The 143,613-nt window shown below is 43.5% G+C and overlaps 4 protein-coding genes and 1 long non-coding RNA gene across 11 annotated transcripts in view; 2 read left to right on the top strand and 3 right to left on the bottom strand.

The window, feature by feature from the left end:
- Positions 1 to 4,352, top strand: part of LOC128814766 (uncharacterized) — a 13,926-nt gene extending 9,574 nt beyond the window's left edge. Inside the window, exons 2-3 of the long non-coding RNA XR_008439478.1 lie at positions 3,853 to 3,953; positions 4,092 to 4,352. This is a non-coding gene — a long non-coding RNA (uncharacterized LOC128814766). The remainder of the gene's footprint in view (positions 1 to 3,852; positions 3,954 to 4,091) is intronic.
- The window catches only part of MEIKIN (meiotic kinetochore factor), an 11,367-nt gene extending 6,741 nt beyond the window's left edge, over positions 1 to 4,626 (bottom strand). For 3 of the 4 annotated variants that reach the window (XM_053990960.1, XM_053990959.1, XM_053990961.1), the window contains exons 1-6: positions 4,383 to 4,600; positions 2,859 to 2,946; positions 2,558 to 2,636; positions 1,506 to 1,566; positions 733 to 873; positions 182 to 301 (exon numbers count right to left, since the gene is read on the bottom strand). In XM_053990960.1, coding sequence (XP_053846935.1) covers positions 182 to 301; positions 733 to 873; positions 1,506 to 1,566; positions 2,558 to 2,636; positions 2,859 to 2,946; positions 4,383 to 4,557 — 664 coding nt within the window. In that variant the 5' untranslated portion in view covers positions 4,558 to 4,600. Of the gene's footprint in view, positions 1 to 181; positions 302 to 732; positions 874 to 1,505; positions 1,567 to 2,557; positions 2,637 to 2,858; positions 2,947 to 4,382 lie in introns of all 4 variants that reach the window. The other variant, XM_053990958.1, reaches the window with a different exon arrangement.
- Positions 4,627 to 5,194: 568 nt separating this feature from the next.
- ACSL6 (acyl-CoA synthetase long chain family member 6) lies at positions 5,195 to 62,449 on the bottom strand. Its single transcript, XM_053990840.1, has 21 exons — positions 62,336 to 62,449; positions 35,615 to 35,835; positions 33,929 to 34,043; positions 33,065 to 33,129; positions 32,560 to 32,661; positions 32,350 to 32,449; positions 31,509 to 31,687; positions 30,636 to 30,668; positions 30,024 to 30,075; positions 25,030 to 25,103; positions 22,064 to 22,141; positions 19,294 to 19,428; positions 18,056 to 18,190; positions 16,201 to 16,296; positions 15,315 to 15,387; positions 14,823 to 14,911; positions 14,140 to 14,256; positions 13,758 to 13,901; positions 12,938 to 13,039; positions 11,900 to 11,971; positions 5,195 to 9,868 (listed from the first exon to the last, which is right to left on the bottom strand). Exons 1-21 carry the CDS (start codon positions 62,382 to 62,384, stop codon positions 9,728 to 9,730), a joined length of 2,172 nt encoding a protein of 723 aa, XP_053846815.1. The 5' UTR covers positions 62,385 to 62,449; the 3' UTR covers positions 5,195 to 9,727.
- A 16,676-nt stretch (positions 62,450 to 79,125) lies between these two features.
- On the top strand, positions 79,126 to 100,155 carry LOC128815087 (uncharacterized). Its single transcript, XM_053991484.1, has 7 exons — positions 79,126 to 79,266; positions 79,359 to 79,388; positions 80,289 to 80,414; positions 98,107 to 98,196; positions 98,284 to 98,313; positions 98,977 to 99,105; positions 99,955 to 100,155. The coding sequence occupies exons 1-7, from the start codon at positions 79,126 to 79,128 to the stop codon at positions 100,153 to 100,155; spliced, it is 747 nt and encodes a 248-aa protein (XP_053847459.1).
- A 13,639-nt stretch (positions 100,156 to 113,794) lies between these two features.
- Positions 113,795 to 139,742, bottom strand: P4HA2 (prolyl 4-hydroxylase subunit alpha 2). 4 transcript variants are annotated; one of them, XM_053991279.1, is made up of 16 exons: positions 139,213 to 139,742; positions 133,822 to 133,914; positions 132,060 to 132,156; positions 130,720 to 130,871; positions 129,150 to 129,287; positions 128,064 to 128,303; positions 126,176 to 126,387; positions 125,226 to 125,402; positions 121,585 to 121,655; positions 121,253 to 121,352; positions 120,282 to 120,335; positions 117,841 to 117,900; positions 117,707 to 117,772; positions 115,533 to 115,601; positions 115,032 to 115,128; positions 113,795 to 114,297 (listed from the first exon to the last, which is right to left on the bottom strand). In XM_053991279.1, exons 2-16 carry the CDS (start codon positions 133,901 to 133,903, stop codon positions 114,227 to 114,229), a joined length of 1,686 nt encoding a protein of 561 aa, XP_053847254.1. In that variant the 5' UTR covers positions 133,904 to 133,914; positions 139,213 to 139,742; the 3' UTR covers positions 113,795 to 114,226. The 4 variants fall into 4 exon arrangements, with proteins under 4 accessions (XP_053847254.1, XP_053847253.1, XP_053847251.1 ...); XM_053991278.1 differs by lacking the exon at positions 117,707 to 117,772 and having other exon boundaries at positions 139,213 to 139,741; XM_053991276.1 differs by lacking the exon at positions 117,841 to 117,900 and having other exon boundaries at positions 139,213 to 139,738.
- Between the last annotated feature and the right edge of the window lie 3,871 nt (positions 139,743 to 143,613).

Below are 143,613 nucleotides of genomic sequence, written 5' to 3'. Positions count from 1 at the left end.
TAGTGCAAACTAACTTATAAAGCACAGTATTAGAAGTAAACACAAACCACTAGCAGGGAGCTGCTCTGCATTATGCAAGAGACCTCACATAAAATGATCATTACATATTTTATACAGGTTCCTCACATCAGGGTGAAATTTGTTTACGTTTATATCCTGAAGTATTGTAGAAAAGAATTACCTAATATTGCTGAAAAATTTGAGATCTGTGGTATCTTATCAATGGTCACCGCTTTGCTGGAGTCCAGGAGAGTAGAGTTCTTGTACTTGCCAAGGTCCACAGAGTAAAAATTGCATCTTTCTGGACATAAAAAATATAAGTGCAGATTTCTTATGCTGAAATTCATTGAGTTAATAAATTTGTGACCAAACTGAAAGCAATCATATTTGCAGGACAGGAACTAAAAAAGCAAAATTAAAGCACTGTCTTGGCTCAAACAGCTGCAGAACAGTTTGGAATTAATTTGGCTGAACACACATTTGTGGCTCATTCCCAATAAACAGCTTGTGTCAACAGTGAATACTTTAGGTTTAAAGTAGGATTCAAATTACACAAGGACCTGATTCACACCAGATTAGAGCATAGATACACTGATTCCATGTTAGGCACAGGTTTATAGCAAAGATGTGACCTGGTGAGTCACACCAAGGGAGGCCACTAGTCTTTCTATTGTAGACAGTCTCCCTGCACATTATACATCAAAGAAAACTGAAAAAACCCAGAAGTCTCACCCAAATCATCATCTCTGAATGTTTCAGGGGATGAGTAAGTTGTCAGGCTGTCACAAGCAGTGCTATAATCTGCAGCTGAATCTTCATCTAAACACTCTATGAGAAAGGTGGAAACACCTGTAGGAAGAGTAATTTCTACACCTAGAGAAAGAGACAAAAAATGTGGCTAAAAAAAATCTATCAACTTGTACTAACCATCAGGATTTCCTTATCTGAGTTTCATTCCTGTAATGCATTAAAAATTGTCACTCATCATATAATAAGTCAAAATACAGTTAAAGAAACAAACAAAAGGCATCCTTTGTTTACTTCCATACACTACCATAAGCCAAGAGAAGATACCTTCTTTGCCCATGGCTCACAAGACATACCTGAAGAATATAGCCTCTAGTAGGGCAATTCTTAAATAGGTCACAAGCTTTTAGAAATGCAGGTTTGAGTAAACTGAAGAACTCCTGTCCACAACTACATCTGTCAATGATAAAAGCAACATCATGTGGTTTCCAACAGGCTGAGCTCAAGACTGTCTCAGGTGCTGTGGGTCTGTCTGTGCTGCCTACAACCAATTTGTGCGAGTCCAGCTAGAGGCTGCAGTAAGAGGCAGAAGTCCAGCCAGTGGTATCAAAACCTTCACTTTCTAATATCACACAGTCAGAACCAGTACAACAACAGCACAGTACAAGACCAATACTTTTATAGAAATAAACTTTTACATTCAGTTTTTATCAATATCAAATAGATTTAATAATAGAATGTCTTGCCATTATACTTACTTGAAGTCACTTCAGCATTTTTTAAACTTCCTTTACTTTTAGAGTTCATTATTTTGTAATCCTAAAATTAAAAGACCAATACAGACAACATGAGAAAACTGATTGTAGACAAAGAAAAGCATTTAAATATTATCCTACATTAGCAGATGCTGAGAAAACTCACTGCCTAGTACTTCACCACTTAAGCCTGCTATTCACAGTGTAATTTGTAGCAAGATATTTCATGCACATTAACAAATCTGCAAACTTACAGCTCTAAAATTCATAACAAGTAAATATCCCATAATTTGATCCTGCAATCTTTGCTGAATGAGACTGCCCTTGAAGGCATACTGACATCAACTGAACTTAGGCACAACAGAGGTGGAGTAATGAACTTCACTGTCTTTTGATTTTTTTTCAGACACCTAGTCCTCACTTTCAGAATCTTACACCATTTCAGTAAATACAAACATCTATGATGTATAGGCAGTAGATTCTACAAAACTAGGCATTTTGTAGAAAATGTAAATAATTGGTAGACTCTAAAGAAGAGCTAACATTTTAAAGAAAAATAGTTTTATACCAGTATCACTGGTGCCCTTTGCTGCAGCAGATTTCAGTTCAAACACACCTGGTTCACTATTCTCTTGCCATTGCAGTATTAACTGTTCTGTAACACTTCTGCACCACCACCTCCAATCACTTTGTTCCAGTTTTAATAACACAAGAGCATCAGTGATATGTCAAACGTCTGTGCCTGACCTAGAAGTGAGCAATTCTCTGGAATCACAATCTACTGAGATCTCTTCCACACAACACAATTCCTACAGCCTTGCCTCATCCAAGATAATTAGTATTGTTGTTTTCTCATGCTAGTAGTTGCAACAGTTTTTATTCTGGCCAAATACACAGAAAATGTAAACGAAAATTAGGACCAAGCCCAAACGTCTGGGCTCAGAGAGACATAACTCATAGGAAATTTTACCTGAATAGAGAAAGAATTTAATGTGTCACATTTCTCTGATTTGTCCTCCACCACTAGTAGATAAAAAGCAAGACTGCATTCTCACCTTCAGTGGTAGACTGCTTTCTTCTGGTTCTTCTTCTTTTATCTTGAAGTCTGCTGTTTCTCTGACAGTCACTTGCTTGCTGCAGTTAAAGAACAGAACCAAGTTCAATCACAGAGCTACACTGCTTTAGACAAAAGCAACAACTCCACCATGTCTTTATGGGGTGTCAATAAATAATCTGACAAACATCAGTGCACAGATAATTCAGACTGCATTGTTCCAAGAGCCATCTCAGAAGACAAAACTATATAATTTACTATCAAGTCTTAACAATGGTGTGTTTGAATGAGTTCTAGCTGACCTTTGGTTGCATGAAGAGCTCTCTTCAGTATATTCAACGTTTTCTTTAATCTTTGGTAAGTTTTTCCCACTGAGCTTTTTCTTCGGGCCTAGAGAATAAATATTTAGCTCAGTAATGGTAATTTCAACATTAGAATTTAGATTATTTCTAATTTAGCTGTTCCCACCTTCTACATTCATAACACTTTTTGACCCTATTATCACAAACAATGTAAAATCTGAATTTGCTTTTTTCAGCAGTGTATCAAGACAAAATGAAAAGCAGACCTAAAGAAATACTTCTCATATTTTAAAACTGTTGATTAAAAGGAAAAAACTCCACCACCTTGGAAGCAACCTTTACCTTGATTCAAAGTAGTTTGAGTACAAATCAGTTTTAAATGGTGTTTATTAGGAGTATCAAGGATTTCTACATAAACTGGTCCTCACTGTATATAATCCCAAATGGCATTAACAACACAATTAATCAGTAACCAGCAAATTTCAGAGACATATTTTCTTACCCTAAAACTAATTTTATGAGTCATTTAGCTTTGTGCTTTGCTTTCATTATCTAAAAGCTAGAAACAGTCAAACTTTCTAGAGTTACACTTTTATGACCGCAAAGGAGCGTCCATCCCCACACTAAAATCTGGGTCTGAGTCACTGCATTTCCCCAGGGCCACACAGAGCCCTTCGGCTAAAGCTTCCTGGGAATTCAGGACAGGATGATATATGGACAGGACTCATCCTTTTCTTTCTTTTTTTTCAAGCATATGGAAGACTTCCAGGTGGCTGGTTGTGCACAGGAGCACTAAATACATACAAGAACAGGACCAGCAGAGCAGGAACAAGGCAATAACAAATGTTTGCTGCACCCCCTCACAGCAAAGCTTTACTTTTAAATTACCAAGATCAACCCAAAATCAAGACATCCCATGCTGGTGTTCCCCATGCTCTGTCAGGCTTCACTTGATTCCCATCCCTTCCCTTGAACTGCATTTTTTTCTTAACAGGTCTCAAATGCTTGGCTTGGTATCTGCTGCACTGCATTCAACAACGAGGCAGCTCCTTTTGAGTAAGGACTTCAAGGAATTCTTAAAATATTCTCGCAAAGGTAAGCAAGGCTTTTGTCTTGCCATTTCCCGATGCTGCCTTCCAACTCGATTAAATGGAGTGGAGGCGCTTTACAGAAGGAAAAATCCTTCTTATTGCTAACGAGCAGCTAATATAGAAGTAACACTCCTGTTTCCAGAACAGCAGTGTGCTTTCTCCAAGCGGTGAGGGACATGGATAACAAGAAACCACCTCCCAGCCTCACACAGGACCCGCTGCGCTGGGCACTCCTGTGAGGAACAAACCTTTGGGGGCCACCGAGGACGCTACTGGTAAAAATCTTGGCCGCATTACCCTGCCCAGCATCTTTACCCACGAGAAGACGCCGCACAAAACACAGCGCAGAGTCCTCTTTCCCCCACTTTTCCCGCCAATACCGGCCCAGCCTCCTGCACCCCAAGCCCCGCCGCCGCCCGGGAGAGGCGCTTACAGGCGGGCTCGGGCCCGCGAGGCCCCGCGCTCCCGAAGAGGCGCCGCCGGCACATCTGGGAGCCGCCGGCCCGGCTGCTCGGGAGACCGGCTTCCCCCGGTAGAGGGGACGAGCGGCGCTTCTTGCGCGGCGCCTTCCCGGCGCGGGAAGCGCGGAACCCGCGCTCCCGCTCCATGGCAACCCGGGCCGCCGCCGCCGCCCGCGGCCCCTCAGGCGGCGCCGCCCCCGCGGCCCCAGCCCGCATGCGCGGAGCGCCGCGCGCGCCCCGTTTGAGGGAACGGCCCCCACGCGGGAGCCGCTGTGGGCAGCGAGGCCTTCAGCGGGTCCGGCGCTGCCCTCACAGCGAAAAAACTCCCGTATGAAAATGGAGCGAATAAATCGTGTGTGTGATAATCCCTGTACTGATCTGACCCTCGTCCGGCCCCCTGCCAGCGCCTCGCCGCCCTCGCAGCGAAAAAACTCCCGTATGAAAATGGAGCAAATAAATCGTGCGTGTGATAATCCCTGTACAGGTCCGACGCCGTGTTTCAGCTTCAGGTTGCAGAGAGCAGGAACCTCGTTGCGTCGTTACCTGAAAAAACAGATTGTATAGAATCAGAATGATTTGGGTTGAAGGGACCCCAGATATAATCGTGTTCCAACCTCCTGCCCCTGCCAGGCTGGGTCGCCTTCTGCCACACCAGGTTGTTCCAAGCCCCATCCACCCTGGCTTTGGGCACTTCCAGGCTTTGGGCACTTCCAGGCTTTGGGCACTTCCATTTCTGCATTTCGGAGTGAAGGGAAAGCGCACACAAAAACCGGAATAGAGCCCATATGCTTTGAAACTTTATTGGTTTAGACACAATCTGAAAAAATACTATGCATTCCCAATTGCAATTCATATTAAACAAGCATATACATGTGGTTATATTATTACTGATTTAAATTTAAAATCAAAACCATTACAGAAAGACTGCTGCATCTTCAGAGAACTTCGCAACAATTAGTTCTCATAGGAGATTGCTAAAATCAATCTCATGTCCCAATATGCTTTTGGTCATTATTTTATTTTACATAATTTCTTATTTTTACAACACATTTAGTTTAGCCACACATTCCCAATGACTTCAGACCAATGGTGAGGACAAAGTGCTGGAGGAACAACAGATTTTATAAAAGAGCATTTATTGTATGTCAGTCCACGAGAAAATCTTATGAGCAGTTTTGAGAAAGGTGAAAATTTAGTTCTTTACAAAAGTTTCCATAGATGATTCTTTGATATACATGCTAATATACCAAAACTGAAAAATTTTTAATAACAGGATTTTTTTTTACACAAATGTATATGTTAAATTTTAACCTCCTTCACTTTCAGTTGAAAATACAATAGGTAACACTTACCAAAATGCCTCATTTGTTGGCTGCTTTTACTTTGCTAAAATACCTAACAAAAAGCTGAAATGAAGGGCTTAAAGGGACTCCAGATGCCTTAGAAAACATTTTTCTACGGAAGAATTCAAAGGATCTAAAACTTTTTCACTTCTGGGCTACAGGCATCCAGATTTCTTTTCTGAAAACTTAATTGTTTCACAGGCACAAAGGTGGTACAGAAACCACCAAATGTGTAAAATTCTGAAGAACATCAATTCCAAGAAGAAACAATGATTTAATTCTGATTTTTTTCCCTTAGAGAATACCAAAGTGAACTAAAGATACAAAAGGTAGGCCAAAAGAGTTGCCTCTAAATAAAATGCTTTTTCAATTTTTTTTCAAAGACATCAAGAGGTCTTTAAGTCACCTATTACCATGCAAAAATAGTATATTCTTTCCAATTTTACATTCATCTTGTAGCATTTATTTACATATAGATCAGCAGTTTGTGCTTTTAACACATGTAAAACTAAAAAAAAAAAAAAAAAAAAAACCCTAAGTTATTTTTTTCATTCCAGAGGTTAAGGTCAGATTGTTTTCTTACACATGAGAATTTTATATTCATGGCAAAAACGAGACTGGACTTTAGTGTTGCTGATAGATACTGACAGACTGCAAAATGGTACTTTATCAATAAAAACTCACCGTCTCTGTCTCACCTGATGTGCATCAAGCGTTTTAACTTGCAAATGTGCCTTTCAGGACAGAATTATTCCATGTATTTCCTGCCTACATGGGGTTAAAGACTCTGGTCTGGTTTCTGCTCACATGTTGTGCCATTTGGCAGAACAGATTTTTCTCTTTGCAATATATCAAGAAAAGAACATACAAAATATATAACTAAGTAAGAGCCTCTTCCTGAAAAAATGTATTTTATTGTGATTTTTTAAGTCTTAAGACTTATAAGACAGTTTTCCAGTGATTCCACAGGCATAGCACCAGGCCCAGGAAGAATCAAGAATGCAGTACTGCAACTGTAAAACTGGCTGCAAAAAGAGTTGCCGGTCTTTAAGATGAGTAATAGAAACTAATTTTATAATTAGTTATCTTAAGGTAAAAAAACAAAAAAACCAAACCAAAACAAAACAAACAAACAAAAAACCCCAAACAAACAAACAAAAAAAACCCAACCTGGTTATTGGACAGCCCTGGGGATTTTTCCTTGGTGGTCACAAATGTTTCAGTTTAAGAAAGCTCAGTACAAAATAAATATGCCTGGAATTTGAAGAGAAGCAGGATTGAGCCTAGCTCATGCCTTATGCACGTCTGTTTTTCAAGTGTTAATCTCTTATATCGTTATGATTGTTGTGAGAGGGTGACCTGAAGAGGAAAATCTGATTATACAAGTATAAAAGAGAGCTTTTAGTTTATTTATATAATTTTTCACAAGTTCTGAAAGCATTCACACTTTTGGTGTGTCAAAACCCATCTCAGATTTTGCATCATCCAGTGTGGCCACATCTGCTTTTCTTTCTTATTATTTTGTTGTTCATATATTTTGCTCTAGTGCATCTGATATTTTGCATCAAATATCAAAAAAATATAGATATATTATTCAGGGTCATAAACGTAAAAATAACAGCCATCTAAGCTGTAAATAAACTCATATTGGGATCTTCTGGACTTATACAGAGTTTAGTTGTCTCAAAAAACCTGAAATCACCTTAAGAGAAAAGTAAATCAAATTCAAATGGCAAAAAAAACTCAGTGAAAAATAGCTTTTCTTTACTTCTTAGATGACTAGGGTTTGGGTTTTTTTATTTTAAAACTATTGCATTAAAACAGACAGGAAATTGTACTGAATTTAATTCTCCATTGCTTGGAAGGTTGTGTATGTAATGACTGTCTTTTGGCTGATACAAAAAGGATATGAACCAAACTCCACTGAGATAAAAATCCTTTATGACTTGACCTAAAGAGCCAGATTTTATGCAATAATCCTTATCCTCTATTGACGTGGCACACGCAAATTCCCCAGGAATGCTATTGCTGCGTACATTGGTGAAAAATGGTGATCCCATCAGATCTCAGATATTTCTTTACTTGCTTTGGACTAATATGAGTCACTGCACTGAAATCAAATGAGGAATCAGATGCATAAAGGGATTCAGACAAACACACATTTGATAAATCAAACTGTCACATTCTTTGAGTCATTACGTTACTGATATGGTTTCCTATGTATCATTTTATTCTGAAATCACTGCAATAAATCAGTCTTTGTAAAACACTAACTTATTAATTCAATTTATTTCACTTGGAAGCATGCAACAGAACTTCAGAGCGAAAATAAGATATTGTTTAGATTAAAAATTTAAACTTTTAGCTTCACAAGTCTACAGCGGATTCCACTTTAAGAGAGAAAATCAGTATGCTTCCACTGTCCTAGCAAAGATCTAGCAGGCACAGCTCCATGCTAGCATGTACTGGTGCAACAAACATCAGCTAGTAAAATACACAGATAATTTAGGACCCTGTTTAGCAGAAGAAGCTATCGACATCCAAGTATTCAAGCAACTTGACATGACAGTTTTCTCTTTGCCTTGTACTGTGCTTTGTACCAAGAGGGAGCTCTAGAGTCTGTTCCTACTCCCTGTGAGACTTATCCGCTTTCTGATGACCACCGAAATGTAAGGTTTTATCCAGACAACTTGCTGGTTGTTCCAGAGAGGCCATTGGAGGTGATGCCAATGGGATTTGATGCTTCCAGATGTCTGACTGTAAAGATGTTCCCATGACAGGCCTTTCTGCCACCACGTCCACTGTTCTGCCATACGGTGACACTTGCACAGCGATGGCTAACACAGCCTTTAGCCCATCCCCATGAGTCTTTTGGGGCAGTATTCCTTCCCCTTCCATAGCCAGACAAAGGATGCCCTCCACTGCTGCATCTCAGGCTGGCATTTTCCTAAACCTTTCCATTTTACTAAGCCCCATCCAGAATCACAGCTTATTCTTTGTGCTCCATTTCTTTAGCACTGTTTCTGAAAGGGAGTTAGTCCAGCTGGACTACACAGTATTAGCAGCATGTGAAGTAATAAATTAGGGATTGGGAGCATATGGATTATCGTGAACTCCCACCTAAAATCACCACAGAGCCAGTGATGCTTTTGCAACCTTCTCCGTTTGAGCAGTTCAGATGTCCGTGAGTGCACTGGACTGAAGGAGCCCTAATGCAGAATCTGCATACCATAGATAAACTGTGCTTGGATGAAAAGGAAATAGAGGGAAATCTGTGCTATTGCTTCCTACCCTGTTCTTGTCATTTCCAGGTAACATTAATCCATTAGATGTAATATACTAATAGGTCTATTAAGTACAGATAGTGGGAAATTCCTTCCTATTTCTGTTCTGATTGTTAAGTAATCAATGATTAAATCAAATCAATGTCATTTATGTCCTGAAAAATATAAAAAACTATCACTTACTATATAAACCAATATCCAGCTTGAAGTTCCACATCAGAGAAAATAGACTTTTACTTTCACCATCAGTCACTGATTATTTGAGGTAGACCACATTATTGAATTACTTATTAATTTAGTTTCTAATATATTAGGTTGTATACAATCAAATATCAACAGACATACCTGAAATTGTCCCTATTTTAACTAGAAATGTTTGTAGTTATTTATAAGATATGCTTCCATAATTTACTCGGTCATAGATTGAAATTTCTGCATATTTTGTGGCAATTTAGTATAGCTTTTAGTAGTGCCTTACTGTGTACCTAGAGTAAAAAAGAAATTGTATCACACCTGATGGCAAAAAGAAGGGAAAATATGGTTAGTGATGAAATGCTAGAAAAATGAAAGGCTCAAATGTAAGATTCAGATGCTTATCCATTTCAGCAGTGTCGTTCTGGCTCTGTAGTTTTTGAGTATTATTCTAATATTGCTATGAAGTCCATTACTCAGAAGATTCTTCCCATGATTTCAGATGGAGATGCTTGAATATAGCTCTTCTATTTGTTTTTTGAAGTAATCTCTCAGTTCTGGTCTCTTAGCCTTTAATGTTGGTGTCAACAAACCGTTTTGCACCGAGAACATATCAGAGTGAATATAAATGGCTTTGACCTAAAATAAAAGAGGAATATATTTATAGCAAAGGTTACAGGCATCACACTGAATAAACATTAACTTTTTTCGCTGTGCTTCCCTCTGGTGGTGCCTCAAGTCCAGGGCACTCTTCTGCTGAGTTCCTAGGCTTTCCATCCCCTGCCCACAGAAGAGAGCTCTCCACGAGGATAAGCACATAAACTTCTATTCTGTATGAAATCAAGGCCAGAGCACAGCGAGGCAGCACACAAGGGACAGAGTAATATTGTCACGGCAGTTTCACACAGCTGAAAGGCAGTGGGGGAGAGGGCAAAGGCAGGGAGTTGTGCTAGGAAACCTCAACTTAACCCCACTGCAAAAATAAACAGCAGATTCAAAAGTGCAAAATTATCATGAAGCTTTGCAGGCACAAAATGTGTACATGATGATCATCTTTAGCTAATTAAAATGATACAAATCTTTTAGCTGTTGCAAATGGCATTTCACAAGGCTGCCCTTGTTTGAGGCAGTGGCTCTGAGCACAGTGGGGAGCCTGGCAGCACAGATGGGAGTGAGCTTTTCCTTCCCATGCTGGTGTCGGAGAAAGCAGAAAACTGCTGCGTGACTGGTCAGAGCCCACCGATTTAAGATAAAATTCCCCAGCCATCTGCTGCTTTTGTGATTCCTCAAGCCAGACTGCTTTACAGTTTGTTTGGCTGGGAGTTGCAGCAATATAGGCTGCAAATCCATTTTCTATTCCTTAGATATGTGATTCATCTTTCCCTGCAAGCATCGTGATCCAGGTCCTGCCCCCATGCAATCCTTCATAAATCGGTGTTCATGCTATTAGTGCTCCCCAGTTTGCTGCGTTAGTTTTCAGATCCTGGAAGCTGATGGTTATAGAAGTCACACTTGTCAGTCTCAAGACAGAAATCCAAGCTGCAGACAAGGACGGGGGATGATAAAGAGTATCCCATAAACAGGGGATCCCATCCCACAAGAACATTAGCCACAGTATCTGGCTCAAAGTATTAAGATTACATATTGCAACAGAGATGAAGTTTTGAAGCCCTTTAATTTTGAAAATTGTATAATTTATTTTTTATTCTATTCTATTATTATTTTGTCCCAGTTTTTAGGAAGATGATAAGGCTTTCCTCACTACTTTATTAATTGAAACCTGCTGGTGGAATCAATTACTTGAGGATATTTCATACTGTGAAGACCATGGGAGAGGCAAACAAGACTTATTGGCACAGACAATTATGTGCATTAAAAACTATGCTTTATACGGAATTATTTTAAAATAAATTTCTTTTAGGTGTCATTTCATTTGCATTGGTAACTGAGAAATTAAGAATAACAGGGTTATGTTTAATGATGCTTCTGTTCCACTCCAATATGGTGAATTACTCATTAGAATTGTCACCCAGAAACAGTCTAAACAAAAGCAAAAAAGCCCTTGCTAATTATATATAATGATTAAGATGTTTGGTTTTTTCAACAGAAAGAAGCATTTGACATTTTAAAATGGGGTGGATAATTTTTCTGTGTTTTTAATGCTATGTAGACCATGGTTGATTTCAGATCTTCCCTTCTGAAGTGCTTGTAGTTCTATTGCAGAAATATTTACACAGGCAGGAAAGAACTAGTGCCCAGACTAAAAATAAAGAAACCAGAAGCATTTGAAGGTCAGGTATAAGAGTAGTAATTAGTGACCCTATTTCTAACAGAGCTTTCAGTGGCAGAAAAGTCAGACTCCTACAGATGTTTATCTTGACCTCTGGTTGTCAGTCTGGAGATTATCCATGTCCCCGATTTAGATTTTGATCTCTGCACCCAAAACTTTCACTAAATTTAATTCAGATTTCAAATATGGATGGGAAGCAGTCACAGCAAATACATTTTTCTAAAGGAATAAATACAACTTGCCAACAATAAAGCTCTTTCCAAAAACATCATGTACAGCTACAACAAAGGTTTGTAGTAGCATGATAAATGCTGACAAATCCCTCTTCTATACAGACAAATTGCCTGCCTGACCACACTGAATGATGTGTTTCATTTTACCTGCTCAAAGGAGTGAAGCCCACTCTCCTTCCCTAACCGTACCATGTCTTCCATTATCGCTTGCTGCAGTTCCTGCATTAAAACAGAAATTCCCCATGAGCTACCATAGTCAATTACGTACATGCAATTAATGCTCACTGTTCACCAAAAGAAGTGTTTCTGAGTAAAGTTCAAGTGCCTTACTAACAGTTAATATGTAATTAGCAAAATTCTATTGTAATGTATAAACATTACACTTAAGTGTGGTGATGTTAAGTGTCTCCTTGGTATGAAAAGTAAGGTTCTATTTTCAACCCAGCTATGTGACATAGCTGTTACATTTACAGTTCTTCAGCCATCTGCCAGACTTCAATGCAGAATCATTGCCCACAGACACCAGTGGAATGGTTCAGTGGCATCAGTATTTATTGATGTGATCCAATGTAATTCCTCAGTATTACAGAGCATGTGTTTAAGACTTGAGTCCTTTTTATAGAATCACAGAACGTCCTGAGCTGGAAGAGACCCACAAGAACCATGGAATCCAACTCCCAGCCCTGCACAGAACAGCCCCAAGAGTCATACTATGTGCCTGAGAGTGTTATCCAAATGCTCTTCTGAGCTCTGTCAGACTTAATGGTGTGACCAGTCCCCTTGGAAGCCTGTTCTAGCACCCAGCCACCCTCTCTGGGAAAAACCTTTTCCTAATATCCAACCTATTCCTCCTCTGACACAACTTCAGACCCTTCCCTCTGGTCCTGTTGCTGGTCACCACAGAAAATACTTATTTAAGAAATGTAAGCAAACACAACCTCTCCTCATGCTGTACTGTTGTTCTCTGCAAGGCAGACTCTTGGCCCCCCCACACCAGAGCTGGCAGAGGTCAGTACCACCAGTCAACACATATCACTGGACCCAGGTCAACCCTGCTGAACGTTCAGTGAGGAAATAATTCTTGTCACTGAACTTGTCATTCCTAGACACAGTATTGTGCACACATAATGCTACAGCAAAAAAAAAAAAAAAAAAAAAAAAAAAGTCTGTACTACAGATACAAACCTTATTTTTACAGAGTTCTGCATATGTTCCTTCAAACCCTCTTTTCTTTGCCCAACCTGGCATGACTTCGGAATCGGGCACCACAATTCCCACCAGGAAGGCCTGCAGGTAAAGGAGAAGGAGAGTTGTAGACGAAAGCTGAATCACATTCCAGGCTCCACACTGAAGTGAATACACAAATCAGCTGAATTTCTGCATGTTTACTACTTCTTGTTTAATTATGTCAATAATTTGCTAACATATCGTCATGAAGTACATTCTGATACCCGTGCCTTTCTCTCAGATAAAAGTTTGTCTGTGACTGTGCATTTACCAACAGTTTTAATACCCTCAGCTGGGTTTGTGCTCCTCCTGGACATTAATAACTCACGTGGCCCTGCAAGTCCCAGGCAAACTCTGGGAAGGGAAGGCTCATGCTTGTGAGCCTTGAATGCAGAGGATGAATTGCCACTTTGGTTTCAAAAGCTGTAGGTGTGTGTGTAAATGTGCAAATTAACAGAACAAGATTGGTCAGAATGAGCAGGCAGTGTGGGGGGCTTTGCCTTTTCCTGGCTAACCACAGGCATGGTGGCAAAGGACAGCATTGGAGACCCAAAGAGTGACACCAAAGCCAACTTAAAAGCTTGATCTTCGGCCACAGCATTCTCTAAGCTGCTCAGGGTCACACCAGCTGCTCAGTTCCTGCCTGGCTGTCAGCCAGCTCCAAAGCAGGAGGTGGACAATGTGGCGTGATCCACTCACATTTTCCCTTCCTTCATGCCCAGCTGTGTCTTCTAACTACTAAGAGTAAAGTAAGATTTTCTGAATGCTTGGTTTGTACCTGCAGGCTGTCTCCATGGACATAGATCTGAGCAACAGGGTCACTGCGGATGTAGATATTCTCTATCTTCTCCGGTGCAATATATTCTCCCTGAGCAAGTTTAAATATATGCTTTTTCCGATCAATAATTTTAAGGGTCCCATTCTGTTAGGAGAAAGAAATGAGAATTCCCAGAGCAGTTATTTAACCACAGAAATTCAACAAACAGTCTGTCTTTAACAGAGCTTTCAATTGCCTGTTGTGCTTTCAAATGCTTATTCTGCCAAATATAAACTCAATCCTTTGTAAAGATAGACTTTCTTGGAGACCTAAGTTCAGTCCTTGAAAATTTACTTGGGATAATACAATTGCCATAAGAACTCTGAGTGTGTCCAGTACGCACAGGTAACCATTTTCCAATGTCTCCTGTGTGAAGCCAGCCTTCCTGGTCCAGCGCCTCAGCTGTCCTCTCTTCATCTTTCAAGTAACCTTTAAACACATTGGGTCCTTTCACACAGATCTGCAAAACAACCAGGGGTGATGATTAATTATTTTCTTATTCTGCTATAAATACAAGTTAAGTATATTTGAATTGAAATACTGAAATATTTTAATGACTGTGCTCCATGAAACTAAAATAGATTGGGTTATTAAACTATCTATGGATTTTTTTCAAGCTAATGGAAATATGAAGTAGGGTTTGCAAAACTGATTTGTTTGAAGTTGATTTGCATTCCATTTGCAGTTAAAAATAACAAAGTTATTTCAATAAGTTTAATTTTTGTGTAGTATAGAAATCACAGCAATGTAGAGATCACAGCAATGTAGAAATTGTAGCAATTCAGCTCTTCTTAGCTGAACTAATTAATTCAGTCTTAGCAGTTCAAGGAATCAGGCTGGAAGTACTGCCACAGCTCCTTTTTCATTAATTCTTTGCTGCTCTGTTGTTAAACTTCCATTTTCCTTTCCTGATTGCACGATGTAACACATCAGCAACCATGCACACTACAAAGGTAAAATGCTTCTATAAACTACTTCATACAGTGTTAACTAGTGAGAATTTGATATAAAAATGTGATTTGCTACCTCTCCTTCTCCTTTGGAAGCAAAATAATTCAGTTCTTCCACATCCTTCAATCTGATTAAGTTACAGGGCAAAGGGGCTCCTACATGACCTGGAAATCAAAGTTATCAAGTCACTTGTCATCTCTCCTATAAAAAATAATTAGCATTTTATCATTAGTTACTTGCATAGTTGTAGATACACTGGATGTTCTTGCAGGAGCTGTGTCTGTGTGCAGAAATAATTTCCTTAATTAAGGTTTTGCACTATTAAAACTAAATACCAACACCTCCTTTTTGGATATAAAACCTGTTCTGAAATAGCATAGAGTGGTTTGGGTCGGAAGGGACCTTAAGACTCATCTCATTCCAACCCCCTGCCATGGGCAGGAGCACCTTCCACTAGATCAGGTTTCTCCAAGCCCCATCCAACCTGGCCTTGATGTTACAGTCCATAATTTCCTAAAGGAATGTGCATTTCTTTTATTTCTTCAAATGGTGGAAGAAAATAATTACCTGATGTCCAGTCACCTGGAGTTGTAAAGGTGCATCCAGCTGTGCATTCTGTTTGGCCATAACCTTCATAAACCTGACAAAGAGACAGGTATCTTTAAAAGACCATAAAAGATTTTGCTAATATAAACTGAAATCCCAAGCATTGCCCTCTGTTGCACAGTCCTGTGAGCTGAGGCTGCAGCTGCAATGTGTGAGTGCCCATTTGCCATGAGGACATTGTCCCTGGCTTCTAGTGTACGAAATTCCATTTACATAACTAGGAAAGACTATGGCTCTCTATCATTGAAAATAGGAGATGAATTGAGCACTTAGCCTTTCAGTCAGGACACATGCTGCACTATGAGAGAAACTTATTATTGGGGGAAAAAAGGTATTTTTGTGGGACATTTTGAAAATCCACCCTTTTTCTTTTTTTCCTGACTAATTTTAGGCTCTCAAATGAGAACTTTCAGTTGCCCTGGGCTTCCTATCACAGAGAAATAATGCAGTGGACATCTCAAGTGGGTTAGGCTGACATCTGAGGATTAGCTCTCTCCATTTATATATAGAATAAAACTTGTGTAATGAAGTTCCCAGCACTTGCACAAACACATTTAATTTCACATACTCGGTTTGGTGCTGAGAGGATGAGCCTGTGGGGTTTTTCTGGGAGATGCCCAAAGTGAAAACATCTCTTGCCTGTTACTGCCATCCCAAGGCTGTTCCCACCCCACTGAGCTCCGAGTGTACCAGGACTTCGTGGCTGCCCCAAGCCCTGCTGTTCAATCCATCCTGGTACAGCTGTCCTAAATGCAGTTCCGAGGGTCTAACCCATCTCCTTTCTTAAATACCACGTGTTCTCTTGCTAGCAGTGGATGAACATCCCTGAACAGCCACACAAACCCACCTGGCATCCGAGGGCCGCGCGGAGGAAGCCCAGGACAGTGGGGGACGCAGGGGCAGCGCCGGTCACTATCATGCGGACACACCCCCCAAGACTTGCCTGTTTGGTAGCAGGGGGAAACAAAAGAAAGCGTCAGAAGCTACTGCAGATAGCAAAACAGTGAGCTTACACAAAATGCTCTCTCTAGGAGAGATGTGCAGGATTTCCTGCCCATGGCATGGGATCAGAATTAGATGAACTTCAAGAAGTCTTCAAACCCAGCCATTCTGTGGTTCTGTGATGTGGCCGTGTATGGAAATATGAACTAGCTCTGAAGCTTTCCTGAGGGATAAAACCCCATTCAGTGTACAGAGACAGGAGTGCTCATGTCCCTGGCAGGACAAGCTGCTCAGCCTGGGCTCCTGCTACTGCAGTGCCTGGGCAGGCTGCAGACCTGGCTCTGGGAACTGCTGGGAAAAACAGACTCTTCCCCATCCAGTCTTCTTTGCTTATTTACACCTCACTGGTTTTAATGAATTGCCTCCCAAGCCCTCTAAAATAATGTTGTCCCTTTTTTAAGGCAGATGACCTTCAAATATTTCTGGAGGGTATTACATCAATTCCTGTGTCCTATTTTACTTCTTTCTCCTCCCCCTTCATTTCCTTTTCTTTATTCTAGAAGTAAAAAAGAAAACCCAGCACAAAAGAAAACAACTGCTGACTGAGTCTTCCCGTCTCGCCAGCCCTTGCATCAATATGCAGCCTGGCTCGCTCCCGGCAGGGTGAACTCTGCTGTCTTTGCACACTGAGGAGAACTAATCCACAGACCACAAGTACAGTCAGTTTCTTTAGTTAAAAATAAAGTGGCATGTCTCCAGATAAGTCATCCGATTAAAAAAATGAAGTAATTAGAGCCTCCCAGAGTAGTACAGAGCCCCAAAAAAACTGGTTTAAAGCCAATTTAATAGCTTTTTTTACTGAGATGTGTGGGAAGCAGAAGGGCACTCTGATTTCTTTCTTCATGGTTGCTAAACCATGATTCATGTGTGCATTGTTCTTTACAACCTTATTCTTTTCCTAGGAGGAAAAGTAGGTTTGAATATGCCCAATTGAAACCCAACCCTAAATCCAATCCTATTTGTTGAGATTTTGTAGAAAACTTTGGAGCAGCATCTCTTTGATCAGTGACTCCTTTTCATGACCACCTTTCTGAATTTCATCCCTAGATACCTTTCCTCCCCTGCAGGGGTACAGTTTCTATCTGAGAGCTGCAAAAAAATTGTGGCACTATTCCATAAATTAGTGATTTCTTGGTGCTGCTGAAGACGGATGTGGCAAATGTCATCTTAGCCTGCCTTGTGTTTCTCTATTTCCCTCTGGAAAGTTATCCCTGAGAGAATTGAAATTTTGACATTATGCATGGTGTTTAAAAACAAAACCAAAAAAAGTAAAAATAAATATGGCAAAACTTCACGGAGCAGCAAACTGTGCTCAGTTCCCTTTTTCTATTCCATTTTCTAGTCTGTTGTTCCCTAGTGAGTAGTGATTGCCCACAGTTCATCATCAGGCAAGTGGACTACACTGACTTTAAGGAATCATAGGATCATAAAATTGTTAAGGTTAGAAAGGACCTCTAAGATCATCAAAGTCCTACCATCAACCCAGCACCATCTTCACCACTAAACCATGTCCTCAAGTGCCACATCCACATCCTTTTTTAACACTTCCATCACTGCCCTGGGCAGCCTGTTCCAATGCTTGACAACCCTATCCATGAAGAAATTTTTCCTACTGTCTGAAACTCCCTTGTCAGAAAACCAGTCATTGCTAGAAGAAACTAGAGTTCTTTGACTTCAGACTCACTTCTTGAATCACTTACCTGTATTTTATTAAAGAAAAGCTTATCCCACAAACTGTCGTTTCTAATGATGCCGTTTCGAACTTCAGCCTTTTTCCGTCTCGCCGCAAATTCCAGGATCCAGCGCTTGAGGGATGTGTCAGCCTGGCTGAAGATCTGCAGGAGCACGGGATGGCAGATGAGGTATCACAGAGAAGAGGGAGCACATCAACACCTGTTCTCCCCGTGACACCCCCATAGCCAGGTGGGTACAGCTACATTTTCAGCACAGGTAAACAAGGCTACACTGGGGTTTGTTAGTGGGGGAAAAAGGAATGACGTGTTTCGCTCCATTCCCTATTGCACATGTGGTTCCTTTGTGGGGGAAAAGGCAGGATGGTGGTGCAGGCTTCGACTGGATTGACAGGGCTGCTCTTACTATATAATTTCTGTGACAGGGTTCAGTGAAGTTCATGCAACCTGAGCAAAAGGGAATCAGCAACATGAACAGGTATCAGTATTGACTGATGTGGTGATGGGGGCTGCATTTACCTGAGCTTAATCAGGCACCAGCGTGAACTCCACCTCAACAAATGAGAAACCCCCAGTGCCTGTGCCCGTAATAAAGCACAGAAGCCCTGACCTTTGGTAAAAAATTAAATCAGTAGCTTGTGCTTAAGCTTGTCTTTAGCAGATAAGTCTTCTGAGGAATAAATATTCCCAGCTGGTCAAACAGATTTAACGTGATGACCAGACATGCCTGTCTTAAATACCTTGCAATACCTTTACCTTAGTTTTAAAGATTTGTAAATCCAAAAGCCACTGTCACATTTACCCTGCCTAAATCTCAAAGGCTTTTTGAAATTTCTGATTTCCAGCTGTTGTTGCCACCAGAATGAGAGATTTGAGTTTCAAATCTGGTTGAAGGGCACAAAAAGTCCTTGTGCAGCCAGGTTTGACTGATGTTTCTGTGATGAAAAAAATCCTGTACCTCTAGAAACATCACTGGTAATCTTAATGAGAACAGGGTAGGAGGCTAATACAGAGGGATTTCATATTCACACGTGATAGCTGTGTCTGGAGTCTGTGTAAGCCATAATACAGACTTACACACTGATGGAGCTGTATCCATTACACAGGGTGAGAATGTGTCTGCAGCAAGGCAGAACTAGTGTCATCTGCTTGAGAAATCTCCATGACTAAGGGAATTCTTCCACATGAGTAGTAAAGGGACATAAACTCCATTGCTCCAAAAAGAGTAAAATCAAAATCCAGCTCACCTTGTCATACATTCTGTTCAGCAGCCGTGGCACCACGGGGAAGATGGTTGGCCGCAGTGCCTTCATATCATCGGACAGGAGGCGAATATCTCCTTGGAAGAAGCCAATTCGCCCTCCGTGGCAGTATACTACAGACTGATGGGGAGACAGAGGAACACATGTAACCCCTTTGCTTTCAATTCCCAAAGCAAAGCATTCCTCCCAAGCGCAGAAGCTCCTTTTCTGAATTTCTACTCTGCAATATGGCAAAAATGGGACTTTGGAAGTACAATAAAGTAACAATAAATTGTGCGCTGAATAGAAATATCCAAATAGTTCTGGGCATTTTTCAGTACAAGCAATTCAGCATCTGCCAAATTTACCACTTGTTCTAGAAGAACAAGAAATCAAAATTTTCAGGAGGGATTTCCCTTCATTCCCTGCATATGGGAATGGAGAAGTCCCAGTTATGTTCAGAGTCTGTATCAGAACTTTCCTAAAGCCCAGCCCTCCCATAGCAGCTTACAGCACGAGGACCTATCGTCAATACAGAAATGCAAAGTAAGAAACATCATAAAACACGGAGCAGCAGCCAATTTTTAGATGTTAATACTTTAGTTTTGTTTAAATACAATAATATAAACTACGTTAGCAATACAGTGCCTGATCCTGTATCCCAGAAATAGAAGCCCACTTCATGAAAGGTGCTTGACTTGTATGGAATCTACAAATCCAGAAGCCTTGTACTGGAAAACAAAGCAGGATGTTTTCCTCATCAGCAGAATGGAGCTCAATATGTGAGATGGGGCAGAGGGGCTGCTGGCCATGAGTCGCTGGTTATGGGTAACCAGTAACCCTGCCAAGAAGCCATCACAGACTGGTCAATCTGGTATTTTATCACTGAAGAACATTTGGAGAGCAGCACTTCTCCCATGGTTTTACAGTGCATGGCGGAGAAAGTGTCCTCAGCAAGTGCCTGTGATGACAGAGCTGAGCCCAGCCTTCCTGAGTAGACTGAAAACTTCAGCTCCCTTTTGTGGGCTTGTCTTTCCCAAATAACTAAATAAATTGAAAATTCCTTATGAGACATCCATGTCTTTTGTGCTGCTCCTAAAAATCTGCAATACTAACCAAATTGCTCTCACTGCTCTGTCAGGCAGTTAGAGACTGTCTCCATCAGCTGAAACCACAGGAATTTTACGTGTGATGTGGGTTTAATGAAAATCACACTGCTGAATCTGTGCTTTACACTGCACATTAATTTAAAAAAGAAAATGTAACCAGTGTGCTCACTGGGAATTGAAAATAACAAGTAGAAATTTTTAGCTTTAAAGAATGTATCTGTATGATTTTAATTGTAAATTCCAGGAATGAATAATGTTGGCTAAAACTAGGGACACTGATGCGGTGCTTGCTGTTCAAAATGCTTTTGAAAATTACTTTTTAGCCCTCTTGAAAAAATCTTTATATTAAGCTGTTTCAGATGGGAGGATAAACCTGGACATCCTTTGGAGGCTGTCCCTTTCAGTACAGCAATATCCTGTGAAATGAAAGCATTTTCAATGTTTCTAATTTCTTTCTGCCCACCCATCAGATGAATTTTGAATAATTATATTCTTGTTTGCCTGAACAGTGCTGGCACACTGACCAACTTGCCTTGCAGGTGGAGAAAGGCTGGGCTGTAATTCTCCAAATCTTTCATGGGCTTTTACTTCCAATTTGTGAGAGTTTTAACAGGGAAAAATATATTATTTCTGGCACAGATGTTACTAAGAAGTGGGAGGTTTATATTCAGATGCTTGTCTGACTCAGAAAGTGTGCTTTCAGCCTGAAACAGGCCTCCCTGAGAAAGTACAGAGCTGCAACTGGATCCAGATCCAATCTTCACATACTGGATCAATTTTAAGTTTGCAGCTTCTCAGGTCAGGAGACCTGATGCAGCTGTCTCACCTGACTGGCCTAACTCACTAATTGCAGCACAAGTCATCACCTTTTTTTTTTTTTTTTTCCCCAAAGAGACATGGAGTCAGTTCTGTTGGCTGGCAAAAGGTTGGATCTGCCGTAATTCCCAGGGGACACAGGCTCCAGTGAATGGCTACCATACACTGCCCTGCCAGGAGGATCATGTGTCTCACCATGATCTCAGTTTCCTCTTTTTCAGTATCTGCCAGGTTAGGTTGGGGTTTTTTTGGTTTTGGTTTTGTTTTTTTGGTTGTTTTGTTTTTTTTTTTTTTTTTCAGATCATGTTATTTATGCAATAATATCATTTTAGCTGATGCAGAAAATGTCACGAAATTATCTTGACTCACACCACACTTCACCCTAGAGTGCTCTGAAAAGCTGTCCCACAAATTGCTCAGGTAGCAGTAGCCCTGAGCTGAATGAGCCATGAGTTTGGCTCATTGCTGAAGGGCTGTTTTTCAAACCCTGAGCCAGGTGTAAGCTGGAGAACTTGGGAAACTCTCCCGGCCTCGCTCTGGACTCACAGCCATGTCACTGAGACCATGGCTCTGGTGTTATGCACATGGCACTTCTGGAGTACAAGCCTTTTTAGTGCTACAAGATATCGCTGGTTATTTAGTATTTTATTCATTTTATTTTATTTTTTTGTTGTTGGCGTGGAAAAAGATGATTTCCGCTGACACCATGACCTTACCTGTACCATTCTCTCAAACATGTGTGCTAAAGGCAAATAGGAAATGTGTACATCCTCACAAGTAGGAGACCACTGACTCTGGAAGAAAACACAAGGAGCCCCACGAGGCCTCGTCAGTTCAGGCAGGTTTCTTACCTGTATAACTCTTTCAAACATGTGAGCCAGAGGCAGGAAGGAGATGAGCACATCGTCCTGTCTCGGAAAGATCACTTTCTGCAGGTGGAGGGCATGGGAGACAGAAAGGAAAGAAACACTGACAGGAAGACAACAAGAAAGTCATAAAATAATAAAAAGAAAAATGGCACCAGAGGAGCAAAAGGGTAAAGATTGTCAAGAGAGGAGGGAGCGGCGGACACAGGGAAGCGTTAAAGCCACAGCATCATGGAGCTCAGTTAGCAGGAGGAGTAAAGAGCACGGAGATGTACACACAGGGCAATGGAGAGGGCTCTCCTTGGCAGAAGGCAGATTGTACCCGCGCAGCTCACGCTGGGAATGGAGGCTCACCCTGACGGAGAATCCCATTTTTATTTCACTGCTTTCTACCAGGAGGTGCCAAGACCCTGATTTGTGCTCTCAGCTGTGTGCAGACAGCAGGATCCTGGGGCAAACCTGCAGGAGCCCCAAGGATCCCAGTGCTAACCTGCAGGAGCCCCCTGGACACCAGCAGGGCTCTGCAGGAGCAGCACTTTCCCACATTGCATACAGCCCATTCAAGAATCACAGTGTTACTAGAGTCAATATTAGCCATTTTTTTCCTTTTCCTTCGGTTAATCATTGATTTGAATCAATGTGTTGGAAAACTAATGATTTAATCTTAGGCTTCAAAAACGAATTACTTCTGTTAGTGTTTCTCATCATTTTAAGTGATTAAAATGTGATTTTAAGGGCATTATGACTGTCCCACAGACAGGGGAAAGAAGGGAAGAGGGGAGGAAAAGTGGCCAGTCTTGATTTTGCCAAGTTTTTAACTCTCTCTTGAAGGCTAGAATAAACAAAGGCCCCAAGAGCCTTACCTAATCCATTCTCCAAAAGAAAATAACCTTTCAACCTGCATTTCCTAGGGTACAGCTAGCTGTAATATTATGGATTAGAAAAACTGAAAGGTTGACTACCCAATAATTTGGATCAAGGCCAGTGGTTAGTGGAAAATAGGTATAAAAATCTATCAGCTCACAGTATTAACAGTTTATACCCACTTGCACCTCCACTGCTCAGAAGGAATCAATAGCCCATGACCTGGGATACAGTGAAGGCAGACACAGAAGTTCATCCCTCAAGGGATATTTTATTGAAGTTAAATCTGTGCTGGTCAGATTTGAGTATGGCCTCTCAACCATCACCTACCAAAGTCAAACATCATTGACCACGTGGGTGTTCTCAGCATCCCATTTCATATTATTGTGTCTGTCAGAATGAATGAAACCATTAGGGCCTGCAGATCTATTGATACATTATTTCAATTTGGCCTCATTTTCTGCAAGCACAGTAATGCAAAACCTTTAATATCAACCAGGGTTTTTTTATTACTGCTATAAGAGCCCAGGCAAAATAATCTGGTTTTAAATCAGACCAAAATTATGCCATTGAATAGCATTTCACAGTTGGCACAGTTGTCCAGTTAAATGTAAAAATGTGAACAGCTTCTTGGTATTTGAGAACAACCTTATAATAAAGCTCTGGACTCACTTAAAAATATGTTCGGTTTGTGAAATCACTGAACTAAGCAAAACTGCCACAAGAACTTGTAAACAGCAAACCCACAGGACTTCTCATTTTATTTCTTTAATTTATATTACTTTCAAGTGTTTCACACTTTACTCTGTTTCATTACTGGGTCAGACATTACCCAAATCTTGTTGATCAGCTACAGGCATTTACCCTCTGCCAGCAATACTCTGGTGACTGGAGATAACAAATTTACCAAATCACACCAGACTTGGATCTCAATCTGATACCTTTGAGATTAATCAGGGTCCCACTCCATCAGCAAACACTAAATCCATTTTTATGGACCAGTTCTGGAAGATGCCAAGCTCCCTCAGCTCTAAATTAGTGCTCTTCCAAAATAAATTCCTGCCTTTAGAAGCTCAGGCCTCTTCATGCCTCAACTTTCATTTGTGCCTCTTGCTGCCACTGAAGCCACAGAGAGCTCCATGCTGAGGAGCCCTCACTGGCATTTTGTCCTGCACACTGTGGAGGCTGAGTCCTGCAAACATTGGAACATGTGAGTTCAGTGGGATTTCTTACATCACATGTCTCAGTTTCTTTACACCAGTGGTCCGGAAATCTCAGAAAATTCCAGGATTAAAGTAATAAAACTGCAGTAATTTCAACATCAACAATAAGACCAGCAATGGGTATGAGGTAACCAATTGTCCAACCTATGTGCATGTAACTACTTTATAGAATTGCCTGTTCACTACCAGAAATTAGATTATTTAGATTTGTTTTATATAAGATGTATAAAATCCTTACTATGTCATGGTCAACTGACTTTGCTTCCTATATTGTTTCTACACATGAGTTTGCATGTTGTATGAAACATATTATAAAGGCACTTGGCCAGCATTCTGCTATGCTGTATTAGAAATATGTATAACAAAAACAGACATATTCTGGAATATCAATTAAATTAACCATTAACCATTCTTGTAAAAAATCACGTATGTTCTTATATATATATATATATATATTTATACACACGCACACTTTGCAGAGAGGTTTCAAATAAATGGCAACATTTTTGGGCACAATGGGACACAAAGAGCACAAGAGGAGCTTGAACTCCTCTTCAAGCACCAGTTTCAACTGTACAGGGCTTGTGTGCTCTCCTAATTCTTCAAAAAGGGTTAATGAACTGATTTACAGAAGTCAGCATTGTTTCTCAGAAGCCCTACAGCGCCTGGGAGGCAGGGCTGGAAAGAGGATTTAATGCCCTCCAGTACTGTAGATTCAGCCTTGCTCCATTCCCTTGGATTTGACCCTCTGAGCAGGAAAAATGTCATCTTTTATCTGCAAGAGCACTCTTCCAGCTCATGCAGGGCCACAGCTTAACCCACACACTCTGCACATGGCAATGTTTTCTAGCTTAGGGTAATCACCTCCGTCACTTTCAAAAAGCCTGAAAAATCCGCCACCACGTTTCCATGGGTCAGCATAGCACCTTTGGGATTTCCTGAAAGGAAAGAGAGAAGGAGTTTAAAAGATAAGCCAGAAGGTAACTTTCAAAAACTTAACCAAAACACCAAAACAATAAATGGTTAAAATATTATGTCCGCTTCTTCAATTTTAAAACATGTAATTTTCACCATAATTTCTGTGCTCTAATATGCACCAAAAACACTTAGTGCAGTACTCAAAACTTAATAAAACAACACTGCAAACAGAAATATTTCTCTTGGAGACTCTGGAAAACAGGTTCCAGCAGAAATAGCCCAACTGCAATTTCTGAGAGTGCTCAGATGGAGCCACTCAATGAGCACAGCCATCAGACTTGGCTGGCTGTTCCAGCCTCTCTTGGGAGGATTTATTTCATCTAGATTTTGACTAAGAATGATCTCGAACACCAAGAAACACTGTTTCAAAGGCTGTTGTACTCCTACTTAGCCAGTACTCTGGGTAACATGAGAAATGCAGAGAGCAGTGCAGGTAAAAATTAGGCTTCAAGAAGACCCTTTGAGACTACAATTAAGAGACATATGAATGAATGAATAGTATCAGCAGCAGAGGTGTCTTGAAGACAGCTCTAAACCCATTAGGGAGCCAGCAAAGTCCCTGTGTTGTGTTCCAGAGCTGGGCACTGCCCCTGCAGCATTTCATCCACCAACAGCAGGCACCTCGGCACCACCACCTTCTGCCTTTGTGCACTCCTTTTCCACCATGGTCGGCAGGCCATGGTACAGCTCTTGCATTTCATATCTTTTGGACACAAAAACAGAGTGTTTGTTAAGCAGCAAATACACAGGCTGGAACCTCCATGTTCACAAAAAAGTGGCACGGAGGGCTCTGCATGTCCTCCTGTCACAGCACTGTCCCTTTTCATCACCCTCCAAGGCTTTACTTGTGAAAATAAGGTGTAGCTCAGCTCAAATAAAGATTATGGGGCCAGCCTCTTTCTCTCCCAACATGTTTTTAAGCAGATTGTTTTAATTCGATCACACCACTGCCACGTAGTTCCTGCTGCTCTGTGTGAAGGCAGATCAGGAGAGCTTTGTCTGCAGGTGCCCAGTGTGTCCCCAGTACACTGGGCACGAGCAGCCTGGCAAAGCTCCTTCAGTTAATGTAACAAAATGGTAAACCAGCCAGAATTTCATTCTGCCTTCCTCAGATTAGGAAGAGACTTTGGTGCTTTGTGAATATATTTCAACACAGGAAAGTATGTTTAATCCTCTCATTTCAGAACAGTTTGAGGGCTGTGCTGCTAGCAGCCCTTCAGTGTGGGCATGGGCAGGGACATGGGCACACTCAGCACTGAGCCCTTTGCCCTGCCAGCACCACCACCATCACTCCTACTCAACGTCCCAAATAATTAAAGGCGGGCACAAACAGCAGTAGCAATTGTTGCATACATTTATTGCAATAGAGCAGGATATTTTTAACACAATATATTATACTGAAAATCTCTATTTGCTGCTCCAAGTGCCTTGAGTAATTCAGTCCCAAACAGTTGCAGATGAAGATGGTGCACAGGAGGCTGTTTGGTCCCATCTGAAGCTCAGGGGTGAAGCTGACACCTTTGCCAGCCGCAGCTGCTCCCGTGCTAACATCTTGAACTAGCAGGCTCACAGGTGCCAAATCAGCCTGGCAGGTTATTTTCACAGCTGGGTGCACGCATGGATCCAGGCTCCAAGAAAAGTCCATGAACAGTTGTGCAATATACACCACGACTCAAAAACCACTTGTGTTATTGAGGGGCGTCCAGCCAAACACAGGTGCGCAGCCCCTGCAGTTCTAGAAGCAGCTGTGCTCCTGCAGCGTCACATGGCTCAGGCACCAGTGGAGAGGATGTGCTCAGTACTGATCTGGAAACTCAAAACTGTGCCCTCTGGCACACATCTGGTCCCTGCACCTTGACAAAATTCTTCAGATGTTTTTTTGGAGGATTTGAAGTGTTCAGTGCCAGGCTGGGTGGGGCATGGAGCAAACAGGTCTAGGTGAAATTGTTCCTTGCTATGGCCAGGAATTGGAACTAGACATGCTTTAAAGGTCTCTTCCAAGCCAAACTATTCCGTGATTCTATGAGATTTCTCAGATGTTTGACTCATTTACTCACTCCACCTCTGACTTGAATGCAGATCCAGTATCTCTGCCATGCCTGGAAGCAGTGTTAACATCCTGACTCCTTCCTCTGCATCCCTCTTCTCACACAGGCTCAACATCCTGGACAGGCTGCAGTGATAATGGTGTCTAAGCAGAGCAGCAGTGTTGGAGCCAGGAGAGCCTTCATCAGGAGAAATCCAGAACAAACCATGCTGTTATGGGACAGCTGCAGCTTTTTGGGTTGGAGGACTCCTGTAAGCTTTAACCTTCCTTAGTATTTCTAAGAGTTAAGCTAGCAAAAATAAGTGCCCCTTTCTATGAGCCCTTTCCCAGAATTACCACTTTGAGAGAAGAGGGTTGGCAGGGATGCTGCTTTTCTATTTTAAAAATCAATGCCATTTCTGTAACACTGTTCTTGTTTGAATTTCCTCACAAAGAAAGGCCCAGTGAGTGTCCTGTTACAGAACGAATAGCTTGCAATCCATTAATAATCCAGGAATGTAAAGTCCTCCTTATCTTGGTGCCAGGCTTGTTTGATAGTTCTTATAAGCAATAGTAGAACCTTTAAAAGAATAGAGAACCTTTTCCACATTGCTAAAAGGGTTTTTCAAGTGCTCCTGCACTAATTTGATGGTGTGATCCATCAGCATTCTGGGATGCAAGCACTTTCCTCCCCTGGGGAGCTCTGGCAAAAAGGAACATGCACTGCCAGGCTGGGAGATACCACTGGGAAGCAATTTTTATCCACCTGGATCAGTGGATCCTTGAGGGAATGACAGTTGATTTCTCTGGAATAGTCAACATGAAAAATTGTTTCCTGACAGTTTGGGGATATCTATGTGCCTTTGGCCCATTTCCAAGTGCTGATGGCTTCTTGGCACAGCCATGGAAGTTGGTCTTGTCATCCAAGATCAGTAACCTCAGCCTCTCTTTTCTTCCTGAGGAGGCATTGGGGCATCTGGTCCTATCAAAGAAAAGCAAGTGTTAAAGTCTGCTCCTGGGGAATTATTTCCAATTCTACAATTTTCAGGTGACACATTCTACAGCAGAGATTTTTTTCACACCATACAAAAATATTTAAAGCCCTTTGGAACTGGAAAAACCCTAGAGAACATAGCCTTTGGAAGAAAATTCTAAATTTAGCACTAAAAATTACATGGGCTATATAAAACTCTTACATCAAAGCACAATGTAGAAAACAGGCCAGAGTGTTGATGCAACCTCTGGAAAAGGCAGAGACTGATGTGCAAAGTCCTGCAGCAGCAGAGGATGGGCTCATGCATCACAAAGCATTGTATGAGAGGGTTCAGTTTGAGAGGATTTGCAAAATTTGAAATCTCTGATTTGAATGGGAGAAGGGAAATGAACTTCCTGGTTGTCCTATTTCTGTAACTGAGCATGTTTCTAAGAAAAGCAAAAAATCGGAAACTGGCCCATGATTGCATCTGCAAATTAAAAAAAAAAATCAAAAGAAACCTTCTCTATGCAGAATTTCTTATTTAGAAATAAAAATATCAAGAATAACGTGACTTGAAAAATAATTGCTCTGCACTTGAACATGCACAGAAACACACTGTGCCCTGCTGTATCCATGGCATGGCTCCTTCCATTTCCTACTGCTCCCATTTGTGCCCGGCCACTTTGCACTCACTCTGTACATGGCTGTGATGTTCATGTCCAGCACTGAGTTCAGTCTTTCCCATTTAGGAATTCCCAGTGCTGGAACAGAGCAGAATCACAGGCTCCTTTCGCTCAGTGCTCTGCCCTGGGCACTCTGAAGTGCAGATCTCAAAACTAAGGACCATACACAAAGGTAAAATACCCAAACCCTTTTAGCACATCTTGAGCTTGTACTCGGAGTTGATAAAGCAGTTGCCTACCTGGTCTGAAGCACCAGTCTTTCCTGGGAGGTGGAGGATGAAGGTGTTCCCTCGTGCTCAGCCTGACCCGCCATCTGAGGAGCACCAGCAGCTCCCAGCATCTTCTGCTGAGACCAAACTGAGGATGCTTTGGCGTAGGACCAGGCATTAGGCAATCCCAACAGCACAAGTGGATCTGGAAGAGCTGCTCCAGCAGTGCCTGGAGCATGGACCTTCTCTGCAGGAAAGTGTAAAAGCAGTGTCCCAAGCAGTGATGCCTTGTGCATCTGCCCATACAGCTTTCAGGGAGATGTTACAGAGGCTGAGTTCTCAAGAGTAGGAAATTCCTGCAAGCTGATGAAGACCAGGGTCTGGAGAGAGGAGAAAGAACTGCCTCTGCTAAGAACAGCCAGGAAAATGATGCTGCTCCTCTTTCCAAGAAAAACAGGCCAGCAGCACACGAGTACCAGCACCATGGGCTGCCCAGGCTCATCCCAAACCTCCACAGCACTTGGTGTCATAAGCAACACACAAGAAGAGGAAACAGAGGTGACAAGGACCTTGGTGAGGCTGGAGACATCAATGTGCTCAGGATACAGAGAATGGAAAGCTGTGGAACCACATTTTAAGTTTTGGGGTTTTTTAAAAAAATCTTTGCAAAAGATAAATACCAATCAACCGAGTGCTTCACAACTACACAACAAAATCGGAAGCAGACATATGGGTGGATTTTCAGACAACTGGAAAATCATACTGGCAAAGTGTACATCAGAGAATTCAACTGAAAAATAAATATATTGTTATTTTTAATTTGCAATCTACAGAAGTATATAAACCTATATATTCTTAAATATTAAAAATGTCTAGAAATATCATTGCCATATCAGTAAAACAACAAGTTTGTGTGTATTGAGGTCAGATTAATAATTAATTTCTTAAGATATTCTAACATTTCTAGATTAAAATGCCTCTTTTACCTGTAGTGCCACTAGTAAAACAGACAATTGACAGATCTTCTGGTCGAGGAGGCTAGAAATACAAAAGGAGATTAAGAAAATCACATCAGTCAAATGCAGACATGTCAGTGGCAGAGACTGTTGACATTGTAGAAACCTAAAGATCAAACCAATTATGTTTTTGCTTTGACATAAAAAGCTATCATTCCCCTCAGCATATATAACCAGGTTTCTTCAGCTGATGCAGACTGTATTCCTCCCTTTATGCTGTGCTCCAGCTGCACTAAGGGCATGCTTTAGTGTTTGTCTCACAGTTAGTATTTTCCAAGCCACCACCTGTATCTGTAGACATGTGGGACAACTTGAGATAATTCATCAATTTCCAGGTCAGTAGTACCTTTATTCCAGGTAGAGGGAATAAAGCAAATACTGCACATTGTTCCCTATGGGGGTGGTGAAGCCCTGGCACAGGTTGCCCAGGGAAGCTGTGGCTGTCCCATTCCTGAAAATGTTCAAGGCCAGATTGGACAGGACTTGGAGCAGCCAAGCACCCATGGAAGGGTGGAATGAGATGAGCTTTAAGGTGCCTTCTGCTGCCATTGTAAATTGGAAAAGCAACAAGCCAACACTCACCACAGGCACATGTCGATTCTCACGGCCACAGTCCTGGAAGAGATCAAAGTAACAAAAGTGATTTCCACCTTAATTCCTGCAGTGTAACCCATTTGATAATAATCTGCAAACCACTAAGGGAGAGTGTGAGCTAAAGCAGACAAATTCCTAGCTGGCACTGAGGCCATCTTCATTATCCTGAGTTTCTTGACTTAACTGCAGTGCCTTCCTTGGATTTCGAGTAGTGTTTGGGTTGGTTGAGCTGCATCCAGGGTGTTTCAAACAAGTGTGAGGCTGTAGGCTTACATGTAGTGTGGGTGAGGGTCCGTAGTGACGCAGAGTGCCCAGGCAGGTGCAAAGGAGAGCTGCTTTATTGCAAAAACCAGGCCTTTTAAAGCAGTTAGCCCATTATCAGTTACATTGTTTTAAAGCATAGCAAACATAATTCAACCAACCACCATACACCACGATGTGAACACACAATGGTTATAGAACTCATTTCATACCCCTCATTCAGCTGAGTCTCTTTTCCACAGTCCTCTTCTACTTAGCCAAAGTAACAGGCCTGAGCCATGATTTTACAAGGCCTTCCTTTTGTAAAGTTTTACTTATCAGTAACATTGTAGGACAGTGTCTCAAATAGCAGCCCCCTTCCCATGCTTAAATAGCAGCTGATAGCATATTTGAGGATAAAGAATTGAAATGTTGGCTCTGCTATCAACAAGGAATAACATCAAGAGACATGTGCACGAAGCACCAGTATTATCAGCCACAAGCTGCTCTTTTGTGCTCTCCAGACACTGAACCTGGCACACAATTCACAAGTCCCTGTACACTGTACTGTCTTTACAGATATTACAAAAAATAGTGAAAGGGGAGAGAGAGCAAACTCACCTCCACCTCCTGCATGGTCTGGATGCGAACCCCACAGCGCTTCCCTCTCTCTGCCAGCTCCTTCTCAAATGGGTCCATCAGGATGATAGACCTCAGGCCTGGTGTTTCTCTCCTCTCCACATGGTCAAGGAGTATCCTGGCTTTTTCAGGCTTGTCACAAATGACTGTGGAAATGTCAGCTGCAAAAAAAAACAGCCAAATAAGCTGTTTGCAGTAAATCACCTTTAATGCAAGACTGGCTCATAGCTAACACTATATCAGTTCTGATAGTCACTCCAGGCTACACCAGAAACCCCAGCACACAACACATGCTTCTCTTGAAAAATGAGGAAAAAATGCAATCTTAGCTAACCTAAGTCAATGTCAAAGCTGCAGTTCACATTTAAGATAATTTTGGGAGTCAGTTCAAAATATTAAAATTGGTCCCCACATGCCTTAAAAAATCTAGGAGGCAAAATATCAAGCAACACAGGAGTGGGCAGCCATGGAGTAATTCCCACATCCAGAGCAGCCCTTATCCATGGCTATGCACAACTGGGCATATGGAAAATACAACAGAGGCAGCACAGGCTTCTCAGGAACCTCTCTAAGTGAATTCAAGACACTCAACAAGTGTAATCACAATGCCCCATCCCTGGAAGTGTTCATGGCCAGGCTGGATGAGGCTTGAAGCAACCTGGTGTAATGTGTCCCTGCCAATGAAGAGGAGTTGGAACCAGATGAGCTTTAAGGTTCCTTCCACCCCAAACCATTCTAGGATTCTATGATCATCTGTCTTTTAGAAGCAGAAAATGAACCATTCTGAGCAACAAAACTGAGATCACAGCAGTTTTGATTTTACCTGTGTTGACAATGTACCGAATGGCTCCAGGACCTAAAGTGTCATACAGGGGAACCACCACCATGGAATAGGTGTAGCAAGCCAGCTCAGAGATGATCCACTGAAGGAGAACATGGAAGCACAAAGGTGAGAAGGGGCCACGAGAGCAGATATAACTTGAGAGGTCAGGAACATTATTAATACAATATCAAGTTGGACATAAAATCTCACCTCTGGCCGGTTTTGAGCGAAGACGCCAATGAACTGCTTTGTGGATGGCTTGCAGCCCTGCTGCAAAAGGCCTGAACCCAGAGCTTCTGCTCTTTCAGCCACCTGGAATTTGGAGAGGAAAAAATACATTAAAAAACAGGAATATAAACAATACCAAATTAAGCAGACACTTACAGGGAGGCTCTCAAATGATTGTATTTCCTATCTAAAAGTCAAATTTTTACATTCTCATGAACCATCATTAGCTGACTAGCAGTTGATGAGGTCGGTGATGCCCCATGGCTTCAGAGTGCCTCAGTGCTGCTTTCAGAAGTGGGCTCATGGCATGGAGCCAGCCCCTGAAAGCTGACACACCCATGCAACACCTGGATGTGCCAGGGTGGGGACACCAGGAAGCATCAGACGGTGCATGAGCAACCCCCTGGTCTAATGTGCAGCACCCCAACACCCCTTCTTGTGTTGGGCAGGGGAAGAGGATGCACAGTGGGTGTCACACCCAGCTCACCTCCTTGTAGGACAGCCACTGGTAGGGCTGCTTGGGCTTCCTGAACCCCAGGCAGGGGCCATTTTCTGAAAGACACAAGCAGAGATGATGAGTTATGGGGAGGCAGTGCCAGGAGTTCACACATGGGGCCACGATGTGAGGGAGCCCTCCAGGTGTAAATCCATACTTAATGGGTTGGTTTTCACAGCAATCTCCAGCAAATTACCCACACAAGTGCATCTGATGGAAAACAAGCTGCTGGGATCCCCCAAAAAGGCTTCAGTTCTCCCCACTGACAGGAGCAGTTTGCCCCAAACAGCCTCATTAAAAGACACTTCTCCAAAGGTCACATAAACATTAGTGTCTGATAAGGGCACTCATCCCAAACACCAGCTCCCACTGCTTGCACTGCCTCTTGATTTAAAAAGGTGAAAACTACTATGTTTAGCTCAGCCTACTCTGGAGGAAGGTAAAATACACAGCAGTGCACGACCAGATGAAAATTTGAAAAGTTTGAGTAATTTGCTAATGGTACCTACTTGCAGGAATCCATTCCTCCATACACCTACCTAGTCCTTCATTTCCCCCTTTCTTGTGGGGCAGAATATGTGCAGATCTACTGGATTTTTATGGTACCAAAAATAATAATCTGACCATGACATTGTTGCATCCAATGAGGCAGGACACTGTAAACAGCAGACATGGAAATAGTTATGGTAGAGCAGGGAAGAGACATCCTGGCTTTTTGGAGTGGGAAGTGATGTCTCTCAAGTGTGTAAGGGCTCTGTGATGATACCATTGACCATGGGGTAAGAAGATCTGCGTGGCCTGGTCCCCACCTCTCCCAACTTCTGCTTCTAGGTCTCCTCACCACTGTGCTCTCACCAGAGATGCTGAATCCCCTCCTGAAGACCTCGTACATGGTCCTGGCATCATCGTAGTAGTGTGTCAGCAGCTGTGGGCTGTCCCCGATCACCGAGCGGCGCGCCCCGGCCAGGCCCTGTGTGAGATGAGGTGACACGAGATGACACAGCCATCAACACTGCTCGAGGGGTGGGAGATGGGGAAACCCCCACCATAAAGCACAAATGCCAGCAAGACCTCTGTGACCACCACCTGCCCCAAGGCCCAAAGGGATGTGAGAGAGGGGACGTTGACCTCAGCACCTCAGGGACACAGAGAGCCCTCTGGTCACAGAGGAACACTTGACCCAGCCCATTGTCACTGGGGAACTATGGATCTGGAAGTAATGGAGTGGGGATGTGCTGGGGGAAGCAACTTTTCTGAGCTCCACAGGTCTCCAGGACTAGCACCATGAGCACTTCCACAAGGACATCCAGGCCAACATGAAGGACAGATTAAGGCAGAGGCCAGCCCCCAGTGCCATGGGCTCAGCAGAGGTGTTTTAGCAGTGGGCAACTAGGGTGAGAATGACCAAACCAGGACTGCACTGGGAGCCAGAAAAAAAGTCTAACTAAAGCCGTAACCACAGGGAAAAACTATCTTGAAAAATGCAAATTTCTCCCACCCTTTTAAAAAGCTGTTGGAATTAAAGACAATGACATCTTAGAGGGAACATCACAAAAGGCTTTAAAAATTCTCATCCCACTTTTGGATAGTAAAATAAGTGGAGACAATATTCAGAAATATTTCTGTTCTTTAAAACAGAGCCACATCATTAAAGCCTTTTGCAAGGATAACAATTAGTAACTCCTCAGCCTCTAAGCATGGATTCAGGTTTAATTTTTCTTCCTATTACCAAGTTTGCAGCACCAAACTCAGCAATGGGCAGACATGAAGAGTGCCAGGTGATCTGGTCTCATCAGCTGTTGCCTTTCAGTTGTTTCTACCATGCAATGGCAGTGCCTCTAATTTTTGGATGGTTGAGAAAAGCTAAGACCAAAATATTACTGAAAATCTAAGAGAATAACATGCTGTATTCTAGTTTTTTAGTTTACAGAAAAAGGTGAATTAAGAGGTGAACTGATCCCTGGCACAGTGCATTACATGGTTGATTTCAGGATGAGGTTGGGGAACTACCAAAACAACAATAACAACAACAACAAAGCCTTCCTGGCGTCCCCTGTGGACATAGATCTGTAGAAATAAGTCCAGAGGAGGCCATGAAGGTGATTAGAGGGATGGGACACCTACCCTATGAGGAAATGCTGAGAGAGTTGGAGTTGTTGAGCCTGAAGAAGAGAAGGCTCCAGGGACACCTTAATGAAAGGGGCCTACAAGAGAGCTGGAAAGGGACTTTTTACAAGGGCACATAGTGACAGAAGAGGTAGTGGCTTCACACTGAAATAAAGTGGGCTTAAATTAGATGCTAGAAATAAATTCTCGCCTGTGAGGATGGTGAGGCCCTGGCACAGATTGCCCAGAGAAGCTGTGGCTGCCCCATCCCTGCAAGTGTTAGAGGCCAGGCGGGATGGGGCTTGGAACAGCCTGGTCTAGTGCCCGTGGCAGGAGGTTGGAATGAGGTCATCTTTAAGGTCCCTTCCAACCCAATCCGTTCTATGACTTCCAGGCATGCAGATCTTGGGGAAAGCCAGCCAGGGTTGCCCTCACCTCAACTTCTTCCGACTGCATGCGCAGGTCACAGGGCGGCTTCACGGCCCTGGGCCGGCTGGCAAACCAGTAGGCGACAACAGCCGCGAAGGCACCGATGCCCACCAGCGCCGTGGCCGGCAGGTTGCGGAAGAACTGGCTGAGGTCATCAAACTCAGGGAGCCGCAGGCTCCGCAGGATTTCCTGAGCCTGCATCTTCTCCACCAGCGAAACTGCAAACTCTGCAAGAGCCAGAAGGATGGGTCAGGTTGGGTGAGGTCAGGCTGCGGATGGGCAGAGGCAGCACGGGGCTCTGGGCAGAGGAGAACATGCTTTGCCTCATCAGCCATCGCAGACACCCTGCCCTGCTGAGCCAGGGGCTGCCTGCCAGTGGCCACCCTAGCTGAGAAAAACAGTATCTAGGGAAGAGACAGGAGAAAGGAGGAAGCATCCGTAGCAGAGTGAGCAGGAACAGACAGCTCAGTCCCTAAGGACTGCTGAATACCAATGTATAGGTGATGCAGCTGCAGTTATCTGGAGTGAGAGATGCTGGGACAAGCTCTAGGATCCAGCTATGACCCCTCAGGGCTGCCAGGACCTTTCTCTGCCTTCCCTGAGCAGGACTGCACGGAGACTTGTGCTGGGCTCACAGAGTGGGAGCAGCTCCTGGGAAAGGCAAGGTCACATTGTGGATTGGGCATCAATCTAGACTCTGCCACAGCAGGTTGCCTTGCTTTTCCCTTTTGCACAAACAGAAACCAGAGAGAAGGAGCCATGCAGGTGACTCACTGCTCCAGGGTGAAAGGTCAGGCGGTCCTCAGGGGACTCGTGTTTGGGTGTTGAGTACACAAAGAACATTTTAAATAACTCCTGTTTACAATGACAGCCCCATATCAACTCCTCACTGAGGAGTCCCCAGTATCAGCCGGTCCTCTGAGGGATGAGCCAAGCAGTTGCTGCCCAGGGGGAATCCAAACAGCTCAGGTTTCCCACAGCTCTATTTATGACTTTACAAGAGCCAAGGTCTTAAAAAAAAAAGAAACTTAAAAAAGTTTTTCAGCCACATGAGCCCAAGCAGCCCCTTCCCTCTTGCCCTCTGGCCTTGCTCCAGCTTGTGGAGCTACATGGCTTCACTTCCACGAGGGTGCCAGGACTTCCCACACAGCAGCACCACTAACACAAAACTGCTTTTTTCCACCTGGGAACAGTGTCTGGGCTGCACTGTCCTGAAGTCCTGAGGGTCAGGACTATCCTCTAGTAGCCTTCTCCAGTGTGTGTGCCAAATGAGCACTGGGGCTGGCACAGGCCAGGTGGTGAAGAGAGGGGCACCCCTTGCACAAAGCTCTGGAAAAGGTTGGTAAGTTTGCAGAAGAAAAAAACCAACATAACAAACAATTAACCTCACTCATTTTTTGGATGTGAAATGGTGAGGGCAGCAGCACGGGGACAGTGACACAGAGCCCATGTTCATGGTCATCCATCTCCTGAGAGCTCTGGCCCAAACGTCCCTCTGGCCCCATGGTGCTCCCTGACGCTGGCCAACATCCACAGTCACCTCTGCTCCCAGAGAACTCCCAGCTGTGCAAACCCTCTGGGACCACAAGCAGCCTCCTCAAGAATGGTTAAACCCTTCCAATAATCACATCCAGATGATGTTACTGGGAAATACCCACCACCTTCCTGAGATTTGAGGACCTTTTCAGAAATCTCCACATGTGATAAAATACTGACTATGTGACTGCAATGATGTTAGGATGAACTGTGAGGGTGGTGAGGCCCTGGCACAGGTTGCCCAGAAAAGCTGTGGATGCCCCATCCCTGGAAGTGTTCAAGGACAGGCTGGATGGAGCTTGGAGGAGCCTGGTATAATGTAAGGAGTCCCTGGTCATGGCAGGGCAGTTGGAACTGGATGAGCTTTAGGGTCCCTTTCAAACCAAACCATTCTGGGATAAAATGATTTTATGAACTGAGACAGAGTACTGATTTCTCCCCTCAATATTTCTCAACACTAGATTATGAAAAGCAGCCTGACAAACACACTTTTACTACAAAAACTAGGAGAGCTTAACAAGGGAGCTATTAATTTACTGATGAATTGCTTATTTGTGCAAAAGCATTTCAGCAAGTCCCAATTAAGACTGTCTGCTCCCAGAAACAGCCTGTCCCACCAAAAGCAGCCACCCAGCTTACTGGTTACACTGAAATCCTGGGAATTACTCCCTCAACAGCAGCCTGTAAATGCTATTTTGTATCCATCTGTGCAGTTAAGTTGAAAATGGAAAGCTGGGAAGGTGCCTGTGGAAGCAGCACTGCCATGGGGGGATGCTTGGCTACAGCCATGTGCTTCTGCCCTGCTCAGCTGCAGGGATTGCCTGGGTAGAAGCAGGACCAGGCCTTTACACCCATCTGGTTGAGGGCATCCATGGACATCTAGAGCTCATAGCATCAACAGCAGGATCATGAGAGTCAGGGCTGCAATTTCTGTTCACATTCAATTTTGGCCCTGCGGAGTTCACACAAGTTGCATTTTGCAATAGTTAATCCTGGGTTTTGCATCCCAAAGTGATTCATGATAAGTTCATACTTGATCTGCTCAGAGAAGCCAACCTGCCCTGGGATGGTGGCCAGGAAGGGGGCCCAGGTGTGTTCGGGATGATCAGAGAGAACTGCTCCACCCCTCCCTATACCTGCAGAAAGAGGGGTCAGGGGTGCCTGGATCACAGCCTCCTCTGACGAGTCAAGGCAGGCAGGTGAGCACCTCATGGTTCACATGCTCTGGCAATACATTTCTCATGTCATCAGGAAAATAACTAATAGTAATTTAAACCCAGCACATTTGGGCTGGGTTACCCATCAGCAAGGCAGCGTTGCACTACAGAGTGCACAACAAGCAGCTGCTGCTGTCACCTCGGGCTCAGGATCAGCAGCAGGATGTTCTCCACACCCCTTCTCTACATTTCTGTTACCTTTGTGTCCCATTTCTGCTACCTCTTGGCCCCATTTCTGTTGCCTGAGGTGGATCTACTAGCCTGCTGCAATTCATGTTCCCCACAAGCAAGCAGCTCTGGGTGCCAGCAAGCAGAGCATGGCACCCCTGCATGTGGCACGTGGAAACACTGCCATTTCCATTTATTCCAAATGGCACTTCACATCATTGGATTTCTAAAATATTCCCATAGCAAAGAAAAGAGAAACAAATATGCAAGGAAGGACATAAAAAAATGGTTTGGAGGAAGGAAGGAAGAAGTGCTGGAGAAGTGCCAAAAGAGCACAACCATGGGTAAGAGCTGGGGGTGCCTGGCACAGGGGAACTTCCCAGCCTGGGTGTGGGCTGAGCAGGGCTCCTGCAGCCTTGGGGCAGCCAGCAGTGACACAGGGCTCCAGGTCACCCACCAGCCTGCGTTCACAGCAATCCCCCCCAGAACAGGGCTTATTTATTTATTTTCGCAACAAACTGCTCTCTTGTACAATTTAGTTTTCATCTTTTTCTCCTGGAAGTGATGCTGTAACTCCTGTCGATGGAGTTCAGTGACATAAGCCAGTGTGGGAACAGCCTCAAGCTACTGTTGTATGCCTAATGCAATTAAAATTTTACTGGTCCTGTGTGGCCACACAATCACATCCTCCCTACCATTCCTTCAGTGCCTGCTTGGGAAGAACAGCTCCTATTGGGGCATCTGTATCCTCCTGCCCCCCTGCCTTGACTGTGGGGTGGGGAAGAGGTGGGTGATCCATTTTATCCTGGAAAATGGGCAAAGTGTCCCATCACCATCCCTTTGTTCAAGCCCCAGAAAAGGCTATTTTACTTCATAGCACAAAACCAAACCCAAATAATCAGCTTTTCAATATACCTGAGAGAATTAACTGTTTGCAGTGGGGAACTACAAAGCAGAACCAGCACTATGCAATGGCCCAGAGCACACAGACCCTCTGCTTCTCTCAGAGCAAGCTGGAATATCCCGTCAGCCAGCAGTCACCATGGATCCGTGTCCTTGGCTACGGCACTGGCTGCTCACTCATTTCACAGAGGAAACAGAATTTACAGCATCTAAAACATCTCAATCTAGACAGGCTGATTTAGAGGGATTTCACGCCAGTGAAACACTACAAGCTTTTTGAACTCTTTTCTCATGTTCAAGTCTGCAGAGCCCAGATCCTGAGATTTACAGTTGTTTTCCCGAAATGGGGTTAGTGACAGAAGATTTGCACAAAGAAGCATCCAGCAAAACTTGAACCACTCTCCCTCACCTTCCTGTGCAGAACAAAAAACATGCCTAGTGCTCTGTACAGAGGGCTTGGGGGACTTTGCAATAGGGATTCAAATCACGAATGGCACTCAAATTATGACTATGTCACTACAAGAAAGTTTCCATTTGCCAAGGGGAAAGGGAGCATCAGCATTCCCAGGGACACATAAAGCTATTAGTCAGACTGCATCACTGGAAACCATTTGTTTATTTAAATGGAAGTTGTTGCAATAATTAACATCTTCATGAAAGCATACACAGAGGCTGTCACAGCCATGCAGGCAGAAGCATTTGGGGATGTTGTGTATTGCTTGCAGAGTATAATCATTCTTATTTTTCCTTTTTCCTCAAACTCCATGTAGACTCCTGGGAGGAGCCCCTGCCATTAAATGCAGCTCAGTACCTCTGACCTTCTCCAACTTGGCCAGGGAGCTCCTGGGACACCACGGGCTGTGAATTCCTAATCACTGCTGCAATTAAAACCAGAGAGGTGATGCCAAGTCAGCCTCTGCTCTGGGGCTCCACAAGTTTTCCTTGTGTGGGCACAGAGGATGAGAAGCTGGACGAGCCTTCAGTCCTCATCCTGAAGCCAGTGTGGGTTGGGGCTGGGCTCAGGTGAGGAAGGGAGACACCAACCACTCTGCAACAGGATGGGCTCACATTTCTCTAGATTTTATGGGAACAAGTGATCTAATGAGATCCCTACTACAGACTGTGCTGTGCCTCAGCCACAAACACAATATACAGTTTAATCCAAACCTGCAGATTTTTTCTCATTTGTTTTACTTAAACATGAAAATTTGGAAAACTCATGGCACTTGGCCACCTTTCTATTTTCAACTAGTTTGAGATCAGGTCAATTTATTCTGTTTTAATGATTTTACACTATAGTGTTTATGGAAATGGTAATGCCACACTTTACAGCAGAACAAAACCAGTGATAATTACAGAGAGAAAATGCCATTATGTATTTGTTGGGCATTACAGAGAGCTACTGAAAACCTCACAGAACAATTCCCTGCTGTGAGACAGGAAGCCAGGCAATCTGCAAGCTTGCAAACTGCTTGAGAAAGAGTAAAGGGTGTGATAAACATAAAGGGGAAGATAGGAACACCAGAAGTGGGGAAAATAGGAACACCAGAAGTATCTGAAACTATGAAAGAATCGCTGTGTGGAAATCCAGCAAGCAGCCCCAAAATGAAGCAGGAGGCAAGCAATACTTGGCTCACATAGTTTTGCAGGACATCTAACAGCTTCTGTCCCACATGCAATTGTGGTATAAACACATGACCACAACAGTGACCCAAAATATTTCACTGCTTGTCCTACATCCCTCCAGGGATGTAGGGGGTGACCCCACAGCCCTGACCCACCACACGTACTTGGATGCATGTACAGGGACCCTCTGTACTCTGCAAGGGTTAATCACACATGGGATTCAGCAATTACTAGGATTATTGATCAAACCAAGGCTAATACTACTTAAAACTTTCTGAAACCATACCTACTTTTGCTCCTCTAAAGTGGCCTATCTCACTGTAGTCCTTTTCTCCATTTAATGTCTCTCACCTTCAGACACATCACCCTAAGCCAATCTCTCACAGCCTCCACATGATGTATCACTGCTTTGATTTTTGGGACAGCACATTTTCATAAAAACTATGTTTTCCATTAAAACAATGCCCCCTACCTAACCAAAACCAGACCAAACTGAGCTCTTACAGGTGCTTCATTTTACCCACTGAGAGAAATAATTGCCTCTCCAGTGCACAACCACAATTACTGTGTTTTACTTAGATCACACAATTCTTTGTAGGGTCAAATAATAATAGAGGACTCAAAGCCAAGGCATTTGGCCTCACTGACTGTGGTTCCACTATAACTTAATGTGTTATAATTGGGAAGGGGAAAAAAAAGGAGGGGAAAGAAAAGGAACTGGTTTTGAGATAAAATTTCTTTCTTTGGATTATTATGCCAGTGCTCAGGCAACAGAAGAGAGGGTGAGAGGCAATGGATAGCAAACAAGGGAGGACAGGCACACGGTGCCTGTGAGGCTGTGGCACTTCTTTGGGGAGCAGATGCTAGAGAAGCACCCCATGATCAAGAAATGTTATAAAAGCCGTTTATAACTTTTACAGTCCATACTTTTTTACTAACAAAGAATGTCCTTCTCCTTTTCCTTTGAGAATCAAACCCATCCAATCCGTGAAACTGGCCTTTTGCCAACATGACTATTAAAGATCAGGGTTTCAATAGTACCCAAGCCTCTTTAGTTCAAATTGCTTTTGTGCTGGCAGAGCCGGCTGGGGGCTCGGTGCACCCCGAACTCAGGGTCTGGGGCACGGGAGCAGACGGGGCTGCAGCAACACCATCAGGCACTGTCCCCATGCCCCTGCTTCCCACTCAGCAAGGCAGAGTTATCCACAATGGAAAAAGGCTTTGCATCCAGGTCAAGTCTTGGATCTGTAGGAGAATAAGGCAAATAAACTTTATGGCAAGAAGGCCAGCAGTGCTTTCCTGTGTCCTCTGGTGACTGAGTGAGTGAGTGGGGAGAGCACAGGGATGGATGAAAGAGACCAGTTCAGCATCAGCATGTAGTTGGGGCTGTGGTATAAACTTGGCCCAGTGGTGTATTATTTTTTTGGGGAGACAGGCAGTTTCACTCAGGACAGAAAAAATGTCTCAGCAAAAGGCTGCTGAAGTACTGGGTCCCATTTATACATAGTATTTACACACATTATATATCTGTATGCATGGATGTAAATGCTTGTGTGTGCATGTGAATATATATAAAATATATATAAAAAGCAGAATTTCCCCCTACTCTGTGTGACTGATGATTAACAGCACTAATTGCATAATACCATGTGTCCCTAGCATTACTACAGAATATGCATTATTATAGAAACATCTCACTCCTTAAAAAACTCCAAGTAAGTAGCTGGTGTGTTAACAGCCTGGGTGTGACAATGGCACCACATTTCCCCATGGCTCCTGGGGACAGAGCTAATGGCAGACCACAGCACTGGGCTCAGGGGCTTTGCTGACCCTCCAGCTTCCATCCACCATCCTGACAACCCCAACCCCAAAGGCAGGGCACAGACAAAAGATGGGAATCTCCAAGCAACCAGAGGAGCAGCACTGGCCTCTGCACTGCTGGGAAATGTATTTGCAAAACACAAGATCTTTGCAAGCATCCACTAAAAAGGGAAAAATGCTAACAAGGAGCTCAATGTCCTGAAAGAGACCAGTAATCACACATAAATAGAAGTATTCAAAGTATCTAAAATATCTACAGCGTATTGGTCCCTTGCCTAGAGAAGTTAATCAATAAATAATTCAGTGCTATGCAGAGATCTTACTTCAGACATCTGAGATCTTTCAGAGAGCAAAATCCAGCCCCCAGCTGTCTGGAAATGCCCCTTGCTCAGAACGATGCGCGGACCACCAACCCATCCTCATCTCTCTGCATTGGGTCCCTCTTCATCCACTGATACCAAATCCTCATGGAAAGCTCTGTCCCACACTCCTCACCCACTCAGCACAGCTCAAACAGGTGGACCAACATAAAAATACCTTTTGCACCCCTGAGCAGAGCCGTGTAGCAGCCCTCAGAAGCCACTATGACTCACACATATGGAAAAGCCATGACTGGGAATCTGGTCCAAATCTGCCACTCCTCTGGATAACAAAGCATCAGGAAACCAGTGCAAGCATTTTAAGTTTCATACCAAAAGGAAAAAGCTCAACAACTCTGCTGTCTCTGAAGCCTAGCAGTTCCCTAAGGCACAGTAACAGAAAAGCTTCTCCAACTGCTGAAACATCCCTAAAAGGTTACTCAGGACCAGCATAAGCCAGAGTCAGGAGGTTTCATTGACCAGGCTAAAAACCTCAGCCTGTGATAGCAGAGGATGGAGTTCAGATAGGAAAACCTACATGGGATATTTTTGCACCCTCCATCATATTCCTCTTGTTCCCCTTATGGCAGTGTAGCTTCTGTGTGCTCACCTCAAGTGAGCTCAGGCCATTCCTTCAAGCTAAAACATAACCCAGCCAGAAGGAAAAGCAAACCACCAAAGTTGTGGGGTTTTCTGGCTGTCTTCAGCTCTCCGGAGCCTGCTCACACAACTGTGCCAAAATCAGCACAGGGGCTGCAAAGTTCCATCTGGGGAAACCAGAGCCTGATCCCTCCCCGTTGGCTTCCCTGGCTCACAGGCCACAGGAACATCCCATTGAGGTGACTAAAGCAGGAGAGAATTTGCCACTCAGCCTTATGGCAAAGCTTGCAGGTGGCAGTGAACCCTGCACATGTTTTCTGGGCTTGTGCTGAAGTGCCACGTGCTGCTGGCATTGTCCCACGGAGCGGGATCCTGACAGTGCATCGTGGGGCTGCTTTTGCTAGGGCTGGGACTTAATTCTGGACACTGCTCACAGAGCATCTGCAAAGCTCCCCCCTTCCCAGAAGTACACATAAGTAATTATCAACTTCAGCTGTTATGAAGAATGAGGTTTGCTGGCTGCATTTTGGCTTTTTTTATTTTTTACTGACATTGATGGTTGATTGTCCCATATACTATATGTTTCCTCAATATCCTGTGTCAAGCAGCAAACAAACAGCTTAAAGAATGGCATAAAAATAGTTATCTGGGGCAGAGTACAAAGAGAAGCACTGAATGGAAAGGGAGAAGGGAGCTGCACCCCTGACAGCAGGCTTGGCAGAGCGGAGATGTGAAAGTGCTTTGCAAAGAGCTGGATGGCTTGTTGCCAGGGAAAGTTTTGATATTTGCCTTTCAATGTTGAATTTAAATAAACCTTAGTATTGTCTGTAGAGGCCCTGGTCCAGCTGAGAACCCCAGTCACTTGCAGGCTCTGCAGCAGTGTCAGTGCTGGGCAGTGCAGAGGTGCAGGGACCACAAGGGGACTTACTTTCAATGCACCCAGGTGGGATGTACTCCCCTCCTCGGCTCACTGCCTGGCTCATTTTCAGTCTCCACATGAACATGCCATAGCCAGGCCCTCTGTGGCCATCTCCCTCTACAAAGCCCTTAGCCCATGGCTGGGTGGAGGCAAGGAGATTGTGAGGGTACAATGCCAGGCAGGGAAGAAGCTGGTACCACAAGCATGCATTGCCCTGGCTGTTGAGGGCTGGCTCTGCTGTCCCCACAGCAGGTCACTGCCAGACAAGGACACACGTGCAGGCAAGTTCCTGCACTGCCAGTTCCCAGCTCTCCAAGACCATTCACACCCTGCCCTTGGCTGCATCTGGAGGGTCACTGTGTGAGACTGGTGACAGTGATACAGGAACAGCTGAAGGGAGAGCCCTGGCCCTGGCTGCTCTCCTGCTGCACACACAAACTGCAGAGGTCCGATTCCTGCTGGCTTCTCGCAGGGTAGGGTGGATGACCCCAACTCACACCACTGCTGGACTGGGCCATGAGGGGCCCTTCACCTTATGCCCACACTGGGGCACATGGTCGTTGGCACAGAAATACTGTCCTGCTATAGTATCCAAAAAAGTGGTTACTTTATAAGCAAATCCCCACCTGGCATGATCAGATGGCATCCTGGTGCCAGGGTGGGGTCATGTCCTCCCTGCATGGCTCCCTTACCCACCACACACCCACCTCCACCCCTGTCTGAAGCACAACTTGGTGGAGCCCACACAGGCTGGGATGCCCCACCATATTCCAGGCCAGCCAGGGCAAGGAGTCCTCCTGAGCATCTGCCCCTTCCATCACTCCCACACCCACCCTGCCTTTCCCAGACACCAGCACAAATATTTGTGCACCAGTCCAGAGGTACTGATCCAGCTGCAAACCTGTTTGGGTTCATTGCTGCCGTTTCTTTTGGCAGCAGTACCAGAGTAAATGGTTTCTGAATAACACTCTGAGGATCCTGCCAGCCAGTTGCATTCAGGCAAGCATGGGAGTGCTTCATCAGAAGTGACACAGAAAACTAAACAAGCTCATAACAGAAAATCTTCCATAATGCTTAGGACACGACACAGTGGCATTCCCAGAGTTAGTCCTGCAGAGGATAGGGAAGAACAGGAATGTTTTGAATACCACTTCCAAGCCAGGTGTTAACCTGCCTTGTCTCTCTGACAGCTCAGACTGGACCAAAACACTTACTTGGTCAAACTTAATTCTGTATTGCCTTCTGCAATATCAACAGTTATGTAGCAAGTGTTCACAGCAGGGCTAAGCAAGCCAGACTGCAGCTGGCATTGCCTCCAGCCATGAAGATTCTGGAAATCTGGCCTGTTGCTCTCTGCAGGAGGCTGCCTGTGCATTATCACACCACAGATTTTCATCTTCTGCTGCAGATGTAGAAAGAGACCTCACAGTTTGGTCCATATCATAGCTAAACACTGCCCTTATTATTGTAAGGAGCAATTCTCTTTATGCCAATCCTACATCTTGAAGAGCTCAAATACTTACTGACCTGCTACTGCAGTTAAAGCAAAGCCATATGAAAAAGGAGAGGACTGGAAGGCTCTGCCAGCTCTGTGTCAAACACATGCCCACAAAGACAGTATTACAACTGTCACACTAGAAAGTGAAATGAGAAAATGACATCAAAATGGGAGCTTACAAAAAAATAACAGTAGTGTCACTAACTATAACAAATACAGTTGTATCCCTCTCTTAGTGTAAGCTGACTGTAATTAGACCAGGTTAGTTAACAAGAAAGTGCCCTGCAAGTTCATGGAATCACAAATGGGTTGGAAGAGATATTGAAAATCATCCAGCCATCCCCCACACAACGGGCAGAGATGCCCTTCACTAGGTCAGATTGCTCAGGGCTCCATCCAACCTGGCCCTGTAGTTGTAGTTCTTTTCTAAAGGACCCTGTCTGCACAGATGGGAAGGAGTGAGGGGGTACCAAAGGTTAAGTACACAGGGAGAGAGCAGAGTTTTATCCAGACCCTGTGCACATAGAACTGTGACTGCCTGAATCCGCTCCAAGTTTTATCACAAAACAAACCAGGAACTGAAGGCAGCTTTGAAAGTTGTTCAAGGCTTATTTGGCAACCTTGCAGTACAGTAAGGGGCAAGAAAATAAAGAGGCAGGCCATGTGCCAAAAACCCAAAGGAAGGCAACTGCCCCCTCCCACTGCAGGTGGGGGACAGCAGCGGGGACAGCAGTCAGGGCAGGAGCAGCGTGATGCAGCAGCCTTGCCCGCTGCACAGACCTGCCGGCTCCTGCCGTGCCCTCTGCCTGCCTGGGCCCTGAGCCAGTAGCCTCCAGTCAGAACTGAAACACACTGCCTGCAAGAGCCAGAGCTTCTCAAAATAATCTCTTCTGTGCTCAAGAGTATCACCATGCTTTTAAAGGAACACAACTTGATGTTTCTCTCTTGCATGATATCAGTAAAAGCAGAGTGATTACTGCAGAAAGGGTCCTGGCGTTAGGGACACTCTCACTGCCCAGGTGCAGAAGGTTTTCTTTCCCAGGAGGCCCCGCAGTGCACACAGCTCTGCAGCGGTACCCAGGGCCATGCCTGACATGGTACACCTCCAGGAGCAGGCAGGGACCCTTCACCTTCCAGGAGGCTCTCTGAAACTGCTGAAAGCATCATCCTCCCATTCTCTTCATATCCCCAACCTGCTCTGTCCCCAGCATGCCAAAGGATGGGATGCACCAGCAACAGGCACATACACAACACAGCAAGCAAGAAACCACACCAGGTCCAGACAGGGGATTCCATGGCTACAGATAAGGTTTTCATGTTCTGTCCCTGACACCAAGGTGCACCCCTATGAGCTCTCAACACCCAACACAGCAGCAGGCTCACCCATGTGGATGGAGTATACTCATGGTTCTCTGCTTGAGGAAAGTGTGAGTGCACAGCATGGAATTAGGAACAACATCACACAATACACGCTGAATGCTTGCAACCTACCACTGCTGCTTTGGCAAAGGCAAGTTTTGTCACCAGCCCTGGGAGATCCCTCAGACAGAGACATACATTGCAAAGAGCCTGCGCTGAAGTCTGGGTGGCTGAAAGTTGAGACACAGAAAGTATAGAAACCAGCAGGATGTCATAGAATTCCACAGTCATTTAGGTTGGAAAAGCCCTCTAAGATTATCGAGTCTAACCATTCCCCCAGCATTGCCAGACTTGCCACTAAACCATGTCCCAAAGTGCCATATCTACATGTTTGTTAAACCCCTCCATGGATGGCGACTGCACCATTCTCCTGGGCAGCCTCTTCAAAGGCTGAAGTATTATTCTGGTGAAGAAATTGTTCTTAATATCCAACCTGAAGTTCCCCTGGCACACCTTGAGGTCACTTAATCTTGTTCCTCCATTTGCTACTTGGGAGGAGATCAACCTCCCCACCTAGCTTCAACCTCCTCTGTAGAGTGATAAGGTCCCTTCTGAACCTCCTTTTCTCCAGGCTGAGCTCCCCCGGCTGCTCCTTATCCAGCTTGTGCTCCACACCCTTCCTCAGCTCCGCTGCCCTTCTCTAGACACACTCCAGCACCTCAATGTATTTCTTGGAGTGAGGGGCCCAAAACTCAACACAGGAATTGAGGTCAACCACAACTAAACAGGTGTGCCATGCTCCACAGAGCTCCCGCTGTGGGAAACAAGGCCTGATATGTAGGGTCAAGAGTTTGGGGCAATGAACTAAGGGGGGCAGAGTCCTCCAGGGAAGCCCCAGACGCCAGGCTCCGTTTCTGCATTCCAGTGAACTTGCCCCCACGCCTGACTTGGGTGCAGGTAGAGCTGCCCTCACCGCTGGTCCCAGGGGTGCCGGGGAGGTCTCCAGGCTGTCACCCTGGAGCCCCGCAGCCCACGCGGGACCTACGGGCCAGTTGCCTCCAGCGCTGGGAACTCCAGCCAGAGCCGGGCAGGAGCTTTTCCCCCGCTGAGGCTGCTGGAAACGCGCAACAACGGGAAACTGCCAAAGCCACCCCCCAAGAGCTGTCCTGCATCGCCCCCGCGGAACGAGCCCACCCACCCAGCAGCACCGGGTGGGTGGTGTGCACCGCGGCTCCCCCGCCGCTCTGCTTTTTGCGGCTTGGCTTTGCTCGGCATCCCGGAGCCCGGCTCCGGCGGAGCCCGCGGGCCCCCGGACCCGCCCGGAGGCCCCTGGGATGGGGGTCCCGTCTGGAGCCCCCCGGGCCCTTCCAGACCCACCCGAGCCTTGCCCGGACGCAGCTCCTGGACCCCGCTCGGATCCCCCCCAGGCTCCTCAGAGGCACAACAGCAACAACAAGGAAACCCCCGCCGGGACTCACCATCCGCCGGTGCCCCGGTCCCTCTGCTGCCCGGTCAGCTCATGGCCGGGGCTCTGCCCTCCCGATCCCCGCACAGAACTGCTGACTCCAGGGCGTCCCTCCCCCTCCCATCTGCAAACGGCTGAAAGAAGTTAAGCTTGGCTAATATCGGCTTAGGCTGTATTAGCGCAGCAGCAGCGATGCCCGCTGTAACCCTTGAGGTTCCACATGCCGGCGATGGGAGCCGCCTCCCAGAGAGGAAAAGCTCCGCTCCTGAATATTGCATTATTTTCGCACATCTCTGTCATGCTGGAGGATTTACAGGCTCGAAGCGACGCTTTTGGGTGTAAAACTGTAAAACCTTTCTGCAACTGCGCAGTTTAAAATTAGAAACGGCTTGCCTTTTTTTTTTTTTTCTTCAGGAAAAGTCATCATAAAAGAAAATTTCTGACACAGAAGGTCTGTGCTACCTCTTCAGGTCTTCTGAACTAGAAACTTCATAGGTCGGATATCAGCAGATATTTAAATGGACAGATGGTAAAAGGACAAAGGGTAATGGATTCACATTGTCAGAAAACAGGGTTAGATGGGATATTGGGAAGAAATTCTTCCCTGTGAGGGTGGTGAGACACTGGAGCAGGCTGTCCTGAGAAGCTGGGGATGCCCCACCCCTGGATGTCCAAGGCCAGGTTGGATGGAGCTTGAAGCAACCTGGTCTAGTGGAAGGTGTCCCTGCCCATGGCAGAGGGATTGGAACTGGATGACCTTAAAGGACCCTTCCAACCCAAAACATTCTGTGATGATCGAGTAGAATAAATACAAATCCTCACAATCAATAAAATAGTAAGAGAGTAACTATTGCCAACATCATCCTTATACTGCTACATGTATTAAAAGAAAAAACCCAACCCCGGTATTGTAGCCCAAACCAGGTATTGTTAATTTACACTCAAAATAACAAGACCAGATCTTTGAAATTCATTTGTCATGGTAAATTACTAACATTTACATTTGAGACATCTGGCTAAGATACTCTCAACTACAAGAACATTCCTTTCAACTGGAAGCCAACAGTGTCTGATAGCTTCCAACTCCCCACTCCTGAGCAAAGATAGCATGGGTGTGCCACCCTTGGGCCCCCGGGAGCCTTTGCTCCATATCATCACATTATTTACTGTTCATTTTTTACTGTTCAATTCCTGCTAAGGACTCTGGCTGTTAGGAAGGCATTTGAGGGGTCCTCCCTTCCAGAGGCTGAATATCTGGTATTATTAACACTGAAATTATTGCTTTCCTCAACTCCTTTTTTTTTCCTGGCTGGATCTCCACAACTGCTTGGCAGAAAAGGGGGGAGCAGAGGGTGAGAAGCTGTCTGAAGACTTACTATTACCATAGTTAATAAAGTTTCTGTCTGACCTGTCCTAAATTTTACTTGTGATATTAGAGTTTGTAATGGAGACTTCTCAAAGAACACTTAACACTCATGAATGAGGAGTCTATTTATGAGATTTCAGGCAAGATTGTCAAATATCACTTCTTTGGGTCACATGGGGGGTGTTCTGCAATCAGGCTTGATTCATCAAAATGCCAGAGTAGGGCAGGGAGTACTAGACTGAATGGTCTGCAGGTGCAAATCAGCATCACAGTGCTGGCTTAATGGGACCTCAGCAATATTCACCAGCTCAGATTCCTGTCCCTTTGTTCTTTATGAGCCACAGCTTGACAGAATCATTGTAGTCAGGAAAATATTTCAGGTGTGTGAACAGCCCGGGGCTGGCTGGGTGCTTTAGTGCCAGTAGCCCACAGTCTCACCATATCTGTGTTCGTGATGAAATGCCCTAAAGGGGATGTGATTTCAAATTAATATTGGGTTAAAACCAACATACTGCACTGTGGAGCTCTTCTTTCAAGCTCCTGCTGGTAAGGGCTGGTCTTGCCTACCAAGATGAAGCTCACCGTGGGCAATATACCCTCAGCATAAGTGGTAAATTGAGTAAAACATGTGTTTCATGGTAGAGTCTGACCCTTTTACCTCCTCTGTAAATACCCTGAGCAGTAGTTCCCTTTCTCTTGTTTTGCTTTCGTGCATATGGACTCACTCTCTGAAACAACCATTGGAGATATCTGAGGGAGAACAAAGAGAGGAAGCTGGATGTGGGCTGCCTACCTTGAGGGAAAAACGATGTAAGCGTTCTCTAAGTAATAAACTGAATAAAAGCTTTCCCTCTGCCCTAGAATTTTCTGCCAGGTAATTTGCAGGGCAGAGTGATGGATACAGGGCTTTATGGGAAGAACTGAATTTTTTGGATTCAGAGCCAATAGAAAGCATTGAGTAGCAGGGATGTTTATACTAATACAAAGGAAATTAGACTTCACCTTTTGTGCTCTGTCTAAAGCCCAGTGAGACCCACCTACCAGTAAAATCAATGAAAAGACTTCAAAGAACTTCTCTGGGATTTGGCTGAGACCTGACCCATCCAGGAAAAAAAAAAAAAAAAAAAAAAAAAAAGTATCAGTAAATCACAGCACATTTAATGCTCCCCGCCAAAGTTAAGTAGTGCTATTAACCTATGGAATCTCTCTATGCTTTTATACTTTATCAAAATTAATGAGAAACACAGATTAAAATTGAATTTTAAACATTGCTACTTATAGCCAGAATACAGGATAGGACATGGTGTAATGGTTTTAAACTAAAAGATGGCCAATTCAGATATAAGGAATTATTTTTTTTTATAAGGAAGGCGGTGACACAGTGGCACAGGTTGCCCAGAGCAGCTGTGGATGCCTCAGCCCTAAAAATATTCAAGGTGAGGTTGGACAGGGCTTGGTACAACCTGGTCTAGTTGAAGATGTCTGCTCATTGTAGGGGGGTTAAACTAGATGAACTTTAAAGGTCCTTTCCAACACATACTATTCTATGACTTTACATAGAGTAATCAGAACAGCTAAATGAGGCTGTACCACCAGGAAACCACACAGAGCTGAGATAGCCTGGGAGCTTCCATTGCTCTATGGAAGATTTCCACTTCAAAATTCTGAGCATAACTGAAAAAAACCCAGTTGCTGTTATGGTTTTGAGGACATTCCCATAAACCAGAGCGATAGCTTCAGTTACAGAACAGAAATCTGCCAACAGTATCTCTACATTCCTGAAGGCCCATCCATGGAAAATTGTGCCTCAAGTAGAAATAAAAAAACACCGATAATTCAAATAATGTAAGAAAGGGGAACTTTACTGCTTTGTGTGTCTTTTTAGTGGTCTCCTTTTCTTTTCTATATCTTCTGGTCAGATATTACACTTTTATGTTTATACAGCCTATATTTTTGACCACTTCCAAAGAGCAGCAGGAAGGAAGCATACAGCATAAACAGAGGATTAATTGAATAATTAGGAACATTAATATTGTGTAACTGGGCAAGTGTTTCTACCTCCTCTCCCTCTAGCCCTCAATTTCCTTACACCACAGGGATGCCTGGTGGCAAGGTAATAAAAATAAATCCAGGATGATGAATTTATTGCTTATGCATCTCTTCCCAGCTGTCATCCTCAGAACATTCTACAGGCACCCAGAAGTACAGTCTCCACATTGCAGCTAAGCATGGTGGGTGCAGCACACAGTGAGGTGCAGGGGCCATGTCCTGGCCCAGTCCAAGGGGGTCTTTTCTGCACCCTGGCATGTCAGCAGGGCTGGCATCCACCAGCCAGAGACCCCAGCCACATCCCACAGCCAGCTCCTGTTCCCCTGGCAGCAAGGGTCTGGCACTGTGCTGGAAAATGAGGGAAAAGGGGGGATTTGGCATCATCTCATGCAGGGTTTTTGAGAAATCTATAGTTGGGCTGTGATTTGAGATGTCCTTAAATATTCCAAATTAAACACTTCGCTGAAATATTTTTTTTTTCTTCTGTCCCTAATAACAAGCAGTTGCATTGTTTGAATGATTTCTAAATACACAGTTTATGTTTCAGGATCTTTGTTGTTGCTTCAGGGTTTTTTATTTATTTTGTTAACTAAAGCAGCAATTAGGTTATTTCTGGTTTTTGTTTCTAGAAAGTTCCCTTTGCTGATCACACACCCTGAAGCACTCTGCCCCTTTCTGTGCCTGACACTGCTGTAACTTGCTTTTGCTCTTCTATTTTCACAGGTACTTTCAAGTCACCCTGAAGACATTTGTGTCCATGCTAAATTTTGCAAACTCTCTGCAAGTCAGTCTGCATGTGAGTGAATTTTCAGTTCAAAGGTATATAGCACATTTTTGCTCGCTTCTATCAGTGCTTTCCCTGTCTCCAGCCTCCTTCCCCATACCTGCTGTGAAAACAGCCTTAAAATCTCTTTTTCTGGATATTTTAAGCTGCCAAGATGCTGGAACAAAGTTTCAAAGGGTTAAGATGGAGGAGGCCCCCAGACAGCTCATTCTGCAGTCTCAATGACACAGAGCTTTTGCCTTTTCAAATATATTTAACCAAGTAAAGTGAATAGAGGATATGCAAATGCCTTTCCCGAAAGGAAACACAGCCCTGAATTGTTGTTGGCAGGTCAGAGCATCACACCACCCTCAGCAGCCTCTCAGCTGCGGGATATTCGGGATATTCGGGCTGGAAGAAGTGGCAGCACAAAAAGGCCCTTTTCAGGCAGAAAAAAAAAAGCAGGACTCGGGTATTCCAAGGAGACAGAGGGAGGAGGTCACTGGGGATGGCTCCCCTGGCATCTCAAAACCCTAGTTCCCTGTGAAGGTGCTGAGGCCCCGGCACAGGGTGCCCAGAGAAGCAGTGGCTGCCCTGTCCCTGGAAGTGTTCAAGACTAGGTGGGACGGGGCTTGGAGCAGCCTGGTTTAGTGGCAGGTGTCCCTGCCCTGTAGCAACATGAGTGGGTGTGCAAGGGAGACCCACAGTGAACAAAGGTTCGGAGGACATCAGAACACTGGCACAACTTGGGTGAGCTTTTACAAGCTGGTGCTCACAGGCTAGCCACAAGCTGCTCTCAGCTCCAAGGAACTATTTGAACAGTTGGCTGAAGAAAAGATAATTCTGAATGAGATTACCTGGAGTTATGGAGAAGGGTTTTACCTAAAACTGAGCTGTATTGGCATCTTGGTTTGAACGGCAGGTGTCTGCCAAGGAAGGCAGGAAACTCCTTTGGAATTGAAAATATGACCCCCTTCCCTCTGAATTACTATAACATTGAAGTTAAGGGGTTTTCAGGCAAAGACATAGGAAAGCAATAGCAGTTCTGTGTGTGTGTGTGTGTGTGTGTAAGAAGGCAAACAAAGGACAGCAGCGGCAGCAGCGCCAGCCGAGAGCACAAACCCGAGCGCGGCCTGCTCTGGGCTCAGGCCTGTCCCTGCGCTGCAGTTCCGGGCACGGCCAGCAGGGGCGCTGCTGGCTCCCGGCCGCGCAGGGCGGGCAATGATTCCCCCGCGCCTGCAGGGGGCGCTGTGGCACGGGCTCGGTCCCCGCTCTGCACGGGGGTGATGGCGGGCGGGGACAGGGAAAAGGGGCTTCCCTGGCAAGCGCCCAGGGGCGGCCGGGCCCGGTGCCCTCCGCATGGCGAAACAGCAGCCGCCAGGACCTCGGAGCGGCGCTGGAACGGCACAGCCCAGCGCACCCGCGGTGACAAACAACGTGTAGCACTAAGCCCTAAGCGCTGGCAGAGGCAGAAGCAGCAGGGGGTCCTGGCAGGTGCTGGGTGTCCGGTTAAAGTGTAGCAAAAAACCGCGAAATAACGGCAAACAAATGGCTGGGGCTGTGCAGCAGCAGCCAGGCTCCTGCAAACAGCCGAGAGAGGCTCCCTCAGAGGGGCTCAGGGCCCTGTTTTCCCCTGGGTCAGCCGGTAGATGGTGAGGGCCCTTTTCCAGTGAGGTCAGGTGTTGATAAGGTTTAACCGCTGCTCTTACAAGGAAAGGCCCACTCAAGGTAGGAGAAGCAGTAAAAGACTGAATGTTGGAAACAATATAACTTCTAAATTTTTGTCTCTCTAGTTACACTTGACTTGACTTTACCTTGGAGAAAGGAATTTTCTTTAGGTTTTCTTAGGAGATGTAACATCACTCTAAGGAGATGGGCTTAACATACCAACAGACTGGGAGTAGCCCAAAGATACCCAGAAAGATAAAAGGCCATCAATGGAACATCAGTGGCCACCTACGGAACATCAGTGGCCACCTACAGAACATCTACCGTCACAGGCCGCCTTTTGCAAAGGTGAAGACATCTGGTCCCGGAAAGGACTGATAAGAAAACCAAAGAATCAAGATCTAACTAATATCAAAGGCAAAGAAATTCAGATCCAATGGAAAACTGAACACTAGGGGTTGCTCAACTCTAGACCAATGTACTTTGAAGCAGTGCCTCTCTTTGAGTTTTGACTGTATAAAATTTGGGGGAAATCCTGCAAACACATGTGTCATGGAATGATTCTCTCTGCACACCCAGTCTATGTATGGATGAGATTATTTCTGTGGTACATCCTGGCCAGATCAACATCCTGGCCAGAATAAATCCCCTCCTCCTCCTCCCATCCAGATACTTTGTTCTCTTAAGTACCAGTCATTATCATCTCTTGGGCATCAAATGGGATAAAATTCCCTGAGAGAAAGAAAAAAAAAAAGGGAAAATCCCAACCTCCGACAATTGGAGATACTAAATAACATATATTTAGCATTTCAAAAGGGGTTCTGATATATTTGTCTTCTTTTGTCCATCATTATGAAGAATCTTACAACAAACTAAATAATATCCTCTCCACTTCTTATAACTAAGTACTGTAAGACATTAAGTCTGCATCATTCCTGCCTTCTGTAATTTGACTGCTTAGATCACCTCCAACTCACTTCAAGCAACAGCAGAATGATTGACTGTTTCCTAGATAATTTTTCAAAGAGGAAAAAAGAAAAAGTTAAATCAGTTTAGCAATCTGCGTGCTGGTTCCTGTGCCGAACAGCTCATACTTGCCTTTGGAGATGGCAAAAAAAAAAGAATGCCAGCTTAGCAAAGCTCTCAGTGCTGCCCTGCTGTAGCTTTTGGCTGGGGCCATCTAGCAGCGAGTGGGACACCCCAGCGGTCACAGCGATGTCACTATGGCTCCTGAAGCTGATTTTAAGGATTTCATAGCCCTTGGAAAGGAGTTGCTTGTTACTCTGGAGGCAAAAAGGAGCAGGGCTCTGACCCTTACCGTGTGCAGGCCCTTCCCTGAAGAGGCTGTTCCTGAGCTCCTGTCCCTCCCTGGGCAGCATCACTGGCCCACATGGGTGGGCACAGCCCAGGGCTGCTCTACCTTGTGCACGGGGGCAGCTCAGCCTCAATTTCCTAATGGCTGGTGGGAGGAGGAAAGGTCATTTCAGCCAGCCCCTTTGATTCTCAGCCATGAACAAGCACAATGGCTTGCCCAGGAAAGGAAGTGAAGGCTGTGCAATTTTCTATCCAACAGCAGGTCAAGCAGCAGCCCAAAGTGAGCTGTGGTGCCTTCTGCACCCATCCACGCACTGCCCATGCTCTCAGCAGGGAAAACCCATCCTTTCCAAAGGCAAAAGTTGCCAGGCTGAAGAGGGGGCACAGCCCAGGAGCAGATAGGATGGGACAGATCTGCCACATGGGCAACTGTCCCAGAGAGGAGGCTGTGCCATTGCCTGGGGTGAAAACATCGGGGAAAAAGAAATAGCATAGCTGAGACATCATATTGGCATCCAATTAAGCAGGATCTGGATTAGTCATAAGCAAATCTGAGAGAAAACTTGGAAGATTTTCTAGTAGTTTCTAAAACTTTCCAAAATGAAAGTATGTTCACAGCAGGGAGAGTCACACTTCTGTGGAAGGATCAGCTTACATGGCACCACACACCAAGTCCCTACCACCTCAGTGCTTCTGCTTCTTGACCCAAAGTTGTATCTTAATAATTACAGAATCATAGAATCATTATGGTTGGAAAAGCCCTCAAAGGTCATTGAGACCAATGTTTAATCCAGCACTGCTAAGCCCACCACTAAATTACATCCCCTAGCACCACATCTACGTGTGTTTTGAACACTTTCAGGGACAACAACTCCAGTACTTCCCTGGGCAACCTGTTCCAATGTCTGACCACCCCTCTCATGAAGAAATTTCTCTGGATATCTAACTTAAACCTCCTCTAGCAGAGCACAAAGTCCCATTGCAATGACTGATCTGGCTGACAGCTTTGGTGTGGCTGTCCTTCTGTGGTCAAAACACAAACTCAGGCAGCTAGGTGGAGCAACCAAGTATCTGTTCCCAGGTGTGGGACTGATGCTCCCCTCCTTGCCATCATCAAAACCCTCAGCAGTGAAAGCAGTGAGGGTCTCTTAGAATCTGGCCACTAAAAGATGGATTTACACAGGTAACCCTCCACCTCTGCCACAGGCAACAGTGGACAAAAGACCCTCTGCTGGGGTTGTTTTTCCAAATAACCCAGCATTTGGAATTTCTGCTCCTGGGCCAAGTGACACACTTGACCTCAGAGGGAAAAGTCACCTAAAAACCCCCAGGTGCCTTTGGAGCCTTTTACTCTCAAAGAGGTCAACTCATCCAGCACAGATTTTGCAGCATGACTACACAGTACTTAGTGGAAACTCCTCACTGCAGTTCACATGTGGTGTCTCTGAGATATTATCTACACAACCAAAGCCACTTTGTTGAGCAAATGGAAATGTGAGCTGCAGTCTTGCAAAACCATGGCACACAGGTCTGAACAAAAAGGCTTTTCCTCCCTGAACTGGGGCTTTCCTAGAGAAACCATGATTTCCATTGAATGACACACTTTTTTTTTTGACAAGTGATAATTTCTTCCTGTGGTGTGGAAGAAAATGACTTGGACAGGTTGGTTGGATTTAGCTTCTTTCCATGTTTATGAGATTGGAATATCCCACACAACACAGAAGACAGAAAAACCCCGTGTGGCTGACTAATTTGGGGGATATGGGGAATCACCATGGGGTCTTGCCAAAACCTTGCTGTGGACTCAGCCTAGGACAAGAAGGAGCTGCATTTTCAGCCATGCTTTTCTGAATTATCTGCTATACACTGGAGCTGAAGCAGCTACATCACTGCTTGCAAAAGCCCAAGCAGTGAGTAAAGGGTGCTGAAGTGTGGCTGCAGCAAGGAGCTGGGGACCAGCTCACAGGTGCTGAACTACCCTTGTGGCTTTGACACTCTTTCCTGACTAAAAATCCCCACTCATCCCAGTGTCTTACTTTCTCACCACCAGCTACCATGTTTTCCATAGTGCAGTCTCCAGCAGGATGGTAAAATATTTATAATTTTACCTATATACAGAGTGTAGGAAGAAGCAGAATGGGGTTAAGCCCCTGGTCTGCTTCCTCACCCACCTTCCCACCTCAGGTCACCTTGGAGGCTCTGTGACAATGTTTATGGTGCAAGGAGGCTTTGACACAGCAAATGACTTGTCATCAGTAAGTGCTGGTGGCACTCTACAGTAAATCCAAGCCCAGCAAAGCATTTCCCTGTATCATGCTGTATGGAATCATCGCTCAGTTCCTTGAAGTCTCCAAAAAGGATTTGCAAAAACTCTGAATCAGCATATCTGGGAAGAAAAGCTCCTGGAGAGCCAATCATGGCTCACAGCAAAATGCAGGAGAGTGTGGAAAGGAGTGTGAGGGTCCCTGCTGGGGATTCATGGATTTTACATGTATATTTCAAGTATATTTTTATATATATTTTTATAGCCACATGCTCTCTGATAAACCTTTCTCTACTCTATTTGAGTGGTTTCACAGGATAAGAGGGTATCTGGGTTCCCAAGCTCTTCTCCCTCCTGCTCAGTGGGAGAAGAGGTGAGAGGATGAAGCAGTTTGGACCACCAGTACCTTCTCCAGAGGGGACAAGACCAGTGAGCTGCAGGAGTGGAGGTCTGCACTGTCCCTCCTCCAAGCTGTCCCTGCTCCCGGCACCCACAGCCCTGCAGGGACAACAGCAGGGACAGATGGGTCCCCAGTGCCAAGGACCTACAGGGCTTTGGCTTCACACAGTAGCACAAGAGACAGAAATAGCAGTGAAGGAAAAAACCTCATTACTTGTATTGGCCCATCCCCAAAGAACATATGCAAAGCACTTAAAAATAAAAGAATAAATTAACAGATGTTTTTCTTTCATGTTGATTTCTGATCAGAAGGAGGGTGATTAAGTTGTTTTATTTGGGTCTATATGAAGAAATAATGTAGCAAAGTTAAGAACAAAGCCATGGGAAAAGAGCTGCCCTGGATGCCTGTGAACCCATCAAAAGATAACTGCCTGCCTCACCATCTCTTTGCATCTCACGCAGACTTGCCTCCAGTTACCTTTATGACATCCAGGTGCTGATTGCAACTGTACAGTGATGAAGGAAGAACAAGGTATTTCTCTCAAAGTGCTCTCAGAAATGGACTCACAATGAAACATTTAAACCCTCTGGTGCTCTGCAGTGTTTGGTAACATCAAAAGGGCAATTATACCCTTACTGATGTAATGTTGTATTTCTTTGTTTCTGGCTCACTCCTAAGTCAGCTTTCCTGTTTCTGAGAGTATTCGGTTAATTCAGTTTACCATCTGTCTTCAAAGCTTCTCTCCTATTTTTATTACTTGAATGTAATTGTAATATCCATAGTTCTATTGTGGAGACAAGAATCAAATAAATGTCCAGATTAGTCAGGAACAGCAGAGAAAAATTGCTATGTTCTATCTTTTCCTGTGAGGGAGCAGGGAAATCCAAATATATCTAATCATTCCTTTTGATAGTATCTAGCAAATGTTCACATGGAGCAGTAATAGAGGGATGGAGAATATAAGCAACTGAATATACCTCAACCAACACCATGAGCTTTGCCTGCACTACAGCACTTGCCACACCTGTCACTCCACAGGCTGGGCTGAGCAGCCTTGGGCATCTCCTCTGTACACAAAGCATCACCAAGGACTCCTGTGTCACAGCACGAGAGCCAGGATCAGGAGTGGGATTGTACAAGTCTATTGTAACCTCAGATGAACCTCCCAGCCCTTTGCAAACAAGCACTGAGAAATGTTTGGAGATGCGCTGCTGCTGGTGGGAATTCTCCACCACCCCACCAGGGTGCAGATTTCCCTCCTTGTGCCTCCACACATGAATGCAGGTGCCTGCCTGGCCTCCAGCTGCTGCCAGGAGGCAAGAGAACAAAGACTTCCTTTCTGTAAGGCAGGACTGACAGGGCATGCAAGAGGCTCATGGCTGCAGCCACATGAAAGAGAAGAGCAGATGAGTAAAAGTAGGAAATCCCAGAAGTTCAAGGGGTAAGGCGAATTCTTGGACAATTTCAACCAAACCAGCAATGTTCAAATCCCTAGGGGAATTTGCCATTAGGTTTGTGATTTGTTTAGTATAGCACTCTCTGCTTCCATCAGCCCATCCAAGACTGCACAGTAGGAAATAATTGGCTTTGTCTTTCACTGACTTCTACCATTATTTCATTGAGATGAACATTATAAACCTGTTCTCAACTTGTTAAAACTTTTTTAATGGTGTCAGAAATTAATTTGAATTAAAGAAGAATGCTTCACTGGGCTGTAATGGCAAGGAGCCCCTTGTTTAGCAAATCAGCACAGCCACAGAGACTCCTTTGCAATATGACTGATGGGATGGGGCCATCAGAAAGCCAAAACCAGACATGAGAGCAACAGCTGCTGCTCCAGGGCTGAGCAGGTGCCACACTGCCAGGTCAGGCAGAGCCATTGGTTCTCTGGTGGGATCCACCTCCCAGAGATCACTTGTGGTGGCATACATCTCAGTGCCACTGCGAGAGGCAGTAACAGCACAGCTCTCTTCTGGGGGCACCTATTCTGCAGACAGAAATGTTGGGCTAAAGTCATGTCCACACTAAAATAAAGAGAGCACGGCATTAAGTGAGGCCCCAAACACACACTTTGGGATAGCCAGATGCACAAGAGAGAGGAGCTGGGACACAGCAGAAACACTGAGATGTGAAGCACAGAAATCAATACCTCAGGGCAGATGTGGAGGACTGAGGGAAGGAGCTTACACAGGAGACCTGTTCCCAGTGGGTCCTGTTCTCCTGCTGTTATGATAAACAAGCCTGGTGCAACCAGTAATGTGGCTCAGAGCAGTTCTTGAGGCCTTGGTGCCCAAAATGCAGTAACAAACATTTGCCCACAGCTTCCCAGCCAAGTCCTCCATTCTGTTTTACCCATGTAATTCCTTCTGGGCCATATTTCACTGCATGAGTTTTGCTTCAGTTCTAAAGCAGCTGATTTAAGCTGCTGATATAAGCAGCTGTAAGGCCGCTGCCTTTAATGAGAACCACCAGGATATTTTCAGAGGCAAAATTCAGGCTAGAATTTTAGGTTCCCTTTTTTTCAGTGTGAAAAATCCTTTTTCATAATCAAAAATAGCAAGTAGGCATGAACATAAATAATTACAATCTTTTCCATTATCAACACTTCCCTCAGAACATCTACCTAATGATGCTAAGATGTTGTCTTTTAAAATAATTTTCCCATTTGTACTTCTCCTTGGAAGTCAGCCTGTCTAGAGGGAAGCTCTTTGATACATAAAGGGGAAAATAGCACAGACATTGAACATTACCTTTCTTTAGAAAAGACACTTCACACAGATTCAAAGGACTCAATTTCACTTCAGCACAGCAGATCAATTCAAGATGAGCCTTTAAATACCTTACAGAAATCCTCCTGTTTCAGACTTGCAAGAATTTCCTAATGCAGACCCACTTGGAATCGCCACTGCCTGCCCACAAAACAATGGGATCCAGCATCACCCTCTGCCCATCAGCTCTTAACACGCACATACCCCTCCAAGCGCGCCGGCCTGTTTCACATGCCCACTACAGACAAAGTGCCCCAACAAATTTACCAGAGATGGACCGGTGGAACAAACCAGCAGGACTGTTTGAGAGATATTATGTAATGCATCCCGCCAAGCTCTCTGCACCACTGCCGTAGCGGCTCATGGTGCCGGCTCTCCGCCGCACGCATCACGCCGGGTATCATGCCATCCCCATGCAGAGCGCAGCTCCCGCCTGCCTCCTCCCTTTAAAGAGCTTGGAATACCCTTTATCCCGGAGCAGGGACGGCCATGGGGAGCCAGACCGCCGGCCCAGAGGCCGCTTCGGAGGGTTCGGCCGGTACCACCCTGCCAAGGCGGGGAGCGGGTCCCCACCCGCTGCGGAGAAAGAAAGGAGACAGGAACCAGGGAGAGGGGCGGGGAGAAGGACAAACCCGGCTGCCGAGGCGGGTCGGGGGAGCACTCACCCAGCAGCAGCCAGCCGGAGCCCGCGGAGCCCAGGAGCGGGGCGAGCATCCCTGCGGCGCGGCCCCTGCGCCCCGCTCCGCGCACTGCGGCGCGCACTGCGCACCCCGCCGGCCCGCTCCGCCGCGCCCCGCACACTGCCCGCCGCTCCCCCGGCGGAGGGCGGTGTTTTTAGCAGCCCTCCTCCTCTCCCCATCCATCTGAGCCCTCCAGGCCCCTCCTAAAAGGGGCTATGCTGCCGGCGGTGCGCGGATGCTCGTCAGAACATCCCTGCACCCTCGGATCCATGAGCGGCGGGGGGGAGCGAGGGGGAGAAACTTACTCCTTTATAGCTTTATTTTCACCTTTGGCCGAGGAAATTGCAGCTGGCCGGTGACCTGCACAACAGTGGTACTAAAGATGAGCAGAGATGCTGAAACACAGCCAGCTTCATCAGCAGAGACAGCTCGGCATTGCCTCTAGACATCTCATCATCACACAGCTTGTGGCTACTTAAACAAAAAATAAAAAAACACGCAATATGTGTGTGATACTAAATACATGTAGAGAGGAGATAAGAGCAGGTTTGTGTTCTTGACTGTTCCCTGAACAAGCTAGTTGTAAAAAACCTGATGTCCCAGTTCCATGGTACATGAAGGGCTTTGCAGAAGAAGGTGTTAAAAGGGCTGCAGCAGTGGTGAGAACACGTCTTGCATCCCTCTGGGAATCAGAGTGCCGGTGGAGTAAACAGGGTGGAAGTGCCAAAGGGTAGAAGAGATGCTGTCTTTTTATTCAGCCCTTTGAGTCTCTAACATGGCAGGTCTGCACAGCAGGCAGAACTGCCTCTTCCAAGCTGTGATATGCAGCTGTTTAAGTCTTTGGGAACATAGAACATAGGCCAAGATACACCAATACAATTCCCTGCTTGTACCAGGAATTAGCACTAGTTCAGGTATGATTAAAGCTGTGAAGGGCACACATTTCCTTTGCAGATAAAAGTTTTTGGTATCCCAAAGGTGAAAATTAAGCATATGAAAATGAAGAATTTCTATTCCATGGAAAAAAAAAAAATCACCATGTGGTTTCCTTCTGAATCAATATGGGAAGGATCTAAAAAAACTTCCTGTGTACAGAAGCCCAGCAGCTGATTAAACCTGATGTAATTTATATTAGAGCCATCACTGCCCACTCCTGAAAGCTGTTATAAAATTGTCATGTCCCTTTTAGTCAAGAGCTCTTTGTCTTTCAAGACTCACAGTCTCAAGGCAGAAAACCATCATCAAGCACTCTAACAAGTGAACTGGAAACCAAAGAGAACTGTATCTGCTTCCTCAGACTGCAATTCTCATAGTAAATGCCTCTAAAGCAATTGGGACTTCAGCTACACCTTCAAGTACCATCAAATCAAATATAACAGCTATAAAACAGGATTTGGCAAAATAATTTCTACTGTCATCTGTTTTGCTTGAGAGTGAGATAGATTATAGATTAAATATTGCACAATCTAATTTACTTAAGAACTTTTGTAGCCTATTCCTACAGCCTTCTCTTTCTTGAGAAGGAAAAACAGTTTCTATGCCAATTTTTACCTGCCTCTCTGTGGCAATTTTTGTGTTGCAAGGCTGTTAGCATGTCTCATCTTCTGTAGGCTACCTGGATCCTACAGTTCCTGTGTCTGAGCAAGCCCAGACTTCTCCCTGAACCACCAGTGTCATTAAGTGAGCCTTGCTTCTGGACTCCTGAAATCTGTCAGCTGGAAATCGCAATACTGAAGCTAACCAATACAACAAAACAAATTGTCCTAGAAATATTCAAGGCCAGGTGGCACAGGGCCCTGAGCAACATGATCTAGATGAACATGCCCCTGCTCACAGCAGAGGAGTTGTACTAGATGACCTTTAAAGGTCCCGTCCAACCCAAAATGTTCTATGATTCAGGATGTCTTGATCTTTGAGGAGATGAGTATTTTTAAATAATATTTCCTCAGGGAAGTTGAGGGATCAGAGGAAACTGGCTGAAGAGTACCAGCTCCCAAAACTTCATTAAGATGGATGCAAACAGATCTGTGCATGTGGTTGCACAATGAGTCCTGGAAACACCTTTTTTTCATCTACCATGGGAGTGAAGATCATTGGCACAACAAATCCCACCCGGACCTCCATGCCCTTGCTTTGGGGAGCCGCAAGGTGTCTGCCTATGCTCTGCAAAGCAGAGCTTTCCTGACCTCAGCATCTCCTGCAGCAGCTCCTCCAAGCCCTACACAGATTAAAAAAAGACAAGTGATTTCCTGTGTTTCACCACAAACTTCCTGCCTCTCTGCAGAGTTCTCATAAACCTTTCTCTAATTCTTGACTTTAAAACCTTTGCTAGCTTTCTACTTCTCTGTAACTACAGTCCAAGGCAAACTTGGCTAAACTGGTTATCAAAAGGCCCACCTACAGTTTTCTGAAACTGTCCACACCTCAACAGCAGTGTAAGTGCTCTCACTTACTGGTATAACAGAAATGGATGTTCTGCCTTTGGAGGTGTCACAGTGACAGACACCTGTCATAATGATGCTGATATTTTCCATGCTAGGAAACCACACAGAATCTTATGATTCACAGAAGTGCTCCAAATCACTACTACACCAGAGCTGTCTCTCCTACAGGGGACCTTCAGCCACCAAGATATTAAAGCCACCACCAGCATGACCTTCCTAATAGTCAGTGCAGAGAGCAACATGAGGAAAAAACTGCCCAAGGAATCTGAGCTTACACCTCTCTGAAGTGCGTTAAGTTTTCCAATCCACCCCAGAAGCCATTACTACCAGAACGCTCATCTCTTCTGTTTGCACCACAGCTGAGGCTGGGTTATAGAGAGCAGGCACTCTAACACCTCCCCATGAATACAAAGCAGTTCCTACTTGCTCTCACAATTAGATACAGTAACATTAGCCTAGCTGGGAAGAAATCAGTTTGTTTCTTGCTTGAATACATTTATGTGTCTATTCAGTAGTCCAATATAATCTGCTTGACCCAAGTAACACTAATATAAAAAACCTTCAGAAGTATTCCATTCTGTCAAATATTTTAAAAAGCATATGAAATATAGTTCAAGCTGGGATTTACATGATTTTTATTTCAAAATTTTCAGTCTGTCCTCATTCCCAACCAACTGGTAAATAGTTACCATGGCAGCACCTAATGCAGAGTGACTCAGCACTCTCTCACATTCCACTAGCAGCACTGTCTACCCTTCTGGTTTCTTCCAATTATAACCTTGTCTTCTCCTTATTGTTTCATTGCAGAATTATGATGTTTAAAACATCATTCTTTCCTTGTGAAACTCAGCATTTATTGGTGGAATCAATGCAAGAATCTGCTAAATAAAGATCATACCTATTCAGGATGCTATTTCAGCTTTCCTTTTGTGTTGATCACAAAGATGTTTGAATTGTTTCCATAATTTCTCAGTGATTCTTTGGAGCTTCATATTGCCAAGTGAGCTTGTCTCATATCAAACCACAACACGCCCGGCTCCAAAATATCCCTGTCTGAATGTGAGCAGAAGCTCCCCTTCCCTTTGTTAATGTTGAAAGCTTCTTGCTTTCTGTTCCTATGTTTGTTTGTTTTTTTTTTTTTAATTTACCTTGCTCTGAAGGTTGTATTTACACCTTGAGTCTTCTCTGTTATCCTTTCTTTGGATTTCAGTTCAACCCAGAGGTGACTGGCCAACCAGTTACCGTTGTTACCAAAACTCTTTGAGAGTGACCATCAGCCAATTCTTTATCTACTACAGTCATCCAATTTATCAAGTCTAAGAGCATGAAAAGGACACAAGTCATCAATTGGCAAGTCATTAATTTAGAAGAATTTTTTTATATAACAGTGAAACTTGCGAAGTCTGTGGTTTCCCATCTCATGATTGGATTTCCCCAGAGCTAGAAGGGTGTGAACTCTCCCATCATGGAATTTTCTGTCATTGAGGTAGTTGTTTTACTGTATTATGACATTCTGGAAGAAAGTGACTTTAAAGTGGCTGGCTGGGGATCTCAGCTGAGTTAGTTTCTCAACTTTAACTTTCTAAAATTGAAGCTGACAGATTTATGATGAATAATATAGCAAATACATGTGGGGAGAGTTAAGGTATTTTTTCGGTACACTTTATGAACATTAAGATCGTTATTTTAGATCTGGAATGCAAAAACATGTCTGAGGAAGAATAATCTTTCTCTCTAGCCCTGCAGGCATCTTTCACTCTTTTCTCAGCTATTCCAAGCCCTCCCAACCCTGACACCACACAGGAAGCTCGAGGCTCTTCCCACCGGGTGTGCCCCTGCTCGGGTGTTTGCAAAGACCCGATAAATGAGGCGATTGTGGCTGGGGCACGGCTGGTCCCTGGGGGCACAGGCGACACCTCCAGCACCACGGACAGCGGCAGCTCAGTAATTATCCTTATTCATTAACAAACCCGTTCTTTGCCCCATTAAATCACTGGAGGTTCTGAGGGACTCCATGCTGTGTTCCACATTACTCCCAACATTGGAGATACTGTGGCAGCAGCGCTCTGGCCACAGACAGCAACAGGCACAACTTTCCCAGGCATTGTCCTGGGGAAGGCTGTGAGAAGATCAGAGAAAAGAATGATAAACAATTCTTAGCTTCACTTGCTGCACCTTGTTGTTGTGAACATGTGGAATGTGTTATGGAGATTTGTTTACCAAAGGGTGGTTTCTTAATTAGCCAGTGGCAGTGGTGTTTGGATTCAAGGACCAGTTGGATCCACCTGTAGCGTGACTGTCTGTAAGGGTGATGGGTTTCTTAATAAGGATAGTATAATAAAGGGATTGATCGGCCTTCTGGAATCATGGAGTCAAAGCTAATTATTACCCAGCTGGGGGCCTGCGGTGACAAGATAGAAACAATGATTAATGTGTTACCCTGGAAGTTGCAGTTGCTCCTTCCTTGTCTTCTTCATCACCAGCCTCCTCTTCTGCCATTTTATTTTTTCCTACCTGTGGAATAAAAGATATTTAAGTCCATTCTGCACCAGACTAATAGAACTCTTTAAGTTAGCAAATGCTTTTGAGATAATCAAGCCCACCACTAAGCCATGTCCTCAAGATGTGCCACAGCTACACCTTTCAAATCCCTCCAGGGATGGTGACTCCACCACTGCCCTGGGCAGCTTCTGCCAGTGTCAGAAGAAATGTTTCCTAATAACCAATCTAAGCCTCCCCTGGTGAAACTTGAGGCCATTTCCTCTTGTCCTGCTACTTGTTCTATGGGAGAAAAGACCAACCCCACCTGCGTCCAAGCTTTTTTTTGGGAATTGGAGAGAGAAAAAGTCTTCTCTGAGATGCCTTTTCTCCAGGCTGAGCCCCTCTTATTCCCCAATTGTCATCTCATATAGATGACTGTGGGCCTCTGCGTAAGGGCTGGAGGCAGCAGGTATGCTCAGGGTGGGCATGGATTTATTTACCAGGGGGACAGCACACAGATCAGTGCTGCCTGGCAGCCCAAATCCAGATGAAGAGCTAGGACTGCCATTACAATAAATCTGTTTTGCATCTCATAGCCAAGAGAATGGTTTCTCCATATCTCCTTGACCTTGAAGATTTAGATAAATGTATTGTGGCTAAATGAAGGGACAGAATGTGAAACAATTTACCAAGTGCAAATTTTTGTATGTCTCATTAATTTCATAAAATTTCACCTATGCATCACTGTTAGCTGAGATCAATGACCTTAGTGACAAAATCTTCATGGCTGTAAGGAACAGGCCAGAGACAAGACCTCTACTCAACTATTTATAGGAAAACTCAGTTGATTGACAGTGAAAAAACAAGGAAAAATAGAATATTTCATTTTGAGGATACAGAACTACCAACAAGCATTAGATTATATGTGGTATGATGACCTAGTTTGTTCTTTTGGTTTCTGTTTACATCTGTTCGTCACCATTAACTCTCTGAACTACTTCTGGTGGGATTATGCAAGGAGTGCACAGGTGCTACTGCTGCTCTGCTGCCCCAGCTGCAAAGACAAAGCAAAAAGAGGGGTTTTAGAAAAAAAACAAATCCCAGACCCACTCTTTCTACATTATAGTAAAAAGGGAGAAAACAAGCAGCTCTATTCTGGTTGTTATGGAACAAATGAAGATATCAGAGTTTGACAGAAGTCATTTAATGCCATAACCCTTCATGCCAGCTATGCTGAAATCACATTAGGAAAATAAGTGATATTCACTTAACCTCTTCTGGTTTAGAGGACATACTTACAGCTCAAATCCAAAAAGATCCTGTCAATAAAGCAGAGCAAGCTCTGGTCACACTTCTGCTGTGCCCAGAAGAGCTTAATGCTGCTGCAGGAAATTATGTTACACCTCCATCAGACTGGAAGCAAAGTTTCAACCTCTTTATATAGATATAAACATACACTGTAATGACCTTTGAGCTTTCTTTAGACAAAAGCTCTTCTCTTTTGATTTGGATAATGAACAAATGCAGGTATTGTGGTTCAACTTGCAGCTTATGAGCCACACCTCTAAAGTAAATAAAGGACAAAGCCAAGACCTGAGCATATCCAAAAGCTCAGAACTCCTCAACTTTAGGTGGAGTTTTAAGTGATATCTAATGTATATTAAATAATTTTGCCACATATTTTGGCTGGAGGCAGCTGAATGCTGACCTGTTCATGGCAGAGTTGTGTGGGCAGTGAGGTTGTGCAGTGGGTGCAAAGCAACTGACTGTTCCTGCTGGAGAGCCATTGAAGTGTCAACCCTATTATTTATAAAGCATCCAGGCTCTTTCAGCTGGAAGTTCTCCAACAAATCACTGTGCTTCCCCAGCCTGTGTGAGCACAGGCACAGCACAGAGTCCTCATGGCCACATTTTGCCATTGATCCATGTTGTGACCTTGTCAACAGCAGCAGACTGGCAGAGCAGGGCAATGAGCTTTCCACCTTATTTCCTCCTGTAGCAGTCCCTTTTTGATTTCTGGTTTTGAGGAAGATGCCATCTGCTGTCAGAAGCTCATTCAGACAACTGAAAGAGAGTCAACTCCAGTAAAAGCATCAGAAGTCAAAGAGCTGCAGAAATATCCCCACTGAGAGTGTAGGCTGAAATGTCTTTAATAACAATTTTTATTACTACATATCATCTTACATATTTATTCATTATTTTCTATTAGCTTGTACTCACATGGAACATCTTTTAAACAAGCATTTGTGTTGCAGATAAAAAGCCCTTTAGCCCAATCTATCTGGGCTTTTGGTGTCATTTGCCCTCTTGCCATGATCACCTGCCAGCTGCCTATTTGTGCTGGTTTAATTAAAAGATAGAATTGATTGGTCATGCAATATTTATAATAGCAAGGTTAAGAATTTAGAAAACTATTCAAAAACAAAAGTAAAAGCGGTATGAATATCAGAGCTGAACCTTTATGTGGTCTTTTAGAAATACTGTAGAAGCATCAGCAATGAGTTAGTTGCACAGGGAAAACTCACTGCTTCGCAAGGTAATAGCAAAAGTAGCTGTTATCTAGGAGAAATAGTAAATTGTTCTAAATAGTAGATTTTTCATTAATATTATGAATCAAATATTATTTCTTGAAAGGGAGTAAAATAGACTGTATGGTCTAATAACATGGATGTAAGGGAAACAAATCCCAGTCTCAATGAATGGATGCCAGACTGAATGTGCAAAAAGGGGGCATAAATAAAGCCAAAGTGATGAGGGGTTTGTATCACTTCAGTCAAAGGGAAACAATTGATTACTCACAAGACCATGTTTCATCAGCAGCATTTAAAGCCAGAATTAACAAATACAAGCAAAGACTTGCATTGCTTAATATCCTCTGAAAAAGGAGGTGGATGAAATCTGAGGAGTGGAGTGATGCCAAGTATTCTCTGAATTTGAGTATGAGGCATCATAGTAGGATCTCACAATGATGAGTGATTGGGCAAGAAGATGGCACAAAAACCCCAGTGTTGGTAAGCAAAGATATGCACCCAGGAAATATAAAAATAGGTACAACAGAGAGTGAGTTGGCTTTTTTAATGACATGAAGAATGTTTCTGTTGAGCTAAACTCTTTACACCCTGGAGTGGTAACTCTCCCAGGTCACTGCTGCATGCAAGCACATGATGCTCTCCATAGCAAAGTGCTCTGCTTTCCAGAAGGCTTTTATTTTCCATTTATGTCAGTATTTTGAAAACGCCTCTTGAATGCTAAAGCAGCTGCCTTTAAGCACACAAGAGACCTCAAGATCTTTTCCTAATACAGATCAAGCCATTCCTTGGAGAGCAATGTTTCCTTCTGCCTTCCAGAGCAGCAGAGCAGGAGCAGCTGAAGTGCCAGCCAGCAGCACTGAAGCAAAAGGCATGTTGTGCTGCCTGTGGCACTCCTGGATAATGATGGTAAAGGCACTGTCTGTTGGTTGTTTTAAAGTAGCACACTTACTCCCAGAACCAACTTCTCTTTTCCCAAGGGTATGAGGTATTGCAATGCAGTAGTTTATTAGACAATCAAATGAGATCTAGAAGCCTATTTCTCAGTACTCAGATGTGGAAAACCAGACTGAAATTCTCACAGCAACCTGAAAATTCCCCCTTTTTTTTCCTAAACAGAACAAACTGACATTGATCCATATTTGATTTCTCACCTCTGTGTTGTCACACCGCTTGCTTGCAGCCACGGGGATGCTGCCATGGGCCCTGGCCTGCTCAATGTGCACCGATGGGTATGGGCTGTGTGCTGCCCTCTCCATAGCTCTGTGGGGAAAGCAATCTGGGAGACACAGAGAAAAAACATCCTGGTTGTTTGAAATGAGTTAGAAATAAATGGTCTCTCTTCTTGTTTGTTTAAAACTAGTATAGCAATTCTAAACATTGATGTTACTCTCAGATGATCTGGAGATGTCAGAAACTTCCAAAGGATGTGAATAATCTCCCAAGCAGGGTTTCTTGCAGCTGCTGAGGAGCCACAAAGTGCCTTGAGACACTTTGCTCCATAAGCTCTATATTGGGCTCTTTAACCTCTGACTCTTTGCGTTTTTGCCATTGAGGAGCTGTGGTGCATCAGCAGCTCCCACGCAGCCGCAGGTATTTTTCCATCTCACTGAATCCCACTGGTTGTACCAAGCTGGAGGTGATGCTCTTTCCTAGTGCATTTCCCAAAGATGCATCTTTTGCCTTTTGTGGGAAGCCTCATGTGTTAGCTGTCATTTCTTTTCTCAATAGACATATCAATGTTTAATCACCAGGACAACATTTTCCATGTTGACTGGGATGCTGACTCATCTTGAAGATGTCAGTAGTTTCTAAAAATAGGACCTAGTATAAAAAGATATTTAGTAAGACTGAGAATATGAACTTGAATGAAATGGCCTTATACACTGCAGTTCACTGAGTTATTAACCATGCTGGTGTCACTGACTTCACAAGGTACATTGCCTGGGATTTTGGGGTTTGGTTTTCTTGGTAAAACAAACCCCAAAATTACATGGGAAAAAATTACTTAAAAGGATTACTAAGCTTGCAAAAAATCGACTTAAAAGTTAGAAATGCTATAGAAAAACTGCCACCCAAGAGAGATCCACCCTGAGCAAAACAGATTCCACAAATTTTTCATGGGAAAAAATAGGCAAAACATAACTAAACAAAGTTTGAAAGCACAATGTAAGGAGACTAATATATGGTCACATAAGCAAACTACATTTTAGGATTTTGTTTCTTAGGAATTATAGAATTATTTTGTTTGTAAAAGACTCTTAAGATAAACTTCTCAGTGTTCAACTTTGGTTTTATTTCCAATAAGGTATAAAAAGTGGTAAAAGTATTCACTATGCAGACAAGAAATCAGATTTATGAAATCTTTTACCAGGTCATTTTTATCCCAGACAAACCTGTAAAATAGGTAAAGCCTTTGGTTACAAGGATCCTATCCTATCAACAGCTGTGGCTTTGTGGTGATAATTCCTTTCTTGAGGTTTGAAGATCCATTTAATGGAAAATATTCATATATAAATTCACAACTACTTGTAAAAATTTATTTTTGTTTGTCTTTGCAGTTACGGTGCATGGGTGGCATTTTTCCTCTGAAACAGAAACCACCACATGACTTGTGAGCACCTTCAGCTCACCATATCTGGGAAGAGGAGTTTCCAGTCCTACCACTGCCACCTGGGTCCCAGCATGCCTAAGGCTGCCTGCCACATCAGAAGGAGCTTGGGAGAAAATTGGCTGATTTTTACCCTCATCGTTGGCAGTAGTCTGATGACCATCAGATTCTCATCAATACTTCCAATTCTGTTTTGCATTTTTTATGCAAAATATCCCAAACTCCTTGCTGTACTTAAATCATTCTTGTCTGCCAGGTCCACTTCATGGACCTCCCCTGATTTTTGTTTGGATGTATGGTTCCTGGCTTGTGTTCCTCCCTTTGTGCTGTTGATAAAGTTTCTCATTCACATAGTGCTGCTGCAGCCATTCAAGCTGATGTCATGGAAGTATTTATAAATGTAAACTCCCACTGTACTTCCCATTTTGTCACAGCCACTACCAAATGCACCAAATTCATTGTGAGTTCGAAAATAAGAAAAGAAAAAAAAAGGAAAACCAGAAAAGCAGTGATAATAAATATTTCTTCTACTAACTGCATAGATTATCACAAAATGTCTCGAATTACTTCTTGGCCACATGGGAACAAATAGCACAAGAACGCCTATTTTGGGCTCCATTCTGGAGCAATGGGATCCCAAAGGTGCATGAGGTTATGTAGGAGGACAGGAGGACACACTTCCCTTGGGAAGACCAAGACTGATCCATCCAGTACAGCTGACATTATGGCTTTTGTTGTTACTGCCTAAATGAATCTGCCTAGACAGATGAATGCAGTAGATAGTTGGATGGAAATCAGAGCGAGTAGCCAGGTGTAACTCATCAGGAAACTCCATTTTTGCATTTTCACATCAGGCTGACAAACCCCAAGACCCCTTCTAAAATCTAGAATTCTTCACATGACTTTGAGCAATTTTGCAGAGGTGCATTTCACAGCAGCGAGAATTTGCATGTAGATCAGAACTGGAAGTTAAAGCTCTTGATGAGAACTTTATCATTGCATCTCTGGTGTCCTCATTTGATCTCAAACAAAGGGTTTACTAATGGTACAAGAAAGCACTTGCTATCTGCACTTGTGGTTTTTATGACAAAACATCTGTAAAGCTTCCATGAGAAACTGGAAATAAAACCTAGGTGAGATACATTAACTTTCTGACACAAATATTTCTCTTATTCTGCCCATAGTTCCCTGCCCATGGGGAAGTGAGAGGATCTTAAGGTCCCTTCCAACCCAAACCATTCCATGATTCTATGATTCTACTCATTTATTACCTCAGGAATTTGGTTGAGTAAATGTAATTAACATAATTATTTAATCAAGTTCACCCAATAATTGGAATTGATAGTTCCAAGAGAAAGTTTTATATGTTTGCAAATATATACACATTTCAAAATAAGTAATTGGAAGAAGAGTAAATAAATCAAGATTACTGAGCATGGAAAAAATGTACCATTTTGCACAAGCTCATTCCAAAGTGGGCATCCGATAAATAACTAAATTTTCAGCTCAGTTTAGTGGGAAGCTGAGTGTGAGAGTAATTCAGTGTCTTGCAGTACAGAAGTTGATTCACCACCTGGTTTCCAGTAATCTCATCACTACTGAAGACTCCAAACACTTCTCTATGTGACTGCATGTAGTGGACAGCAATGAAGCCTGTGGGTGTGGGCTCACTTGCTACTTGGATTATGGCTGAAACATACAGAATTTTTCAGTATTTACTGTACTAACAGTGCAAGACTAGTGCAATATGCTCTGTTCAGAGAAATTAAATCCATCTCATTAACATGAGATTCTGTTTGGAGCCAGAACAGAGGACATGCTTCCTCCCACCGTGTCTTCCAGCATTATTCTTCATGACCAAAAGAACTTCTTTCCTGAATCCCCCCTCACATGGGGCATCACTTCTGCTGGATTGGTCCATGTCTCACAAATGGGATGGGACCCTGACCGGTTGCAGACTTAGGATTTATTATCTGTCTGTATCATACAAGCAAAAAAGCAAGAGAAACAGGAAAATAACATCCATGCAACTCTAGATCAGAGACAAGATGGCAGCTTATGCAAAGCCTTTTTCTACATATTCTTTGAACCAAAGGTGTATAGTATGAAAGGTATAAAGTATATAAAGTATATAAAGTATAAATATATAAAAGTATATAAAGTATATATATAAAGGTATAAAAGGTGTAAAGTCATTATACTCTAACCAATTAAAAAAGGACACACATGGGTTTAACATTAACAAAAGGACTTCTGTGAACCTCAAACAATACACAATAATTCATTATTTAAGATGGAAACTTTTTCTGTCTTTGCAAAGCATATATCTAGGACTTTTCGCATCTTGAGCTATCAATAAGTTCTTGTTCTTTCTTGTTCCTTATGATAAATATAAAAGTATTCACTTGGTTCCTAACTTCCTAGCTTCCCATGAGAAGGTTTAGAAATTTCCCAGCCTTTCTCAGCTTTAGAAAGTGTATTTTACCTTTTTATATGCCTACACTTGGGCTTTGGACACCTTCAGGCACCTCTGGGCAAACAGAAATAGCCTATGGGCTGATGAAATTGCCTTTGATGATTGTACATAAATGTTCCTCTACTCCACTCTCCAATATAGGTCAACACAGCTAACTTGCCAGAGGTACCCTGTTTCCTAGAAAGGGCTTTTGCAGGTTTCTTAGAACAGACTTGTACATTATTTGGAAGGAATTTGTTGTTTCGCAGATTGAGAAAACTGTCACAGCGATTCAATGCTAATGACTTTGTGAAATGCTCTTCCAGTTTGAAGTTTAAGGCTTTGGGGAGACTTTCTTTAAGTACAGGTACAGAATATAGAATGAGCCAGACTCTGAGATGCCTCTGTAGAGGACAACGTTTGCTGCTCATGTAGCCCTCTGTAACTGGGTTGTCTTTTTGAAGGCCTTCCTTTGCCACAAACACACAGCTGCTATTACTCATCGACTGCAGAAATTTGGAGCAAAGATTCTGTAAACCGGATGTAAGAGAGCTGGTCAAAAAAACACAAGAGTTGTCTTCATAAAAATATCCCCTCACAGAAACTATTTAAGTAAACTAACCATAGCCAAGTCTGCAGGACATGCAATTAATTTTTGAGCTTCTAAGGCTCTCTGCAGTGTGACTGTGGATGACTGCTAACAATCCGGGAAAATCCAGAGAACTGTGGGAATTTCTGGGAGTGGAGGAAGATAAACACAGCCTGGGACCAGTAGAAAGCTGAGGAGATGCTTATAGAGCAATCAGTTCAGCCTGAGCTGTGGGAGGATCTGGAAACCAGTTCTCTATCAGTCTTTTCTACTGAAAATAAGGTGATTGATGGGATTTCATATAATTATAGAATAATTTGTGGTGGAAGGGACCTTTAAAGCTCATCTATTCCAAACCCCCTGCAATGGGCAGGCACATCTTCAGACCAGGTAGATCAGGACCCGGCTCAGCCTGGCCCTGGATATTTCTAGAAATGGAGCATTTTAAAGTAGTCAGTATAGAGCTGGGTGACACTGTTGCTCACAGTTAAATTGTTCTTTGATGTGGGCGAGGGTGAAGGGATTGCTGGGCTCCTGGCATGACAGTCTGGGGACTAAAATGTTGAAATGTTTGAAGACATTTTTTTCAGAGGATGAAACATCTTATCATTGTGGATGATTTCCTAGCAAATGGAGGCAGAACAATGGAGTTTTCACTGGCAGTTTCCTGACCCAGATATAATAATAAGAATAAGAATAAGTAATAATGATTTTTTGAATCGTAAACCAGAGACATTCCTTGTCAGAACTGAGTGTGATGTGCTCTTGAGAAGACAGGGCATAAAGTGCAATGATTAGGGAGGGAAGTGGCCAAAACACACACACACAGAGTGGCCAAGCATCACTGAAGGATCACAAACATCAGCTAAGTTGGCCTGGTGCAGATTTTTGTCTTTTTTTTTTTTTTTTCTTCTAATTTATTTTCTTCTTGCTTCCCATTTTATAAATGTGCACAGTCCCTGTGGGATGTACAAGCAAGCTGTGGAGATGTAAGGCATGACATGTTATTCTGTCCTGCACATCGCGGCAAAAACAACAAAGCGTCTCGCAAAAGCCTTTTCCCAAAAAAATATTCCCTCAGAGTGATGATGCTGACCCCAGACAGCTACACTGTTTTTCCATAGCCTCCTCAGCACAGCTATTTACTTACTCTAATGTTCTAGACTGAGTCCAATAAAGTAATTGCAAAAGTCATAGCCCTGGCATTTATCTCAGATTGTCATTTCAGATTTTAGCACTGGATTCTGTTGTTTCTGGCAAGTGCCCTGATTGTAACATGCAACCAATTGCATGAGTAACTGCTTTATGCTCACACGCCTGTTGTAAATCACTTGCTGTGTCTGAAGTTTTCTTACTAATACATTTTACACTTGTTAGCTGGTTCTCAGCCAGTCTCCAGACCTCGCCTGCACATCATGTCCCCTGCTTGGGGATGAAAGTATGTCCAGGACGGTAAAAAGTTAATCCTGAAATATGCATGACCCTGACAGCTGTACTAAATAATTTCTCTGGGAATTACCAGAGAAATGTCATAGATTATTGATGGAATGTGGAAGGAATTATTAAGCACAGCTGAAATACTAGTAAAATGATGAGGAAACAATGGGTCACTGCTGGAAACTACCCCTGAGATGAACCATAGAGATATGGAGAAACAGAGGAAGCTGGAAGAAAACCTGCTGATGATGTGATCTGATATAACACTGACGTGTGAGATATGCTTTCTCCTTTCGCCTCTTACTTCATATCTTTTAAAGACTATCCAAATTCACAGTTACCTATGTTTGTCATGGTGCAAGGGCTCTCATAATACAACTAGAAAAAAGATGATTTTTATCATAGGGTTGACTTTTCAGGAGAGGAGTGTATTCGGTAAATTTAACAAAATGCATCTGAAAAATGGAGAAATGCAAAACTGTGTGTGACCTGAACATACCTGACCATACAGGAATGAAAGCAAAAGGGAGCATCCAGTTCCCTGAGCTGGAGGTGATAAAGCACCTGCACATAGGCTGAGGGAGCCTTCCCTGAACATCACTCAGCATGGTCCTTTCAGAATAATGGCACAGCATGCTCAAGGGACAATCTGATTTTAACATTTATTTCATTCCTAGAGAGCAATAACAAACACAAAGAGAGCAAAGCATACCATGGCATATGTAACATTTGTTAAAAATAATTTGCTCCTTGGACTTCTGCTTTGGTTAGTAGAAAAACATTTATTGACATTTTTGTCCAAGGCTACAGCATGTTTTCATAAGCAAACTTGGTGAAAAGAATGGAAATTACTGCATTAAATATATCACTGTACAAGCAATTCATCATCAGCTTGCAAGGTCATACCTAGCCTTGGCTGTAAGGATCTGGTCTGGGTCCAGATTTTCAGATCTGGTCAGGATTTTCATTAGAAATATTGTATTAAAGAGAAAAGTATAGTCTAACAAAATTTCTGGATGACACAGTGTGTACTTCTACTACTGGCTCTGGAAGTGGGTTAGGTATGGAGAAAATATTGAGTAGAGGTTCCTTTTCCTTCCCAGGATATGGCTACAGCCTCACCCAGCACTCACAAGTGCATCCTCAAAAATCCAGGAGTGAATAAATATCCTCGTAACACTCTGATTTAGAAACCTTTTTTCATATGTTAAATAGAACATGGAAAACTACAGCTTGGTTCCCATCCTCACTTGTAGCCCCAGGATAAGTCAGTGAGAGATGACACAGCCATTCTCTCCAGGGAATAGTTGATCTAACCTCTCTTCGCCAGGGCTGCAGCATCCATGGTGATCTTCCTCTAATGCAACCCAGAGGACAGCTGTTCTTATGAAATCTGATATTTTTTTTTATATTCACAGGTCACCAGACTTCTGAATCATTCTTTACTGAATTTCTCCACTTGATATTCATAATTAGCTTGTCCCGTGCAGCTCTACCCATATTAAACAAAGTTTGATTGCAAAATTTCTCAGTTACTGTTTAGTTTGTTTTCTTCACAGACAGCTGAAAAATCTATCCTGAGGCCACAGTGCCTTTCCTAAGAACACCAACACCTTGGGGTCTCGGTCCTGACTCAGTCAGGTTGTAATATATTATCTGAACTAGACAGAATTCTCTGTAGAAACTCTACTCAATACTTTTGGTAGTTTTATTATAAATCTTAAAAAGCATAAATCTACTAATATTGAGAACTATAACTCTAGTTTTCTGAGGAAACCTGTACATTTTCTTCAAATTACCTCCAAACTTTTGGAAGTGCTGATATAAAGCAAGATTTAGTTTTCCAGCATCAACAATTGCGTGCACATTTGTCTATGTATGTGTATGTATAGCCTATGAATACATACTCTAATTAATACATACTCTTCAGATGGATACAGATATCTGGCTACACTTGATCCACACTAAAGGGTTGTAGAGTTTGCTTTGGAAATACATATTGTAAAGGGGTTCAGGTAGATAGTCTAGAAAATTGATGCACCAAGTACATAGACTCTTACTCATTTGAATAAAATTCCATTCTTCAGGTAAGTTTTCCCCTCCTCCCCTTTAGCAAGAGCATGTTTGTGGTGAGATATTAATCATTTCCTGCAGCACTGTGTATATAAAAGGAGCCCAAGGCAGAGCCACACACAGTTCACCCAGCTGAGGAGCAGAGCTGGCTCTCAAAATGCTGGTCCAGGTTGTGGCTCTGCTGGCTCTGGGGTTGCTGGGCAGCTCAGCACCACTGCAGGAGGAGCGCTCCAGGACTTTGGTGGGATTGATCATTCAAGAACTTCTCCAAGATATAAAGAAACTAAATTTAAATGCAGTAAGTTCCTTAATTTTGAACAACTTTTCCCTAGCTGCCCTTCTATTCCAGGTTTTATTCTGAAGTTACTGACTTCATTTTCTCTTGAGCAGGTTCCCAGCCTTGTAACTGTGAATGCTACGGTAAGCAACCACATACTTCTATTTTAAATTATTGTCTAAAATCCCCAAATTTCTTTCCCACTTCAGAATTCTAATAGCAGTAAGATAGCTTTACAAACACAGGGAAATGAAAAGCTTTTGCAAGAAAATATTCTTGCAAAATTCCTGCTTGTAGCAAGCAGCTACAGAAGGCTGCTGCCAGTGCTAAAATGCTTCAGTAGTTCTCTCAATAGGCAAAGGCCTTACATGTGCACCAGCATCTTCTTGGAAGCCTCACAAATTCTCTCTGATCCCTTAGTTTTAGAACAGAGTGTTTAGTCCATATCATATACAGAGCCATTCATTTCACTGACCTGTATTTTCCTGAAATCCAGTGAAAAAATGAGCTTTTTATGGAGGCCACGAGGAGTACCAATGAGAAACAGCAGCCCATCTCCTATTGCAAGTGAACAGAACACAAATGGCATCAGTCCCTCTCAGTTTCAGGGAGAAAAGTTGAAAATTCACACCAACAGCAATAATTGCTTCTATTTCATTAAGACAATTCTGATCCAGTTTCATGAGAGACACAAAGGCAAGACATGAAGCTCTAATGCAGGGGTGGCCCTCCTCCAAATATCTCCAGAATTGAAGACATCCAAATCTTATGTGTCCAGTTTCTAGAGGCACCTGCAGCTTACTCAAGGGAGTTGGGAGTTTTTGGACCCTGGCATGTTCTTAAATGAAAATTATAGATTGTACTATTCCTAAATTTGGTATCCAGTAAATGGCTGAATGCAGAATCAGGGATAGTGTTGAAAACACAGCTCTTAATTCCTGTAGGTTATTATTTTCCATGGGTATTTAAATTCCTCGGATATGATGTTTTATTTATGTGCTACCAATTATTACTGTTGAAATAACTCTTCCCTATCCCTGCAGGTGGAGAGATGCATGCACAGCCACCTGAAAACCTTTACCAGCACCTTAACAGCTCTTGACACTCACAGCAAATTCATTGCCAGAAAACTGACCAGACTTGACACCTACAGAAACATCCTCCCCAAAGTAAGTTTGGCTTTGTGGTACTTAACAGCAAAATAATCAGCAAAGGCTGTTCAATGATGGGGTGTGGCAGCTGGGATGGCACTGAGCTGGCTGTAGTGGACACTAGAAATCTCTTCTGAAAATTATATGGTTAAGAAGGGTGTAAATACATTCACCTTCTTCCTTAGATCACACTCTGACATCTTTTCCTATGGTAATCCCAATTGCAAGGAAGATAATAATATGAAAAAAAAACCCTCAAATGTGAGTAGAAGCAGGGACAGCAGTGGGGCTCAGGGCACCTGTGCATGCTGCCAGGCAATGAGCTGTCACCCACACATCATCACCCTGCCTTGGAGCCTCCAGGAGCAGCTCACCCAGCTCTCCAAAACACACTGTGGGCTATTACAGCCCACTTGTCAGTTGAGGTATCAAGTACTGTGGACTTCAGTGTGATATCCAAGTTTCATGGCTGAATTACGGTGTCTTTTTTTTTAAAGGATCTGGATAAGGAATGTCAGACTGCACAAGTAACATGGGATGACTTCCTGGATACACTAGACAGGTTCTTGAGATTGCTCTCTGAGAAAATTCAAAATGCCTAAATAGAGCAACTAATCCAAATCTGAGAAGAAAAAGAGAACCTGAACTCTGTTGCAACCAAACTGTGACTCAATTAACTTATCCTCAGGAATGTGGCTGTGAAATATTTATATAGAGAGAGATACACTCTGTGTGTGTGTGTATATCTATATATATATGTCTATAAAAAGTGATGTTATAAGAGCAGTCATGTTCACTATAATGATTGAAACATGCTGATTTGTCAAAAGACAAGCACTTAAATATTTAAATACTTTAGATAATTTTAATATTTTAACTTATGTCTTTTTCATTATGTAAGAGCAGGTTTTAATATTTATTTATTTATTTATTTGTGGAGACTTTAAGATATTTATTCTGATGCTGCTGTCCTTAAGTATTTGCTTTAGGAAACTGCTGTGTGATGGTGTGTGAGGAGGAGCTCTGGGGATCTGCTTTGGGACTGGCTGGCACAATATTTCTCTCACAGTGTCCCAAGCCACAGCCCCAGGGCTCTCAGGGCTGGGTCGAAGTCAGTCTGTGGGACAGGGACAAGGCCACTGGTGCCACCCAGCCCATTCACTTCCCCTTGGCTCCTGAACTAGCTCCAGGACTGGAGAAGATTCACTTCAGTTGTGCACTCCCACCTCCATTCCCTCCCTGAGGATTCAGATCCAGGGAGTAACTTCAACCACTACATGTTTTATTGTTGATGAAACAGAGCCATATCATCCAGCCAAACTGGGTAACACAAAAGCAAAGAGGTCTTGTTTGTTTTTCCTCCAGTTCAGTCAGCTGATATGAGGTGTTTCCCACATCTCAAGTGAACTGAATTCTACTGAACTGAATCAGACAATTCTTGTTTTCCAAACTGTTTAAGTAGCCATAGCTATGGCAGGTACTCACAAAGTGCATACCCATGTAAAGCTATCAGTTAAGATTCTGGAAGTTAATGTTTAATAAAAAAGCATTGAAGGGGAATGTTCCTGCAAGGACTGTTTTTTAAGGACTCCTGTCATATGCCACCTATATTTATCTGTTATTGAATGTTTGCAACCTTCTGTTAATGTAAATGCACCTTTACAAAAATAAACAAAATTTCCTGCATAATTTAGAGTCCTTTATTTGTGAAGGGTGAGTGGTTTCAGTGCTGTTCAGGGAAGCAGTTTGATTTCCAAGTGGGATGGACACAACAGGTGCTGCCAGCAATAGGGGAGATGCCCCTGATCAGGGTGAGCACCCTATATCTCACCTAACCCATCACCTTCCCAAGGCCCAGAGCCACCTGTGGCAGCCTGGCCCTGAGCTCAGCTTTACTGAGTCATGTTGTGCTTGAACTTTTAAGAAGATGTGTCCTCTTGTCCAGGGTAACTCATCCTGCTACACCATGTCCCTTCCACGTCTGCAGTGCTGTGAAAGAAGGAAAAGCTTTTCACTTGTCACAACTGAGAACCATTCCCTTGCCTTCACTGCTGTGGAGAGCTCCCAGCCCTGAAAAACTGAGAAGCATCCATGTCCACCAAGAGGATTGGGATGGAGGGACAGCCCAGGTGAGGCAGGAATGAACGCCCAAAGGGCCAGAGACATACAGCCACCATGGCAAGCACCCATGGAGACAGAGAATACCTCTCAGAAACCTCCAAAAATGTGCTTTTTCCTGCTGGCAGCATGGTGGCCCTGGACAGGGCTTGCTACAGCAGGGGTTGGCTCCTACACACATCCCATCCCTTCCACAGTGCAGAGCACATCCCATTTTTCAGATACAGGCTTCCAATGGTTGAAACAAAAGCAGGTGCTTTGCATTCGAACAGCATCTCCCCATGCAAACACTGCACGTGGCAGAGCCCAGAGCTCATCTCCTGACGCAGGGGCTGTAGCCTCACCAACCTCCACAGTGGGGACACGGCCACCAGCCCTGGATGGGGGCAAGTGCCCTGACTGTCCCCGGGTACCACAAACTGGCCAGGCTCCATGGGCAAGGTCATTGTGCATTGTTTTGTACTGAATTCTTGTAACGACTGGGGAAAATGGAAATCAAATCAAACCCTGAATCTGTTTACTAAGATCAGAGAAATGAGTGAATATCCAGCCGAACTCCCTCAGGTGAAACAGTCAGGAAAATCTCTGCTCCTGAGCTCCATCTCATTCAGTGCTGCACTAGTGCAGGGAATAATAAGAATCACCCTGAAGAAATCCTTCCTGAATTTCAAAGTTTTCATTAGCAATGAGGTGTTTAATATTTCATATACATTATTTGAAACTACATTTACATATTTTACACTAAGTTTTAAATTCACCCTTCAGATAAATGGGAAGTCTCAGAATCACACGTATGGAAAGGAGAAGAATATCAGGATTTTTTACAGAGGAAACATTAATCAGGCTCATCATTCTTGGCACAGCAGTCCAGGAAATTCTGACAAGCAGACAGGAGGGAAAAGTGAAGCATTAAATAACTCCAAGTCAACACTGGGCTGGCCGCAGGAAAAGGCAGCTGGAGCTGTTGCCTGGGGCAGCAGACTGCCAGGGAAAGCACCGGTGCTGGGACAGCTCTGGGGCCCTGCAGGATGCAGGCAGTGGGTGAAGGCAGTGGGGTCACAGGTCGCAGCCTCCCAGCCATGATGCCAGCAGCACCCTGTAAAGCCCTCAAGCATGGCACAGCCCTTCCTCTTCACCACCCTGCCCTGGCAAGGGAAAAGTCCATTTGGCCAGGGCTTCCAGGGGTCCTGCTGTCATCTCTGATCCCACACCGGCTCCGAAATAACCTGATACCATGAAGCCAAGCAGAAACTGTTGTGCAAACAGCAGTGAAGGAAATGCCTGGTTTCAGCAGGCGGGACAGCCTGACCACCAGCACTGACAGCACCGGTGTGCTGAGCACAGCTGCCTGAACATGATAACCCCAACAGCTTCATCACAGCTCTAACAGCCCTGATAAGCATCTTGCATCATCATAATACAACAAAACACACCTGCCTTGATGTCTCAGTTAAGTGGTGACTTTGACTTTCGAGGGCTGCTGCAGATTTGTTTGTATTTGAAGTAGATTTCCCATTAACAAATGATAGTTGCATTTCTTACACCAAGGCAGGAAAAGCAGCTCTGTGAGCCTCTGTGAGTGGGGGACAAGATGTGTGAGCTGGTGGCACCGCGGGGGAAGGTGTGCTGCACAGAGCCATGTGCTACTTTTAGAAGTTGTAGGTGTGAGGTATATTTAGCATTCCCCATTTGATAAGCAAGAAATTATTCATGGTAAAACCCATCTCCCTAACACAGTGAGAGGAGCACAGACCCCCTCCAGTCTGCCACACTCCTTTGGGGTACATACCACATGCCTAGACCTGCCTGTGTTTATGAGATCCATGATGAGCTCTCCAAGGGTGGAAGAAGCCCATCCACCCTGTATAGGACCAGCCACAGTCTTCTGGATGCTCTCCAAATCTTTAATGGTGGCAGCTGTCCTGTGCCACCACAACAAGCAGATCTGGGGGAAGGTTTGCCAAGAGACACTGGGCTCTGGGAGCACGTGGGACACACAACACACAGGCACCAGCTTCACAAGGCCACGTTTTTCAGCTTGGTCCAGGGCTGTCTCTCCTAGAGTTTCACTTTCCAGGCTGTAGATGGTTCTGGAGTAGCTGCACAGGGGAATGAGGCAGGGCAGCCAGGAGGGAAGCAGCTGTGCCCCAGCCCACAGGCAAGCTCCCTGCCAGAGGATCCCATTCATTTATGCCAGGGCAGAACTGACAGAAAGCAGCTTGGACATGGAAATGCTGTTCCCATGCTCCATCCTTCCCCTGCCATCCCAGCACCACTTCTCTTGCCATCATTTCTTAGCACTACAGATGAGAGAAAGGGAGATCAGCTATGGCACTGCTCCCCTGCTCAGCTGTGCACAGAGGATGGTGATAACATCACAACCAGATGAATGCAGCCTCAGCTCCATCAAGGAGCAATCAGCAGCCAGATCTGGGCTTACCCTCTACAAGGGTAATTCCCTGTTTTCTTTTTTTAAAACATTTGACTACTCATTTTCTGTTGATACTTTACTTCCTTTCTCATCTGTAATTCTCATTAGTCACTTGTCAGGATTCACAAACCTTCTGTTTTCTGCACAACATGATCCCACAGGCTTTGGAAAACCTCTTTTTTATTTCCTCATTCATACGTGATGTCTTTGAAACTGAAAAATTAAGTGTTTCTTTCTGGACACCACCTGTCTGGAGCCAAATTTCATCAGGTCAGTGGGTGAGGCTTGAAAAATACCCATTACAGACTTTTTGGATGGATCATCTGTGTTTCTCTCAGACTCGCTTGATTTCAGACAAGTGACTGAGAATGCAATGAATCATCATTAAATACACTTGGTGTGTAATGTAATATAATAATTTATTTAATAATTTAATTTATAAATTAAAAATTCTTTATTATTAATTATTATAGTTAATTATTAAAATTAATTTAATAATTTAATGTATTAGCACTTGGGTGCTAATCAACAACTGCCAAGGCCACTGCACATGGGTGACAGGCTCCAGCTTAAAGATGCAAGGTGGTGGCTGCTCCCAGGGCGCACATGAGGTCCAGGGAAACTTGAATGGCTTTTACACCATAAACCCAAGTCTTGCAATTTCTTCCTGTGTATGGGAAGATATAAGAAACTGTAGATAATTTCTTGCAAAAAATAAGGGAAGACTATTCTATTTTCTCTGGAAGTTGAAGTGTGCATGTAGCAATTTTGTTGTCCTGTGAGCACCAACCTGACTTACTGGGGCTGGAGAGGTGCCAAGGCTGCCTGTGAAATCTTTTCTGATCAAACAGGCATCTCACTGACATCCACAACTTAGCTCTAATTTTTCCTGAAAGATTTTCCTAAAAGGTTCCTGAGAATTTGTTGTGCATCTCCAGGACATTTCTCTGAGCAAGGAGGGAGGTTTTCCTTGCTTTTCCAAAGTTGTGTAGTTACAAAAAGTTCTATCTATGAGTCCTAAAGCATCCCTTTAACAGGTTAAAGGACACAGAGTGAGCCCTGTTGACCCCCATCAGCTAGGGAGACCTTGGCAGAGCCTTGACAGACTAAGGGATTGCAGCAGAGGGCAGGGGTCCAGGGGGTTGAGATGTGCTGAATGAGTCATCTTTGGATTAATTTCTGATGTACAATTCCCCCACTGGGTCCTGCAAGGGAAGGACAGGCCTCTGTGACTCACAGGCACTTTTTTTGAGTAGCTGCAGAAGAAGTCATACAAACACGGGGAATACCTTCTGATTAAATAAAAAATCCTTCTCTCTCCAGTGGCTATTTCAAAACACGTAGCCTGTGCTCTCCAATTAGCCTGATTTGGCCCCATGTTCCAAGGGCCCCTTTCCAAGGATGACAGCCCACTGGTCAGACAGCTGGCCACAGACCAGTGACCACAGCCAGAGCAGGAAACACAAAAGGAATGTCCTTGGGCTGGAGAGCGGAGCCACACATCTGCTGCAGATGCCCCGACCAAGCACAGTCACCAGCGACAGTGATCTCAGTTTCTGCTGCTTCTGAACAACCTGTAAAATCACTCTGCACGCAGGGAGAGGCATGGCTTCCTCCCTTCTGCAGGGGCAGACCACAGAGACAGAACGCTGCTTAACTCCTTCCAGGACCGAGAGCACAGCACCAATCCGCCAGTGCAAAGGACATTGGAAATCATTTCAGCCTCCCTCTTCAAGATTAATTCAAAGTGAAAGGGCTAAGGAGGGGAAGAGGGAGGCCATCAGGGCTGAGGAGCCTGATGGTTTGGTCTGCTCAGAGGTGTGCAAGTGCAGCTGCCAGCTAGAAACATGGCAGGGGCAAACATCTGGGAGAAATCAAAACACTTCAAGGTTGTGCAAGAATGCACAGAGATGGACTTGGCATGTGTGTGACAGGGATATTTAGAGGAGTGAAAGGAGATGCTGATCAATCTTTTCACAGAGGAATGACAGCAAGAAGATACCTTTGAGATAGAGTGTCACATAACAGTACTGTCAAAACTGTTTGCTTTCTCCCTGATAGGACAGGAAGCCTCACAAGAGCTTGTGTCACCCTTCAGCTGGCTGAACTATCACTCTGGTCAGTTACATGGGTGTGACGATTTTATAATGGTCACTTACGTGGTGAAGAACCTGACGTTGTCCAAATCCTTCAAAGGGGAAGAATAGTCTCTGTAGCTTTGCTGAGACTTCTCACCAGGACTTTCTACTTTAGTTACATTAGAGCCCAGCTCACAAAACTGAAGCTCAACATGTCTCCCGGTTTAGAAAAGTGAACAATTCTGTTAGTTTTCAGTTAATTTTTCTATTATCTTTTCAGGTTTTTTGATTAATCTTATGTTAAGCTTTTGTTAATTCCTAATGGGCTGGGCCATTTTCTGTTCATTGACTTAATTCCATGTCAGACAAGGATTTGGGTAGTTCATCTGGCTCTGCCTAGGACTGAAATAATATCAGTGATTTCCATCTCATCAGCACTAATCCTTGTGGGAGGTTTTGATGGAGGCAGAGTGTGGAGTTGGATGGAGGCACTGCTGCATGAGCCCTGGCTGGAAACTCCCTGCAGCCCTCTCAGATTCCTACAGCAGTTAACCCCTCAGTACAGAACAGGAAAGAAAGGTCAATACTGATACAACCTTGAGGGGAGCAGGGTGGCACAGCAGTTTCACCTCTGAGTGAATATTTGCAAGAGCTAGTGTGTGTGAGATTGATGGCTGAATGTGCATACGCAAGTAGACCACAAATTTCATCTTCCTTTCTGGTTTTATCACCTCTTTTTTTTCCACCCTGCAATCTAAGGCTGCAATCTAAGAAAGTATTTGCATGTCATTAGTGGCTTTAAAAAGAATAAAGAGAAAAAGGTAGAGTCCCAACTTCACAGTTTGTGTTTTTCCAGCAGTAAAAGTCCATCCTGCCCACACCTTTCCCTTCTGCCCTCTCCGCCGGAACTCTCACTTCTTTAAATATTTTGGAGATAAAAGCAAAATCCCCAGTGCTCACCAATAGGTTTAGCTGCAGCCTTAGCTCATACTGCTTTTTCCAAAGGAAGAAATTCCCTGCCCTTTGAACCTGGTTAGAATTTATGGTGCCAGCAGGTACAGCCATCCATACAGGGTAAGGTTAGATGGGGCTCAAGGGGTTGGAACAAATTGACCTTTAAAGGTCCCTTCCAACCCAACCCATTCTATGGTTCTATGATTCAACACATACAATCCATACCTTCCCTTTAAACCATGCTGTAACCTGTTTTATCTCTGCTGTCACAGCAGTGCCAGGGACAGGCAAACCCATGTTTGGCCCAGAGATGGGGGCAAACATTCCAATGGATGCCCCCCCAGAGATGGGGGCAAACATTCCAATGGATGCCCCCCCAGAGATGGGGGCAAACATTCCAATGGATGCCCCCCCAGAGATGGGGGCAAACATTCCAATGGATGCTGCCCCACTAAGGTAACACACAGTGGGGTAGGCTCACCTCTGGAGTAAAGCTAATCTTCTGACTACAGGGAAACATTGGGAATACCAATGGCAAGGCAGGAAAACTAGCCCAGGTCCCACACCAGCACACCCAGGGCACGCAGGAAAGGGAGCACATTCTGCTCCACACCTGGCTGCTGCTTTCAGGGCAGCTCATCCAGCAACGGCTCCTGGAGGCTGAGCTGCAGAGAACAGCTAGGGGGATGCCTCACTCACCAAACAATTAGCAAAATGACTGAAAACAAAAAACTGAACAAGGTGGCTCCTCAGGGGAGAGAAGTGCCTGGCAGCATCTCCAAAACCTGGTTTGTAGCTAACAAGACAGTGTCTTCTGATTTAATATTATGCAAGGAAACCAATGATGTTATGTGTTCTGTGAAACATCAGCTTAGGGACCAGTAGGAAAATGCCATGAGTGTGGAAAAAGCAGCATGTGGGCTCTCATCAGCTTGGATGACACCTGTGTATGGGCGTCACCTGCCCTTGCCTCAGGGGAAAAGCACTAATAAAGCCATCTCTCTAGCTATGTACCACTTGAGTTTTTTTAAGGGCAAGAAAGCCTAATGCACATTAAAGAATGTCAGTTACATAATAAAACCCCTGCAGGATTGAAATAGCATAATTTAAATTAAAACAAAAACATGGAAACATAACATTCTGAGGTTTTAGATAGTAAAGACCTGCAGGTGTAATCCTGGCATGGTGTTCATTCCTCTTGTGATGAGTGAGAAGAGCTGTGCAGCTGTGCAGCAGGGTCAAAGGCAGCCCTGATGGGAGACTAGGGGACAGGAGAGGGGTTTGCACACCCAGGACCAACTGTAGCCACCCCAGAGCCCACCTGCAGCTTGAGGAGCAATTCTGTCAGAGTCCTCATCAATTATCAGTGCTATGCACTCCATCAGGCAAGCTTCCTGCAGATGAAGTAAAATGAGATACCAGCCAAATGGTTTATACCTCCTCAGGAGAGCGCAGAAACTGGATAAATGCTCCTTAAAAAGAGCAGAGGAGCTGCTTTTCTGTCTCCCCGAGACACTAAGCTACCCCAGCAGTCCACAGCTGGTCCCTCTCGCCAGCACAGACCCTGCATGGTGTCAGGAGGAGTCTCAAAATTGTAATTTATGTCTGAGCATAAGTAATTCATGGGGTTCATTCATGGCCATTAAGTAATTAACGGGGTTCTAATGACAAACACACAGAACAAAGGCAGAGAACTAATTAGTAGAAGTGACAGGATGATTTAATGTAATTGCAATATAAAGTAGGGCAAATATGGATGCAAAGATCCGAGACAGTTACTGTGCCTCAACCTTTAGACAATATCAGTTCATAAAAATGCTTCAGCATTTAAAATCAGAATGGTTCAAACATATGCATTACGTAGCTCCCACTGAACTTCTGGGGGAGTCCTTATTTTAGAAACATGTAGTTTCCTCTATCAGATAAGAATCAAACAGCTTCCATTCGACAGGTGATTACTCGCCTTCAGTTTAAGCATTTTTGTGGTTGGGTATTAATCACTTCCTTGCACCAGAGCACATATAAGAGGCAGCCAGCAGGCAGATTAGCCAGTCCAAGGAGGGAAACACAGCCCCTTTGCCACCATGCTATGCCTGCTTGGGGTCATGCTGTCAGTACTGTGCTTGGTGTCCCCTGCACCACACTGCCCAGGCACAGCCTGCCCTACCAACTCCCTCTTCAAGGAAACCATCCACGTCCTTCGGGACCTAAGATCTAAGGTTGGTCCATTTTCTCTGTGCCCCGTGTCTGACTTTCTGTGTTAGCAAGGAACCTGCTAATGTAATTTCTACCAATCTCTTCCAGGGCAGCAGCAAAATCGTGCTTCTGGTAAGATCTCTCTGTGGTTCACTTTGCCATGCTGTGGGCTTGTGGGGTGGCTAGCTGCTTTTTGAGAGGGAGGGAGAAAGCAGATGTTGTTATAGACCATTCAGGATGCTCTTGTGCTCTTAAGTCAGGTCTTAGATGGCAGCCAAGTCACCCTTTTGGATTTTTGGGAGCACCACGGTGGGGTTATGTGTGCTGAGAGATCACGTGCAGGGCTGTGCTCCCTCCAGAGTTATCAAAGACAGATCTCCCTGAAACACCAGTGCTCGGGGCTCTGCCCTCACTACAGTGGTGCAGAACAGCTGGCTCCCAGATAGCACTGGTTTTCTCTCTTTGCACAGGTAGATAATCAGAACTGTCTTCCAGAGTCAGATGGAGACAGGTACCTTACTGCCATTGGAAAGTGGGGAACAGGCTGTTCCCCTGCCTTCTGGGGAAAAAAATACCCATGTAGTTAGAGACCAGTGCCGGCAGTGGCAGCAGCAGTGTATTTCCTGGGGAAGCTCAGGAGAGGCAAAGCCCAGGTAGCAAACCTGGAGGTTAAAGATTCTCCTATTCACTGCTTTCCCATGCCTGAGTCAACTAAGAAAGCAATAAAAATATAAATGATGCCCAGTCTTGCCTAGTCCCACCTCCACAGACTCACTCTGTGACTTGACTTGTGAAGGTAACATCAGCCTTCAGCAACAGGAAAACACTGGATTTCACAATTGCTTCTCTACTCTATAGATTGTTATATAATTTTATAATAATTATTATGTAATTTTGGCCTCAAATTGTGTAAGATTATTTCTCGTAGCAGGCATTTTAATTGCCTTAACGTGATGTAATCTGTGCCAGGATACAGTACAGAAAAGACAAAATTACTAAACTTTGTTATTCCAGAACAACACGATGGAGGCGGGAGGGAATGCAGCAACCTATCTGGAAAGATTTATTGAAGCCCTAAGAAACAGCAAAGAAAGTGGGGAGCAGGAACACATAATTCTGAAACTGAAGAACATCCAGGCTTGTGGAAAGTCATGCACTGGGTGGATGGTATGTCTGGGCTGATTCCCTGCTCGCTGTTTCCTCCTGTTTTAGAGGACCACGAAGGATTGTGTGGTTTTTCCTGGCTGCACTGAGAACAAGTGTCTGACCAAAGCACCCACTGCCTCCTGGTCGTGTGGCAATGGGAGCAGCTTCCAGCCAGAAGCTGGCACTTGGCCCCAGCGCCTCCTCTGCTCTGCTCACCTCTTCCCAATGTCTCCTTGCTAAGACAAAGCCCATCACCAAGTGGAGATGCCCTGGTGCAGGTGGGGACTGGAGCCCTGGCTGAGAAACAGCTGCACAAGGTGCAACGTGTAACAGGTTTCTTGGCCATTCAAACCCCAATATCTTCATGAGAGTCTCTGTGGTCTTAAAATTACTTATTTAGGAAAAAAAACCCAAAAAACTAGTCAGAGAACAGAATGCAACTTACATGTCCTGATCTTTTCACTCCTCTCCTTTCAGTCTGCCCTCAAGGAACATCACTGGAATGCAGTGGAAGAGTATGATTTTTTTGATAATTTGGAATATTTATTAAAGTTCCTGGCTCACAATGCCCTTCCAAACGAAACAAACTAAGCTTCAAAGGAGTTCAAGGCACCTGTCCAGATTGCCAGAAGACCTGAGCTTAGTAGGAGGATACTCCTTCAAGCAGTGCTATTGGGAGCTGTTATTTATTTGGATCTCTATTATTATTTATTTATTTATTCTATTTATTTAGAGAAACTTCAAATTATTTATTTTTACAATGAAGAAATACAATACTTATTTGCTTTAGAAGAGCTGCTCTGGGGATCCAGTTTGGGGGTTGATGTCACACTATTTCTCTTGCGTGCTGTTCCAAGCCACAGCCCCAGGGCTCAGCTCTGCATCACCCAAGTGCTCTCAGAGCCACAAGCCCAAACTGTGGGACAGAGCCATCCATGTCCCTCAGCACCTCCACCTCCCCTCTAGGAGGCTGAGGCACTTTCAGTCTTATAAAAGAATGCACTTTTTCAAATTATACCTAAATACTTACTTTAACTGAAGACTCTTATTATGCCACAAATGCAGTGACAACAATTTTAAAATGTTAAACATATGAAGTGAAAATTGTGTAAGCATGACTGTTCTCATTACAGCTGTGTGCTGCTGGCACAGCACTTGCACATTTTTTATGTTTAAATACTTGGGAAACTTGTATGCAGAACTCTATGAAATGTACCCAAACGCTAACAGAATCTATACAAAATAAATTTCCTGCACAAAGATACAACTGGCAGTATTTCTTTTGTGGTACAAATAACACAAGAAGACAGACATTTTATATATAAAAGTATATTGCATTATATATAAGATACATAAATTATATAATATGATATATATGTTTTTGATATAAAATATCTAGATATTTATAATATTTGATATATTATCTATAGAATAAATGTTATAATATAAATATAAATATATATTTATGGTGATGGAAAGAACATTCTATCAAAAAATAATTTTGATTGATTCAGTCAACGTCTCCTACCAGTGAGGTCTGGACAGTGTCAGCAGGGTATTATATTCAGAAATCTTTATTATATAGGCTACAGATGAATGACAAAAAATTGTGTAGAGAATCATCATCCTTAGGTCTAGATACCGCCTAATACCACCAGTGTTTTCAAATTTGGGTAAAAGTAGCACTGAAATAGTGCATCAGGATTTCGTTTCTTTCTTTGCTTTCACTTCACAATGGAGATCTCCCTGTAGCATCTCCTCTTGTCCATCCAGTTGGATATTCTGACTTCGGGAAAATTCACCCATACAGAAGAAAGCAAAATGTAACCAACAGAAACAAAAAGTCCTTTTTGGGGCTCTGATGGGGAAACTAACAGGGACATCAGGGGTGTTAGACACACACCTTCCCCCTTGAGCAATCCAAACCTAGCCCATCATATTTATGTACTTTTGCAGGCATCACTGAGCACCTACAAAGCATTTCCCTAAAACACATGATTCATGGAGAATTTAGCAGAGAGCAATGGCCATGCAAGCCATGGTGTGCCTGTGGGATACCCCAAACACCACATTATCTGCAGGAAAAGGCAGGCTGAAGAGGCAGGGATAGCCACGCTGGAATCTGCAGGGATCCCTTAAGGCAACCCACATGTTTGAAAGATCAGCCAATTTCTGTAACACCTGAAGAGGAGTTTCTTGAGTGTGGGGGAAGAAAGAAACAGTAGTCACTGTATGAGCAGGAAAAAAACCACAACGCAGCAATAGGTTCAGTCATCATCTCTCTGCGACCCCAAAACAGTCAGGAATAAAACATGAACCAATACCTACAAAAACACAGAATGCAAAAAATGAAGGTTCAACATTTTTAGTGGCTTTAGGTCAAAGCAGTTCACTCTGTGAGGGGGTGAGAGGGCAGGAGGAAGGTGATCCTGGGTATGTCAGTGCTTTGGGATGGAGCTGGTAACTCCTGTAATGACAGGACTCACAAGGGACCCGAGGGAACCTTCTAGTCCCATCACCCCCAGCCTGGCACACAGCCTGCTGAACAGCTGGTCTGAAAGGGTTGGTACTGACCTCCAGCTCAAAGGCTGAAAGCTCTCTGGGGAGCAGGAGCACAGTCCTACACACTGCGTGCAAAGCTGCTCTCTCCTTTGGGACTGGGTGCAGAGAGGAATAGTTAATCTTCTAAGGAGGGAAGGGGCCATGATCCTGTGGGATGAGAGAGGAAAGCAGCAAAAAAGCTTGCTTCCAAAGAAAGTTTTACAATTTTAGCAGAAATCTTCTGAGGGGGAGACAAAGCAATGGGCCAGGACTACTGGGAAACACCGTAGATTTTGCTCGTGGTGGGGAGGGAAGATCGAAAAATGGTGGGACACTGGAGCAGGTTGCCCTGAGAAGCTGGAGGTGCCCCATCCCTTGGAAGTGCCTAAGGCCAGGTGGGATGGGGCTTGGAGAAACCCGGCATAGTGGAAGGTGTCCCTGCCCACGGCAGGAGACTGGGACTAAATCAGCTTTAAGGTCTCTTCCGTCCCAAACTATTCTGTGATTCTATGATCCCGCAGTAATGTTTCCCTTAGAACAGCCTGGAGAAGAGCAGACACACCTGCTCGCAGAGCAATCATTTGCTCAAATACAAATACAATTATTATCACCATCCCTCATCTCCCCCAGGCGACCCCTCGGGCTGGGATAAGTGGCGGAGCCGGCAGCCCGTCCTTGCAGCGCCTGCCGCCCGCAGAGGGCCGTGCCGAGCTCGGGCCGGCGCTTCTCCCCAAAGGGCCGAGGATGGCTGTGCGAGCTCTCTCTAGGTGGCAGCCCCGGGCCGTGCTCCGCCACAGCGCTGCCATCAGCCACAGCGCACCCAGAAAAAGAAGCGCTGCCTGTGAGTTACTCGCTCAGGTTTTTAATCATCTTTTCTCAGTATTACTCTAAAGAGCTCAGAGGTGTCACAGAAAGGTGAAGGAAGATTTCAGAACGAGCTATTTTCCGAACGAGCCGGAAAAAGGGCTCGTGTGCCTCAGTTCCCCTGCGGTGCCCAAGCCCACTGATAAGGCATCCCCCAGGTGTGCAACTGTCAGACTTTAATGTCAAATATTTTTCACCACTTCGAGAAATCTGGTGTTCTGCCTGTTTATCCCAGCTTCCCAAAACTCCCTGTACCAACACCCATGAAACTCTTCAGCTGGTAAAAAAACATGAGCACTCCTGTTTAGAGTGTTTTTGGTATAAAACATGTTTTTATAAAAACCTATAGATCAAAAGGGTTTAATAAAGCACAACAGACTTTCACCTCCCATACAGAAAGAGTTGAAAGGAAAACAACTCTGTCAGGCCCCACAGCTTCTAAGAGAAGGCTGGCTTTGAGCAGGAGTCAGTGCAGGAACGAGGGCTGGGCACTGACACCCGGCCACTGTGGCATCACCAAAAGATTCTCCCTGTGCCAGGGAGCTGCTGTCTGGGCATGAGCCTGTTGATAACATCTTGCTACTTCCCTCCAGCAGCTTCAAAGCTATTTGACACTAAGTCAGAGCATGTCTACCAGGTAGGCATGTATTAAAAGGAGTGACACTGTTCCAAAAGGTATCTGGTACAAAAATGATTTGATAAATGGGTTTAGAAGGTGTCACACAGGGCTTTGTGTCTGGAGGGTCTGGCTATTAAATCCTTGTACACACTAAGGTGGTGGCTGAACCTCTCACCCACCACCTCCCCTGGAGCAAATGATCCAGACAGAAGTGGGAGAAGGTAAAGTAGAGTGTCCTTCCCTGATTTCTCCCACCTCCAGAGGTGAGGAGCAGAATGGGATTCCTTGTGTTACCAACAGATGCTGAAACTCACACAGGAGAAAGTACAGAGGCATTTTAGTTGATTATTTACAAGTTTTGCATTTTTTGGTGTGCCAGTTTAAACATTTAAACTTTGATCTTGGTAACTCATTTTAATCTACTCTACCTCAGGCTGTCAGTTGAAAAGAGATGCCCAAAGCTGCATGGTCTTGCAATAGCCTAATTAGGAAATGAGGGGGCCTGGACAACAACAGACCAAGAGCAGCTTGATACTAAAATGTTGCCCTTTGAGAGAATGACTCAGGCTTCTCATCAGAGAGCTGAACCAAAGCAGTGCTGGAAAGTACATCCATGACGACCATTTCCTACGTGGTTTTTGCTACAAGAACCTTTTACATAGCAATGTAAATAACTTCTCCAGTTTGCAAAGCAGGTAAATGAACAGTGAATAATGGGCCGCGGTTAACACGTGGATTTGTTTTCATAGTAGGGACAACCCTAAACGTACCCAGACAAACAATTTAGAACATCATCCAGTCTCAAATATCCATATTATTAGTAGTAGTATTGTTGTTGTTATTATTATTTAGAAGACTATCCAGAAGGAAACATATCCCTGACTCAACACAAAATTTCCCTAATCAAATCTGGAAAAACCCATCAACCCTCTGTGCTTTGTCAGACATTTTCTATGAAATTACATATCTAAAAATCAAATATAGACTTAGAATAGAAACTCCTATATGGGAAATATTTAGGAGAGACCCTAATACCTACTGGCCCAGGCTGACAGGGATATTGGCAAAGCTTGGTGCTCTTGCTGGGAGCTTGGCTCTTCCCTCACCCTTCCCAAAGAGCACTTGCCAAGCATGTTGCTTCTGGCACTGAACAAGGAGCTCCTCCCAGCTCTCTGCTGGAGCCAGGGCTGTTCCTGAGCACAGAACAAGGTGAGGCAGCCCAGCTGTCCTGAGGAAGGCTACAAACCTCCCACTGCACTGCCAGGCATGGTTGGCACCAATGCTGATGATGAGTGATTTCCCTTTTCTTGGTGACCAGAAATAACTTCACACTCAGAGCTCCCTTGATGACACTTCTTTGATTGGCCGTAACATTAATTGCTACCTAGCATAGAACAAATTACTCTTTTTTTGTCTTTAGAGCTGCATTGCCTTCGTGTTTGGAAGAGAACTCCCTTGTGTGTCACTCTGCTCTGAGCTGATTGTGCTGGGAGAGCTGCAGTTACTCTGAAAGCTGGGTGAGCTTTGGCTCCCCTCCTGTGGGATGCTGGGGTCCCACCCCAAAGCACCCTGACGTGCCAGCACACAATGTGGCACTGTCCTTTCAGCCCCTCTTGTCACTTACTAACCATGTCCCCATGTAAATCACCTCATTAGCTTTGGGAAGTGTTACATAAGGGCCCAAATATCATTAATGAAGAAGCAAACATTCCTTGTACCATGAGAAGGAGAAGCTGCAGTTGCCACCTGAGACTGCAGCTTTGCACAGCATTATCATACAAATTAATTATGCCAGGGTAAAATCCACCTCTCACATTTACAATGAACAAACAGCCTATTGTTTTCTTTTCAGGTCAGAGAGACGATATTTGCTCTAGAAAAGCAGCCAGATTTGAAAGGGTGTTGCACATGTCTGTGCCACTCCAAGTCACACTGCAGGGATGTAGATGATTAATTAGATCCTATGGACTCCATCTTTAGCCGATATTAGCAACAGAGATGCTGAAATTATAGAACTGCAAAAATCTACAACAACATAAGATGTAGTCTTATCTGAGGGAAGCAATGCCTTTCATGGTTGCTTTACTACAAGTTTCCTCAGATATTTTCCTTCATAGGACAAAGGAGAATGGCTTCAAATTGACAGGGGAGGGTTAGATTGGATGTTAGGAAGAAATTCTTCCCTGTGAGGGTGGTGAGGCCCTGGCACAGGTTGCCCAGAGAAGCTGTGGCTGTCCCATCCCTGGAAGGGTCCAAGTTCAGGCTGGATGGGGTTCTGACCAACCTAGTCTAGTGGAAGGTGTCCCTGGCCATGGCAGAAGGTTGGAACAAGATGAGCTTTAACGTCCTTCCAACCCAAACCATTCTATGATTTTATGATTATTCTGTTATTCTTTTACGATATTCATGCCCTTACACATCACTTTTTCTTGCATTAAAGCATTCATTGCTCTGAAGTTAGCGGCTTTAGGAGATTTACCAGAACTTTAATCATAAAAGTTTCTGAAATCTGATAATTCACCTGCTCATGCTGTCGTTGTCTGATTTGAACGATTTATGAATGAGATAAGATAGCAATCAAATCCGCATTTACTCATCTTCTCTATATAAACCAGCTTTGTATCTGCCAAGAGAGAAGAGCTTGAATTCAGAGCCCTTTTCAGATAACAGGGGTCAAGCTCCCAAATTAACACCTTTAAAATGCATCCTCACGTATTCTTGCTATTATTGAGTTCTGGGGTGTACAGTTACTTTCTCTCTCAGAAGGAAACGCCTCGTCTGTTGAACGAGACTAAATACTCACTAGTTGATGAAATGCTTTGTTTGCTTAAGGCTGAAAATAGACGCATACAAGTAAGTAATTTCCCCGCTTCCCTCATGTCAGATTTACTTTTTGAGATGATTTCCATTTTGTGACTAACAGATTTCTATTGTTTCCAGGAGAAATTCTCCATACCGGTCCACATAAAGGTAAGAACCTGTTGCTTCCCTTCTATTACTTTTAGTTAGAGTCTCCAAAGGGAACTTGGAGTGTAACCTCTGGCATAGCAAGTCTGAGGACATTTAAAGCAAGCTGTAATTATTGCAGATGTAAATGGTGTCCCAAAATACTGATGCAATGACCTATTTTTAAAAGATTATGAGAGCCTGGCTACTAACCATTCTAATTGCTCCTAAAGATAATCACACCGTAACTCAATTTTTATCAGTTCTTTTTATTATTTTTCCAGAGAAATTTCTGTTGGTGATTGCAAAATCTGGTCTTCAAAGGGCTGGCAATATAAAGAAAATGTTTAAAGTAGCTCCCGCTAAGTGTCCTACTTCCAAAGCAAAGACAAAATTAATCACTCTGACTTAGATGGAATCAAATCAAATTCCCAATGTGGTCACATCCTCCACTGACAGAAACTGGACCCTTTTTATTTCAAATTTTCCAGCAACGATAGTTATGAAAACTGTCCTTTTAACACTTCTGGCAAGAAGGAAGGAAAGAGGAAATCCTAAAAAGAATGAAAGAAGTTTAGATTTCCAGAGAGAAATGGCATATTCAATATGATTTATTAACAGTTCTTTTAAGAAAGAAAAGCTTTCTTGTTGCACTAGAACACTTTATATTTTCCCTTTTTCTCCTAGGAACGAAGCTGTGCACATAAAACCACTGAAATATTTATTCACGAACTAAAAAAGATTCACAAATGCCCATGCATGAGAAGAGTGGAGAAAGATATGGAAAAGCTAGAAAAAACCTGCAATATTTTGAAGGTAAGTCTCTACTATTTGTTTGATTTGAGTTTCAAACTTTTTCTTGTTGTTATCCATTTATCCAGGGTTTTAAAAACCAGGTGATTTACCATTCTCATATTTTATCAAAGAAATGATCACTCATTTTTAATTTTGAACCAGCTACAGCCCTAGAGAAGGATACTAAGCTTTCTCTCCCATGCACAAATTCATTCTTATGGAGACCATATCAATATGGCTCAGTTGGACCTGCAGTAATGAAGATTATCTATTAGGTGCAATTAATAATGACTTGTACAGCTTGTCTTTCAGGAAGAACAAGACATTTAATAGCAGAAAAACCAGATCAGAAATACTACAGAGAAAAAAATTTGATTTTGAATCCAAAAGAGAGAAAGACAGAGAAATTAGGGGAGAGAAAATTGGGTTTGCATGGACCAGTGGCTAAATTTCCAACAATAACTGTATTTAGGTCATCCCCTACAACAGAGAAGCAGGCTTTAGGAAGAAAACCACATAAGCATCAATTTTCTATCTATTGCAGCTGCAGAATAAGCCATGTCTAAGTTTGTCATACAACCAACAAGTGATCCACACTGCTGCAGCTGGGAGTGTGCTGGGACACAGCCAGTGTCCCTCACAGTCCCCAGGATTTGGTATTGTGAGAGAAATAGTTTTGACTTTCTTCCAGATTGGCAAATGACTCCTCTGCCCTCAGTACTGTGAAATTCAAAGAGAAATAGCTAATGACTAACAATCTCTAAGAATTGTGTGAAATGGTTTTGTGTGAATCCTCCTCCACCCCAGTGAGCTGGGACAGAATGTGCAGCATCTGTAACTCATGCATCAGTACCTCCTTTTTGCTCCTAGAAATCTTCATTCAACAACAACAGCTGCTTAAAGAAGGCAAATACTGGTTTCTCAAAATTTAAAGAGAGTCTGGAAGAATTCTTGAGATGGGTCAATGAGAAGCTGGACTGCAGGAAAGTTGGGAGAGGCGAGTTGGGTTTGTACCTGGATGGCGAATGCAGCTGCCCTGACTCCTGGAAATCCCACCAAGGCTTGGGCTAGGGAAGAGCTGCCCAGGCAGTGAGGGGCTGGCTGGGAAGGGGAGGGGGAGATATGGCTGTTATAGAGTCTTTACTAATTAATGCAAATCTTCTGATGCTAATTAATGTTAAAATTTGATGGCTAATGCAAATAGGCAAATTAAAACTGTACACAGCAATTAAAACTGTATAACAAGCGTGGCCAAGTGTTGTCATTTATTTTGTGCAGTTATCAAATGTGAAGTGTCTTATGTCACTACAGTTTTATGGTATAAGGATATCCCATAGCCTCCTGGGGACTGCACAAAAGGAACAGAAAACCAAACACTGACCCACAGACCAGGAGATCCAGCACAACCCCCAGGAGGGTTGAAGAGACCCAACAGCCACCATTCCATGTAATTTAACCCTGAGCACAAAATTCATGCTTCTAGTTTCCACTGCTTCACAATGAGCTTTAACATGAACCTAACTTAATAAACCTTGAGGTTCCATGTGCTGCTACTGCGGCTGCAGTGTCTTCTCCCAGTGCACTGAACAGACTTGGCTTTGAATTTTCCACTTTTTTTTCACTATACAGAATTTGCACAGGTTATGACTAGATACAAACTGGTGTTGAATCTCATGCCTTAAGAAAGATACTGAGCATAATATTCCTTGCACAAGATCTCACACAGCTCTGCGTAAGTCAATACAAACTGGATGCCAAATGCTGTTTTTCTGCTATATATCTGTGTTTTTGAAAAAGTCTTAGGCAGAGACTTAAATGGGAAGAAGTTCTTAAAAATGCAGACTATCTCAAGGTAGTGGTTAAGGCCAATTCTAGTCATGGCAATACCAGTAACAACACCAAGATAACAGATAGAAAAGGTCGTGGATGATGTGTCTCCCAAGGGTTGCTGATACCTGTTCCCAGGAGATTCAGAGGCATCACAGATTTTAAGGGTTTTGTCCTCACAGTTAGAAAAGATGAGGGAACCCAGACTTCTCTAAGTACAGATAGAACTACAATTTGCCATAAAATTGAGCCAAAAGACAATTGGCTTGTATAATAACAAATCTAGCCAACATCGGTTAAAAATCCATAGCTCTTCTAAGCACAGAAAAAGGCTGGACCCAAACTTGAAACTACTGTGATAAAATATAATGGAGTCATTAATTAGTTTTTTAACTCAAATATGACAGATATCTGTTTGCTAGATGAATCTTACCTTGGTGCTTAGACCTTTGCTACTGCTGAACATGCTTCACCACTCCCACTCATAGCCTATCTAAGGTTGGTGAGTTTTGGACAAGGAATGGTCACAATCCAATTGATTAAAGTCACTAAGAACCATGGAAATTCCTTGTTATGGCAGTACAATCCATCACAGATGTAAACCTTGTAATTCACACAGACACACAAGCCAGAAGGTTTGCACCATTTCCCATCATGTCTGGACCATTAACCAATATCCAATCTAGACTGGACCATCAGAACTAATTTTTGTGGCTGACAAAATAGTGGTAAGAGGAAGAAAGAGACACAGCATTTATAAGGCATGTGGAGAAAAACATTCATCCTATTGTCATGTTTCAGTCCCAACATAAGGGGTTTTCTATTATGCTCAGCAAGCCCTGAACCATCGGGCATCTCCAGGTTAAAACAGCAGTGGTGATGGGGTGGTACAGGTCTTGCTGTAGCTCTCTGCATCTTTTTGCATCCTGGGCAAGATAAGCACTCTGGAAACCCCCACATCACAGAGAACCTTGAAAACAGAAACAAAATTATAAAGCTCAAAGTCTATGAAAACATCTGAGATCCCAAGATCTGAATTGCAGCAGGGTTCTTTAGGGCCATATTCACACAGCCACGTGGAGGATGAGTTTCTGTGGTTGTGTGAGAAAGGATGGGACCTACGCAAAGAAACAAACCTGCTGAATTGCTGTCCTGAAATTCCTCACAGCACATACAGTAAATGCAACCAACTGCTGGCCTTCCTCTCAGAGCACCTGCTGAGTAATACATGAATTTGTTCATGTATTCAGCCTCACCTCAACTGCCAGAGGACCTTGAAAAATATTAGAAGATACCCAGTTTAAGAGTTGTTAGTTTTAAGCCTAGTGTGTTTCTTTCTCAAAGTCACTGTTTAATGTTATGCATCTGTGATCTCACCTTTGCCCGGAGGTTTTCCTCGAGGGCATGCAGCTCCTTCCCCTGCCCAACCATTTCAAAGCACAGCTCAGTTTAAAAAACTGAAAGAAATTAAAGAGCACTTTGTTCAGTTTCATGAACCCTAGAGATGACCAAAGTGCTCCTGTCCAACCCTATGAGAAATAACAAGTCAGCCCACAATATTTTCTGGAGCTGGCCTTGTTCAAACACATCCTAAGAGTTTCACAAAAGCCCACAGAAGAAGAGATATTGCACCAGAGTCAGTGTTTGAACTGGGATGGTCAGCAGAAGAGTCACATTATCATCAGGAAGGTATTTATTCTGCAGGAGTCCACGATTTTTAGGAGCTCTTGCCAGAGAACATCTTTTTATTACTGCCTGTGGTCAGGCTGGCTGAGATACAGTTGGGTTTTCCTGCTGAGCACCTACCTACTCCAGCAGCTCCTCCAAGGTTTAACCTTAATGTAATTCAGTTTAATTTTAAAATCCTGAGCATGACATTTGGGCTTAGTATTCCACTGACCTGATCAGAAAATCCTGTAGCACTCCCAGCATGACTCATATTTGTTTTTTTTAAGTCCATAAAGAGAGAGGAAAAAACCCCTACTCACACTCGTACTATACCCACTCTTAAATTCAGGTCACTCTTCCTGTATAAATGTTTATTTTTCCATACATCTACTTGCAACCCTTGCACCAAGGAAATGCAGAAAAGGAAACCAGATTAGAATTAAAATCTGACCTTTCAAACTGGGTAAGCAGCAGCAGCATTTTCCTCACTACCTTTATGAATGCATTTATCTTGCATATTTCCTGCACACATATGTTGCCCTCTCACATAAAGTCCTCAAGGTCAAAGCCATGCTCAGTTATTCCTCATGTTTTACAACATGAAGCAACCAAGTAAAGCTTATAAAAAAGCATAAAGAAATTGTACATCAGCACCCTGGTGTTTTTTCAGGTATCAGAGTATGTATAATGATAAAACAACCAAACCTGGGCAAAGCTTTTAAAAGTACTCTGATGAAGCCTATACCTAATGCAAATGCTTCTAAAGAATCAAGAAGACACATAATTTAGGATGATTCCTGATATCATCCATCAATGTGAAGTTATGAGAGGACTCACACAAGTTTAACCCACAGGATTTGACCCAAAGGAAGCACAGGCAGATAACTTCAGCACATAAATTCTTCCCATGACTTTATCAGAGTACGGAAATAAACCAAGCACTGAGGCTACAGTACCTGTTTACCATAGCTGAAATATTTGAAACTCTTTTTTTTTGTGTGTCTTAAGATACAAAGAGCTGTTAGCCACATCCTTGAGTCACAAATGGTGTGAGCAGACAAAAAATATAATCTTATTAAAAGAAACCATAACTTTCAATAACAATAATAAAACTAACTACAGGACAGAATGGAAAATAATTTTAAAAGCTCATATTAAAAAAGTCAGTGGAAGAAATGGCAAGTATTAAATAATTTGTTTGAGCTAACAGGACATCAGCAATCCATAGACTGTAAGTCTGGTTATCATTGACTGTAACCTTATGTAAAACGTATAAAGGAATTAATTTCCCAAAGATGTAAGACCTACAGAAACCCCATCTGATTCTGGTCAGAAACAATCCTGAACCAACCCTAATTCTCCATATACAATTTCCTAAGTTATTTGAATCTTCATCCAGCCTTTGAAACTTCTCAAGTGCAATGCACTAAATACTCCCAAAGGCAATGGAAATAAAAAAGAAATCTGGATCTAATGTTCTTGGCAGCAGCATAATCTGCGTTCTAATAACTTCCATAAGTACTGGGCTCGCATGTCTTGAAGCCTATTCACATGCAAAGACTCTTAATTTTTATTACTTGCAATTAAATGTTTCTTCTCTGCCCTCACAACAGGATCTAAACTTAGGGTGCAGGACAGAATGCTGGAGGGACCTGAGTGCACTTTTAACCACCCACCACGAGCAAACAACAGAAAGAATGGGAAAGCCCCATCTCTGCCTCCCCCTGCTATCTGTAACAGCATCATCCCTATTCTCTCTCCAGATCTGAGCAATCCTGCTTGCAGAGAAGCAAGAGGCACATCCCATCCACCTCCCTACTGAGTCAGCATGGATCCACTCTACAAAAATCCAGACACATTAGCCTTAAAAAGTCACAGTTCCCCCCGAACCTGCTGGCAAACACAAATGTATCACAAAAATGGTTGCTCTTCCTGAACTTAAATGTTACTCTCAAAGAAACTGCATATTTCAAATAAATTGTGGGAAAAATACAACAGCTAGAGCCAGAGGTACAAATAATTTTTCTGGTGGCCAGAAGGCTAGTGGACTTATCTGGTAATTTCCAAATTACACCACAAGAATAAGCTTACCTTATTGCTTCTTTTTCCTTGCCAAGGTGTTACTTAGAACAGAGTCACCTGTGATCATTGACAGCATGTAATGGAAGAGGTTTAAAAGGGGTCTTAGCTTTAGAAAAGTTATAAAGGAAGGTAGAAAATAAAACAGAAAGAGGTGTGATAGACTGAGACCTCCCTCTCTGAGATGGAGGGGTGAGATAAGGCTGTGGTTGATGTGGTGGGAGCTGAGCACAGGCAGTGGTCATCGCTGCACCCCCACTTCCTGCCCCATCCAGAATTCATTCCCCAAAAGCACATAAACCAAAACTAAAATGAGCTTACTTCATTTTTTGGCATGAATGGAGTGCTGCTGGAAGGTTGGGGATGGATAACCCTGGATGAAGTACTCTGCATCCCAGGCATGGGTCCTGCCTCCCCAAACCACACAGCTGAGAGCAGGGGATCCACCTGGCTCCAATCCTCTGCAGGCTGTGAATGCAGGGCAGGCTCAGGCCCACAGTGTCAGGTCTGGTTTGCAGACTGGCAATCCAATCCAGTAGAAAGTATAAGATGATTTCCCAGAGCTCAAATGAGCTTCTCATTCTGTGATCTCACTAGGATTCAAATCAATCATCAGAAACCTCCTTTTTCCAGTTGTTACTCACCGAGCCTCTCACTTCTAGAGAATACATCTCTACCAAGCAGCTCTTCTGCCAGTGTTGCTTTCCAGTTACAGCAGCTCCTCTTCAGTTAAGTGAAAAGGCATTAAAATGTAAAGCTGAGCACTAACCAGTAGCCCCAGGGCCAACGTTATTTATTTGCAAGGCAGTTTAAGCTCTAGTTGATCAAGTTAACAATGCCTATAGCAGGCAGTTACCTGGAGGTGATGGTCAAGTGGAAAGCTTTGCCCACGATTGACACTTGCAGAAGCTGCATAGCTGCTCTCCCTTAAAACACCACCACCATCAGGGTCAGCTTTAACAAGAATCAAGGCTGGCTCTCTGCAGTTTGTATGGGTGCTATTTCACACCCGGGGCAGATCTCTGTTGTGCTAACAAAACAACAGCTCTTGATAGTAAAATTTCATTTTAATTTCCACCCCATTTTAATGAAATATTAGTTCCAGTTTTTATGTGTAAACCTTGGCCTGGCTTAGAAACCAGCCTGCTACCAGAGCTACCAGCCTGGAGCAAACAACAGGACTGGGAAAGGACAGGACCAAGCTCTTGGAGAAGAGCAGAGCTTCCTCTGTCAGCTCCGTGGAAAGCTCCTTCTCCATCCACTGTCCTCTGCACCACACCGCTTTGTCTCTGAATTATTTACTTTTGCCAGAAAGGTTAAAAAATGTTTTGTCAGTAACAAAGCAAGCCAACCACAGAGTCCACATGGCAGGTGAGCAGTGCTCTCAAACAAGTTAGACTCCTTAGGCTCCACTCTGCCTTGCTTTGATGTGCTGAATAACAGAGGTCCCAGGTGTGCTTCCACTGCAAGGTGCCTCAGATCCCACCCACACCCTCTTCAGCTCAGGGAAACACCACTGTGAGTTATAAAAGCTTCTGGAAGTGTAAAATATCCTGTATTTACTCCAGGTAACACGTTAAGGAAACAAGGCCACTTGTTTCTCCTGCCCCTCTCCAAAGGAGAGTTTACTGTAAGAACAAACATCAACTTACTGTGTAGACTGAGCACAACTATTTGATACTTTGTCTTGTTCTATGGAGAATAACTTTTTTCAGTTTTGGAATCCACAACAATCACTCTGTCCTTTCACCCAGCTGTGGCTCAGTGCCACCATGACAAGCTGGCCACTGCTCCCACTGCCAAGCACTGCTCAGGCTCCTCAAAGGCACTTAAGGGATAAGCATCACTCATGAGTGAGAATTCAGTATTTTATTTAAGAGGAGTTTGTTTTAATGACACTTGGCATCTTTTTAAATTGTTTTTGGTTTCTTGTTTTTTTGGTTTAGTTTGGGGCTTTTTTTTTAAATAAATATGCTTTTAATAAAGGAAAGTTGGTTTCTAGGAAACAATTCAGTTCTGGAGTGGCCAAGCAGTTGGACTAGATGATTGCTGCAGGTCCCTTCCAGCTGAATGATTCCATTAATTTCTCCCTCCCAAGCTCCAAATGCTCCTTCTCACACTATTCTGGTTGCTCTGGCCAGCAGCTGGCCCAGCTGTGCAGGATCAGCCTCCCAGTTCCCTGCACAGCTCTCGAGCCACACTCACAGCTACGTGGCAGCCTGAGCATGAGCTGGTGGCACATACAGAGGACAAGCAGGGGACAGCTCAAGGGTGGCTTCAGAGCCAGCCATGGTCAAGCCTGGTCAAGGGGAAATGTTCAACAGTGCTGTCTTTGAAGAATTTCCCAAGTTACTATTTCCCATAGGATTAAACCCAAACTGCAAAGTCATTGTAACTTTACAAACAGAATTTGGATAGGTCAAGTGTGCAGCTAAAGGGGGCTGTTATGAATCAATAGCTCAGGAAGTTTTTCTGATTACACAAGCGTGGCTGGGTAAATCCTTTCTTTGAGAAAGAGATTTCTTGGCCATCCCTGTGGTATGGGACACATAAGGGACTTAACCTGAGGAATATTTAGAAGAAAAGCAGAATTAGCATGGTGCTGCTGGGGCAGCTCTGGGGGGTTCCCAGGACAGAGCCCCTCCTGAACCATGAGGTGTAGCTGCTCAGCCCTGCCAGGCTCGCTGGGTGTTATCCAACCCCTCAATCTCCTCAGCTGCACAACTGGCTCCACACACCCGGGTCCTGACACTAAGAAGTGCTGAGCTGTGCCACCTGTAACTGATGGGGTGGAAGATGCAGCTGCCTTTATCTATCTATCGAGCCCTGGAGCTGTGCTGGGGCATTTCTTAGAGAACATTAAGTGCCTGATGGTGGTTTCTTTATGCAGCAACATCCTATGTTGTGCTGCCTTTAGGCAAGAATTCTTAGAGACTAAAACCTTCCTGGCCTGTTTTACCTGCTGTCAGCTCTTTAAGTAGTTTTTATGCTGTTCCAGAAAAAAACAGATAGCTGCCACAGAACAGCCATGAAAAGTGAGGAAAGGTTTTTTTCACAATTGGGTGGACCACTGTGTGCTTGTTCACCCCAGCCTAATTTGCCTTTTCTGATCTAATAGAGGGAGAGGTATTTTCCGAGCTATTTGCTGTTCCATCACTGCCTGCATCCTTCCTCTTCTCTAAGGAGGCACCTGGCACTGGGTGAGACAAACCCCATCTGGCAGCAGCCCATGAGGATGGCAGGAGCAGGACAGTGCTGAAAGATGAAGTTAAATCTTGGATTAAAATACCCAGGAGAGATGAGGTAGAGGAGCACTCCTGGGAACACCCAGTCCTGCTCCAGACTTGGGTTTGTAAAATCCAACTTCCCAGCTGGGTATACAACACACTTCAGACTTCCTGAACTCAGAACTGCTATTTCTGAAAGACATAAAAGTGCAACCAGCCAGAGCAGCACCTTGGCAGAACCAAATGCCAAGTGTCAAAAAGAGGCACTGATTGCACAAGGGTTAGTAAGAAGCTTCTGATCTGTCTGGAGCTTCAAATTTGTGACTTCCCAGATATAACTTAAAAATGACATTTCATCGTTAAATCATTTGCAGAAACAAAGGTCTGGTACTCACAGGAATGATTCTCCTTGACACCTTTGCTTGCTTTGGCTGCCTGGAGCCACTGGGGACAAATCACAACGAACAAAAGATGGGAATATTACTTAGAACTCATGCAAAAGCTTCCATTAGCTCTGACTCCATTCCTGGGAGTGCTGCCATAGAGTTCTGGTCAATCTTCAGCACATTAGACTGACATTCTGGTCTGTCCTTGGACACATTACACACTGCTGTAATGTCACTTGGTGCTACAAGATGTGGTTCTGCTCACCGAGGCTGCAGTCCATGGCTGCTCCCCTGCACCTTTAGACACTCCCAAAGTTCTACAGATGTTTCCTCTGTACTGCTTCAAAACCAACTCCAGCTTGCCATTTCCTCTTTCCTGTGAGTAAACCCAGGCTAATTGTCTTGAAAATTCAAGCTATCATTTAGTCAGAGCAAAACACAGAGATGAAAACCACAGCGATGCAGCCTGTGCAAAGCTTCTGACTCAAAGCGCTTTTTTGTCAGTGTTCTTCTTTCATGGGCAGCGCAGTCATAGGGAAGCTCTTGTGGGAAGGAGGATTCAAAGCTGGGAGCATGTAACAATTCAGATGCTCGTCTTACTGAGGTACAAACCTGAGTCATTAAGCAGTCTGAATTTCTAGGCAACACGTCAATGCAGAAATAGTTTCTTTTAAATGAACTATGTGATGTACAAACTCTTTCTTGCTTGAATGTGACATAGTACAACTTTTCCACATAGTGACAGTACCCAAAGATGTGTCAGCCCAGGCTGCTGTACCCAGCTGGCTCTCTGCATATGGAGTGTCTGTGGGGGACACTGGTCAGTGAGCAGAGCCTCAGCTGGCCAGTGGTCTTGCTACGAGGTTTCTGTCATTTATTTTGGCAAGGGTAAAACGACATGAATAAGAGCTCAATTACCTCAGACTCTTTGCTAATTTGAAACAGCTCCCTCCTTCTAAGTCAAGCTGCAGCAACCCCTGTGAGAGGCTGAGCTGCAAGAGAAGGTGGGGATCCAACTGGAACCAGCACGTCCAGAACAAGGGCATGTGTTCCTAGCTGCTGGAGAGGCTGGAGAAAGCCATGCTGGAAACACATTAAGCCCTTGCAAGGTAAAGGGCACCTGTGTTAGAAACATACTAACTTTTAGATACAATTTAAATTGGAACAAAGTCGTGAAAGCAAAAGAAAACTATTTGTACTGACTCAGCTGAGCCAGATGTGAGCCTCTCTCCCCCAAGTACCAGACACAGCCTCCAACAAAATGGCAACTTTTAATGCCCTTTGGGGCTGGGGCAGTCCCTGTCCCCTTTCCATCAGCTGGGTACTCAGGAACTCACACTGACCACCTACTTTTGTGTCACCTCCCCTCTCATCCTACTTCCTTGTGGTCAGGTCTTCAACCCCGCCCCTCTCCCAGCTCCCAGCTACACCCAACAAATTAACTAGAACAAATCCAAACCACAAATAACAACACATAGAACCAACAACTTTCATTCTTTTACCTAATAACCTTTTGGCTGCAGCAAAATATTACCTCATCTCTCACACCTGCAAGAGCCAGACTTGGCTGCATATGAGCAGGGTGACATCCTGCAAGCTGGGGACAGCACAGCCAGTGACTGCCTCCATCCTGCAGGCATGGGTGAGTGAACACATTTTGCAGTGTTTCTCCCACCAAAATACATATGTAGGGGCAAAGTGAGAGCCGAGAGGAGAGCATGACTTAAATTAACACTTGTTAGGAAGTGACAGCCTAGGGCCACAGATGGTATTAAGGCTCACAGATTCCCATACCTCACTGAGTCAGAAACATTTCACTTGTCTGTGCCTACTCAAAGCAGAGGAAACCAGTGCACAAACAAGCAAAATCATACTGTAACAGGAGGAGGTGAGATCTCGCTGCCAGCCTGCCTGTGGTGCAGCAGCAGTGGCTGCATCCTTCACAGAGGGCTCAGTGATGCCACTGGGGCTGCTGCACACCTGGAGTGCAGGTGGGTAATGCTCACAGCTCACTGCAGCTGCCACTCTCATACCAAACCCCACGCATCTGCTCCAGGGTCAGAGGAAGGAGCCCCATGGACCCAATTCATATTCTTTGGAAGATGGAATAAGTGCCAGGATCAGCCAGCTCCTCTTCCAGGCGATGAATCACTTGGAGACTTTGTCCAGGTCTACAAATGGATGTGGTCACAGGATTGCTGAACCTTGGTGGGTAAGTCACTCCACCCCAGCCCAGACAAACAGAGAAAATTGAGAAAGTTCCTTAGGTCTCATCAGGTCTGAATATGCAATGTGATACATCAGTCTTCCATCACCTTTGCAGATATGGACACTGACAGCAATATCCTCCGAAGCCATAAGGAATTATGAAGTGCCCAATGTCCTAATCAATCAGCAGTCACACACAGGGACGCTGGTGTTCACCCAGCTCACTCCTTTTCATTTTACATCGCCCCCAAGTTCAGGCGCTGCCCGCGGGGGAATCATTGCCCGCCCTGCGCGGCCGGGAGCCAGCAGCGCCCCTGCTGGCCGTGCCCGGAACTGCAGCGCAGGGACAGGCCTGAGCCCAGAGCAGGCCGCGCTCGGGTTTGTGCTCTCGGCTGGCGCTGCTGCCGCTGCTGTCCTTTGTTTGCCTTCTTACACACACACACACACACACACAGAACTGCTATTGCTTTCCCATGTCTTTGCCCGAAAGCCCTGTAATTTCAAAGTTACAATAATTTGGAGGGAAGAGGGTCACATTTTCAGTTCCAAGGGAGTTCCTGCCTTCCTTGGCAGACACCTGTCCTAGGATACGAAGTCTGCTTTTTTTGACCCAAATCTTGATGTGAAACACCTGACAAAGTATATTTCTAGCCCAAAACAACACACCACCAAACAGCTTCACCCATACTCCCCTTGGCCAACAAACACCAGCTACACAGCTGCTTTTAGTCACTGGGCTGCACAAAGATCCACAGCAGAACACACTTAGGGGGAGTTCAACCTGAGCTACAAGCTGCAGCCGTGGGGCTGCCCACCAGCACATCACATCCCTGCAGCTGCCACTGCCCATCTGCCCCAGCAGCTGGAAACCCAAAGTGCAGCCAGGCTCCTTTCTTTCTCTCCTTGCCCCAGCAAAGAGCGTGCTGGGTCACACTCTGGTTACACGTCTTTACACAGTGAGGTGCTGCCAGGAGAGCTCAGGGCACCACGACCCCAGTTCCCTACATGTTGCTGATACTGTTGAGAGGCCTTAGAGCATGAGAGAAAAACAGATTTCAAGGAAAATAATTCTTACTCTGTGTGAGTTTTGACTCAGCTGATCCTAACATCAAGTGAATGGTTTGGTTTTATCCTTGACTTTCTCTCAAGGCCTCATCAGGAATTTCAGAAGAAGCATCCATGTGCATGCTCAAGCCAAGGGTTTCTCTGAAAGCTGGAGAATACGTGGGGTGCATTTCTCCCAGGGCTTTGCAAACAAAGTCTATCTTTGGGGAAATCCTTACCAAGCAGAGGTAAGTTTTGGGCATGAACTGCCTGGGTTTAATGACAGGTCACCTGCTGTGCTGAGCTACCCCAGCACCATCTCAGGGTGCAGGAAGAACAGAAAGAAGGAGACAGAATACGGAGTATAATGCAACAGACTACACGAATATGCTTGGGAAGGTAGCGAATCTCAAAAGGCACATATGCTCTTTTCTCTCAAATTATTATATTTATTATCTCTTACTCTTCAGATCAGATTAGCAGTAAGTAAATCCTGCATACAGCACCAAAAGCAGCTTGGCATTCAAGCAGTTCTGCATCCACACTCATTGCCTCCTACTTTAGATGGGAGCAAGGTCAAAGACAACTGAGAAGACAGAATAGGATTTTTCTGAGAGAAAACAAGCAAGTAATCTTTACAAGTTCAGTATTGTAACACACAGTTAACAATGGTATTTCCCAGCCAACTACATTATTTCAGAAATGGGATGTGCAGTTTTTGGCCAGAGTCCTGATGTGAACTTTATCTGTCAACATACCACGTCGACAAAGTCTGAGTAGGCTCCTCTTCCTTCCCCTGAAACCCAGAATGCTCCAGCCAGAGACTGTGGCTTTGGCTCATCATCACTTCTTCATATCTGCAAGGCTGTCGTATGTTGAGTACTTTGTTATAAAGCAAAACTCCTTATTCCCCAAGTTTATGTTATGCTGAGACATTTTACTAAGAGAACTAGAGGTCAACAATGAGATATTCTGAACAGCCAGCCAGCAACCACAAAATTCATGGCAAGCAAAGGAGAGCCCTGGGAGATTAGAGAGCAGCTTTGAGCTCTGCTGTGCTGGGTCTTCAAAGCTTTTAGGAAAAAAACATTGCAGTTTCTATAGCTACCTGCACCAAGTATTCACACAAAGCTTAGTCACAAGTCTAGATTCTCACTTCAGTGTTATTAACAACTTGAGCTCAGCAAGTCTGGCTGGACAATCCAAGGCCTCTTTGTTCAATCATTTGTGCATGTTTAACAGAAAAATTAAAGTTTTAGTGAGTACAGGTGCATGTTGCATCTAAATGAAGCAGTAACCCTCAAATTCATCAGTTCTTTATATATAAAATAGAAGAGCACATGAAGATGCATTGCTGAGCCACACTGCTTTAATACTGATAGAATAAATTGATGACATGTATTATATCCAAGATGTAAAGCTCTCCCATACTATGGTCTCTCCCAAGAGGACAGCAGGGGAATTGCTTCTAACCTTGCCCAACACCTGTTTTAAGCCTTACCTCATTCAGTCTTTGCACAACACAGGGCAATGCAGAAGCACAAATCAAACCAGCCTTGGTCATTTGACAACACTGACTGCAAGTGGATGTTTCAGTGCCATTGAAGTTTCTTTCACTTTCTCAAGCCAATTCCATGCATTGGTACATTAACTGCTGCCCAAGCATGTCTTTAAGCACTAGCTTATAGTTGTACAACCATTACCAGTTCTGGCTTTGAGTTCACCTGCAGTCATCCATAGTCCCATGAAGTCAGGCTCAAACCACACCCAGCCACGGTGGCTCCAAAGTCAATTGAGCTGCACAGTCACAAACTGGTACAAGAGCCCAGCACTAACACCAAGCACCTACATTTCTGAAACATTTGCCTGTTTCTCCATAACTTTTGCAATTTTTTCAGCAATTAACTCTAACTTCTTTGTAAATAATTCAGAAGTGTAACTTTGTTCCAGTCCTCCATGTGTTGGCTTGGGGCCAATACTCACATGTTAGCAGAGCAAAAGGGCAAAGGAGAATCACAGGGAAGGATTATTTCCAGCCTGCCTGAAGGGCATGACAAAACTCTCCTTCAGTCTACAGAAGTAGATTAAGATTTGTTTACAAAACATCCTACTGATTTCCATAGGTGCTGAGACAGAACACTGTCCAAAGTCATGATGTACTTTCTACAGGAAAAGGGCAACAAGGCAACAGGCCTTCAGAGGAAAAAGTAAAGGCCCCCTGTTCCCTGAAACCAAACACTGATGCACCAATCAAGGACTCCAAATAGAGAATCACTTTATGGAAAGAACATTTATTTTTGCTTTAGAACTTGTGATCCATAGAAATACAATAAAATCAACATGTACACAAAACTTCTTTTAAAAAAAACTTTGGTTCAAAGAAATATTTAACATCTAAATCTGAGGTACAAAAGGCACAAGACCAAGCACCCAAACAGAATTAGTCACAGCACTGTTTGCACCACTACTACAGAGGGAGACTGTAGGGAAGAGGCAGGGAAAATGTGGAAATAACTGCAACCAAAACACATGAATGTGTACAACACCATTTACTTTCTTTCACAGGTGTTACATATTTTATTGTTCTTTTGTAGTAAAGTGCCAGGACTCTTGGAGAAAAAGATTGATCATTTCTTAGAAATGAACTGAAACAAACAACAGTAGAAAAGGAGACAGAAACAAAGGTCTGCAGAACGGTGGAATTCAGTCAACCTCTGTTCTCCCACAAGGTCTTAAGAATTCATTTCCTCTTTCATGAAACCATTTGTTTGAAACTGTGGAAACAGGGAACCAGAATTAGTTATCACCATGTACCCAGTGTGGGTATCATCACAACCTAGATGGATACTTTAGGTAAAATCTCTATCTGGGGATCCATGCTTATACTTCTCCACTCACCTAAGGGAAAACACATAGAAAGATGCAAAAGGCTGGGGAAGAAAGGATATTCCTCAATGCACAATTCTGGAGCCAACACTAACAGAGCAGTGTATTCTGGGGCTTGTATCACTGACAGGCAGCATGCTCTGGCACTCCAGGGGCATACCTTGGAGGCTAGGGGATATAGGTATGGGAATAGATGATATGAAGCTTGATAAGCTTTCAGCAGGAAGCAGAGATTCCTAATGTCCAGACACTCCCATTTACCACCTTATAAGGAGCTCTCATCCTTTTGCAGCTCAAACTATGGGCAGATCTCTATAGGAATGGACCTGATTCTAGCCAAGTGATAATTCAAGTCATTCTGATGCTGATACATTACACAAACCCCATAACAGTCTTACACTTCATGCCGCCATTGACACAGAAACTCACTAGAAAAGCTACAGCTGTGCAGCTCTTTAATATTTCATGAGATCAATGGCAGGAAATTTCATTATGACCAAATGACTCCAGTAGTTGAAGGGACACCCAGGTTAGTAAATGCTTTCATAAGAGCTCAGTATATCCCCAGCTTTAGAAACGTGAGCCTCCCTTCAGGATTTGTTTCCAAAGTAGTATTACTTACCCCATTTACACCCTACTAGTACTGGACAAGCTGCATGCCTTGTTCTATAATCCCCTTCACCACTTCTGAAGAGATTGTACCAAAACACTGCTGTTCCCTGAAAAGTGAGATCAGATCTGGATTAGTCACATCCTAGTCAATATAACCAGGTTAAAGTAAGGGGAGGGGGATGCCTATGGATTCAGCTGTAGGCAGATGGAAGCACTTTAACAGATCACCATCAACAGCACATGAAAAACTCTTAGTCCTGTTCTAGCACAGCTGTGTTCAGAGCACAGAGGAATTCTACTGAACACAAGTTTACTTTGTTAAAAATAGCTGTACAGAGAAACTATTCACGTCACACATTACCAACAAAGGGAGATGCCCTTTAGTCTGCAAGATCACTACAGCTGCAATGAACTGCACTTGTCACACCAGCTGACTTTTACAGGGACTGTGCTGAGGGAGAAACAGTAAGAGGAGAGAGAAGGAATAAACCCAAACACAAACAGACTTTACCTTCTTGGGCCATATTGCTGCCCCAAAATCTGGGAAAACTGTAGCTCCTCCAGCTTCTACATCACTCATCTGAGAAAACAAAGTCCACAAACTGTACATTCACAAGGCTTTTTAGACAATCCCACAAGCTATAAGTGTCCCAAGGCCTGATATTTCCACTTGCACCTCTACAGGCAGCACTGATGAGGAGGGTGCACTTCAACCAGCACAAACTGTAGAAGGAGCAGTACCTGTTGAAGCATTTTATTTCTGCTGAAGGCTTTTATCCAGATAATGTATATCTAGATATGTATTTCCTAGATTATGTATCCTCTACTTCAAACAGTCACTAGAAGTTGTGTACCTGCAATGTTAATAAGCTAATGCTCTAGAACAAGAGAGAGGATTTCAGAGTAAGCTGGTTTCAAGAATTTCATTCCACTTTATGATCCAATTAGGAAAACAAGTGTCTGTTAAACCACATATTTCCTCGTAAATTGAAACCATGCCTTTGGAACTCATTTTCATAATTTAGTTTATGCATCTTGGTCAACCACTTCAAAAACTACACAAACTATTAGAAAGCCTCTCTTTCTGCACTGTTTCTGTGCTGTTCACCAACATTCTTATGCAATTTCAAGTGCTTTAGGCAGCTCAAGCTTCAACAGCTACAGCTACGTGACTCTAAACAAAACCATGTATCTTTATGCTTTGCCCTACTACACTGGAATGAATTTAACCCTATTGTATTCATCAATGGATTTATTGTAAATTCTAGACTTGATTCAAACCCCAACGTTTCTAGAAAAACTCCCATTAAAAATAGAACATCTTGCCACTGAATTCAGTAAGCTTTGGGTCAGATTCTAATTAAAAGAAACAGATTAGTCAGATCCAACTCCCACCAAATTTAAAACCTATTAATACACTCCCCAGGTGCCCACAATCCCTATTGTAACTTGGATTTCGGTTTAAAGCAGATGTTATTACCACTCTGGTGTCCTCCTGCTTGGTACAATAAAAGGGCATCAGATGCCACAGGTGCACAGGTTTTTGCCCCTTCCAACTAGAAAGTGTGTGCATGCAGCCTTGCAAGTTAATACACATCTTAGCCACACAACTACTCTTTTTAGTAAGGCTGGTGGTACACATATGGTGTGTTATGTGTTCTCTATCAGACAAACAAGGGCAAAGTGCCTTTGACCATGTACAACTGGCAGAGAAGATGCATATTGTTCCTTGTAAATCAAAGCTCATCCAAAATTCTGAGAAGCAAAAGTAAAAATTGATTAAATTTAAAATTAAAATCTCTTTGCAGCAGAATATTTCACAGCTACCCATCTTACTCTAATTCTTTTTTTGAAGATTATATCCCTCTCCACCATATCAAGTTGAAAGTGCTTCTGGTTCTGTTTTGAGATGCATTTCATTCTCAAAATATGATGTCAGCCAACAAATTTAAAATTCTGTGATAAGATATTTTAAGCTATATCACTATAACCTTTAACACAGAAGATGAGGTGATTTTACAGATCTAGTGGGTACAGGTTGATAGATAAAATAGTGTCAGAAGACTACTGTGAAAATAAGGCCATTATTCCCAGTGGCAGCTGTGTTTAGGATTCCAGTGTACATGGTCTGTGGGCTGTATAATGCATGCAACTAATGAATCTTTCAAATCTGCACTTGTAACCTAGTTGCACCAAGTTTATCAGCTCTGCCTGCCTTCATTTGTTGAAGCAGCAGCTGTGCTGAGCAACTGAGCAACTCTGGCTTTGCCACACAGCTGAGGAAGAGGATCACAGACCACAACATCACGTGCTGTCAAACAGTGGTGGAAAAATATGTCTGTCTCACATTAAGTGGTTGATAGTCAAGTTCTCCAAACCACATGCGTGCCCCACGTATTTCCCTCTGAGAAATAAGCCAAAGTCTCCTTTCCTCCATGGAATCTAATTAAGTAAAAGATTCCAGAGAGTGACCAAAAGGAGAAGATGGATCCTATATTCAAATTTTCTGCTCTGACATTAAATACCACCAAAATTCTATCAATTCAGATGGGACAGCACCTGATGCTTGCAGGAATAATGAAATCCCTACTGCCAGATGCCAGGAAATCTCTACAAATAACCAACTGCACAAGCTGTAAAAAGATGCTGCTAAAGTTACACTCAATGCTTAAAGATCATACTTACATAGTTTAAAAAAGTGGCCACACGATTTCCAGTCCCTAACCGCTTGAAAGCATCTGGCTCATCTTTCTATAAAATTAAATGAGAATAACTGCAAATTTTGAGCTCCCAGACAGCAGACAGACAGAGGTACTTACATAGTTAAGAAACGTCGCTAGCCTATTTCCTTCCGATTTGAGTGAGCTGTCAAAGGGTCGCTGCAACAGACAACAACTTTAACCCGGGTTCCAAACAGGCTCTCACCAGAGCTACGTACCTGCAGCTCTGCAGAGATCCTCAAGCCCAACTTAAAGAATTGGAATAGAAAGGGGACAAGTGATACAGGGCAACATTAAAGCCATCACAAGTTGCAGCCAGGGTGCACAGCTGCATGCACAGAGCACTTGGATGCAATGAGGAGGAGTTGCACTGAACAATTCTGACGGGAGAAGAGAAGTGATGCTTTCAGGGCCTGTGGCACAGATGTTATCCAAGTAAGGTCAACAACAGGCCATTATTGTTCTGGGCACTGATCCAAAGTCAACAACTGATATGAATACAAAAAATTAATCTTCAGTGGGCTTTAGATAAGAGATTCTTGTAAATGTAGCAACTCAAAGAAATACTGCCATGAGAAGAGCAAATGCATGTTTTGACAGCAGACAAAACTATAGAGTAGTTTCAGGTGGTTGCCTGACTAGGACTAAAGACCACATCAAAAAGATCAAATTGTCTTTAGTCTGTAAAAAACATTGAGTTTCATTTGTTGAAGTTGAGATCACACTGGTGCCAGTGTAGAAGTAGAAATAACATCTAGAATACCAGTGTCTTTCCTTCAAAAAAAAATGAAATTAGAAATTTATTTACATTGCTAATAGTCAGGAAGTCATTCCAGTCAGGGGACATCAAGCTGCATTTTTACACACAAAAGCAATAATGTTCAACATTTAAAGAAAACAATAAATCAGGATTGAAAAAGACAAACAGCAGGGAAAGCCACAGTAACCATGTCTAAGATGTTGTAGTTCAATCTGCTTGAAGCATGTTTCAATAAACAAGTGGTCTTTCCTGAAATGTGTTCATATAAACCCCAACACTTGCATATGCAAATCCAATCCAAAAAGCCAACATAAGAACACTGAGATACAGAGAATTCCCTGGTTACTGCCACTGCTGTGAAACCCAGGTCCAACTATGAATTTCTGAACTTCAACAGCAAAAATCTAACTTTAACAACCAAAATAAAACCTCCAAGTTGTAATAGGCAGCTACTGAAGTGCCTCTATTTGAGAACTGCAAGGAAATAAAAAGCTTCAAGGCTGATCAGAAGCTGGGGAGACACAGCAGCACCTGTATTTCAACACAAAGTCTGTGATCCACAGAGAGCCTGCAGGACCAGACCAGAACTGTGGCAACCTCTCCAACTGCCTTGCCTCAGCTGACAAATGCAGCCAGGGTTATGTTCCAAGTGGAGCTCTGCTCCAGCTCCTAATCCAAAAGTAAAGTCCACAGTGGCCAAATTGATGCCTGAGGTCCTTAAGTTCAAAGGCTTGAAGAGAATTTAAGAACATTTACTCATCTCAGGAAACTAAGCAGACTTGAAGAGGAAAATTCTCAGAATGAGCCAAAACTAATGAATACAAGCTTCCATAGTGTTAAAACTCAGATTTTTTTTATTTTTTAAACAGCGCTAAGCTGGGAGGCTTAAATTCTGCACTCAATTATTGGGTTGTATACTCTGGCTGCAGTAATCCCTCCTACCAGGTAAAACCATTGGGACAATCCGAATAATGCCAGATCCCACTGAAATACCACAGAAATCAAGGTATCACATGGATTTTACATTTGAAGTTACCAGTCACCACAGCTCTTCAGTATGCTTAGCATGTCCATGAACTTGTTAAGGGTCATTATTAAGAATCTGCTTTTCTTTTCTCCCACAGCAAACCAGAGCTGTTCCTTGCCAGGCAGAGCCCTCTAGTGCCTCATGAAGACCCAGCACTACCACCTTACATCCAACCTGTGCTGGAGCACTGCCCTCACAACCAACCCAGGGAACTCTTTTCAGACCCCAGTGCTGCAGCCACTCTCAGGGGTCTGCCAGAAGGGCTGTACAACCCACGAGGATTTCCATAATGTTTACTTTTTGGGAGGAAGGTGGGAGGAAGGTGGAAGGATATCTCCTCCTCAGTCAGCTCCTGTAAAATGCTTTAAGGCACCCAGCAAAGAAGGTTTGGACAACATCACTGAACTCACAAGCCTAATGGAACAAGGCAGACTCATAACCCAGGGCTTGCAGACCTCAGTTTACAAATAAAACAATGCAAAGAGCACATTCAAGTGCTGCATGACTCTTTTAGTGTGTCTCTACTGTGTAAGGAATCAAGGTCCCAAAGAAAGCAGGGAGATTTGTTCACTGCTCTCTTGAACTTTCAGCATCACAGAAGGCAGTGCAATGACTTTTCAGAATTCATAACCCATCCATGCAACAGGGCTACATACTAAATGCTCTACCAGAAAACACCTTCAAAAGTTCTCTCAGACCAAACTGTTCCCTCCTCCCCACCCCACTGAGAAATAATTGCAAGTGTGATCTTACCCTAGAAAAATCAAAGTGTGGCTCGTACTGCCCTCCCATTCCATAGTTGGCAACCTGCAGCATGGAAGAAGGAAGCACGTAAATATGTATTGAACTGCAAGTGACTGCTGCAGAATAGCACTTGCTCTCAGAAATCCAAAGCATGCTCCGAGAAACAGCACTTTGTGGCAAGATGATTATCTATAGTACGCTTATTTTTAGATTGCCGGAACTGTGGTACAGATGAGAAACAACTTGAGTGCTTTTTCCCTCTTGTAGTTTGAGGGTTTGTACTTATCACTACAACAGCCTGTTTAACATTCAGCAGCAATAGTTTCACCACATTCTTGTCTCCTTCCTCTGAAGGAAAGGCAGATGAAATCATGCAACTCCCTGTGAGTTCAGCCTAGGGGACAGAACTGGACTCTGTGCCACTCATGCATGATCTGTTACATACAAATGCCTCTCCAGTTTCACAGAAAATTAACTTAAAAGCACCTCTTCACTTACTTTATAATCACATAACATGCTTTAGTTACTCTGAGGCTGTACTTAATGTGTCTCCCAGATCACTACACAATTACCTGGTTTCTATGGATAGCCTGTAATCAAGAGTATTTCAATCAAGCTCTGAAACAGGAATTCAAGGAGCAGGGAGGAAAAACAGTGAATGGACTAACATACAGCTATTCTGGCACTCTTTTTCCCAACAGCCATCCAAAGATCAGAATTCATATGAGACTACAGCAAAAAATACTTGCATCTTAGAAACATTGAACTAGGACAGAGAATAAGCTTTTGCAGACTTGAAACAAAAGTAGCAGGCATTTCCCTCAGAACAAACAGCTAAATCTCAGATTCCTGCAAGAAGTTCTCACACTGCTTTGGTATCTCCACCCCTTTCTGCCTGGCACACACAGGGAGAACACCTGCCTGCACCAGACCACCCTAACCAGCAGCCAATTCCACCAGGATGAAGCCAGTGCACCAACCTGCAAGAGCTCAGCTGTTTTCACTGTTAACCCTGTGATCTGCTGCATTCGCTGATTCACCTTGGCCACAACAGGATCATCATCTTCCTCCAACCATGAGCTAAGGGAAGGATAGCAACACATTATTTTACAATACCAATCACCACATCACGTTTTCCAAGGCAGAAGGATTCTTCTGCCCTTTGTCAGATGGCTAAAGGAGCCATTTTCCATGCATTTGTTGGGGAAGCTTTGGTTACGTGCAAAGCAGTTCAAGTTTTCAGACAAAGTAGGTAGCAAACAACAGCTGCTAAGCACAAAACCCTTAAAGCTCAGCCTTTCTCTCTGCTTACCTCTTGGATACCCTGTAGCTAGCCACTGTAAGGACACCGGTTTTGGGATCACGTACTGTGGCTCGTGCCAGCTGTGCCAAAAAAAATCCCAAGGGGGAAGAAACACATCAGCTACAGGATAGAAAATTTCTCACATCTTACCAAAAGCAACACCTGATTTGTCCAACTTCAGTAGCTCACTGGATGAGCCTAGAACCATATTCTTCAACCTAGAATATGATCTGATTTCATGCTAGAACATGCAGAAACACAACTACAATCCATCCCCTGCATTTGGTCCTGGAAAAAGAGTCTGATGGACTGCACAAGCCATGATATTGATTAAATCCATGAGTTGCTTGTTGAACAGGTTTTGAAGGCACTTTTTTTTGAACAGCTGGAGTCAATATTAGCAAGAGGGAACAACAACAAAATCTAACAACATATGAAGTCCAAGTTCCTGGCAAAGAGAATTGGATAGCCCAGGAATTTAATCAGCCTTCTCCTCATGTGGACTAAAAACCCAACCTCATTCTCAGATGTAAAATAACAAATGCAAACTTTTACAGAACGAGTTACAAATTATGGGACAAGCAAATCCCGAGCAGTAGAAAACTCCCCAAAGACAACTCTCAACATTTCCATGTTCAAGTTTTCCAGCTGAAAGATGCCTGGAACATCTAGTTCTGAGACATTATTACATGATGAAGGTAACTCTGCAGAAGCACAGCACACCTACACATTTAAACAGTAAGTATCATCACATTTAGGCCATTTGACCAGATCTGTAGGAAAAAAAAAAAATGGAACTTGGCAAAACTGATAAAGTTTGCTGTGGTCTCAGAGTGACAGATGACTGCTAACAATACACCAGCTCACTTTGGTTTCATTCTTGCAGCTCAGAACAAGAACTAGGACACGCTTTTCTTTGACTGTAAACTCAGACCACATTTAAATTTAACTCCTGCCAAGCACACACACTCCAAATCATACCTCTTTTCTTCCACTTAATTATAGGTCATAGAAGGCCTTTTTATTTGCATCTTCTTCAGAGAATGCAGTCATTATTTCCTTCATTTTTCCTCAAATAAGTCTCCAGCCAGCTTTATACTCCATGTCAGCTGTCTTGTCCCTACACAAGAGTTCTTGGCACAGCTGTTGCTGTAATTCTGACTCACTGTTATTTTGTTCCAGATTTCGCCTGTATAAATTACAACAGAAGAGCCAGGCTGACTGAATGCTGTTCTTCACTGGTACAGTGAAGCATAGCTTTGGGGATATATATTTTGCTTCCCAGACTTTTCCTCCTGCTGCCGTTTTCAAGCTTGTATATGCTTGCTTGATTTCTGCACCTAGCATATTATCTAAATAAATCAGAACTCAAATAAGCCTGACTGCTTTGATATTATTTCCTATCTGCTCTGACAGGCAGGTTTCTTCATTTAAGACACACAATCTACACCTCAGTTGGTCTAAGCAACTGATAAATGTGAAGCTTCCTCTCTCAGGGTGGAAAAATCAGCCTTGTAAGAGGCATTTGCTTTCAAAAATCTTAACACCCTTCATTGGTCAGAAGCTTCACTGACTGTTTCAGAGTCTGTTTAGTTTAGCAAGCTCTCCATTGTTATTTCCTCCTGGAATTCTGCACTGCTGAAACCCTGCTGCATGAGCTCATATATTCATGCCTTCCCACTTCATGCCATATTCTTGCCTGCCCAGACATTCCTCGCTTGCAGGTAATTTTAAGAATGGTTCTCATACTATGATAAAGGACCTCTCTCAATGCTATCCACAACAACAGAACTAAGAATTTTTTTGATCCTTCCCAGCCAGTTCTGATGGATTGCCTGAAAAGCTGGATCTACTTTTTGGAAGTGGAGTAACAGTGATTGCATTTTGCAAAACAAGCATAAAAAGCAACTCAACTGCAGCTACTCCCAATCACATACAGATGTTCTTTCTCTACAAAAAGTATTGGCAAGTGTAAACTGCAGATAATGCTGAAGTGCTTGGACTCAAAAGTAAAAATTTCTTGCAAATGCATTTTAGAATAAACAAAGTGGTCACCTTTCTGAGCCTAAAGTAAAATAACACTTCACAGTTCTGTCTGAAAGCTTCCATGATTCCTAACTAAAATTTCCAGGCTAAAATTAAGCTGTACTTATTAAGGACCATCTCACCACAGGACTTGCATTTTCCATTCTTTCAGTAGTACTGCAGAATTTAAAGTTATTACTGCAGCTGAGCTATACATAGGTTCAGAAAAAACAACTCATAAGAAAATGGTTGCTTTTTTAAAATTGACAATTTTCACCTGAATCTTAAGGCTGTATTTACCTACTCTTCTAGGAACTGACTGCACTTCTACACTACATAGATAACATGAAAACTTCCTCTAACATTAGTAATATATGCAAAATTCAGAGACCAAGCATTAAGACTTTCCGTAAAACTTTGAATAAAAAGGAAGAACCAAAAAAATAGCTGTCTTTAGACAGTACTTTATTTGATAAAACAGATGAAGTGATATGCTCTATGTGAATACTTCCATTTTATCTGAAGCTCTTGAAGTTTTCTACTGTGATGTAATAGGAAAAATTCTCCATTTAAGGAGGTGAGATTCCTCACTGAGACAGGAGTATTCAGCCAACACTTCCCTAGCTGGCTGGTAGTCATAGAAGACCAGCTTCATAAACATCCCAAATTCTTAATGATCTTGGGAAGCATCTGTTTCTAACTATTTATAATTACATCTAGAAATACTTACAGAACAGTAAGTCTTCACTGGAATTTTAGTACCATATTTCATAGTGGTAGCCTGAAGAGTGCTAAAATGAACCATTCCTCTATAAGCAAAGATTTGTTCAGTTTTACATTCTGCTCAGACATGACAGAAAAACTAAGGGGGCGTCTACTACTGTCACACTGCCATACTACTTTTTGCCAGAAAGGTGATAGTTAGGCAGGAAATTCCACCTCCAGAAAAAACAGATAATTACTAGCTTTGCATGAGGTAGCTGCTTTTTTTATTGTGTGCAGAGTCACCAGAATTCATACCATGAGTAACAAGAAACACCTATGGTTTAGAACAGAAGCAGTGGATTCCAAGATAAACAAAACAAACAAAAACAAAAAAAAAAAAAAAAAAAAAAAAAACACAAAAAAAAAAAAAAAAAAAAGAAAAAAAAAAAAGAAAAAAAAAAAGAAAAGAAAGAAAAAAAAACAAACCTCTAGGTATTATTCTAGCACAACTTACATTTTTTTCCTTTCCACTTCTCTTGAGATTTGGGCTTTTTAAATTTCATTTAAGTTTGGCTCCAGTTCAAAAGGCATATTCAAGACATATTGCACACCTACTCCTGTAATTTTAAGTCAGCTATTTATCTTTTGAAGTCTAGTTTCTAATTTCTTAAAGCTTTCTAAGCCATTTACTGAGAACTTTGCATAATTAAGTGCAACAATGCATAAATACCTTTGGGAACCTGGGCTTTATGGTCCTACATCACCAGGCAGTTTCAAAATCCTTCCCTTTAGGCTCACAGCTGCAGTGTATCATCTGTAGTATGAAACCAGATCTTTCAAATCCTTTGCTTAGTCCTTGTTAATAGAGACTGAAGCATGGAATTAGCAGTCATTAGTGAGATGGAAAAAGGGAAACTTACCCTTGGCTTAGCTAGTTGTTTAATTTTCTCAATTTCTTCATCAGACATGACATCATAGTATCGCACAATATGAGGACTGTCCCATTCATCTTCCTCTTTAAAGGGAGCTATGAGCAGGTGAGGGTTTCTGTTTCCATCATGGTACCTACAAAACAGCCTTTTCTGTCTTCGAGGTGTCTGAAACAAAATGCCAAACAAAGCATTGTTTGCTCAAACACTTTTCTTGAACGTCAAACAGGCAAGACAGGAAGATGAGCTTCATTCTACATACATTGTAAAAGCCATCAGGTGACCAGAAGATACAAGAGGTAAACAAGAGCGATTCTGCAATTTACTGCAACTAAAAACAAGATATCCTGTTCCAAGTACCACTGAGCAGCATCTGACACACTAACTTGAGGGGAATTAAATCACAATAGGTTACAGATTAAGAACTACAACAAGCACTGAGCTGTACAAGAAAGCCTGGTTCTTATAATTAAGACTGTAAAGATGAAATAAATTGGTTCTTTTCCCTGGACTAAGAATTGTAAAAGCCATGTTTGAGAGGTACTGGAAATCACTTGGTCAAAATCATCACTCCAGAACAACATGTCTAAGATGCAAAAGGGAAGGAATAATGTGATTCCCTGAGTGTGGTAAAGCATAATCAGCTCTCAGGGGAAAAAGCCTCTTTTTGTATCTGTACAACTCATTTTGAAAAAGATGAGTAGACAGACTGAGGAGAATCAATTTTCAACAACCCTTAAGAGGTACAGCTAAGAGTTGTTTGTGTGTAACAGCTAAAGACTGAGAAGCCAAGATATAAGGTACAAATCTCAGCCTGGATAAAACCAAACTTAATTTTATCTTAAAAAGAGAGCTTCACAGAAGTAAAATCATAACATGCCCCACCAAGCTTGACCACCCTTATGCAAAGGCAGCACAGTCAGGAAATTCTTGTCTCTTACCATTTTCACCCCTTCACCTCGGCAAAGGGCCTCATAGATATCACGCTCTGGCAAGTAGTCAAGAGGCCTCTCATAGGCTCCACTTTGCACCACAGCTTCTGTGGTCATCACAGTCTTGTTTATTGAATTTTCTTTCTCCTTCTCCTCTCTTTCCTTCTCCAGCAGCTTCTCGAAGTACCGCAGATTACTGCCTGCTCTCTCATGAGTGCTATCTTCATTGGGAGAAGAACAGATTTTTGCAAACTCAGGAACTGTTAGCAAAACAAGTCCCTGTATCAAGACAGCAACAATTCTTCCCTTCCTAAATCATTACCAGGCAAACAAAGGCATTGGCTTCAGTCTGCACTGAAAATCCACACTGGGAAGCTTCTGTCTCTGCAAAGGAGAGCTGCACTCAGGATACAAAAGAATCCTGTCTGAAAGAACCCATCATAAAACTCGTATTCCAAGAAAAAGAATACAAGTTTTTGTTTGTCATATTCCTCCTTTTCTCTCAACTTTGCTGACCAGTTCTACCCAAGATGAGCGGATCACCAGAGCTCATGAGGAGAGACCAAGGTAGCCTACTTGCTGTACCCCTCCTTTCCACCATGCTCCTCACCCACACTGCACAAGCACACTTTAACCAAGTACTGTGGTGGAGTCCAGCCACAGCCTTCAGTCCCAAAGACTTCTCTCAGGTTGGGAAGCTCTGAGCCCACCTACAGCATCCATCTGTAGCTCTAAGAGGGTTACATGGGAGGGAGCCTGGATCACTAGCATCTTTGGACATACTACTGATTTATTAATGATATTGGTAAGAATCAACAATCATCATCAAGGGACTTTTACCCCAGATAACTAAGAAGGAACAATTCCTTGTTCATCTGCGTTTCTGGATGCTACTATCTACAACAGATTCTTTCCCTTCTGGCCTTCCCAACTTTACCGTGTTTATCTCATGGAACCAACCCAAAAGCTCACTCCAGTCACCACTCAGAGCACAGGGTAATAGTGGCCAGATAGGGAAGTTGAGCCCAGAGCAGAGGAAGCTGCTGCTTTCAGAAGGGACTGCCAACCGTGTTCCACTGTTTGCTGCTGATAAGGATTTGCATTCTGCTATCAGTGCTAAACCCCTAGAGCTAGATTCAATGCATATTCATATTGTAAATTTTAATTTAAGAATTCTAGTTGTACAGAAATTAGACTAATAAGTATTTTTCAATAGGAAGGTTTCACCCACTCTCAGGATGCTGCTAATATCTAAACTAACAATCACAGCTCATTAAAAAACCCATCAAATACCTAACACTGGTAATGTTAACTTCTAAATGAAGAGAACAGGCCTTTCCACTGCAGGAAGTAGGCAAAGCTGGATAGGAAGCTTATTTGCTTACTCAAGGGAAAACTAAAAACAGTTCAGAAATAAAAGGAGGTTTTAAGAAACTCAGTTTGTTCTGAATATTCAGAAATAAATACTGTAGGATCTCAGGCAAAGTATTCCAGCATCCATGAGCACATGCACTGAGGAATAAAGAGGTATACGTAAAGTCAGTAAGACTTTACAGAAAGTGCAGCACTGCCTAGTCTGTGGTAGCCTTGATCTCCACATGAAACAAGCGAGGCTTTAGCCACTGCCAAACACAGCATCTCAGTACACTCCAGTAAAGCACACAGGCAGTGAGTGCAGTCAGACACACTGGGGCCTTGGGTAACAACAGCATGGACCATAAGACAGCTTGTTAAAGATACTTCATGTCTAAATAGACTTTTTTCCAGGACCCACATTATAAGTGATCTGTCAGGATATCCTTTCCAGTCAGCTCACCAACGCAGATGGGCCACAACTGCTCTCAGCTCTGCTGCTGGGAGCACTTCCCAGCTAAAGTAACGTTGTCTTTGTTCTTACCGAGGGATATCAGCCGCCTGGTGAGCTCCATGGCTCTGTGCAAATCCCCAAACTGGAAAACAGCATAGCTGAGATAATCTAGGATCTCTACTTTGCTGACTGCTGTATCCTCCCCCTCATCATGCTGTTTTAAGGCCTGCTCCATCCAGAGCACAGTGTGATAATAGTCCCCATCATTGTAGGCTGTCTTCCCCATGCCAAAGCAGTCACCAACTGTCAGGAAGGATCTATATTTTGTTCCTGAAAATAAAAAGATAGCTTTCAGCAATCCACACAAGCACCTTTGCCTTAAATACATGGGACACATTGAGAAGTATCTGTAAATACACACTTTTATCATCCAAAAATGTTTCTAAGAAACGATGCTTTGACAATATTTTAAGTTCAGTACTAAAGTGATCACCATCAGAATTAAAGAGTAAACTACCTTAACTTTATTCTAATTCATTCCTTTGGAAAAAAAGAGAAGTTAACAGAAGTTACAGTGGTAAGCTATAGTGTTTTCTGTTGTAGACAAAGGAAGAGCAGACTAACATTGTTAACAGATTTCACCTAACCTACAGGTAACACTGTTAGATGATCACAGAAGCCTCACTACATGCTGATTGCATGCACAGCAGCTTGTTTCTCTTTACTATAAATCTGTATTTGTGCATAAGCAAGCTGGATGTTGATTTAAACAAACTGGGTGTCCAGCTGAGTGTGACTGCACTGATTTCCAGTTGCTCCAGCTAAGAAGATGCATATGTAAGACTTAAAATTTACTTAATTATTAATGGCTAATAATACTTACAACAAATAAAAACATTGTGCCAACTCATCTACCCTCACCCCAATTAAGCCTATTCAGTTTGTAAACACCATGTTAGTATCCACCACAACCTGTTTCAGTAGGTGCCTCATAAGCAGCAGCAGCAAACATTCATCAGGACTCAGCTAATAATCAAACATCCGAGTATCTCTTGAAATTTTCTGAAACGTCTGTGCCAAAACCAGGTAATCCTCTTTTTATAAAGGACTTTTGGAGAGTTTGAGGATGTTACCACTTCCTTCCTGTTAAAACCAAGGAGACCTTGGTGCACTTACCTGGCAAGTTCCCTCGAGAGAGGGTTTCAGGATCCAGTTTATAGGTGTCCTGCAGGCGCATCAGAGCCTTCGCCGCTCCAGTCTCATCTTCTTCAGTTGGAAAAAACTGACGCTGGATTGTAAGGTTTGCAATAAAGCCTTTGCAGTAAAAGGGAAAGATGTTACTCCCCAGCTTGAATAAGTATCAGTACAGATTGACACAGAAGAGGAAACATCTGCTCTGGCTTGAGAACTGAGTTTCAAATAACCCAGATTTAAAGTCTCTTATTAAGGCTCAAAAGTTGTAAACACGTTGTTTTCTGTCCCTTTTCAACAAGTATGGCTCATGAGTAAAAAATAAAGAATAAATAGCTAAATTCAGATTTCTTGTGCCACAAAATTACTGATGTACAATGTGAATCTAATGATCTTCATTGTCCTGTAATGTCTCTTTCTGACATGAAAACTTAATACTTTCATCAAATCTCCTGCAATACCTATAGAGACAGCTGATTTCAGGTTGTAGTACTGGTCAATGATCTCCAACTCAGTATTCCAACCTCTAAAGCCACAAGAGCTTTTCAAGTCCGAGTTCCAGAGACAGAGACCCTGATCCAGGATCACCTCACTAGCACAGGTGAACTCAGTGAGAGAATTGAACCTGACAAGTAAACCAGGTGATATTCAGAAATAAAATTAAATGCACTAGGTAAATACATCAGGGTTACACAGCAGGTTGGTTGGGCAGAAGAGAAGCCATCAACTGAAGGAAAACAGCCCAACCATTCCAATCATACAGCAAGCCAAACTGGAAAAAGAAGCCTTTAGAAAAAGAATTAGCGACAGACGTATTAAATAGACTTGAGTATTTTATTTCCATTTAGGATAACTATTCCAAAAGGAAATAAAAGCCTTGTCTGGAAAAAACTCTCAAGTACCTAAACTTTAGCATATGCATGTGGTGTTCTGCCTGAAAAACATAACCACCTCTTCCTCACTTTCCAAGAGTCTAGTAAAAATAAACCTCCACTTAAAAAAGGTATCCCAGCAAATTCAGGCAGACACTTGACAAAATGATGCAAACCTAAGTATTAGTACTGGAAGCATTTGATTTAGAAGGATAGGTTTAGAGATAGCAATCATTTTATCCTGGTTTTGACAGACTACAGCATCTGTCAACTCTAATGCTGGGGCTGATACGACTATCCCCATCAGTTCGATACAGCACTCATTTTGATTCTTAATCTTATTCTCTGATCAACGTGGTCAAAAAACAGTGATCATCAAGAGAAGCAACAGACTGGGAAAGAAAATGAAGCAGTTCATATACAATGGAACACAACACTCAACTTCTACCAGCACAGCTTTAAGAATATCCCATTCTCCCTTCTTCCCCAAATAAAGCAGTTTGATTCTTCACCAAGATGTGTTCCAGTTGCAAGTTTCACTCACTTGGCTAATCAGTACACACAAGGTAAGTCCTTAGCTGCTTTTTAAACAAACTTGGCAATAATATTTAAACCACAGCCAAGCTTGTGGTTTTCCAGAACACAAAGCTGCCTCCTGACAGCAGTCCCCTGGAACTCCTTACCATTTGTGGTATCCTGAAGAACCAGGTTTTCCAATTCCAGCCAGTCAGTATTCAAACGCTTCACAAGCTTGTATGCATTTACAGGGTGTGCCAGATACCCTTCTGGATCAGAGGCTGATTTGCTGGTCAGTATATCCATTTTTTCAGCCCAGCTGGAATGAGAAGTGTGCACATGATTTAAGAAGGAAGATGTGCATTCATAAGTTGTTCTTAGGCATTTATGAATGCACATCTTCCTTCTTAAATCATTCAAATTATACATCTAGATCAAATTATTGCTGCTTTTACTGTCAAATCTAACTTTAAATCTTTCAAGTTCATAAGGATAAAGTGGAGGTTTTTTTAATTACAATAATCTCTTTCAAAGGGAAAATATTTCCCTGCTTAGTATTTTAAGCCTAACTTCAGTAGGCATGCATCTCAGTTGTAATGAGCCTTAAAAATACCAGCTTATTCATAGATTGAACAGATATTCTCTTAACCAATACTTGAAGAGGATATTGCTTCGCCTCCAAAGGGCAGCTTTTCAAGAAAAGAACATTTTGTGCATATGTGACCAGAATTCCTACCACTCCACTATTCCATAGCTCTGTTCTCATCCTACACTCTCAAAGGAAGGTCAGATTGACACATACAACCGCGAGCTCAGAAGTTTTTTGGAAAGCACAACTCCTTCTAGAGGCACTTGGCTCTTCCAAACCTGGACCTCATGTAGCCTATCCTCCTGTCACACCCTAGGATATATTGCTTTTACTAGAGGAGAATTAATCTTCCTAAGTGACACAAAGGGTCTGTCAGCAAGAGCCTTTCAAGTGATCCAAGCAATCAGGATAACAGATGTACTGCAGCCACACTGGCACCTGAAGAGAACAAGGCAGGAGAACTGTCCCTGAGGGCAAAGCCAACACAGGAAGGAACCCAGAGATTTGGTAAATGCCACTGGCACACTGGGCTCTTGTAAGCAGGGCTGATGGCACGAAACAACAGGCAGCACAGAGCACTGGCACACAGAGGCATTCAGCTCTCATGACAAGACTCCTGATATGACTCTGATGTATCCTCCTTACAGGAGTCCTGTGATGGTACAAGGACAGGGCAAAGTGGGGAGATCCCACCAGAGCACCATCTCTAAAGAAGCAAATTCTAAGTGATATCTGAAGCAGGGACCCTTGTAGGTTAATGGGAATAAATTAAACCAAGTTAGTACCTATTCTCTCCCTGTGATTATCTACTGAGGAAATACCAACAAGATTTAGCATCAGAGAGTGCTGACAAAGGTGGGGTGTGACTGAACTCAAATGAGCCATTTTGTCACCCTTCATTACACAAATCTCCCCTACCTTTTAATCTGAGAGAGCTTTTTCTCTTCTGCTCGGATATATTCCTGTAAAGACTGTACCAAGTCCTTCTCTGCATAAATCAGGTCTGTCATTTGACCTAAAAAGAGTAGGAGCAAATATTCATCATACCTAAAAAAGTAACAATTCCCAAGTGCACAGAAGACAAACCTTAAATGCTCTAGGGCTATTAAAACCATCACAAACAACAGACAAATTAAGGCTGTGCATTTCAATGTCTGTAAACCACAAAAGCTATTAGACACATAGGTCTGGCATTCAAATGATTCAAGGGGCTTTTGAAGTCCCAGCTTCAACAGTTCATGTAGCTTTTGCTCTGACCCTTCCTCTGCCTCTGAATTACTTTTAGTATTACAAGTGCAAGCAAGACAATTAAAAGAAAGGTTTGACACTCATACAGCTATAGAGACAAAGCAACAAAAGATCCAAAAGGTTGCCAAAGCATCTGCTCTACATATTGACACAGATCAGGTCACACTAACAAATTACTAGTGTAATCACTAGCATCATTTAAAGTTACAGCTTTACAATATGGGTAACCATGGAAACAGCCTAACATTACACAGAGAGGAATTTCAGACCAATGTTCATAGACGCAAACACACACTCTCCAGATTAGCATTAGTGGAAATTGCTAACATATCAGTCTTAATTGCTATGACAAACTTGGCTTTTCAAAGCCCAAACTGAAAGAACATTATTAGATTCATAAATGCAACCACAGCTCCAGCATTCCAAAGTAATTATGAATGAGGCATGATTAAGCAGATAGAAAGCAGCAGGATATGCTATTTTCAGAGTAGGAAAGGTTCAGAAATAGGTACGTGTAAAGAGAAGGTGATCCTTCGTGGAAGCTTTGTATAAAATGCTACTTTACTTAGAAAAATCAGAAGCAAGTAATAGACATATTGTTAAATATTGTTCAGCCAGCCACAGGGCACGTGAGGTGCTTGGCAGCAGAACTCTGCCTGAGCAGTTCCAACAGTGGTGCAGAACAACCCACCAGGAGCTCTGAGCTTTGCCATTCACAAACAGCTCCCCTGGCTCAAAGGACATTCTGGAGAACAGCCAGAGGCAGTTAATCAGTCTCTAATGCCCTTATGGAGGGGAAGTCCCCAAACCGCTCGACAGGAAAATGTTAGACCAATTAACAGCAGAAAATTCAGTTTGTGCTTATTTGAAGCTCCACCACAATCATACATGGTTGTATCCTATTAGAACACAGGAACTAAATTGTCATAAAAATCAAATTATTTTACAGATTTATTACAATGCAAATTCTTTAGGATTTACTCAGGCCTAGCAAAACACACAATGTAAGGGAGTTACTGATTTTTCCTTCTGACATCTAACTTCAACTTTTTGAGAAGACAGGAGATTTCAGGTGCTGTGGGGGAAAAAAAACTTCACATATTTACCACTTAAATTATTTTCATAACTCAAATTCAGGACTAAGCTTTCTAGCATAAGGTGGTATGCCCTGTTCAAGATGACAACAGATGCACAAATCCTAACAGAACACAGACCCCATCTTATTTTACTGACAGAGGCCCCAGAGAAACTTGAATCACGTTGGTCAGTGTTCTAAGTCAACCAACTGCAAATAAATTGCACTGCTGCTGCAGAAGAGCAGCTTTTCCTAATAGAGACAGTGCTGGCCACATGAAGAAACCATATGCTTCAGACGATAACTAACACTTCACCATAACCACATCACAACATCATGCACTTGTTCTTTCCACACCTATGGAGGTAAAGAACTCTGCCTCTGTATGCCAGATCAGGAAAACACAAGGGAAGAACATCAACTGCAGCCAGGGTTTCATCTTCCAGATACCTGTAAAAAATTAAAAGGAGGAATAAAAATAATTAACTTTTTGTGAGAAACAAGCCAAAGCATTAATCTTTATCTTCAGTCATTTTAACCTCATGAAAATTATTTAGACTCTCTGAATTTTAATTAGTAAAGCTTGAAAAAACTCTCCTTTAACCGTAAGAGCTGTTATTTACCAGTATCAAATGCTATCTTGCATACTCTTTGGGATTTACATGGAAGACACTGGAAAGCCCACATGAGAAAAGTAAGGGAAACAATATATATATACTGTCCACTGAAACAGTGAAAACAAATTCTCTTGCAAGAGCAGTTCAGCACCTTCCATGTCAGACATAACCAGAGCTAGAAAATATGAGACACACAAATTATATTCCAATAATAATAATAAAAGTCTAAAATAAATGGGTTTATAGCATTCTATAAAACTCAGTTATTTAAAAACTGTCTAGAAACACAAATAGTGAGAAAGCCAAATAGAGAAATGGAACACTTTGTAGTGTAGAAGTGGCAGCAACGGTTGGAAAAGTTAGAAGTGAAATTTCCAGCTCTGCTTATTCAAGATGCATTATCTCAGCATATTGGCCTCTGGGCACAGCTCTTATAACTTCTGTATTTCAAAGGCTGTGCCAGTTTAGAAACCCAGCCCCAGAGATGGATGTTGAAAGCAGATTGTTTCACTTCCAAAAGCACAGCCTGAGGGGTATGGGAGGAAAGCCAGTCTGAGCAGATGGGGCCAAGTGAAGCAAGGGATGCAAGGGGCATACAGAAGAGCCTCCTGGGAGACCTGGAGACCAGAACACCTTCTCCAGGGGATTAGTGAGGAGCACTGTACTGGGATCAGTCCACAGCACACTCCAGAGCTGCCTGTCCAGCAAGCAGAAACAGCCACCAGTGCCAGCCTCATGTAGGAGCACTGCTGCCCAAACATGGAGCTCTTGGCACAGCCTTGCACAGTGCCAAAAGGGAGATGACAACTCTTCACCTCAGCTCAGAAAGCAGTTATTACTTCTTCCTACTCAATTCAACTGGGAAAACTGGTGTCTCAAAATTACCACGTGTGACCCAGTAACTCCAAATACAGTAAAAATGCATCTATTGGGGGCAAAATGCAATCAACCTGAGAAAGGGGAATGGAAGGGAAAAAAAAGAAAAATACACAGTGTCCTGAAATTTCAAGCAAATAGGAAGGAATCAAGATAACTGTTCAATAAGTCTAACTTGTTGCCTTGGGCCCCACACAATGAAATATCCACAAGGCAAAAGATGAAAAATGGATATTTATTTCTTTCAAGCCCACAGCACAACTGAAACTCTCACCCTCAGCTGGGCTCACCAGTGCCCAGAGAAACAAAGGCCAAATACATCCTCAGTGACACAACCACCACTAAAAATATTCGTAATAGCTCTGTCCTCTGATGTGTATCACATGGCAAGATGATTATTTTTTAATTATTCTTTTGATTGCTCTACAAGACTACACAAGGAATCAGAATAATTTATCACAACAGTTTGCAAGCATGAGTAAGCATGAAAATGTCTCACAGTATCATATAAAGTCTTCTCCTTTCCCTCTTCTGTTTCTCACCCTCCTGCAAACCACATATTCCCAAACTGCTTGTTTAAGTTAGTTAAGAACTAGTACATGGGTAATCTGAGAAATGAATAAAGCTGAGTGAATAGTGCCATGCAGAGGTCTGCCAATATTACAAGCCACAGTAAGTGATGTAGCAGAAAGCCCAGCAAGTCAAGTGCACTTGGGAAGTACATTAATTTAAATATATTAAGCCTCAGCTGTCCATCTGAATAGTCTGCCATCATTTAATGGAGTGGTTTTTTGGATGCACAACATAAAGCCTGGGAGAACAATTACAAGTGAATATTCCAGTTAAAACAACACAACTCTACACTCTCCTGCACCTCCTCACCATGTTCTCTCATGGCTGAGGAAATCTGCCAAGAAGTACTACTGCTACCAGCTTGTCTTTATAGGAGATCTGCAACAGCTTTACCATCCTACTCAGTTTTACTTGAGTCAATAAACAGAGACCTCAGTAAAAAGAGAAAGCAGCTCTTGCTCAAACAAGTAGGACACCTGGTTACAGGGTTGGCAGATTGTTTGTACATTCTTTTCACAGTTGTTACTGGGAAAACCAGCACAAATAATGAATTACAGGAGGCTGAATAACCACAGTCTTGGCTGGTAGGAGCGTGTGTGCACAGCAACACGTACATGTGTCCATCCCACTCCAGTTCAAAGGAGGGCAAGAGGGGCAGAAGGGGCATGAGCAGCTCATGCCTCAATAATGGAGACAAATGTTTGTAAAGGCAGTGTGTTTTACTCAAACAGAAATGCCAAACAACAAGCATTTGTAGAACAAATACTGCCTATATTTCTGGCTTTTCTTCTGTGGGTTTTGGGTTTTTTTTACTTTTTTTACAGTACAAGACCTCAGTGAATCATTACTCCTATGGAAAGAGCGCTGTCAGGCACAGAACACTGGCAGAAGGAAAAGAGTTCTAGACAAAATACACAAGGATGGAATTTTTCTCCACAGGTTAGACTGAATTCCTTATTAAATAAGCTTTCTGAAAACCTCATAATCAACAAGATATAAAAACAGAGACCTGACCTATTAAAGGGAAGTTGCTTGCACATCTACCACGGTTCCAAGTTTCTCATTCACTCTGAATTGCATATCCAGTCAGAGGGAACATAGGCCAGCTCCTAGCCAAAAGGGAGGACTTTTTTTCAGGTCAGAAGAGGAAACAAATACCTATTACATCCAGTGTCTTTAGGACTCAACTTCTGATCAAACTGATATACTACAGCCCCCTTTATTCACCATAGTACAAGAGAAACTCCACTTGCGTGACAGCCTAACTAAAAACAGAGACAAAGCAAGTCCTTCATCCAGCTCCAAATTTGCACAGACTTCTCATGCAGGAAAATTAAGTGGAACCAACATAAGACCAGTCTGTACAACAAAGAATACAAGTCATACCCATTATTGTGGCAAATTAGACCAGAGTGTTACTTGTACTCATACATGAACACTGTTTGATCACATGAACTCCAGAAAAAAAAAAAAAAAAAAAACACACTGGTGTCCTTCCACTCCTCAATTAAAGGTGACAGCACTCCCTCTGCTATGGGGCTTCTTTAGGGAGGTGGGGAACTGGGGTGCAATCTAACTGCTCCAAACTGCTACAAGCAAAGTCACCTCTTTTTCCAAGGACTAGATGAGGGAAAATGTTTTCAGACCACACAGCAATGGTTTCTTCTAAGTCATTAAGGCAGAGTACTGCTCTCTGGTTTGGTTCCATGCTTAAAGACCCAAAATTTGCTGCTGAGGAATAAAGCTTGTGAGACAAAGTATCATAACCAGATACTGTCAACACCTGATTAAGATACCATTTTTCTGAGCTACTGGACTACAACATACAAGCTGATGACACAAGTAAGGGTTACAGCCTGTCTCCTCTTCAGAGCTAGTCTGTGCTGTTAAAGACACCTGGGAAATCACTCTGAAAGCACCTGCTTCCATATGTATCTACATTTAAATATCATGGTGAAATCCAACAAGCAAATCACTAATTCAAGATCACCTCAGGCCACTGATGAGCTCTTGGTGCACACAAAGTTGAGGCTCTCAAGTTTGGTCCATCCTCAAACAGCAATTTGAGTACTGAACTGGTGCTGCAGATGGCTTCATCCTTTTCCCCTCCACAAACAACGGAGCTTGAAAAGTAGGCATTAAGCTGCTATCAGTACTGATGGCTATAAATAAGGTTAATGATATCTAAGTGGATAATGGTATAAACCAAAAACCTGCAAGGCTGCTTACTTACTAAGAGCCAAAAGATAGGGTTAATTAAACAGATTTTCAAGATGATGCCGAGCAGCCACTTTCAATACCAACCAAGAAAGGCAGCCATAAAACCATCCACTTGTAGCAGTATTTCAAGTCTTGCAGATTCAGCTAGAACATGATAGCAGCTATAAAACTTCTTAATTACTAAATTCTAAGAAAGAAAACCTACACCATTGGCTGAAGACTTTGAAACAAGTAATTCAGAGCTGAAATTATCCACATGAACTCAGATGCACCAGTGCTCACCCCAGCCTCTTCCTCCAGAGCACACTGGTTTTACTGCTCGAAGCAGCTTATGCCAACATCACCGCCTTTCTTTACAAAGCATTTTAACATGAATCTAAAACAAATTATAATTACCTAGTAAAAACACCAATATGATTGCCTTGTGTTTCTCAAGGCAAGCCAAAAGTAAATGAGGAAAAGCTGTTTATTTGCAAGCATTAACAAGGACACAGCACATTCATGCAAAACTGCTGGCATTTCCTTTAACATACAATTAATTATAACCACCTTAGAAGCCATAATAATCTTGATTAGCTCCCAGTAATTTTTTAAGCCATAACAAAGAATGTTTCTTCAACACTCCTGTAAAGAACAAAACTGATTCAAGTCTAAGGCACAGCAAATCCACCTGAATCTTACTCTATAACCTCTGCCTTTATAAAGCAGCCTGGAGTTAAATCCCACAGTGTTGGTAAAGACAAAAAGACTCTGGGCTTTTTCCACTACAGGTTACTTTTTAGCATTAATATCTAGACTGCATTTTACTGTGCAAAGGCCATAACTTTAGTATATCATCATACTTAACATAACTTGAAATAACTTATCATTTGCTCATATAAAGCATTAAAAGCATCTTCCTGTTCAGAAATAAGAGGGGTTCTTTCCATATTAAAAGGTCTACTGTCATTGAACTGCTTCTTTCAGTTCAATTTAATTAAAATCAGAGGTTATTATCTCAGGGGTTGATTCTATCCTAACATCACCCTAGAACATGCCCCCTTCCACACTCCAGGTTCTCATATCTCTGACGTATAGAAAACTATGCACAAAAATCAGAACTAGTCATAGGAAAAATATCTATGTTTACAGCTTGCTTCTTTGGAAGTTTGCCAATGCACACAGCATGGAAATTATAAACAGATTGGATTCCTGACTTAAACCTCCAGTGAAAAATTTCTTATGCTTACTGGTAAACCCTGCTCCCTCTGCTGTTACTCTCTTTGAAGTATGTAATTCCTCCACTGCTTCCCAAAGTATGATTAGTCACATTAAAAAATTGAATCCCAAGAAATTATGGTATTAGCAAGAAGCCACGTTGTCTGTTAGTGTCACAGCAGGGCCAATTTACCAATGCAGTGTAATGTTCTGCTTATGAAATGTGAATGGCAGTTACTGATTGCTATATATAGTCACAAAATACCTGTGGGATTATTTCCAAGTCCTCAATGCCAGAAAGATGAAGTATTACCCTGGTAAAGACCGTCACAGCAGCCTTTCAGCTCCAAACGACCCTCACAGAGCACCTACAAAATTAAAGAGCAAGAGGTTTTGTTACAGAAATGTCTTCTGGGGAACACTAATACTGAGGAAGAGGGATGATTATTGGCTGGAAACACCAAACATCACAAAGACATACAGTCCTAAAAATAGCCTTTATTTACATATCCTCTCTCCTCCTTGCTTCCAGGTTACAAGGACATTCTTTGCTTCCTGAAATAAAATTACTCCTGTCTAGTCAAAGGCATGTTTTGGCATCCTATGACCTGCCAAGCTGCTGTGCCCCAGCTGAGCTGTGTTAACACTTAGGTAGTGCTTTCAGTTTTCACCAGCTGCTCTCCCCTGCCTTTGCCCAGCCTCTTCCACCGAGGCTTCGGTCGCTGCATCGCACAGGTCACACACAGCTGCCTGTGCTCTCCTGGCTTGTCCCCAGCTCAGCTGCACAACTGTGCAGGGACTGGCTTTTTTTTTTTGGAAAACAAAGCTCAGAGTAAAATAAAACGAGACGTGAGCAGAGCAAGTGGGGTTTGAACACCTCTACGAGGCTTAAGCCATCGCTTGCTCCGTGCTGAGCCTATGGCAGGCAGGGAACATGCACAGCCAGTTAAGGCAGCTGGCAAAGTCAGCTGGCAGTCATTTAACCGGGAACGCCAGTCCTACCAAACCCAAACAGCGCGGAGAACGCCAACAAGCCCTTCCGCTGTTTTTGCGATGACACCTCTAACACGCTTACAAAGACGCGTGATGTTCTGCGATACCACCTCCCCCCGTGCCAAACGCGGTCCCGCAGAGCCCGGCCCGCGGGCACCGCCGACCCCAGCAGCGGAGCGAGGCTCCGGCCGGGAATTCAACCGCGGCGCGCCAGGGCTGAGCCGCCTGCAGCGCGCTGGGAGCGCGGCGCCGGGCAGCGCTCACGGCTCCCGGCAGCGGGACCGCCGCGAGTCCCGGGGGCTGCGGCAGCGGGCACAGCGTGCTGCGGGCTGCTGCCGCCGGAGAGCGGCTCCGGCCGTAGCTGTGCCCTCAGATCTGCCCCGCTCGCCCCAGCGCGGGCTCCGGCCATAGCTGTGCCCTCAGCTCTGCCCCGCTCGCCCCAGCGCGGGCTCCGGCCGTAGCTGTGCCCTCAGCTCTGCCCCGCTCGCCCCAGCGCGGGCTCCGGCCGTAGCTGTGCCCTCAGCCCAGCCCCGCTCGCCTCAGCGCGGGCTCCGGCCGTAGCTGTGCCCCCACCCTCAGCGCGGGCTCCGGCCGTAGCTGTGCCCTCAGCCGCGTCCCACTCGCCCGTGCCCCGCTCACCCTCCGGCCGCCGCTCCCCCGCCCGTTCTAGAAGCGCCCCGGCGTTTCCAGCCCCACCTCCCGCCGGCCCCGCCCCCTTGAGCCACACCGCCACATTGGAAGCCCCGCCCCCCGCCGTAATGCCGCGAGTAGCGGCGCACCGCCCGCACCGCCCGCACCGCGCCGAGGTCCCGCAGCGGCTGTTCCGCGGTGAAGGGCGGATCCAGAGGGATCCGGGATCTCAAACACCCCTGTAGCCCCTGCTCCATCCCTGGAACAGCCCGCCTGGCTCAGGATGTGCTCCCTGCAGGCCGGCGGCAGCTCAGGCGCTGCTCACAGTGCCGCCGAGCCAGCGCGCAGCAGCCCCGGGGGAGCCCCAGGCAGGTGGCGGGCTCGGGGCAGAAGGAAAACGATGGAAATGAAGGAAAACAATCTCAGTGCCGGAACGTGGCACGGCCGTATGAGCAGGTGATGGGTTCACCTGGCCTGGGCTCCGCCGAGGGCAGCAGCAGCAGCCGGAGCCCCACTGGGTCTCCCGGGACCACGGCACGGCTTCGGGCGAGGACGGACCCGACACGAAGCACGGCTAGAGCTGAAACAAAGAGAAAATCATTCCCAAGCTCACCAGAACGTCTAATTTACTGTGTTTCCTCTTCAGAAACTAGTATTCACACTAATTCTGAGTGACCATCATCATTGCCAATCATCCTAGCAGTCACCTCTACCAAAAACAACACCTTTCCAATATTAAATAGAACCAGGAACCTAATCAGACCATGCAAAACAGCATGAACAAGCTACCTCTTGCTTTCCAAAGTCACTCCATCACAAGTCTATTTTCTAAAGAGAGATCTAGTGAACTATGACTGCAAAAACAAGATTTTGGGAGATGACTCACCGAAGCACAATCCATAAGAAAAATAGAAAATGAGGAAATAAATATCTATCATAAGGGGACAATTTCACTGAGGCTTTCAACAACTGCTAATATCATAAACCATAATAAAAGGGTCCAGCTGTCCTGTCACCAGAACATACTAACACAGTTCCATATGTTGCACATACATAGACTTTGTACATTAACATTTATTGGGTGAATTTAGAAATGATTGCATCATTATCCGTGAGAGAAGCAAGCTGTGAGTCTGTGATGGCATTAAAGATATTAGTACATTTTAGAGACTCTAAAAACACCATTAGTCTTCTGACCCAATGACATGAGCCACAGCCAGATTCCTTACTCAGTTCTGCTGCTTCTTTTTTAACCTATTTTTACTACAGACTTCTTGCTGTTTTGTTAGGGAGAAATAGATTTTGTCCTTCTCTTTTAGTAGAAAGTATTAAAAATGTGTTTGTAGAGGTGTGTTGGGTTTGTGTGGCAACATTTTGGTGGGGGGCTACAGGTGTGGCATCTATGAGAAGCTGCTGGAAGCTTCCCCCCCATGCCCGATGGGTCCAATTGTCCATTGGTACTGACTATGCTGAGACCACTGGCAACAATAGCAGTATTAATGTACTTTAAAAGGGGAAAAAAAAACTCCTGCAAAAGTGCAGACAGAGAGGAGTGAGAATATTTGAGAGGAACAACTGAACCTGGAGAGCTATGACATGGAGATCTGCTTTAAAACCAGGAGAATCAAGCATCCTGTGGGTGTTTGAAGCCCTTACACTCATTTAAAGTAAAAATCTCTTTGCAGAGAGCTTGTCTGCAGAAAGTGCACACAACTATTTTTAGATGCCCCCTTGTCTCTCATATTACAAGGGTTTGCTCAAGACCTAGGCAGAGGAAATATTAAAATTAACTGAAGAGTACTTATGTCATGCCATATAGGATTTCCCATAAAACAATGCAGCGAGTCAGAACAGAAGAGGCAGGAATATGCCTGGATAACAACTCTTTCTGACCTCAGCATAGCTCAGGTTTCTCCCTGAAACTGAAGCTAAAACTTACATGTGTAAAAAGGCCTTGTACAGGAACAAATTCTAAAATTAGCTGTGTCTGTTGCGCTTCCTTTTTTTTTTTCATGAATGAAAAAATAATCACACCAGATCCTAGAAAAGCAAGAATGGAAGCCAAAAGTCAAGGCATGCCAACATCCAATGTCTGCTGTTCAAAGATTCAGCCAAAAGTCTGAGCAATGTGTTTACATCAGCTGTAGATAAAAGATAGTGCCATGCTGTGGAGTACTGTCTGCTGAAGTATCATCTAATTATTAGTTTTTCTGTGTACAGGTGGATCTCACAAGCTGAGGATTTGGTGTACCAAAGGAAATACAAACTGTATTGCTGATGATGGGCAGAAGCCAGGGGGCTTCTGAGGCAAGGGAAGGGTATATGGACTGGGACAAGCCTCCTGTGCCAAATGTACCTGAGGTCTTGGCACTGTCAGGTACCCAGCTGACAGCAAAATCACAGAGCATTTCCAAACAGCAAAATTCCTGAGCTTTTGTCAGGAAGCCAGCCTGAATCAAACCCTTTGAGCGTTAAAGAAACGTCTCCATCACAAGGAGAAGGTGGGACTAAGATGCAAACACTGGAAAAGGGCAACATGGCCAGACACACACACCTCACCATGAACAGACTGAGTACAGCTTCCTCTTGGAATAACACACTGAGCACAGCAGCAACAAAAAGCTAAAAAGCATCAGGTTACTTGCATTTCCTCAGCCCACACAGCCCACTGCTCTACATGCTCCCGCTGCCCCCACTGGGGATCTGCTGTCCTGACTGCAGGCAACTTTGTCCAGCAGCAGCTCAGGCCAGCTCAGGTGTGTCTGCATGGGGCTGCCCTGCACAGGCTAAACAAACCCAGTGTGTGAAACACAGAGATATCAACTTTACCATGTTTTGTCCTCTGACAAAACTCAGAGACCCTGGCTGCAAACTCCTGCTCTGAAGGTTTCCTGAGCAGTCTGACTTGTGCCAGGATTCTCCTGAAATGGGCAGAAGGCTTTATGCTGATAGACTGTTTTGGGAAGTCAGTTCTGTAAGGCCCTGAGCCACCCCAGCGCTGGTGCAGCTGAGCTGAGCAGACAGGGCAGCTGCAGGCAGTCAT

The sequence above is a fragment of the Vidua macroura genome, chromosome 15 (assembly GCF_024509145.1).
Source record: "Vidua macroura isolate BioBank_ID:100142 chromosome 15, ASM2450914v1, whole genome shotgun sequence".
Taxonomy (NCBI): domain Eukaryota; kingdom Metazoa; phylum Chordata; class Aves; order Passeriformes; family Viduidae; genus Vidua; species Vidua macroura.
This window is presented reverse-complemented; position numbering and strand designations above follow the sequence as displayed.

What these genes read in the sequence shown, in the direction of transcription:
- ACSL6 (XM_053990840.1), bottom strand. Translation starts at nt 62,384, where the DNA reads ATGCTCGCCCCGCTCCTGGGCTCCGCGGGCTCCGGCTGGCTGCTGCTG. An exon ending in TCGGTACATTGTCAACACAG is followed by an intron (nt 31,688 to 32,349) that starts GTAAAATCAAAA and finishes TTTTTTTTGCAG; the next exon opens with CTGACATTTCCACAGTCATT. An exon ending in GGCTTCACTCCTTTGAGCAG is followed by an intron (nt 9,869 to 11,899) that starts GTAAAATGAAAC and finishes CTTTTATTTTAG; the next exon opens with GTCAAAGCCATTTATATTCA.
- LOC128815087 (XM_053991484.1), top strand. Translation starts at nt 79,126, where the DNA reads ATGCTGGTCCAGGTTGTGGCTCTGCTGGCTCTGGGGTTGCTGGGCAGC. An exon ending in AGAAACTAAATTTAAATGCA is followed by an intron (nt 79,267 to 79,358) that starts GTAAGTTCCTTA and finishes TCTCTTGAGCAG; the next exon opens with GTTCCCAGCCTTGTAACTGT. An exon ending in AAACCTGCAATATTTTGAAG is followed by an intron (nt 99,106 to 99,954) that starts GTAAGTCTCTAC and finishes TTTTGCTCCTAG; the next exon opens with AAATCTTCATTCAACAACAA.
- P4HA2 (XM_053991279.1), bottom strand. Translation starts at nt 133,903, where the DNA reads ATGAAACCCTGGCTGCAGTTGATGTTCTTCCCTTGTGTTTTCCTGATC. An exon ending in CTCTCGAGGGAACTTGCCAG is followed by an intron (nt 128,304 to 129,149) that starts GTAAGTGCACCA and finishes TTTTATTTTCAG; the next exon opens with GAACAAAATATAGATCCTTC. An exon ending in TAGCGACGTTTCTTAACTAT is followed by an intron (nt 117,773 to 117,840) that starts GTAAGTACCTCT and finishes TTAATTTTATAG; the next exon opens with AAAGATGAGCCAGATGCTTT.